Here is a 113,765-nt window from a genome sequence, read left to right as displayed (position 1 = left end):
GTTTGTTTTTGCTTACTAAGACAAACAAAAGTTTAATAACCTACATTTGGATCTAATTTTAATTAAAACAAACAAATAACAATAACTTTTTACTCAGGACCAATTGAATTAATTGTAACACATAGCAAAACGATTAAAATTACATATGTAGTATTATACATTTTATGTCTGAACACCTAAGAACATATCAGCTGATCCATTTAAATGCCACTCTGATTAAAACAGGTTTGCTTGGACAGTCTCTCCTGGACAATGGTGTCATGAGTTTGTATTGCTGTGCCGTACTCAGCAAACAACTTGAAAATATAACACAATGATCGGTTTTCTCCTCACAGAGATGTGTTAAGGAATATTATTGTGCTGTAAAGGTGTCTAACTCAGACTTATTTATTTTCCCTGTTAGAGAACTACAGTGTCTGTGTTGTTTTCAGTATATTTATGTAATAAACATTGTTGTTTGATAGTAATGCAATCTTTGTCCATGCAAAATAAATGTTTGGTTATCAAATCCATTGACTCGGCTTCGTTAAAGGATGTAGAGCAAATAAAAAAAATGAATATTTCCCTATTTATATTTATTTCGTTTTATGTTTGTTTTAGGATGCCTGGTTTGACTGTTAAAAAAATAAGTTTGGTATTCACAACATTGGAGAGCCCTGAAAAAAATAAACTGATTAAGAGAGTGATGTCCAATAGATACCTCCTGAAAAACAGGCATTCACTGTCTAGTGGAACTCGCCCAAAGTCTTGACTTCAAACACGCATGCCTGTGCATTGCCTGCTTAATTCAAACAAAATGGCTGCACCCTTTCAAAATGCCCAGTCGTGGTAAATGTTTGCTGCTGATAACAGGCAAAGAGAATAACTTGGAAAAAAAAAATCATATTATTATTTACAAGATCAGTTCAGGTAGAGTCTTGATAAGTGTAATGATTAATGTAATTAATAGTGTAATTACTATTATTATTGTTGATGCTGTTGTTTGCCAACCAAGATAATTTCAGTTTTATTTTACATCTAATTTTCCTTCACCCATTTCCTTCCTCTGTGCCTTTTACTTCTAGCTCTCCTCACCCTGCCTCCCCTCCCCCTGCTGTCCCTCACACCACCTGCAGGAATGGTATTGATTAAAGACCTATCATCATTGATAGGTATTGATGACTTTGGAAGGGTTTAATGGATTAGTTGTTTGTGGGAGGTACATAGGCTCCATTCCTTTCTTTTTTTTTCTACTCTGAGCTGCAACCCCCACCCCCCCCTCCCACACACCACCCCACCACCCCACCACCACCACCCCACCCCCACCCTCTGCAAAAAGCTTTACTAATTGCATGCATGGCATTCCATCTGGGTGGGTGGCATGGTCTTTTACTGCTTCTCTTTTTGCATAGGGAAGGTTTTAAGAAAAGCACACACACACACACACACACACACACACACAGTCTTTCATGTACCTAGAGATTCCACATGGTAGATGCTTCACACACATTCTTAACCAAATAAATAAAGTTGGGGACGTATCTCCCAGGCCTTTTGTCTCCTGTGTTATATGACTTTTTTAAAGTCATTATTGAGAGCTCTTAATTTTCTAGACACTCTCAAATAAATAAATAAACAAATAAATAAAACACAACACCACAGAAAGAAAAAGAAAAACAAGGAACCCCCCCCAACCCCAATGAAACTGGTCCATAAACGTAATTAGATGTTCAATGGAAAGCCTGTCAGTGCAGACGTCACAGCTAAAGATCCAATTGTGCACTGTCAGCATCTCTCAGCCTTTCCTTCATCTCTTGTGGTGCATTTGGGTTTTTAGGCATTAAGCCAGATCACATCTGTCCCCTGTGCTGGGTCCTCCCCCCGGAGATTCAAAGCATGACTTTTGTTTTTTATAATACAATTCAGTTTGATTCCTGTACCAATGGTCTATGTCTTTGTGTATTGTTTTTTGTAAGTTGCATATAAGAACATAAGAACATAAGAAAGTTTACAAACGAGGAGGCCATTCGACCCATCATGCTTGTAGTATTTTCCACGTCGCTCTTTTCACTGCACCTAAATAACACTCTCAATGTATAATACAAATAAACAGGAAGGAAACCATAAAAAGGTAGTGTATAAAATCCTTGTTTAAAAACTATTGATGGACGACCTTTATACACTGAATATTGTCTACAAATGTTGCAGGATGTCTGGCATTTTAATAGTTAAATAGTTGACTTTCTAGTGAAAATAAATTACAAACTGCCATTCAATACCACAGATGTTGTCAGAATGTGTGCTAGTTTGGTGAAATGGTATTAGTAGCCTCCTAACACACAAACGGTCAATCAATGTATGTTATGGACAGTCTGTGTGTCCAAACATTGTCAGCGTTTTTGTTAAGGTTTCTTTTCAGCTCATTGTACAAAAGGTATATTTGATCTTGACCATCTCATATAAGATATATATATATATATATATATATATATATATATATATATATATATATATATATAATGTATTTTATGTAGGCTAAGAGGAACTTGAACTACAAAGTAATGTGTCAGTTAGACCAGGTTACACATATCTCCAGAACTGCATTTGATGTATTCCATAACTGGGACTCCACATTTATTCAGACATTACAGAATACAAAACTGTCTATGTGCCATCATTATTTGGTTGTTCTTCTTGTTATTGTTATTTATCAGAAGGACATGACCAAGCACTGGGTTAAGCAATGCTGTACATTTGGTGCATGTGCATGTCCCAATTTAAATTTAAATTCTGAAAGCTGCCAAATTGTGCATATCAACTATAGGATTTGTTTAAAAAAACAACAACTGCAATGTAGGTACCCCACTGTTGGGCATTGCATTGGACCACTGTACATATTGCCCATTAAATAAGAGTTAAATAATAACTTTTAGATGATGGTTCAATACAAAATATTAATGGCCTTCCATAATGATCAGAAACCGTATAATTGGTAATACTAACTCAAATTGAATGTTTCTGTAACAGGAAACAAAATAGTAACAGAATCTCAAATTATTCATGTATAATAATATACACTCACCTAAAGGATTATTAGGAACACCTGTTCAATTTCTCATTAATGCAATTATCTAACCAACCAATCACATGGCAGTTGCTTCAATGCATTTAGGGGTGTGGTCCTGGTCAAGACAATCTCCTGAACTCCAAACTGAATGTCTGAATGGGAAAGAAAGGTGATTTAAGCAATTTTGAGCGTGGCATGGTTGTTGGTGCCAGACGGGCCGGTCTGAGTATTTCACAATCTGCTCAGTTACTGGGATTTTCACGCACAACCATTTCTAGGGTTTACAAAGAATGGTGTGAAAAGGGAAAAACATCCAGTATGCGGCAGTCCTGTGGGCGAAAATGCCTTGTTGATGCTAGAGGTCAGAGGAGAATGAGCCGACTGATTCAAGCTGATAGAAGAGCAACTTTGACTGAAATAACCACTCGTTACAACCAAGGTATGCAGCAAAGCATTTGTGAAGCCACAACACGTACAACCTTGAGGCGGATGGGCTACAACAGCAGAAGACCCCACCGGGTACCACTCATCTCCACTACAAATAGGAAAAAGAGGCTACAATTTGCACAAGCTCACCAAAATTGGACAGTTGAAGACTGGAAAAATGTTGCCTGGTCTGATGAGTCTCGATTTCTGTTGAGACATTCAGATGGTAGAGTCAGAATTTGGCGTAAACAGAATGAGAACATGGATCCATCATGCCTTGTTACCACTGTGCAGGCTGGTGGTGGTGGTGTAATGGTGTGGGGGATGTTTTCTTGGCACACTTTAGGCCCCTTAGTGCCGATTGGGCATCGTGTAAATGCCACGGCCTACCTGAGCATTGTTTCTGACCATGTCCATCCCTTTATGACCACCATGTACCCATCCTCTGATGGCTACTTCCAGCAGGATAATGCACCATGTCACAAAGGTCGAATCATTTCAAATTGGTTTCTTGAACATGACAATGAGTTCACTGTACTAAACTGGCCCCCACAGTCACCAGATCTCAACCCAATAGAGCATCTTTGGGATGTGGTGGAACGGGAGCTTCGTGCCCTGGATGTGCATCCCACAAATCTCCATCAACTGCAAGATGCTATCCTATCAATATGGGCCAACATTTCTAAAGAATGCTTTCAGCACCTTGTTGAATCAATGCCACGTAGAATTAAGGCAGTTCTGAAGGCGAAAGGGGGTCAAACACAGTATTAGTATGGTTTTCCTAATAATCCTTTAGGTGAGTGTATACACTCTTCCAATTCCCTGAAACAAGGGAGTCCTTCGTGGTGAGCTGCACTTCAAAAGGGAAAAACAGACAGCTTCATATGACACTTTGTGACATCATTGAATGTTTTTCTTTGCTTTATTTTTTTGTTATACAGGTTATGTTATTTACTTTACAAAACTGTATTAGATCTTCAGAGGCAGGTAGGTATATCAGGACCCCATTCGTGACAGGGTGGGATAAAGCCTTAGTAACCCACTGTCCATCAGACTTTATGCTGAAAAACTTCACCATTCACCAAATTTCGCCCTTCACCATACTATGTTGATATTTTTTTCAGGTCTGTCACTAAGGGGAATGGTTATTATGCAGTGGCACAATTAAATAATGTCTTGTGTTATCCGCTACCTAATAATGACAAGTGCTTTTGATCTATATATTTAGGAAGTTTGATCTTGACCACCTCACTTACCCCCTTTCAACAAAAGTGTCTACTCATGGGAAGGCTTCAGTGTCAGTTTTTAAAGAAATACATTAATAAAATGACTGCAAGCTTCTTCCACGTCATGTCTAAATGTAAGTAGCTGAATATCCTTTGTGCCCCTTTGGAAACCAGGAGGGATTTGTAGAAACTTTTCAGTCAAGTACAATTTATGATCAGGTATATCACTGTATACTAGTAAGGACCTCTTACTAAATTAGATTCAGAGTTTCAAATGATGGCTGGTGAAGTCGAAGTGCAAAAAATCTCTATAGGTATTACTGGGTTTCATGAAAACAAAATAAACAATAAGCTTTTAAAGTGTAACCAAAAGTAAAATAAAAGTATAATGTCTGAACATAGTTTATGATCATAAGATGAAGTAAAGTAAAACAGATTAATAAAAACAAAAAAAGTAATAATACCTGCCTTTATAAAATATTTAATTGTACACATTTTCTTTTTTTTTGGGAGGTTGTGGGGTCCTTACATGTTAAAGTATTAGCACTATTTTCACATATATATTTTTTAAAGGTAACACTTTAATATAATGGACACCAAATCAAATTAAAGAATGAATGTATGAATCCCACAGGAATTCCATGTGAATGCCTCATGCACTTCCTTTGAGTTCTGATGTTGATCATTTGTACGAGCCCTAACTCCCAAACTGAGTCTATCAGCCTATCCCTGACCCTCACCTTGCTATACAGGTGATTAACCGCAGAACTCAGATGAATAAGGTATTTATGTGTAATACACGTGATGTTCATACACCAATTAATTGTGAATTGGTGCCCATTATTGTAAAGTTTGATCCACTCCCCGTAAAAAATTACCTGCTTCAGATGTAGGATTGTCTGACTATGTGAGTGCATACTCCCAGGTGTGTTATTGACGGAGGGGCACAGGACAGTGAATCCCTTAAAGACAACTGCCTTTGGATTGTGAAGGGGTGAGCTGGGAGACCTCACAGCTAACAAACAGCATCCCAGAACTGGGGAGGGCGGTGAGGTTTGTCGGGCTGAATAACAACTTTCACTGGTCAGGCTGTCCGGGTGATGGGTAATGTTTCCCTTTTACGCACCGGCCACAGAGATTGGGGAAGTGGGAAAGTAGGCGAAAAAGAAGTAGGGGCATGTATATTTTCCCCAGTGGTGTTCGGGCAGAATTGTTTGATTAGTGTTTGTTTACAGTTCAACGATCTGTAGTGTGGCACGTTGATCGCTTCGGGAATTTTCTGCTCGCCAATCCACTGTGTTGACCACAGGGGGAGAGAGGAGCTCCGTAATGCTTGTCCTTCATCAGCAACTGTTCAACCAAAATCTTTTCTTCTCTTTTTTCCTAACCCCCACCCCCTGCCTCATCCCAACACACACACACACACACACACACACATACAGACACACCTTTTCGTAAAGAATTTCAAATATTAGAACCAGCCTTAAGTTGAAAAGGACAGGACACTTATGTTTCACAGTTTGTGTGAGAAATAAGGTACCCTTCACAAACACACACATTGCAAGAAACACATAAATCACTTTAATTAAAGCTAAAGCAAGCCTATGCCTGCACACTATTTCAAAAAGTGCGTTTTACCCTTTATTGAACAAAGGAGATGAAGAGGTGGGAAGGGTGGAAGATTAAAATGTAAACAGCAGAATTTATTATAATTACAAGAGTGTTTCAAATTATTTCCCTGAACTGCAACATATTTTACCCTCAGTCAAGGTCTCTATTGGTGCTGAAAGAGGAAACTGCTTGACCTCAGTGTGACCTATGACCCCAGGGGTCAGCACCCATAGAATTCCCAGATGTCACGGTTCAGAAGCGGCGCACAGGATCTCAGGTTTCTCAGGCAGAGCGGCGCCAGGCCCCGGCCGCTCTCACGTACACCTCCATCCCACAGGCTGCGCATACCTGCCATAAACGCGCCCAGCACAGGTTCAATCCACAGAGCCGCACATTACTGCGGTAATCTGGTCGCTATTGCTTTTTATGGGAACGGCAAGATTTATTGTGCACATTATTTGAGTGATGCCATTATCAATGGCTATTTTACGATTTCCGGAATAAACAGTCTTTTGTAAATACGCACACATACACCCACACACTGATGCATAGCCTACTTACAGAATTTAATTCAAATAATTACGAACAAAGTGTAGTGTTAACATTTTGAACAATAGAGCAAAGTCGCCCCACGGTTTGCAAAGCCGACATTTCTTCCCACTATTCGGTTTTCTTTGCAAATTAAAGACTATATAGATACGCTGTGAAGTTGGCTTCTTCACACTGCATATATAATAGCCTAAAGTCTTGTTTGCCATTAATATTTTATCACAGAATTTAAAACAGCATTATTATATAAACGATTGAAACTATATATATATATAGTATTTTCAGTTATTTCAAGCTATTATATACTGTTGTAAATGTTTACACAATTATTGACATTATTATTATTATTATTATTATTATTATTATTATTATTATTATTATTATTATTACTTTTTGATCGATCTGATTTAATTTACTGCTCCTCTCTCGCTTTTTTATTATCAACATCTGAATACTACAGATCAAATTGTGTATGCTTCTGTAATACAGTAATCTATACGCTTTCCTGTGATCTCAAACACAAAACACACACAAGTTCTGTATTGTAGAAATTATAGAAAGGAAAAAGTTATGGTCTTCATATCAAGTGGTTTTAAAAACGAATTAAGCGTTGCATGTACGTATGAGTGCAGGGTTGGGTTGTGCAAAACAGCACAGAGTTCTGCCAGAGGGAAGTGGGCGTGGTCGAGCGCTGGTGGGCGTTTCCCTGGACTTCACGCTGCGCGGCTGTCAACCTCGTTCTCTTTAATGAGTTTAGGAAGTTAATCTAAACTAGGGGAAATGTAAACTATACGCCTTGTTTTTGTGAATGAATTTAGTTTTTTTCGTTTCTATATATATATATTTTGTAGGCCCACCAAACGCACGATTCCGTACATATCTGGATATTTATGTTTGTACAGTTTTTCGATTTATTTGAACACACACTGAAGAAGATGTTTGGGATTTTTCTTTACAAACTGTAATGGATTATTTTGTGATTCTTAACCTGCGATAAACTACGCTGTAATTAATTCAACTTCGTGATCTGCTCACGCGTTTCCATTTGACACAAAACGGTCTGTTCATGGTGTTACTAATGTTTATAATAAAAAAAATAAAAAAAACACTTTAAAAAACAACCAAATATATTTTTATGAAAGAAACAAAAAGAAAAACTACAGTAAAAAGTACCTAAAATGTGTTTATTGTATACTGCTGATATATATATATATATATATATATATATATATATATATATATATATATATATATATATATATATATTTGCTTGTAAATAATAATATAGGATATCATTATAGGTTTATGTAACAATTTATATACTTTAAATCTCAATACAAAAGATTTGCCTTTAATTGTATCAGGTGTAGATGAGGGGAAGGGAACATAAACAATAGAGGATATTTTATTATAATTTATGATGTGGAAAAGATTTAGGTTCTTGGTCATACACTTAGTGTTGCATTTCAGAAACTGTATATATATATATATATATATATATATATATATATATATATATATATATATATATATATATATATATATATACAAAAAAAATATTTTAAAATATACTGTAACACGTAAGAGGATAAGATGTATAATTGTACAGCTTTGATACATTGTTGTGTGTAAACCCATATTATTAACTTCTTTATTTTGAAAACTTTAGTTTTCCTTATCATAAAGCTTCAAGGGATACTTTGTCAAAAAAATAACTTTTGTTGGTTAAAGGAGAACACAAAACACCATTAACCACCATTAACCAGAAACGAAAATTGCACATATATATTTTGTGATGTCACCTGTAATAACTACTTAAATTATTTCAGTACAGTCAAGGTCCTATGCTACAGCAATAAGCTGACCAAATACGGTCATACATTTGTAGCTGTATTTAACTCAATATAAATATTGACTAGTCGAATAAAGCAGACATACTCGATTTATCTGGAAGTCGACTAACAACTATTTCACGTGACGTCATCAATATAATTGTGACAAAGGCAAACGAGAAAGCAGAGTCTTTATGTATTTGATCAAATATAACAATATATCCCAGTTTTTAAATCCATCAAAATTACATATATATATATATATATATATATATATATATATATATATATATATATAAATGTGTATCACTTATATATATATATATATATATATATATATATATATATATATAAGTGATACACATTTTAGATTCACTATATGCTAAAAACTTATTAGTGAACCATTTATTTTAATTGTGTTTAGTATAAAACTTAAATCACATTTCAACACAAAAAGCCAATAGGTTAGATTGAAATCAAGGCATCTCCAACAATGTGGGGCATGTCTTCTGAACTTTGTTTTATCTTTATTAAATCTTATTGAGGCTGCTGCTAAGGTCCAGTAGTTAATTAAGTAATCTTGTTTTTAAAATCCGTTTTATAATCTAGTTCTAGTTCCCCTTTGAACGCCATTAGTTTGGGATTGCCACATTTCTACAATCGTTTGCTTTTGGAACAAGCTATCTATTAACGATTAGACTTCATCCAATCACAGGTTTATTGGTCAATCGCAGGGGGGAAACAGTTAAAATAGTATTAAAAAGAAAGAAAGCACGGAAAGAAACCAGATTTTGCCAGCTGGGAGCCACAGAGGATGAGAGTCGCTTTTCGTGCAGGACAGACCCGGGGCAGAACTGACCACCCTGTTCCCTGCACAATTTCACCAACAGCCTCTGTCTGGATTTGAACAGCGGATTCGCATAATTGTCCGACTTCGTGTTTATTCTGATTCTGCCGACCTGAAATTATTGCAAACGGACTGTCAACCCCTGGTCTGGCTGCTTTGGTGGGTGGATGGTTTACAATATTTGTTTGGTGCTTAATGAAGAAGCAGTTACCCGCAGTGAGCTATTCTTTTTCTAGCGCTGGTCTGAGGTTCATATGAGTCAGTATTTAGCGGTGTATTCACTTGTTAAAATAGCGCAAAACGTACGATTGTAGCATAATTCAACTGTTATTGAGATCTGTTAAATTGTAAACGTCATCTTTAATTCGTTTAAAAACCCGTGAAGCAATTACAGTCCACTGAAAGATCAGTGTCCTGTGAAACGCATTGGAGAAATTGCAAGGTAAAACCACACTAATAACGTTGTGTACATTCAGTATGCAATAAACAATCAGGGATGTATGCCTGTAAATACATGATTAGTCTATTCTAGTAAAGAATATGCATTTTGTACAGGCTATTTACATATGTAAATCTGATGAGCTGTTCTTATTCTACAACTGAAATGTGGTTGAACATTTTATTATAGACCAAATACCACAGTCACAGGACAAGCAACAATAACACAAATGTATTTTACCCTGCTTTACACACTGCACCTGTACATTAGCCCAGGATTCATCTCTCTGATTTGCAAACCTTTTCAACATGGTCACCAGTACAACACTACTTCACTGTCCATTAGACAATAATAGATCAACAGCACTTTTCATGTTTAATTCAGCCAAATAACCTATAGAAACAAGCATTCAACATGTTCTTAGACACTCGTCACTTTTTGGGAACACTTTCCATGTCACATTTCCTTCTCATAGGTTGGCATTTCTCAGACTATGATCTGTAAGCACAGAACAAGCTTAAGATTATGAAAATGTACAATTTGATGCTGAGCACCATGTTCCCATTCAAACCACTTGAACTGAAACAACTAGAGAATGAAAACTGATCTCAAATTCTTACAGTATGTTTTTGTTGCAACTTTTGGATTGCACTTTTGCATTCTATATTTTACGTAAAACCCTTTGCACTGTGTAACTCTGTACAGTTTCACCCCAATGATTGTCATGATTGTCAGTCACCCCGGAATAGGCATCAGCCTAATAATAATGATATTATTAATAATGTAACAGCACAAAAGTGCACATCAAAGAAAGAGAGATTGTGGGGCCATTGCTTTTTAACTTGTAACAGAATTGTAAATAAGGCACATGCCACAGAGTCCTGTACAAGTGTGAGTTTTTACTTTTCTAGAAAAATTACAATTCTGATTCTTTTTGAGAGGAAAGGAATGAATGACAGGTTGTTGTTTTTTGGTGGGGAGGGGGGGACAGAGGCAATATGGGGGGCTCCCCTTTGGTTCATGAACTGGTGTTTTAACCATTTGAACAAGATTTAGAAAATGCTTATGTAAACTCTCCCTCTGTCTGTCACTTCTCTCTCTCTCTCTCTCTCTCTCTCAGGCTGTGCAAGTATACAAATTCTACTTCAGAGGCATTCCTGGTTTGTACTTTGCTGTCCACATACCTAATACACTGTATGTCAAAGGGCAATTGGCCTGAGGCAAATGCATTTCCATGGCACACTGGCCTTATTCAAACAATCATGGAATTCCAGGTTTGTGGGGGGAAGGGGGGGCTTTAAAGAGGTGTCTACTCATCACAGATAAAGAGAGGAAAGAACGTGGAAGGACAAGGGGGTTGTGATGGTGGAGGATGTGTGGAGTTCCAAAGTCACTGCACTGTGTGTGTGTGTGTGTGTGTGTGTGTGTTTACCACGACGTGGCATCTGTCTGTCCGTTAGAGCCTTCTCAAATGGTAAATGTAAAAAAAAGACTTGTAATTTCTGTGTTTGATTAAATATTTCATTCCTAATGGCACTTACATTGACTTATTGACTTACGTTGACGTATACATATTTATCTTGATGTAAGTTTTTATCTCATTGAAATCCAAAAGGCATTACATTACTCAACATCCCTACCTGTCCATCTTTCCATCTGTTCATGTATATATCCTTTCTTTTACTAAATAGATTACTCTGTCATTACTCCATTTTGCTGAACCTGAATATGAAAGTAATCCATTTAAATTTTATATAGTACCTTTTCAGTGTGAGCACCATCCCAACCTGTTTTCCAAAGTCAGGTTATACTTGGACACAGTTCATCAATGCAGAAAGTACAGATATTAAGCTTGAACCACACAGAAAATGTAGGAATCGCAAACAAATCAGCAAACAAACAGAGGACACGGGTCAAGGAATGTGTTTTTAAGTTTGAAATTACAGAATCTTCTTTCGCCGTCCCAGTGGGAATGGCTGCTGAAGTGGAGGCAGTGCCATGTGCTTTTGGGAATCCCTGTATACAATGATTGTTACCCTGAATTCTGATGATTTAGTCATATTGGGAATGGGGTGCGATTCTTCTTTGCCCCGTTTTACAAAGTGTTAGGTGTGTGTTGAGAAATGGTGTAGCCGAGCTTGACGGTTCTGAGAGAGGAGAGAGAACCCACCAAAGGACACCTTATATTGTATTTTGTTAGGACTTGTACTCCTGTTCACCTCTTTTGCAAATACACGTTACAATCCATAGGACCCCGGTGGAATTTGTGCCCGGCAGCAAGGGGTGACTGTGAGCTGAGGTGCTCCTTCTTGCCTGCATACCTTGTGCTGCTGTGTGAATACGGCCCACAGGGGCGAGAGGAGCCGCGGGCCAAGGGCAGAGCAAGAATCTGGAGATCCTAAACCTTCACATTCCAACCCTGTCTGACTGGCCTGACCTTACACTTCTGAACCAAAAGCTATGGAACTGAGCCCTTATCTCAACCACTGTCTACACAAAACAGGAGATAGATGGCATAGGGGTCTTTCTTGTTTTTTCCTTCCCCTATATATATATATATATATATATATATATATATATATATATATATATATATATATATATATATATATATATATATATAATCATCATCATCAGCCTTTATCAACCCACTGCTGGATGAAGGCCTGCAAGATATTTCCACTTGTTTTGATGCAAGCCTTTCTTTTCCACGTCATGCTAGCAAAGCTTCTGATATTATCTTTACATTTTTATGTAGTCGTCTTCTTGGTCTTTTTTAATCTTTTAGGATCCATTCTATACCTTATTTTGTATATACAATAACACACACATATATATGTATTCAATCACATACATTCTCCTTTAAAATAACTGCACATGAAGATTTAGATTAAACATTTGGTGAATGTCCAGCGAAACGTTTCAGTTCAAAACTGGGATATTTGTCAACTAGTCAAAGTATTTGTAGTAAAAAACAAATAGTTTGTGTTCCTACAATGTATCCAGTTCACTTTAACTTACATCAAATTAATTCATAATCTGGGACTGAATATTTCCCTTATATAATACTGTCCACCCATCAGCTCTCCTAGTTTAGTTAATGATTTTCAGAATATGGAAAATGATCTCAATCATGTGTTATTTCATCAGCAGGAGTAAGAGAGTAAATCTAACCAGACAAAATCATCCAAGACCAAGAGAGAGAGGTCGGGACACTATACTTTCCACTGCAGCTCTGTAGTTTCTCTATAATTATTCAAAGATTATATTCTCTAAATTATACGTAATTAGTTGCGTACATGTAATAATACAAATAACTGTTATCATATGTTAAGTCTTTAAACTAGACTGATAAAAAAATATTCAAAGTCTGATGTGGTCTATTAAAATATTGTGGCATGGTGCTGGGCCCGTCCTATAACCATGCCACTATATATATTTTTTTAAATCATTCCCTAAAAAACTGTTTGCATAATTTAACCATACAATGCAACAGCTTGTCAATTTAAAGTTTATACTGTACTTTTAATTTTTGTTTAAAAATAATTCGTCCTATACAGGACTCAAAATTAGCACCAATTTCTCTTTTACTGAAGATGACTGAAAGTAACTGGAATGTAAATGTTTTTTCGAATTAATTGACTAATACCATATCTTCCCATAGTGCACACAACTCAATAAATAATGAGTCACAGATTACAGTTACACATAAAGTATCTTTACACTGGGAGATTTTAGGAGCAGATTCATGTCATTAATCTGCCTATGCAGGAGTAGCACTGACAGACATCTTTCGCTAATTTGTAAAGCTGCATCCAAGGACTTTTAGCTAATCTGAAACCAGAGGTAAATGCATAAAAAAATGTGTGTTAAGATGTGACATATTTTTTATATATCTTTAACCCTACTTATGATGCTTCACCTACAGTATGTATGCATTATTTTAAGTTTTAGACAAAGCTTTTTTTTTCAGGCGTTCTACAATGAAATTCCTTATCGAATTCATTACAAAAAAAAACCTCATCAGCAGACTAGAAACGCACAAGAAAGGGAAGAGAAACCAATGGACAATCCAAACTGCTCAGAAAAAAAACATATGCATATAAATATTTAGTCTTCGAGTTTGTGAAAACGCTGTGCAAACGTGCTGTGATTCTGCGCCTTTCTGCCACGGGTGACTTCAGGGGAAAAAAAGTGACTCAGCATTTCTGATCCTCATTGTCTGTCTTGTATATTCTGCATTCTTTTTCCATGGTGCCCTTAACCAACTCTGACACAGCATCTTTTACACTAGACCAGCCAGCTATTCTGTACATCAGCTGAACGCTTGCACATGATAAAGTATGCACGATAACCAACGATGCCCCACCCGTATGTAGGGTTTAAATCCACACAGGGAAATTTTCCAGTGGGAAGCTTGGATGAAATATGAAAAGAGAATTTGTTAAATGCATAAGGATGCACACAGCATAGACGAGTTTCCAACTAAAACTGCAATCTTATAAGTTAGTCATTTCATACCCATGTTAGAATGTTAAATCAACACCGTTTGTGGTTGACATGAAGGATTAATGTGTCTGTGGAGGTATGTCCAGCTAGAAGTCACCAGCTTCACTGTCCCCAGAAGAAGACAGGAGCAATGGGAGCTCAGGGCTGAGGTCTGAGTTGTGTCCAAACCAGACAGTAAAATGGAAATCTCTCCGTCTGCAGCAGGGTGGTGTGCTGACTGACTGCAGGGGCATTACTCCCGGCTTCAATATTACTAAAGACAGGCCTCTCTCGAACTTAATCATTTAAAAATATACACCACTCCACCACAGCTGACCGCACCTGGGGCTTTTCTTGGCAAGCTGTGGACTCTGCATGGCTTTAAAAAAAAAAAAAAAAGATTGCGTAAAGTCTCTACACACTGGACAGTCTCTGGAGAGTCACCTCTTCAGACTGCACCTGCAGAGCCCCACCGTCCCTCTCTCTGCTTTGCAACCTCCCAACTGTTGTCATTAGCACAGCAATGCCTCAGATCAGATCCTAGGTGCCTTTGTTTCATGATTCATTCTGCATTCTCTCTCCTCAGCTGTGCTACAGTCATTGGCCGCATTCGCTATTTTGGCAGTATTGTCCTCAGCTGTGAAATATACTTAATTGTATCATATTTGTGAGGAGTGAGGAGTATGGATAATTTTGGCTGTTGACATCAGTCAAATAAATAATCAAATTAATAATAATAATAATAATAATAATAATAATAATAATAATAATAATACCACCGGTTAAATGAATAGATTGTAGCCTACATACCCTACTATCACTAAACTACAAACTGTGATGTCACCACTTTTGAAATACATATACTGTAGATTACTTGAATAGTAGCACAGACAATAACCTACCTGCTATTATACTACTGCTGCACTGTCACTTCTCACCTGCAGACTAATTATACAAGCTGCTCTGTGAGGTAGTGTTGGAATGATATGCTACTCGTGATTATGAAGGCTGGTTCATTGAAAGGAGTTCTTGAAGCTAAACAAGTGCCTAGACCAAAGCAACATCAAACCTTCAACCAAAGACAAAAAGCTAGAACTTCAACACACAGTTCAAAGCTCCACCTTATCTCAGTTTCATTTATTGACAGAAGCCATTTTCTACTACTTAAAAATCCCAATCTCTGTGCGAACTATGTTTTTGTATCTTGATGCCTATTTGTATAGACTAGCTTTCTTGACGTTGCACTGTTCACACAGTCTGCTGCAGAGCACTAGTGCATTGAGAGGAATGCCAGCGTTTCAGCCGCTGCAAGAAAGGATTACAAAGGGAGCCTCTGGGGTTGCTGGTGAGCCTCCCGTGTTGTGCACGCTCTGCCTGCGTTGCGTGGCCTGTCCTCAAACCCCATCGATGGCCTGAAAGACCCCCACTAGCTGAATGGAAGAAAAATGCTTGCTGGCAGTGAGGGGGACGGGCTGGGTGCAGGGGTAGAGAGGACTGAGCGGAGGGGGGTTGAAGGATTGTCCACATGCTCTGCCAGCTCTGAGCAGACAACACCACAGCTAACTTCTCAATTCTCGCCCCCAAGCTCTGAGCGGACGCGAACAAACAACCGACAAAAGACACCAGCATCTCTCACTACATCGGGAAGTGCACTCTTAGAGGGATGCGTTAGTCTTCCCCTGACCATCTATGCAGAGAATGGCTTCTGACATGAAGCCCAAGGGCTGAGGACTGTTACCCATTCTGAAATGCTTGTCTTTTAGAAGATAATTGCCAACCCACTGTTTTTGTGGATTCAGGGGATGGTAGATCTTGGCATTCCCAGCTGTTCTCTGAGATGCCAAACCACTGTTGTGGTGGGTCAAACCCCAAATCACATATAAAAAGGCAGCAGTGTGCAGTAGTGGTCAGGGTTCTGGACTCCTGTTTAGGGGTTGTGGGTTCAATCCCAGGTGGGGGACACTGCTGTTGTACTCTTGAGTAAGGTACTTACTGAGATTGCTCCAGTTAACACACAGCTGTGTAATGGGTTAATTGTATGTAAACACTACAATGTGATATAACAATTGTAAGTCACCCTGGATGAGTCTTGGTTGTAGTTTATATGAGTCATGCCGGGCACACAGTGATACTGGATAAACCCAGTGTGAAAAACACTTGTTCTATCAAATGTCTGTTTAAGCAATTGATGCCAGAGTAGCAGAGCGATTCAGCTGACCAGAACATAGGCTGAGGAGATGTCTGTATCAGAGTGATGCAGTGCTATTCTAACAGTACTCTGTTGTATGAATAAGCAAAATGGAATGCTTTAATATTGTGCTCAAACATAACCAGCCATCAGAGAGAGATGATTCACTGCTCCTTTTGATCAGTACTGGCACCTCTGTAGAGCTTCCTAAAAGAGCTTTTCATTTTCTTCTTCTATGTGGTCGTCTGACTCACTACCTAGACGGAATAGATTTTCCACGACTCCCAAAATCCCTCTGTAAAATATATACATCCTTACGCAGACAGCCTATAGACAGGGTGAGTCTGTGAGCTGGCGCAGTGAGCAGGGGAAATGACGACAGTGACTCATGGCATTGCAAGGATGTGAGTTTCTCTGCTGGTACACGAGACCAGATCTCACTTGGGCCTGTGAGGAAAGCATAGCCTTCCATTGATGGCAATACATGTCACAAGTCGGGGCGGAGGGGGCTATTTATGAGGAACAGGGTGTACTGGGGAAGATAGAGGGGTTAGTCACAGTCATTCACCAATACTGGCCCCCATGAAAAATAAACCAGCTGGCGTTTGTTACAAAAACAGACACTTGGGATCTATGTGTGAGTAGCACCAAAAGCCAAGCAAATATAATTAATGGCTTTCCCCCAAAAATTGAATAAATTGACTGGATGTAGAAGATCAAATCACAGTACATACGGTTAAAAGAGCTCAGTACACAATCTACACAAAAATATAAGTCAGTTAAGGACATTGTTACAAATGAAGACTCAGACTGATTCAGAGAAAAAAAACTAACACTGAAAAATGCCTAATAAACTTAAAATCAGCATGGACATATTATATTAGACACTTCCATTGTTATTAATAATCTTATTAAACTAATTTATTTGCAAAAGTTATCAGCGATTATTTGTACACGTGAAAGTGATACAAATAGGGATATGTGTTGCTACACTCACCTCCACTACACATCATCTGCGTCTTTCTCTCTTTCTCTCTCTCTTTCTCTCTCTTCCTCTCCCTTGCTGTCCCTCCTGGTAGTGTGGCTCAGCCCTCAAGCCCTCAATCCCAAAGGGCAACTTCCAGGGATTCCTCTCTCTCCCAGTGACTCCCAGAATTCCCTGAGGGGGACACAGACACACACACACACACACACACACACACACAGGACTCACTGCTGCCTGTTTAGAACAATTATTTTCAGTGTTCATTAAGTGTAATTAGTTAAAAAAACAAAACTGCCTCCACTGTCAAACCACAGTGAATCAAATTTGTCCTAGGATATCATGCTGGGAGATGGGGGGCTGGGGGGGTTGGGGGGCGTGTATTTCAATCCTTATTAAATACATCTTCTATACAAAGTGTATTCTTTTAAGTGTCCAACACAGGAATCCGAGACGCTTTCTTTTAATGGCAGCGTCCTCTGCGAGTCCCAGAAGCTGGACTATTATAAGGAGACATCAGTAACCATGTGTGTGGGGAGCCAATTACCCTACACAGGCACACAAACATGTCCGTTCTCAATCAACGTCTTCTACCCTCCCCCTTCTCATAATGCTTCTATCAGAGCATTTATTTGGTATTATTTTTATGAATAAAATAAACAATCACAGCCAACACATAAAATGTTGCTTGAGAATGACAGAAGACAAAATAAATGATCAACATGTCCCCAATATCCAAGGGTGGATTTTTTATAAGCAGATGCACCAAATAAACAAATGCACAGATTAAAATGCTGCAATGAAACTGGGAAATTGCACTCAATTGATTATGCAAGGAAGCCCAAAGAGGCGTTTAGCCCCTCACCACCTGCCTGTTTGGGGGGTCACTCTTATACCATCTGGACAAGGAGTGACCCCCCACCTTCCCCCACCCCCACCAGCAAAGGGGAAGGAGGAGGCAGGGAGAGAGAGGGGGGTTAAGGCCAGTTGGGTGGGTTCAAATTAAATAAATATGAGAAGTAGGAAATAAAATCTCCTAATGAACAATCTCACAGAAATATTTTAAATGTGCTTTTTTGAGTTTTGTATTCCCCCCATTCCACCCAGAACAATTACAGAATTAAAAAATGAAATAAAACAATACAATATGTAACATTCTGTCTGTACTCTTGTTTTCTTGTGTGATATATGTGATCTGAAATAGCGTGGAAGAGATACTTTGTGTAAGAAAAAATGAATTCTGAATTCTACTGCTAATACAAAACTTTGCACTGACAGAAGAAAGCGCTGTGAAAATTTTGATTAATATAGATATAAAAACTCCCTAGCAAAGTGCTTTGCAGCACTGTCAAATATTTAATTTTAAAAACCATGTGCACATATTATGATTATTTATTATGATTATTTTGATTATTATTATGATTGCTATGATTATGCTTTATTCATTATGTGTCAAACATAATATACTTTCTCCGTGAGTTAAGTGTATTGAGCAATGTGGATGTATTTTAGTGCGTTTCATACATTATTATGATTATTATTATTATTATTATTTAAAAGCCATAACATAATACCACCATCGGTCCATGGTCATTGAAAGAGCATTTTCAAGATTTGCTGCTATTTGTTGGCTGCTAACAGTAGTGCAGAGCATCCGCCAGTTAAATGCCCTGCCTGGCGTTCCCAAACACTGCGCCACCTACTGCCCTCTCCGGGTCAGACAAGCGGGTGAAGCTAGTGTGAAAGGCACCTGGCTTGAATGCTGCAAAACCGCAGATTTGACCACAAGGTCTGGGCTGTTTTAAAGTCTCTCTCGCCATCTAGTGGGAAAAATAATAGATTGCACGGCGGGATGAAAAGAGCAGCATCCCTTTCTCATAGCAGCGATTTTAAACAGGATTGTCTTTCCACCCCCCTTTATAATTAAAACGTGCTCTGTATCATCATCATCATCATCATCATCATCATCATCATCATCATATTATTATTATTATTATTATTATTATTATTATTATTATTATTATTATTATTATTATTATTATTATCATCTACTGTAACTGTTAAAAATCATAGTTTTAAAATCCATTCAGTGGACAGAGAACAAAGCAGCTCTTCTGTTCTAAGAGATAACTCGGTATATCAAGGTCAGGACTTCGAACCAGGAGACATCCTTGTTACCAGGCCTTTTACCTATACAGCAGGACTACCTAGCCACGGATGGCCCCTTTTCTCCAAGTCTTGTCAACCTGTATTTCTGACTTATCTATGCCTTAATTCGTCATTTGGGTTCTGATACAAGTAAAGGGATTGGGGACAGACCTGCAGGACACGGGGAACAAAAGTCCTGTCCCCAATCCATTTCCCTCATGATTAAAGAATGGATGGATATGCTGAACTTGTTTGAAAATAAAATGATAATAATACAACTATTACACAAAGGCCATTCGTATTTTGTCAGCTGAAGAACTGCCGTGTGTTTGTTTGCCCCTGTTCAGCACACAGCATGCAATCTCATTGTTAACAGGGACAGCTTGCAACAATGTCTGATTTCCAGTTTAAAGTGAATACACCAGGTCAAGAAATATAAAGATAATGATAATTAACTGGGTCTCCAATGTAGAATACATCATAAATGTACATTTTACTTATTGAATTGATGTTTTTAATAAACAAGAAGATAATAAATTACTATATGTATATTCAGTCAATACAAAAATAAGACATTAAAGAAAGCTGTATCAATATAGGTTTATATAATTCCTCAGTCACCCTCAATTCACTTAAATATCACAGTGTGCAAAATACAATACAAAATATTCACTTCTACTATTACAAGGCTACTACTAAACACACACAAAAAACATAATTTTGGATATTGTATTGGAAAGTAAATTAGCTTATTAATGGAATACAAGTAATTATTTCTCAAGAGTTAAACACACAAGTTCATATATGTATGTATATATAAGTTAAATTAGCTTTACACAGAATACATTACATTCTATAAATATGTTTACCTTGCATGATTAAGTACAAACTATTTCCAATAACTACAACATTTCCTGTCATGAATGATTTGCCTTCAAACAGACACAAGCCACTGTGATTTCCTGCAGGTCCAGTGAGTATTGGTTTTCATTAATGGTGGAGACGATGGGCATCCTGAATTTGACCTCTGCAGGGGTGAGGCTGGGGTTGTGTCTCCCGTTGCCGGTGCAGTGGTTTTTAGGGCACTCTGCTTTCCGGATCAAGAACGGCGATCGTGAACGGTTCTCGTCATTCCTGGAAGAGACACAGAGTTATTGCCGTAATGTAACTGGCAGAGTTTTATGTGCTGGCGAGTGTGGCATGTCACTTCATTGCACAAGAACCCAACAGAGGTTACAAAGCACAATGAGTAATTAAGCCTTCTGACTTTTGTAGTTAAATTAACCTTGGGAAGCATTGATGTGGATTACTGCATCAGCTTTTCAATATATTTAAATCCACTAAAGCAAAACACTTAGGGGAAAGATTTTTTGTTTAAGAGAGAGCGAGGCGGGACACTCACATGTATTTCCACGGGCTTGGGGTCCTAGAATCAAGATTCTCTGGGGTGATCAAGGAGGTTTTCTCAATCCAGGCTTTCACTTCTTCCACAGAAAGACTTAGGCTTCCAGAGTGGGACGGCGCTGCAGCAACCCAGTCCTGAAACCAGGCTAGCAAGAACACACCCAGCCACAGCAGCATCTGAGGGGCACAGACAGGAAAGACCAATATCTTCAACAGAGGGAATACAACACAATGCCACCAGTATACCTCATTTAATCTTACAAGCTACTTGAAGCAAGGGAGATCTGTTTCCATCTTTTCTTTTACTTCATATGAATGAGCTACTCCACATCTGTAGTCAACAGGCAGTCACTGAGCCAGCCATGGAGATTGCTGGGGACTACTGTAATCTGACCCCCCTGCCTTAAAGTATTCCAACTACCTGAAAGTTAAGGTTAATCGGGCCGGGGTGTTGTGATTAGGGCTCTAGAGTCCTGAGCGGAGGGTTGTGGGTTCAATCCCGGATGTAGGACACTGCTGTTGTACCTTTGAACCAGATACTGCGCCTAGATTGCTCCAGTAAAAACACAGCTCTATAAATTGGTAATTGTATGTAAAAAATATTGTAACAATTGTAAGTTACCCTAGATAAGGACGTCTGCTAAGAAATATAATAATGATAACATACCTTTCTCTGTGGATATGAAGCCATTGGTAATTGCTTTTGTCTTCGCAGTTGTCCTGTGGTCTTGGATGAAAGTGTGCAGGTGAGGGGCCATTTATATATAGAGAGTGAGTGTGCGTGGGGGGCTGTGCCTGGGGCTGGGCTACATGGATTTTTGATTCCTAGCAGAAACAGGATGATGATGGTAAAATTAAAAGACTTGAGTAATACAGACATGTCAGGGTTAGCAGCTCTTGTGCCAGCGTGCTCACTGTGGGATCCTCCCAATTTCCCCTGGTGTCGGTGTCATTCCTTTGTACTTGTTTGAGGCCATGACCTAGCCCCCGGGAGAAGATACAAGTGGATTGCCATCAACACTGGGTTGCTGTTTTGCTTCAGGCTTCTTCCTCTGTGTCCTATAGCCACTGTCATGTTGCTTAATCTACATGCAGAAAACGGAGTAGGTTTATGAAGCAGACAACCTCTAAAGGTGTAGACTAGAGAAGGGAAGGGGATTCATTCTTCTTCCTTTTTTTTTACCTGATGTTATTGACAATTATTTATTTATAAGTGAATAACCTATGTTCCTTATGTCCAGACATACTGTATATTATATGACCAATTGGCACAAAGTTGCTAACTGGTTAAAAAATAATTGTGTATGTCATTATATACCATTTTCATTTCATCATAGTTTTGCGATTTTGCAAATGTTTTAAAAATTACATTTAATCAACAAATTGCAAGAAGTTAAATTCCAGAAAGACTACATCTCCGTGACCCGGAAGTACACTCTTACAGTCAGCGGTGTCATGGCCGCCTCCAGCGTAGCTATAGCACGATTATTTCTCAGCTCTGTAAGTTGCCGTTTAACTAGTCTTGGTGGTTTTAGACTTTCGATTTTAATTTTGTCCATGAAATAACCATCTGTATTTTCAAGCGGTGAAAATGCGGGATTCTACACAATTGATCTAAACTAGAACAAAAACATATAGATCGTGGGACTGTTACAATAAATTGCGTTTCAACGATTGTTGAATAGGGCTTGAATGTTTAGGAGCCATCATTTTAATGTACGGTATATTTTGTATTATTATGATTACAGTTTTAAATATCATTCACAAAGTAATTTGGAAGATTCGTCACTTCTGTATTGACTAGTAAAACGAAAACAAGACTCAAGAACAGATGTTCAAAATAAAACCAAATCTGAAATAAATATGATTTTACACTCCACCATTAACTGTATAGGGACGTATATCTCTTAATGCATTAATTACTAGATAACGTCTATCCCATCTAAGTGTTCATTACTATACTTTATTTTACTGTTGGTTTGGGATTGCAGTGATTAAGGATGCCCCCCTTTTGAGCCACAGAAGCGAGAGAGAAAAGTAGTTTTAACACCAAACCTCTGCACAAAATAAGACCAGCAAGACAGCCGTCCAGTTTGCCATAATGAGGACTGTTTTGATGGTGGCCGAGAAGCCGTCTTTGGCTCAGTCCATCGCAAAGATACTCTCCAAAGGTGAGTGTTATACATGGAAAAAACACATCTGTGCAAAAGCCACATGGTTTGAGATTTACGTTTTGAGCATGCATTGATTTCGGTGTTGTATCGGAGTTGTACATGCATGATCACCCCCACACCCCAAAGGAAAATAATAATAAAAAACAGTGGTTGTATTTTCTTCTTCATTTATTCATTCACAGCAAGTTTACATCAGTAATGTACACATTGTCTTTTAAAATATAAGTCATCTTGAATTAAAGGCATCGGTAAGCAATTTACTTTAACAAAGAATATACCCTTATGATAAACTACAGTTGAGTATTATGTTAGTGTACTTAAATGCATTTCTTATTCATAAGCGGACTAAATATGATCTCCTAGACCTATTCTAATTAGCAGTACTGGCAACAGTGTTTCACAATCCTTGATTATTGCTAGGACATCTGGAACAACAACTGCCCTTTTACTACAGATTTTGCAGTAGGTCATTTTTTTCTTTTTAAGTGATTCCTCAGTGATTGTATGCTTTTTCTTCATTTCCTTTTTTTTTTTTTTTTAACTAGTCTGTCACTTTTGAACACTCGGCTTTGTGTCTAACAGTAAGTTTAGTCTGTTGCCTGTTTGGTTTGTTTTAGTTTTCTTTAAAATGTCCTATTAAACAATCAAGTTTTAATTTCCGACATAATGTATTAAGAAATATCAGTGAGCCTTTAATAAAATGCCTTTTCATTTCTGCGCTCCCTTTGGTGGTTCCAGCATAAACATTTGCCACGTCTCTATATACACATCCTAAGTTGTAGAACCTTTGTAAACATTGGTAAAGTGCAAATCGATTTTGTTAGTTTTTTCGTTAGTTTTCATTATCATCTACTTTGTGTGTGTGTGTGAGCATTTACATAGTAACCTAACATTGTATTTCAGCTGTCGTTCTTGAGAATTATTGCTTCCTAGCAGTAGCGCATAGACAGGCTATCGTAACGCTCTCAAAGTCTAGAGAGAAGGTGGTGCATCTGTCGTTTACTCTGAGGACTGGTATTTTGATAGAGAAGGGGATCGTCTCAAAGCTGGAAGCGCTGGTCGTCACTTCTGTGCAGGAGTGGCTGGTGAGGCAGTTGGCCTCATGGATGACTTGAGGTACTCGACTCACATCCTTTTTCTCTCTGCAAGAATAAAGCACTAGTGGTTAGCATTAGAAAGACACCACGCTATGTGTAACTAACAGCAGTGTGCCATAGCAGGGTCGGGTCAATCCCCTTTTCCAGACCCATTGGAAACCCATTGACACCACAGGTCCTACTAGAATTAGAATAGAATTGAAACATTGACCCAAACCCTGTGCTGTAGAGGCTGCATATTAATGTGCGCAACCAAGGATTGTCAGAAAAATACCAAATGGCATTTCTGAGATTTTTTTTTTTCAATATATTTCCACTGTAGCATCTTGTGGCTGCTCGTCTCTGAGGTTTTAAAAGCATAAGAAATTTACCCAACAACATGCTTCGCTGTGCCTGGCATCTCAAAGATTTAGGTCATTGCGTCCAAGCCTCGCTGCACGCAAGCTATGTGACTCCTAAAAGAATTTGCATGAGTTTAACTATGAGGAGGCCCGGTGAGTCACGGTGCCGGGGTGAAAACAGATCTTTTGCACTTACGTGTAATTCCACGGTGCCACACTTCTGTCGTTCAGTTGGTCATACATGTCATTGATGTGGTAATCAAATTGTTTCAAGTTTTCAGTGCAGACCTGGGAGCTCACTGGGAGTTTCAGTGCGTCTTCTGCACACGTCACTGGGCTACTGCTGCAAGGGCATAGGATCAGCATGGTGAGGCAGCAGGCCTGGATAAACTGAAAGACATCAAAAACAAATGTTATGTTTGGGCTGCTTGTAGAGTTTGTTCTAATTGTTACTGGAAAAAACTAAAACTCATTTCAGTCTCTCTGCAGCCTGTCACTCTCGCTTTATTGCTCTCTTGCTGGCTTTTGTGCTTCTCCACTGCTTGGACTGTTTTGTAAGATTACATTAAAACTACACAATTGAAGCACATGTTTTGGGTTCGAAATGCACCCAGGATAAATTTGGCTTTCATGCATTGCTTCAGTGGTTATTTAAGCAGCTTCTCATCCAAGTCTTGTGACTGGGAATGTGAGCAACCTGAGCCCAGAGATGACCCACTCTGACCCGTCATCACTGTCAGAGCCGCATTCAATGAATCTGACACGCACCCCATTCTTAATGCTTAACTCTGTAGTAGTAGTCTTTGAATGTATTTGATGAGAGATGTTTGCCTGTTGTAATTATTTAGAAAGTTAACAAGTAGAATGACAAAAAAAAAAGAAACACCTGATATTGGTACTTTGCCCTGCTTTTTCCTAACCCACCTGTTTTCTTATTTGCCAAAGGAAAAGTCATCCTTACCTTGAGATGCAGCATGGTGGAGGTTGGAGTAGTTCAGAATCAACCAGTTGTGGACTTGTGAGAGATGTGCTGTTAGCAGTGCTTTGCTTCCATTACTGAAGCATCCCTATTTATGTGGGAAATCCTGAATGTAAAACCACTAGAGGGGACCAAGAGAACGTCATTAAAGGACCCTCAGCTCGCTACCATAAATGATTGAACTTTTTTTTTTTTGGCATGCATTGTTTTCTGTTCCCAGTAGCCTTGAGAAGATATTGCATTAGCGGGGCCACATCATGCCAGAGTCACAGCCTGCATCCCAGACACCAATTCTACAGTTTTACAAAAAAAATTGAAGGGATGATAAAATTAGAAATGCTTTTAACCTCTGTTGACTTGTGGTGCATGCACACGCAGTTTATGAAAATTGCTCCCAGTTGTTCCCCAGTTGGTCTTGAAGAGTCAGTTTCCAAAAAGAGTAGTAGGTATTGTCAGGATTAAGTCAGTTGGTGCACATTGATTAATAGATTTTTGAAATACAGAGAAGATAACATGTTTTACAAACAGTAATGCTGTAAAAGTCATATTGTTTAGACTTGTACTTCATAAGAAGCACATCTGAAACTCAGTAATCAGTAGCACTGCATCGAACGGCTCAGAATGGTCTTCTCAGAATGTGGCCCAAAAGAAAAGCTTCAGAGACTTCATAACAGTGTAATAATGAATAGGCAGGAGGTGAACGAGAAGACGGCCCGGCCTGTCAGAATCTGTGGTCATGTGGGTTTAAAGAATGGACAGACACGATAGCACGAGCTTTATGGGGTGGGTATCCGGTGACTACAACTTTTACGGTCCATTGCCAATTGGTTCCAAGAAAAAAAACAATAAAAAAATCTTTTTGAGGCATAGGTCCATCCCTACTGTAGGTGCACAGGAAACTAACCAGTGTGTTTTGTTTTCCAAGTATCTTTTCGACTCATTAGGTTAAGAAGAGAGTTTCCAGGCAGTCATTTAACTGGAATCGGATAACTGGGACGGATTGTGACAATGCATCCCAGTTATCTGATTCAAGTTAAGTGACTGCCAGGAAAGTTTTAGATATTAATACACCTGTATTTCAATGGACTGTCATACTGACAAATGCCAGTTGCAACACAGGCGTTAACATAACCAGGGTGGGGTGCCTTTCCCTTCATCTGCCTCTGCACTTCAGCCTTTCAAGAGGAGTGTGGGTGGAGTAAGGAATTTCCCAGGAAAAGTGAAGGAATTACACATGCTGTGACATTAAACACAATTCCTTAACGACTTGCAAGTCTTCCAGTTGTTACTCTTCAAGACCAGAGAAGGCAAAGTCCTGGGAAGCCTGGCTTTGCCAAAACTGAGTTTTATTGCAACTCACACCTGCATGCTTTTTTAAACAGGCCTTCTGTTAGCATTTTATTCAGATGAGCTATGCTTATTGTTTGTACACCAAATATTCAGTTTAACTCTCTCCATTTTTGTTCAACGGTGGAGTGAGATTCACTTCCCTGTATTTGTGATCAGTGCTGCCAGTCTCTCAGATTAACAGTGTCTGTAACCCATTTTGATTGATCCAATGTGAATGAGGTCCTGGAACATCATACAAATAAATACAAAACAACAATTGACACCATAGCATGTATTTGGTTTCCCTAATTACAAACAACACTTTAAAAAATATATATAAAACAATAAAACAAAATAACTGTAATTGTGTGTGTGGCCATTGGTAGCTCATTGTAAGAAACTCTCCCAGTAGGTTGTTTAAGACCATTACAAATTCTTCTTGAGAATCTGGTGGAAAGCGTTCCACGATTTTTGGGATGTGAAAATCAACAGGTTTCTCACATATAAGCATGTGTCCACCTGGAAATGGCAAACTAATAAAACTATTGCAGGAACTGACCCCTCTCTTTCGCCTCTACCAGGCAGCTGCTCCAGCCGCAAGGGACTAAACGGAGCATGCTCAGTCTACGAGTACACCGGAAGCTTCATGGGACAGTCTGCTCGATTCAAGATGACGTCGGTCTGCGGCCATGTGATGAGTCTAGACTTCATAGGTATTTATTTTATTGTTGGTGCATTTTATTTCCCCGAAGAATATACAAATATGATCACTGATCTGTCGGCTGCTTTTTACCCTTATGCTGAGTTCTGAATTATTTAAAAGATGTATATATAATATCTGGAAATGTGTGGCTCAACCACAGTTCTATAAACTTGTTTGCAGCACAAACTGGATTCCATCCTACAAATGTCCAACTTGATTGAATTATTTTTCTGCATATACAGTTTGTAGTTTAAGGGTCATCTATTTGTGACCCATAATCTGGTGAAAATCTATTTATTTTATAGGGAAATATAACAACTGGGACAAGGTTGACCCTGCTGAACTATTCAGCAAAGCACCCACAGAAAAGAAAGAAGCCAATCCGAAACTCAACATGGTCAAGTTCCTGCAGGTGAGTCGTTCTTTCAATAACCGTATAGAAGACGTAGAAGACGGAGCCAAACAAGGAAACACAAACAATTTCCTTAGCCTAAAACTCCACATGAAATGTCCCTTCATTTTCTAATGTGACATAAACAAATTGAATTGGGAGGTGCAAGAAATGACAGGGGGAAAACCATTGCTTCTTCATGAATTATTTCTCAGTGTTGGTGTCTTATTTTCCATGTCGTGTTAATGGACAGGTCGAAAGCAAAGGATGTGACGTGGTGGTCCTGTGGCTGGACTGTGACAAAGAAGGGGAAAACATCTGCTTTGAGGTATGAAGCCTGCGATGAAGGCCACGAGAAGGTGTTATGTATAGAAAAAATCTGGAAACAAAATGTATTATTCTTAGTCTTCATTAATGTATTAACGTGGCTGGCTGGGTTTTTTAATGTGAAATTCCCCCCTGAAACATATTCATGGATTTCTATCCATTTGTATTCAATAACTGTTTGATCCAGTACTGGGCCACATCTGGAGGACACGGGGTGCAAGGCAGTGCCCCCCCGAAGGGACACATCTGCAGGATACTCAGTTATATTTCCAGTCTTTCATGTGCTGTGGCTCATCGTGCCCACTCCCCCAGGTCCTGGATGCCATCGAACCCTACATGAACAAGTCATACGGCAGCGAGAAGACGGTGTTCAGAGCCAAGTTCAGCTCCATCACCGACCAGGACATCTGTAATGCCATGAACCGCCTGGGGGAGCCCAACCGCAACGAGGCCCTGTCTGTGGACGCCCGGCAAGAACTGGACCTGCGCATCGGCTGTGCCTTCACCAGGTACCTCTGTCTGTAGGGCTATAGCACTGAGTGGGGGATAAGACGAGCCTCTCTGAGCTGCTGTGGAGAGTGTTGGCATACTGTGGGGTGTGGGGGGACGCTGGAGGCACAGTGAGCTCTGGCCATGACTGTATTTTCACCTTTGCTGAATGTGAATTGGCTATTAACTTAATTGGTAAACTGGACTTGGGCTGAAGTTGATTAATTTAATGGCCGGACATATTTAATAAAATTCCATAGGTAAGTCGGTTTTTAAGATTTCAAGTTTCAGGGAACTGAGTGAGTCGTGTTGATTATATCCCTTTCTTACCTGTTCAATTGTTCTTTCAGGTTTCAGACTAAATACTTCCAAGGCAAGTATGGCAATCTAGACTCCTCCCTGATATCCTTCGGCCCCTGTCAGACTCCCACGCTGGGATTCTGCGTGGAGCGCCACGACAAGATCCAGTCTTTTAAGTCGGAGCCCTACTGGGTGCTGCAGGCCAAGGTAAGAGCGCCAGCACTAGCACGTTCACAAAGGGGCCACGTGAGAAGCCCAATATCAAAGTTGTTTCCCAAACCTCAGCTAGATCACTGAATAAATTCCATTCAAAGGGTTTTATAAGCTCTACATATTCACTTTTTGCACTTTAAAATTCAAATAAAGGGAGTGTGTGGTAACATCAATCACTTTTGTAACCAACATCTTATGTTTCGCCACCATTTTGTCTCCACCTGTGGCTCTGTGCTGTGCAAAAACATGGATTAATGTCTGATGCCCCTAGAGTAGTCCTCCATTTCTTGACAAAAATAAAATAAAGTAAGAGATCAGATGTGACTCCGTATGTGTGAGTGTTACATGACACATTCAGTGTTATGTTTATGATGTCATCACCAATGCCTGTCCTCTCTTGTACCCCCCAAGTTTTACTTTAAAAAAACATTGTTATTTTTGTACGTGATCCTCTTCAGGTGTTCAAGGGCAAAGAGAGTCCCATCACGCTGGACTGGGACCGGGTGCGGGTCTTTGACAGGGAAGTTGCTCAGATGTTTCTCAATATTGCAAAGACCGCAAGAGAGACCAGGGTGAGGAGACGCTCAAGTCATGTCTGATTATGTCACATATGTCGCTGCACTGTCCATTATTTTAACACTTAGGAACCCAATGTGACAGGTATAAATATATATGACATATTTGGTGGTGCTATCCTTCCAGGTTGAATCCGTAAGCAAGAAGGAGAAGGCCAAGCAGAGGCCCCAGGCTCTGAACACAGTTGAAATGTTACGAGTCGCCAGCTCAGCCCTTGGTAGGTAACCCCTCTCATAAGCAGGTGGCTATGTTTTTAACTGCTAAATTAAGCCAACGGTGGCTCTTAATTAGTCAGAATGTCCATGTGCTCAAGGTATTCAGTGATTGGTGATTTAGACAGACCTGGAATGGATTGTGGCCCTCTGGGAACAGACCCTGCACTATAGTGTATCTTATTTGGATTTGTTTTGTTTGATATGAAAAAAACAAGTAAGACGTTTTGTTTTTGTCAGGACTGGGGCCTCAGCACACCATGCAGATAGCAGAGCGTCTTTACACCCAGGGCTACATAAGCTACCCTCGTACGGAGACCACGCACTACCCCGAGAACTTCGACCTCAAAGGAACGCTGCGGATGCAAGCTAACAACCCTTTCTGGGCGGACACAGTGAGCAGATTAAATCGCATTGCCAGCAGAGCCATATAATCACATTAGATACAGGTCTTGTCCTTGTATTTAAGCGTGCCCGTGCGCCAGTCTCTTTGTGGAGGAAACATTCTGGCAAACAGGGTTTTCAGTGTCGGGGACGTTCACCTGTCCTCTGTGTGTTTTTACTGCAGTGCAACATAGTGGGAGTCTGTACTTCCATCCCTTTTGATCACAATGAAAAAATATGATGGCTATTATTTATTAGCAGACATACAGCAGTCAGTACGTTTCACAAAACACATTAAGTAAGTCCTACTTACAATGAACCATAATCAGTACACAATACAGACAAATAAAAGTATAACCTTTATATAACCTTTGTATAAAGCGGTTTCCCACCTGCTTTTTGTGCAGAAAGTGTGAGTTTAGTTAGCCTGGCATCTTTAACACAGGTTCAGCTTATTTAGTGCAAACAAACCACTGAATAAAGGGGTTTCTTTTCATGAACTTCATCGGCTGTTTTCATAATCAATTTAATTTTTCATATTTTGCTTTGTCCCTATAGGTGAAGGCTTTGCTCTCGGAGGGCTTGAATCACCCCAGGAAGGGCAGTGACGCTGGGGACCACCCCCCCATCACCCCCATGAGACCAGCCTCAGAGAATGAGCTAGGTAGGAAAGTGGGGCTGTGTGTGTCTGTGTGTGCCTCTGTGCATCTCAGTGTGTTTCTGTGTGTGCCTCTGTGCGTCTCAGTGTGTTTCTGTGTGTGCCTCTGTGCGTCTCAGTGTGTCTGTTTTCTGTGGTTTAGTGACTGACAGGTAGTCATATTTGTTTTTTGATTGTTTGGAAAAGAACAGCATGTCTCTTGCCAGATTCGGTTTCTTTTACAGTTTAATGTGAGTGATTTCACCTTTTCTTTCGCTCGTTCTTTTGTTGAATTTTGTGCAGATACCCTTCGAACTCTGCCCTTGAACTTCTAAAACCTTGCATATTAACTTTCTCCACTTTTCACTCGTACTGCACGGTGCGGCGGGCTCTTCTGCTGACGCCTGCTAAATGACTTCTCGATTTGTATGTGAATAAGAGCTTGTAGAGATGCATTATACCAGGCTGTGTTGTGATTTAAACACTTGTGAATGCGGCTTCTCCTCTTCCTCCTGCATTCCTGTTCGGCTGTATATTGATAATCCTTAAACACGAGAGAATTATTCTTGACGGACCGAGAATCACTTAAGAGAGCTGCTCTTCTGACTTTAACAAAGCTCGCAGACCTGTGACTGGTAATGATGTAGTTTTTTCCCCCCTTTTGTAATAAGTCAGTCTCCTGTGACCAGGCCTATTTTTGTTCCTGCACTCTCACTTATTACTTGTCTTTTTTTTTTGTTTCACTTTTTTATTAATGGTTTCATTAAAGCAAGTTGATTATATGGACCCATGTGTTATATTATTTATGTGTGCGTGTATAGGTACAGACGGCTGGCGTCTCTATGAGTACATCACCAGGCACTTCATTGCCACCGTCAGCCAAGACTGCAAATACCTCCAGACCACCATTTCTTTCAGCGTTGGCACAGAGACTTTCACATGCACCGGAAAGACTCTCATTTCTGCTGGTAAGACCTGCATGCATTTCTCCCACCCCACATATGACCTTACCCTGGCATACCTGAAGTGGTGAGTCAGGGCAGATTGTTTTTTCTTGCTAAATCTTTTTTGACTATAATAATGTTTTTGTTAATGACTCGGACATTATGAACCGATCCAGACCTGCTTAGAGTGCAGCTGCCTTGTCCAGTCAGACTCATCCACTCACATTGAGATAAAACCAAATTTCTTAACTCCGCAGGAAACAAAAAAAAGTTCAAGGGCCTTTACATGTAAGTTGATATAGTTTAAGACAACCTGGTTTAATCTTTTCTACAAGGATCTCTCTCCAAGGAAATACTTTCTACCCTCCAACCTTTGGAATTGATGTAAAAAGAAGTGATCCAGTATTTGGGGAGATCATGGCAATATGCAGTTGTATTTTTATTTTTATTGTTTTCCTCTGTCATGCAATAGATTAACAAACATTAAAAGCCTTTAATGACGCCCTTCCTTTGCTCAGATTTATTTCACCCATTCACTCAAATGGTTTTCTGTCTGAATCGAACAGAAGCATGGAACCGGTCACATTAGCACACCAGCCCAGGTTGTGAGCCACTTCTTAGCAATGCAGGGTCTGATTCTCGTTAGGAAGAGAGGACCTACATGGTTAAAAAGCTGGTTGACCTGAGAGTAGTCCTAACCCGGGAAGGGGCGACCCAGGCAGAGGATGCGAGTTTGAAAGGGGCCATAGTTGACAGCTGGACCAACCAACCCCTGGACTGTAGGCAAACTACAGCAGAACCTCATACGTGACACAAAACAAAGACAAAATAAAGATATAATTTTATAGAACACATTGTCTGTGGGGGATCTGAAACGGAATGCACAGTTTTACGGGAGTTACGAATTGGCTACACACTTCCCTCCAAACAACCCAGCAAGGAAACGACGGAGTGTGTGTGTATGTGTGTGTGTTTGTGTGGGGCTTCTTATGTGTAAAAGTGCGCTTGTCTCCGGCCTCTTGACTTCCAGGCTTCACTGAGGTCATGCCTTGGCAGAGTATCCCCGACGAGGAGAGTCTTCCGTCCTGCGAGAAGGGAGATGTCTTCACGGTGGAAGAAGTCAAGATGCTCGAGAAACAGACCAACCCTCCGGACTACCTGACTGAGGCTGAGCTCATCTCACTGATGGAGAAACACGGAATAGGTGAGAGAGTGATGGAGTGAGTGAGGGTGGAAGTTTTTTTTAAAGTGTGTCTGAACCTTTTGGGAGGCTAGGGGGAAGATTTCCAGTTGTTTTAACGATGTAAATATTTAGTTCTTGTTAAGGATGCACTGATTTAGACCGTCTGTGCTTCGTCCCTTCAGGTTACAACTATGTGTTTGTGTCTTACAGGAACTGACGCCAGTATCCCTGTGCACATCAATAACATCTGCCAAAGGAATTACGTGACTGTGGAGAGTGGCCGCAGACTCAAACCCACCAACCTGGGCATTGTTCTAGTGCACGGCTATTACAAAACAGGTACGAGAGCCTTGGTGCATGCTTGGCAGATGCTTGCTGTGCTAAAACAGCAACCCAGCACTCCCCCCAACCCTCCTCTCTGTGCACAATTTTGTTTTAGTCCAGAATGGCATGATCTGACTTGGTTTAGTTGTATGTACTTCATGTTCGTGTTGCCCTTTTTGGATCACCCAAGTATATCTGTAGACTTCTCTGGTCCGAAGAAGAGCTCTTCTCCAGGTCTCTGCAAATGTCACAATAAAAAACAAACTAAGAACTACAGCGTTAAAGTTGTGCTTTTATTTTGTGCCTGCCTTGGAGACTGGACTGTACATGTCATTTGGAGTGGAGACCTCCTACCTCCCTTATTTCCTTAAGATTACAGACACAAGTCACAATGGCAAAGACCGCTGGCTACTCACATAAGACTGTTTAAGACCCAGACCCAGATTAAGATACATAACCTTTGCGACTGAACCTAAGTATAAAAATGAAGGCTGGTGAATTTAACAGGGCCCTTGAGTTGTATGATCGTCTGTGCTTCTTTGCCACAGACGCGGAGCTGGTGCTGCCCACGATCCGCAGCGCTGTGGAGAAGCAGCTCAACCTGATTGCTCAGGGCAAGGCCAACTTTCAGCAGGTCCTGCAGCACACCCTGGACATCTTCAAGAGGAAGTTTCACTATTTTGTCGACTCCATCGCCAGTAAGTGTGTCTGTTAAAATAAAAAAAGATAGATGGTCACCAGGGGTGGGAGTCAATTCCAGTCTTTTCCATTCCAGATCTGTTTGCGATTCCTTTTTCAGTCATGTCCAATTCCAGTAGAGTGTATTGTGTCAGTGGCAAAAAGAATTGGAATTGGAATTCGGAATGGGTCTGGAAAAAGGAATTGAAATAGAAAAAAGTGGAATTGACCCCAGCCCTGTCTGACATCTTTCTTTAATTATGGGTGCTGGTTTGTTCAATCTGACACTCATCAATGTAACTCTCATATCCTATATCCTGGAAATGAAATCAGTCTCTTTTACGTTGTTTTCTGCTACATAAAATGTCAAACCGTCCTGTTAATTTCAACTTGATTATTTTGCATAATTACGATTATTGTACAGGTATGTAAGCTAGAACAAGACACAGCGGTTACCTCAAAATAGATAGAGAGTGACTATCCAGCATTTGGACTGTTACTCATTCTGTACATTTTCAAAAATGTATCTTCCACACTGTCCCATTTTCCAGTCCCTTGTGATTTTGCCACTGGATTTATTCAGTGGTAGCTGCTTTTAAGTAAGCAGTCTGTCAGATGATGATAATAATAATAATAATAATAATAATAATAATAATGAAATGAGTTAAAACAAGATCACGTATATGTTTCAGCATGTTACTGTGGTGTCCTGTGTCCAGTATGTGGTGTAATCCTAACTCTGCTCTTCCCTACAGGCATGGACGAGCTGATGGAAGTTTCCTTCTCCCCCATCGCTGCCACAGGGAAGCCCCTGTCTCGCTGCGGAAAGTGCCGTCGCTTCATGAAATACATCCAGGTGTGTGCCCAGCGTTCCCCACGTGATTGAGCGTAAAAAAACGCCCGAGATCTCTTCCGTCGGGGGACAGGTGTGGTTGGAGTTGAGGGGAGTGCTAGGTGTGTCAATGGGTGGAGTTAAGGAGTGTGCTAGGTGTGTCAGTGGTTTGAGGTCAAGGGCGTCTTAATAGCACACTCTAAGCTCAATCTGGCAGTGTTCTGGGCTACTCTCGGAGGGCCTCCCGATGGGATAATGGGATAATAAAGCCAGGAGCATTGGGGCTCAGCCCAGGCGGTCTCCCCTTTGCCCAGATTGTACTCCAGTTCCATGTGGTTCCCTGGGGTTGCAGTTGAGTTGATCATGCCAAGGTCTCATACTCTGCTGTCTCTTCAGTACAGTCTCCCGCCTATGCCCAGCCCACATTTCGAGAACCTGGTGCCTTTAAATGGCATGAATCACCTACATTGTTATGCAAAGTAGCGATTTCCTCAAGGTTGGCCACCAAAAGACCCTTGATTTAAACTTCTGAGTGACCGACTATGTTGCCTACGCTCTGAAGTGCATATGATGCTATTCAAAATGTGGCGCCACAGGTCCCCCTCCTCCTCCCCGGCTGTCTGACAAGCTTTGAAAGAGCCTGCTTGACATTTCGGACACTCCGGTGGTTTTGTATAGCCCACCACTCCAGAATAGGATGAGGAGAGTGGCTGACGCAAATTCATTTGGCACATTGTGTTCTCGGTCATAAGCTAATTGCATTAATATGGCCTGTCCTTGGGTCTGTGGTTTATAAAAGCTTTCTAATGGCTTCAGAAGGGTGCTGCAAGGATGATAAGCAACTTTATGTGTCTGTAATCAGCATAATATTGCATGCTATGACATATAAAGTCTCTTATGAATAAATCATTAAAGCTAGTGCTGTCAAGGAGAGAGCCCAGTCAGCCCTTATTTACTTCTCAATAATTACATGGACTCTGATAAAAGAGAGAGGAGAAAAAAAATCAGGTTTTCCCTTCCTAGCATAAGGGGGAGGAATAAGCATGTCCCTTAGTATTTTGCATTTGAAATAAACCTGTAAAAGATATGCATTTAACCTGCAAGGATATCTTATCTGCTCCTCGGTTGGTTTAAGTCAGTTTTAAATTAGAATAAAGTTTATTTTTGATAAAATATTTCTGAATTTTATACAGCTCCACAATATATACATACATTTTAAGCATTTGAAATAACTATATAAAAAAGTGGGTGAGGAGAATGCTTTGTTTTAGGTTCTTTACACTGTGGATTGTCCTGATGACCCATGTGTTTGTGTATATTGCCTGTCTTGCTCATGCTAGTAAAATAGTCATGTAGACTTTCTGAATCAGAAGTTTAAAAATGGTGAAAAAATCTAAATAAAGTAAATGCATGAATAAATATAATTGTGAAGCCTCGCCTGCCTAGCTCAGCATACACACTGTAGATCCCAGAGTGACTGGCAGATTCCTCCCCACAGGGGGCAGCACTCCTTGAATTCCTGTCAGCTGCAGCAATGTTCAGAGTCTGCTCCATAGCACCTGCTTTGTCTTTTGTTCACGTCACTCCCTCAAGTGGACACTGTAAGAATGTACAGAATGTTTTCATGTTTGTGTCTCTCCCCAGGCAAAGCCCAGTCGTCTGCACTGCTCTCACTGTGACGAGACCTACAGTCTGCCCCAGAATGGCGCCATCAAGCTGTACAAGGAGCTGCGCTGCCCCCTGGATGAGTTTGAGCTGGTGCTGTGGACATCGGGGTCCAGGGGCAAGAGCTACCCACTGTGCCCCTACTGCTTCAGCAACCCGCCGTTCAGGGACATGAAGAAAGGTAACTGGCACATGGCTGGGGTGTGGGGAAGCTGGGCCTGACAACCTGAAAAGTCAGGGGAGTTAATGCAAATTTGCCGATAGGAAATATGTACAGGTGGACAAGACATCGGTTTATAAAATCATTACTGTTTCGGATGTAATGCTATATGGTTATATTTTTGTCTGGGTTGTTGCTATTTGCAGTGAGCATGTGTGAAATTATCCAGTATTGTGTACCAAGTCAAAAAGCGGACAATGATAAACAGGCAGTGGTGTTTTGAGTTACTGTTGCATTGTGGGTATGGTTACCAACTTTAGCCAAAGCAAATAAGGGACACTTTAATCCTAGGATGATCCGGGGGCATGCTCCCCTGGTGAGAGTTTTTTTGTTATTTTTTTTAACAGCCTTTAATTGCTTTTTTCTTGTGACATTTTAGAGGGGGATTTAAGTATGTCCTAGGGCCAATCACGAATATACTACTTTTAATTCAAAAAAGCTAAATCACTGCTTAACATACTTGAAATAAAAATATGATGCACACTACTTAATTTACAACATTTTGTTTCTAAACTCTGACTTTACAGAATTGTAATGGTACTGTAGGTTACTGTATTTCTGTCATAAGTACACTTTTCTTAAGAAAAACACTCAAACTTCAACTTTGAAGTGCTTTATATTGTTGGAAAATAGTCAAAATAATAAAACAAGAATAAAAACAACTAGAATAAGTACATTTTCTGGGGAAAATGTCAAAGGGCTGCTGAAAGCAGCTGAAAAGACTAATTATCTGACAACCAGAGTACAGCTAAAACTGAGAGTAATCTTAAGTTACTGAAGTAGCGGAATATACAGAACCTTTAAAGTTATAAGTAGTAGCCCACTAACTAGAGAAAATCATTTAATTAATAGTGCAACAAAAAAAAGTGCAATGTCTCTCTTTGAATGTCTGTCAATCTATAGTTGCATCATCCCTACCTTAAACTCCCTGACCAGCTTGGGTCACTCTAGTAAGAGTGGGAGCTTTCTTGGATCCTCATCATGAGGGATGCGTTATTCAGCTTAAAAACATTTTGACCAATATTAACAAATTAATTATTAATTTTTTTTAAAGGCATGGGCTGCAACGAGTGCACCCACCCCTCCTGTCAGCACTCTCTGAACTCGCTGGGGATCGGCCAGTGTGTGGAGTGCGAGAACGGGGTGCTGGTGTTTGACCCCACCTCGGGGCCCAAGTGGAAGATGGCGTGCAACAAGTGCAACGTGGTCGTCCACTTCTTTGAGAACGCCCACAAGGTGCGGGTGTCTCCAGACAGCTGCGACTCCTGCGAGGCCTCCCTGGTCATTGTGGACTTCAACAAGGCACGCTCACCGCTACCCGGGGACCAGATCCAGCACACGGGCTGCTCCTTCTGCGACCCTGTCTTCCAGGACCTGGTGGAGCTCAAGCACGCCACCATGAGGCACCCCATGCACAGAGGCGGCCAGGCCAGGAGGCAAGGGGGGCGGGGCCGGGGGCGGGGTCGCAGACCGGGTGGCAGGGGCAACCCCAAGAAACCCAAAGACAAGATGGCGGCCCTAGCGGCCTACTTTGTGTAATGAAGTCAACTTGCTTAACGCAGGCTGTGGTTTACATGCCGGTGAATTCGTCTTGACAGCACTGTTGTGACCTATTTAACGGAGTTACGGTCACAGTTTTAATTTGTTTTGTTTTATGTTTGAATACAAATTACACACAAATTGACTTGACAAAAAAGATCTAATGCAGAAAGTGTTAAATGAGTAAAGTATTAAGCAAAATGCTCTAAAATTGTAATCCAGGTGTACTACCTTAAAAGAAGTCATGACACTACCCCTAACATCAGGATGTCTCGCCAACATGTAAACACTGCCACAGTAAACGCACACCTTGGGTGCATTTGTGTTTGTTTTTTAGTTGTAACCATGAGGAAAAAAAATAAACACATTTTTAATCAAAACTTGTGTTATGGACCTTTTTTTTCACCCCTCCTGCTGATTTTGCAATGTGCCTATTTGCTGGTACACAAGATGTTTAAATAATGATAATAATAATTAAAATAATATCTAGAATGTAAAGGTTCTGAAGATACTTTGTCTGCATGTGGTCATATATGTTCCGCATGATATTACTGGATATCTATTATTTTATGGTAATATGCAGGTTGATATCAGTGATCAAAGTAGCTGTAGTAGCTGAATTTAGGAATAAAACATGGTAACGGACATAACCTACGTGCTACTATCCCTATTGATATTTGTTTCCGAGTCCCCATTTGCCTGTCTGGCCCATACTATTTTACAATTGGACATTTTTAAAGCTCTGATACTCTCTTTGATAAAACTGATCTCATTTCCCAAATGCTGCGTGCGTACGGCCACGGGAGGGCGGCTTTGCATTGCTCTCACTGCGCATGCGCGCCGGGCTGCGCGGGATTGGACTGTCCCGTGTAGGAACCCGAAGCGAAGGCGCATGTCTGTTGCAGCTCGGGGCCGCAGGGCAGGCGGGGTGGCGGTGCGGGTGTCGGGCAGCGGAGACACGGTCTGCAAACCCGCAGATGAGGAGTGCGCGACTCGCGGATCCCCGGAGCTCCACTGCGCTGCTGCACTTCGCCAAGGAGGTGGGAAAAAAAAGCCACAGCTGAGGTTTGAAATAGCCTGCATTTGACTTGCGTTTGTGGCATGGCTGACATAGTTCTGTTAGTGCTTTCTAAATTGAGGTGGGTTTTGTTTGCCGTGTCTGGCGGAGCGACCCAGTGCCGCGAAAGCGCTGCTGGACTGTCCAACTGGCAGGAGTGACAAGAAAAAGGAAAGACGTCCTGTTTTAAGTCCAGCTGAGGGCCTGTTAATTAGTGGTGACAGGCTGATTAAAACACCGCGTGGAGAGACGTGCTGGAGATAGATGACTCGATACGTGGGAATTACCGCTGCTTCTTTGCTCAAGTCATTGTATAGGACCCGTAGTTTACTGGGGACCTTTGAGTTCTGGTCAGCTGGGTGGCGGACGCACGGGTGTCGCTGTCACTGGTCGCGGCAGTGCGCACCTGTGGTCTGCGCTGTTGCCAAGGTTACTGCTAATTTTGTGCAGAATTGGGATTCTGGAATGCCTACTGCTAAACACGCGTCCCAGCTAGAAGAGGCATATTTGGGGACATGGTTAAGGGCGTGTCTTTTCTTTCTTTTTGTCTCTGCATTCGGAAAACAATTATGATGTTTTAAACCCCAATATTGTTTTAGAATTATAGGTTAATCTTCGCTTACCCCCTGCACGTCACGTACAACATAATGGCGCATAATATTCCTTATTTTAACATAATTCAGTGTACAGTGTGTATACATGGAACCTAAGGTTCTGTCTCTGATATAGTCCCGAGAGTCTTTTGACATAAGAAACCGACCAAACACTGATTTTAGCACACAGTGATCCTGTCCTGTATCTTGCAGGTTGGGCTCGGTGCCCTGTACTGACTGGCCCAGAACTCAATGAGTCGCCCAGGGCCACTGTAAGGAGCCACTGCAGGCAAAGTGACAATGGGAACCGAGGGAGAGGCGGCCCAGCGCTTCCTGGAGGAGTTTGTGAAGGAATTCCCCAACCCACTGGGCCCCGAGGAGCCCCTGCCTCTCAGCCCCCTGAGCAGCACAGTCAGCCCAGCTGAAGTCCAGGGAGAGAGCCTGGATCTGGCCCTGCGACTGCTGAGAGCCAGGTGAGATACGGCAACCTGAGGGTTTGGGGGCGGGGGGGATTGTCGGGAGTATGATCTGGTCTAGGCATGGGCAGCTCCAGTCATGGACAGCCAGATTCCTGCAAGTTAAATGTACCTTTCAGTTTGTTTTTTGACGTCCCTATCAGATTTGTTAATTGGCTGAGTGGTGATGGTCTGAAGTGGAATGTGGTGCTCCCGTCTGGCTGAGCAGCATAAATCGGCACACAACAACCCAAACCATGTCTCTAATCCCTGGTCCCCTGTGCCTGATTGCCCCAACATTACAGACCTTTTGAAATAAATTATTCAGATTAAAGCCAGAGAGAGGGGATGCTAAAGTCTGCTGCTGTGCTTCTGCATGTGGCAGATTTTAAAGACCTCTAATCCATCGTCTGCTCCCGCACCCCCCAGCCCCCCAGCATCTCTCTCCTTAGCCATTTCCCTATGATTATCTTTGCCTTCTATCTTAAACTGCACCTGGATCACATTTGCATAATGCAAACTGATGCAGACCCCAAAGCTGTAGAAAGAGCAATGCAACCTCAATGCTGGTTAAGAAGCTATCTCCTGACCCCAAACAGGCCTCCCTCTGCCTTTTGGTATGGGTACACAACCTGTCCGACGTTCCGCTGTTTAAGATTCAGAGTTCAGGTATGCTGCTACAGTTACAGTAGACACTGTGGCTGGAATGGAGACAGTTTGTGTTTGTACCGCAGTCCTACCTGTCTACATGCTCTCTCTGCATTATTCAAATTCCTACTCTGAGAAACCCAGCTGACACCCGATAGCCTTCCTTATCATGACCAGCAAGATGGGAGGAACAGTGAAGCATTGTGAAGATTAGTGCTTCAAAATCCCCAGTCTCTGTGTACCAGCAGTGTAAACGTACATTTGCCTTCGGGCATTATTACATAAATGTTTCATAAAGACAAGTTTTACATCTGAAAAAAGAAATAAACAAAAAAGCGGATTCATATTTTAAAATCAAGTTGAAATTGTTGGATATTTATTTGTAAAATAAGACTTGGGTGTGTTTTCTCTTTTGCAGCGTGTAATTTACAACTGCTGGGTTTCTTAATAATAATTATTTGGGTGAGAGGACTGCTAAGCCGAGGACCTGAGTGTAGTTTCTGTGTAACCGCTGAACCTTGGCTCCTGTGTTCCATAGCCTTGCTCTGACTTCCTGTGAGCGGGTGCACCATTGTTCGGTCTCTTCCTGCTTTTCAGCCCATTTCCTCTTCTAACTCTGTGGCGCAGATGAGGTAGAACCTAGGATCGATGTTAATTGAACTGTTCCGTGGGGTGTGGGGTGGGCCGCGAATGAAAAAACAGATCTGCTGGATTGGAATCGGATATGAAGACATAAATTCAATTTGGCACGTGTCTGTGGGCTAGCGTTTGAGCTGGGGATGAGTAACAAGAGGAAGACATTCATTCATCTGCTAGCTGCTTCCTCGTGCTATTTTCTCAGTTGTCTTGAGGAAGTCTATCCAGCAGACGCTTCCCCTCCCCTCTCTCGCATCCTGCTTTGCAGTTTTCGTTTCTCATTCATCGCCGGCGTGGTCCTTTGTGAGGGGGCGTTCGATGGCGTCTCAATTCTATCACTCAATACTCAGCGCAGGCTGCTTCTTCATCTTCGCTGGTTTCTCTGTTTTGATCCTATACTTGATAAAACTAAAAATAGAAAATCCCAAAACAGATGGACACACACTCACACACATACTTTTGACTAACAAGAGGCAGCTTCTGACTATTTTTTGCTTCTTGATTTTATGCTAACCAAGGAATCAGCTTTCAGAGTTCTTCTTTGTACCTTGGCCTGACTGTGCTGGGGTCTCCAGGTCCAGTGCTCTAGCCCTGCCTTCTCATTGAGCTAAAGGATGTTTGCTGTGGGAGGGGGGTCATTAATCATTACCCCCCGTGAGCAGTTTGAACAATGTTCCTGTAGCAGCTTGTTTACACGCTTTACTGGATCTAAGATTAAGCAATAATATTTTAGATTAAGCAAAAATATTATTCACATTACAGACCTACTAGACAATTGCCCAAATGCAAAGTACCAGTTTACTGAAAACTGACCCACAGCAAAAGCTTGTGCGCAATGTTCTGTAGGGCTTTCCTCTGCTGAACCCTTGTCCTGGACAGTGTGCAACATGCTTATCAGTCGTTGTCTTGGTTAGGTGCTGTGTTTTAGGGCCTTGTCTCTGTCCTCCGTCCACTGTGTGTGTGTCCCTCTCTGTGCGCAGGCCGGGTTTATGGCTGACAGGTGCAGATAGTGGCAGATGTTACTTTATGGAGTCCTGGCGGGTTGTGGTGTGTTTTTCTCTGTGTCTCATGAAAGATTAAAGAGACCCTTGGGAATGTCTGGAATCTAATCCAATGCTTTGCAGAGCAACAGTGAGGGAAAAAAGTATTTGATCCCCTGCTGATTTTGTACGTTTGCCCAATGACAAAGAAATGATCAGTCTATAATTTTAATGGTAGGTGTATTTTAACAGTGAGAGACAGAATAACAACAAAAAAATCCAGAAAAACGCATTTCAAAATAGTTATAAATTGATTTGCATGTTAATGAGGGAAATAAGTATTTGATCCCCTATCAATCCGCAAGATTTCTGGCTCCCAGGTGTCTTTTATACAGGTAACGAGCTGAGATTAGGAGCACTCTCTTAAAGGACCTGTATAAAAGACACCTGTCCACAGAAGCAATCAATCAATCAGATTCCAAACTCTCCACCATGGCCAAGACCAAAGAGCTGTCCAAGGATGTCAGGGACAAGATTGTAGACCTACACAAGGCTGGAATGGGCTACAAGACCATCGCCAAGCAGCTTGGTGAGAAGGTGACAACAGTTGGTGCGATTATTCGCAAATGGAAGAAACACAAAATAACTGTCAGTCTCCCTCGGTCTGGGGCTCCATGCAAGATCTCACCTCGTGGAGTTTCAATGATCATGAGAACGGTGAGGAATCATCCCAGAACTACACGGGAGGATCTTGTTAATGATCTCAAGGCAGCTGGGACCATAGTCACCAAGAAAACAATTGGTAACACACTACGCCGTGAAGGACTGAAATCCTGCAGCGCCCGCAAGGTCCCCCTGCTCAAGAAAGCACATGTACAGGCCTGTCTGATGTTTGCCAATGAACATCTGAATGATTCAGAGGAGAACTGGGTGAAAGTGTTATGGTCAGATGAGACCAAAATCGAGCTCTTTGGCATCAACTCAACTCGCCGTGTTTGGAGGAGGAGGAATGACCCCAAGAACACCATCCCCACCGTCAAACATGGAGGTGGAAACATTATGCTTTGGGGTGTTTTTCTGCTAAGGGGACAGGACAACTGCACCGAATCAAAGGGACGATGGACGGGGCCATGTACCGTCAAATCTTGGGTGAGAACCTCCTTCCCTCAGCCAGGGCATTGAAAATGGGTCGTGGATGGGTATTCCAGCATGACAATGACCCAAAACACACAGCCAAGGCAACAAAGGAGTGGCTCAAGAAGAAGCACATTAAGGTCCTGGAGTGGCCTAGCCAGTCTCCAGACCTTAATCCCATAGAAAATCTGTGGAGGGAGCTGAAGGTTCGAGTTGCCAAACGTCAGCCTCGAAACCTTAATGACTTGGAGAGGATCTGCAAAGAGGAGTGGGACAAAATCCCTCCTGAGATGTGTGCAAACCTGGTGGCCAACTACAAGAAACGTCTGACCTCTGTGATTGCCAACAAGGGTTTTTCCACCAAGTACTAAGTCGAAGGGGTCAAATACTTATTTCCCTCATTAACATGCAAATCAATTTATAACTTTTTTGAAATGTGTTTTTCTGGATTCTTTTGTTGTTATTCTGTCTCTCACTGTTAAAATACACCTACCATTAAAATTATAGACTGATCATTTCTTTGTCAGTGGGCAAACGTACAAAATCAGCAGGGGATCAAATACTTTTTTCCCTCACTGTATGGACAACTGCCCTGCTGATCTGTACAGCTGCTGGCAATTGTGCAATTGTATTGGCTTGAGTGGAGAATTTGTTTTTACCAAAAGTAATCAAAATGCTTCTCCTTAGTTTGTGCAATAGCATTAAATGTCTGGAGGGGACTTTTTCAAAACTACATAGGATACGCTCTTTTTCAGATTGCGTTATTGTATGCATAAGACACAAGGTTCTAACTAGAGGGAGTACAATGTACATCCATTTTAAATTACGTGTGCTGGGGGTGTTTTGTGGAACATTTCTTTCACTCTCTGAATGCTGTGGGCCTGTTGAGACTGCACATCACCAGACTATTGAAACGGCTCTTAAACGCCTCCTTCTGTGTTGCCCACCCCCCCCTGGAAAGCCCCACGCTGGTTTTGATCACAGCCCGACCTCATTGACATCTGCTCCCGAGAGCCCTGGAGAGAACCATTTGCACTCCAGCTTGCTAGCTGCTTCCCTTCAGATCCACTGATTGGCCCCCTCGCTGTGCTCCGGAGGGGTCTACCCCAGTCCTTCTGCAGCTAGAGAGGCCCGCCATGTGTCGCTGTCCAAACAAACTGCAGATCCTGTGGCCACTACGGCCGCCTGGCTGCCACGCAATGGTCGCAGTCATGGGAAAGCTGGGACACACTGCCCAGACAAGGTGGTTGATGCAGACTGTCCCGCCAACTGTGTCGATCTGCCATAGGTCTCACTGCAAAGTGACTCTCGCACTCAAAAGCAAAGGTACTGCAGAGCAGCCTCCTCTCACTGTAAACAAAAGAAAAAACAAAAGTCCTTATGTTGTGATGGTTGTTAATGTGAACCAGTGTGGAGTGTGCCAAATAGTGTGTGCCCTGATCAGATGTTATTTAGATATAGAAGCTTAACTTAAGATGAGTGATCTTTTGAAAGCCTGGTGTGGAAACTTTGCAGAGAATTCAATTCAAGCAGACAACCCCCCCTCTTTTCCCCCTTTCTCCTCCCTCCACCACACATTCCTCCATTTCTCTCTGCTTGTCTGCTCTTCCTGTAATCCAGCAGCACTGCTCAATGTGTGGGGCTCCTCTTGTTAATTAAGAGGTCTTACTGGAACAGTTTCTATAATTGTTTCTTTTCTGTCTCGCTCTTGTGCTTTAAAATTCTCTTTTTAACCTTTTACATGTTCTTAGTTTGTGTCTCTCCTCCTTGCTTTCGTATCGAGTCTTGCACACACCCACTTTTAAACTATGCAGCCATCCTACAGGCAAGATCGGTCATGCTGAAATTCCCAGCTCTTGATCCATTTCGGGTACTCCTACCTGCATATTTCTCTCACCCTTGCTGGCTGCAGGCAGTGGGAAACAGGTTGCCTTAAAACCGCATGGGATGTTGAAAGAACCGCAGATTTCATGCATAGCTAATGGAGCTCAATAACTGTGAAAACAAAAACAAAACCTGAATCGCTGCTGGTTTCCTGAGGTTTTGTTTGGTGGCTCTTCAAGACTGAACTGACTTGTTGCTTGAATTGATCTATATGATCACTGTTTCCAAGGCCCTGGCTCTTCAGTATAAGGAGGGAGTATCTACTGGACCCTTCCATCCACCCTCCTTTCTGAAGCTCCAGTGTCTGTGCTCATATAGGGGGTACAAAATCTTTCACAATTTACAATCTTGCAGCCACTAGTGTTTCCATTATCTATTGATGCTAAATGATACCATAATCTTCTGTAGCTCCACTTCTAATGGAGGCACGCAGGGGAGTCTGTTCCAGCCCTGCAATTCTTTGTGCAAGAGAACAAGAAAAAAAGTACTGTGTAATGTTTGTCATTTGTTTGTAGATGAAAGCTGTGCAACACAAGGACATTGTGGGCTCGACGGGGGGGGGGGTGTTGGTGTGGCAATGCAGTTACAATTAACACCCCCTCCTCTGGATTTTCTGTCCCCTCCAGGAATGCCCCGCCAGCGCTGGGTGCCGCCCTGTCCCACGCCGCTGTGTCTGAGCTGCTGAAGAGTGACCTGTCCTCCTTCCACACCAGCCCAGCACCCGAGCAGGACTGTGACTGTGAGTGCCCTCTTGTGCCACTGCAGGTTTAAAAACAAATAGATCACATCATAAACGCAGAGAAGTGCAAATCAGTTACATTAAAATACAATGTGCTGCATCTTCCGTGAGTTTAGAAGTCGGTTGATTCTTGTTTGAGCAAGAGCGGCTCTCGCCAGCAAGAAGGAAATGCCACTTGAATGGGGAATGTTTTCTGTTCGAGCCAGCAGGGAGGTGGAGAGATGAGGAGATAGAAAGAGAGAGAGAGAGACAGAAGGACAGAATGGAATCTCTGATTGTATCTCTTTCTGAGCTGCTTATTTAATTGTTGCCAATGGGGGGGGAGGGGGATTATGGAGGTGGCACTGTGGGGCATAGAGTAGCTATTGGGAATCATATCCTCCACCCAGAACATGCCCTGTGAGTGGGCTTGGGAACCCTCCTAGTGCCAGCTGTCCCAGCTCAGCCTGCCCCTCGTGTATCCTGCCAGCCACAGTGCCAACAAAGGCTATCACAGTTGGTTCCTATTAGAGCAGTAGGTAATTAACATAATTAGCTCTGTTATTCTGCAGCCAGATTGGACACGGTCTAGCTGTGGATAAAGATGAACAAAAACCATGTTGTTTTCCCCCAGCACCGAGCCCAGCAAGGAGGGGTGGTGCTCAGCCAAGGGTCTCGCTTCACGGCTGGGTCAGGGCGCGCCTTGGTATTTTAAACGTCCTTAGCAGACGCCCTTACCCAGGGCAACTTGAACAGTGGTCACAGGAGCGTACATGTTTCAAGAATTGTAGGGTGATGTTGGCCAAGAGCAAGCGCAAAATAAAGTGTGTGATTTTATGCGGGGGCAATTCCAGTAAAAGTAGAAAAGTATGGCACTACTGACATCATAGTCACAGTGCCCTCTAGGGCCAGTGTGCATCTGGTACAGAATAAAATTATCTAAATCAACTGGCTGGATTGTACTGCAAAAATCAGCAGAACCGCTGAGCTCACTGACTCCACATGGAGCCATAACATGAGGAAGGCTTGCTGTGTTGCAGTGCACCCACTTTTCGTGCAGTCTTCTGTGCATGTATACAATGTATATCATGAGTGCATGGTAAACTCAAAGCACTGTTACGTTTTGGTCCATTTCTACGGAGTTAACTGAATTAGGTGTAGATTTTCATGGGTTCGGGCTGTTGTTAGGGATTAAAATGGTATAGGTAATCTATGGATGTTATATAATGGTTCATGGTTCAAGCCAAATCTCTGTATTTTGAATATTTATTCAATATTAAGAACAAGGATTTATTGTACAAGTTATTTCATAGTTCTATCTGTTGTAAGTGGAGATTTGGATGATTAAGAAAAAAGATTACTATGAAAAAGGCAAATTGCCAACACATTGTATAGCTTAATGCGCCTTACACCCAATTTAAAGGCAGAACCTGAAAAGCTGTTGTGTAGATCGTGTTTAGCTTGTGCTGGAGTTGTTTTACTGAGACCATGCTAAATATCTTGGAGTGAAATAGAAAGCCCTCTCCTGCCCTCTACTGTCCATTTTTGGCATTGCATCTGAAGCTCAACAGGAGAAAGCTACTCTTCAGAGACTTTGTTTCAAGAATCAACACACAGTGCTTTACATTTACAACACTACGAAAGGCACACGCAGTTATGTTTGCTACAACATTTCGGTTGTTAAGTGAATGTCACAGCAGCCCCTGTCTGTCTTCCTCTCGTGCGGTGCAGTGTTGAAGTCGGAGCCCCTACAGCGGAGCTTCCTGAACCGACTGCGCGAGGTGTGCAGCGCGTGGCAGTGGGAGCCTCCCCCCGTCCCGTCAAGACGGCGCTACCTGCTCACCTCTTCCCACGCCATCCGCAACACACGCCGGAAGATGGAGGACCGGCACGTGGAGCTGTGCGACTTCGACCGACTGCTTGGCCTGCAGGTAACCGCCCAAACTCCCCGCATCCCCCTTTTCTTTCAGCTTCCAACCCTAATGCGGTGATTCCCAGGCCAGTATTGGCTTGGTCCCACAGAAGAAGGTGCTGGTGCTGTCTAACATGTCTTCTTTAACATCTAAAGTCTGTTGACATTTTAATCTCTACTCTAACCCCTAATCTCTACTACCATTCTAATCTCTACCCTAAGCCTCCTTGCCTATCATTTAGGCTCCAACCCATTGGTCTCTCTTCCTGCACAAAGAGCTCCTGAGTTTTTTAGTTGCAGGGATAGAGCAAATGAAAAAGAAGAGGATATACGGATAAACAAACGTATAGCTACATAATTTCAGATGCAAATACAACTCTCACAGTCTGCTGGTCAGTGCGCTAGATGTGTAGGCACATCGTTTGTGAAGCAGATGTAAGCAACCGAAGCATCAGTATTTATCTAGCTGTCTGGGGCTGGTTGCAGGCAGTCTCTCTGTGAGTGAGTGAGTCCCCTGGTTTCCCAGCATTACTATAAGCTGTCTGTCTCACGCACCAGTGGTCTAACTTGTTCCATAGGCTCAGACTGCTGCAATAACAACAGGCCAGTCTGTGTGCTGCCTGTCGCTGTGAACCACAGGCAGGTCTTCACGCTAATTGGAGGAGATGGTGTTCCTGAGAAATGCCCACTGCGTGACTAAGATGTGAATGTGAACCTCTGGTGTCCTGTCCCTCATCCCCCAGGACAACACCGAGCGTGCATACTTCGCGGTGTTCGACGGCCACGGTGGGGTGGACGCAGCCACATTCGCCGCCACGCACCTGCATGTCAGCCTGGGCCAGCAGGAGGCGCTGCGGAGCGACCCTGCCATGGCTCTGCAGAAGGCCTTTGCTCACACGGACGACTTGTTCAGGGAGAAAGCCAAAAGAGATGTGAGTGGGCTTTGTTTTTTACACACTGAACTTTTAGGAATCCTTCTACCAGCGCTTGGCACACTAGTACAGTTGTTCAAGCTAGGGGTTGGGGCTTTATTGTAAAGTGTTGCTTGTGCTTGTCTGAATTTGATTGTTCTCTAAAGTCTTTCCACAAAGCTCAAACTAAATGTATTAAAATATACACAATGGAAAAGACCATACAATTACAGTAACAAGATAAATGAAAAGGTTTTCGACCGCCATTTGTTTCTGAATTATATCTTTCAAGTACTCTGCGTGTGCGTCTCCAATGCCTTGGTTCCACTGGCTTAAGTGGCTGTGCCGTGCCGGAGATATTAGGAAGAGCTAAATGTGTGTAGACAACATTAAATTCAGATAAGCATTACGTTACTGTAAGAAAACATTTCCATGTGCAACAATAACAATACATATTTGCTATTTCGTATTATTATTATTATTATCATCGTCATTTGTGCTAGTATATATGTCTTTTAAATGGCACAATGTGACTCCATTAACTTTCACCCTTTCTACAGATTTGTAACTGCAAACGACGCTTTTTGCGTGTTCGCCTTCATACTGATTGTCTCTGCGGGGCTGCACACCATTCACAAGATGACAGCCTGAAACAGCGTTCAGTTGTTCATAAAATATTAATAAAATATCACGGCACTGCACCGGGGTCCGGTGAAATCTGTGTTCGGCAAGTTTATAATACACTCGGATATTAACTGTAAGCAGTCACTGTTTCTGTACGTGGATTTCACTCCATGCTGCTAATAAACCTGTAATTTCTTTGTGATCCCACACCGCACTTGAGATTATATCTTCCGACATAATGTATCTGATCTCTTCCCTGTGTCTACAAGTCCAGCACACATCTCCGCTTCTGAAAGAGAAGTATTTCCTCAGTGGGGTGACAGACGCTTACGGCCGCGTCTGCCAGCTGACAGTTAACCGGCCACAAAACACGGACGCGTCAAGACACTTAAGCCAGTGGAAACGCCGGTTTAAGCGTCTGGGGCTGGACATGTCCGCCAGTAGAAACGGAGCACAAGAAGATCCTGACTGCTGTCTCTCTCTCTGGCTGTCTGTGTGTTAGCGGCTACGCTGTGGCAGTACGGGGTTGGCTGTGCTGATTGAAGGGGAGCGCCTCCATGTGGCCTGGCTGGGCGACTCGCAGGCTATGCTGGTGCGACAGGGCCAGGCCGTCACCCTGATGGAGCCCCACAAGCCTGAGAGAGAGGTACGGAACACCGCGCCGCTAGAATTCAGAATGTGGAGTTTCGATTTGGAACAGATGGAAGCAGGCAACCACACAATCAAAGTGCTCTCATTCTCTAGTCAGTGCCATTTCATTAAGGTATTGAGTTTATATTGGATAAAAACAATGCACCTGATTCATCCTTCGAGTGAAAGCCTGCAGTGTATATCTGGAGGATTTATTTTTAGAAGACCTCTGTACAATCTCACTAGTTTTAGGTTTTATTTAATTGTATCTGACTTGTATCGTCAGTTTCCTGGCCTGTTCTCTTTTGTGGCAGTTCCCACAACCTGACTTGAGTGGTGAGCGATAGGCAACGGCTGAATGGATATCTTTGTGCCGCACACCCTGAGAGTCCATCGCATGGCGTGTTGTGGTCTGATTTGTTTGTTCAGCTGCCTCACTGTTTGTCAGGCACTTCTCCATCCCAGGCTGTATCGAGCGAGATGGCATACTGTGGCCATAAATATATCGGGCTGTATATGCTGTTAATTAATCATGTTTATCTCGCTGATACTTATGCTGCGTGGGAAATGGAATGCTGACTTGTCCCTCTTGGCAGGACGAGAAGCGACGGATAGAGGACTTGGGCGGCTGTATAGTGTTCATGGGATGCTGGAGGGTCAACGGCACATACGCGGTGTCCAGGGCGATCGGTGAGTGCACTAGCCTACTCGACTGTCTCCCCAAAGAAGTGTTGTGAATCCATTTTTTATTTTACATTTTTATTATATCCTTAATCTATTCTTCTGTTTAAATCAATGACCCTACTTTCTGAGTATTGAAATATTTATGATATTTTTTTAAGGTTTAGCTGGTCCCTGTGTTTAGAATTAACAAGCAGGGCCTCAGGACATCAAAGCAGTCCCTGGCCGAGCCTCAGGCGGAGATCAAACGTGCACGGCCCGCTCTGCCTTTGTATTCCAAGTAGCTCATTAATGGAGCTCGCTGCCTTCAAGCATTCGGGTCCCTCTCTTCACAGCATCTTCATAAAATAGCACATTCACATCTGTCATCACGCAAGCAAGCAAGCTCTAATTACGATTAAGTCATTAATGCAAATTGCTCCCTCCCTCCCCCGAAAGTGCTGTTTTTCCCCCCCTTTCATTTATTTATCTCCACTCATATTTCAAACTCCCCTTGAGCTGTGTTAACAGGTTCAATAATAATATTGCCTCCTTTGCCTTCGTGGAATGAGGGCCCAGAGCATGAACAAGATTTTTCAGAGTGTCCAGCATAACCCCTGCGTCTTGCTCTGTCCCCGCCCAGGTGACTTTGACCAGAAGCCCTACATCTCCAACGAGGCGGACTGCAAGACTGTCCCGCTGTCCGGCGCGGAGGACTATGTGCTCCTGGCCTGCGACGGTTTCTTTGACATCGTGCAGCCGCAGGAAGTTGCCGGGCTGGTCCTGGAGCACCTGCAGCAGAGTGGGGGACAGGGTGTGGGGGCTGCCCAGAGCCTCGTGGCCCGAGCCAAGAGCTGCGGCTCCACCGACAACATCACCGTGCTGCTGGTTTTCCTCCGGGACCCCCAGGACATCCTGCGCGAGGCTGCGGCGGGAGGGGGGCGGCAGGCCGAGACCCAGCCGCCCGAGTTCGTCTTCTTCCGAGACAACGGAGAGAGCGGACAGATGGAGGCGGTTACTGCCGAGACGAGTCGGAGCACAGGAGGAAAAGCAGAGGAGGGAGCTAAAGAACAAAGCCAATAAACAAACGAAAATTGTTTAGAATGAGAAAAGAGAACCACAGAAAAAAAACGCAGGATTTCTGGCTTTTGCACTGCTTGTTTTCGCTCGCTGTTGCCAACCTTTGGAAATAAGTGTTCTTGCGGTAACTGTGACGAATAACTGCAGTGGTTGGTCATTTGCGATAGTTGGTTATTGGCCACAGCTCCTGGTCTCGCAGGGAGGCAGCCATGTAAACTATATGCCGATTGTGTGTTACTGAGACAAATCTGCAGCACCAGGGGTGGGGGGGTACAGCCCTGCCTGTTGCCTCGTACTGAGCTGCCTCCTGCGTCTGTGAACTGAGGTGCTAAGAGGTTTCAGCATCCAGTTACTATTGCCTGGCCTCCCTCAGAGACCGATTTAATAATGCTTTATGCGTGTGGTGAGAGCTTTGTTATACTGTGCTGGTGTTCTTGTGTGTGTGTGTGTGTGTGTGTGTGTGTGTGTGTATGTGTATTTGTTTTTTTAATAAGCTTTTTGTTTGTTTGTCTGGTATCCTTGTGATCTGTGAGCTGTGCTTTAAATAACTCCCTTTATTCTGTCCCTAAATGTGTCAGGTTAGTCGGAAAAGGCTTAATGACACTTCTGTTCTTGCGCAGCAGAGGCAGCCTTGATGTCTCTCTGTGCCTCAGGAACCCCAGAGAGATCAAAAACAGTGTTATAAAATAAAGAGCTGGGGCTGTTTTGAGAAGAACCAAAGATAAGCGATTGGCGTGATGTGTTTGACTTACACCTGGCCTGTAGCTCTGCTGTAATTGAACACGATGCCTTGTGTTATGTGCCTAATGGGTTACATGTAAGGGAAGTGTCTGAAGTGTTTGAATACCATGCATATTTAGATCTGCAATGCTAAGTAACAGTAACAGCTAATACACAATAATAGGGCCACTAAAGGAACAATCAGATAATGTTTTTAAATAATTATGAGTTTTAAATCTGATATTAATTTCTTCCAGACCGCTCACTGTAATATTTACATATTGATTGTCATTATTGGCTTTTTAAGTGTTGCCTTGACTCCAGAGCTGCTGTGGTCCCTTGTCCTCTGTCTGAATTGAGTTCATCTGAGAGTCACGCTCTGTGCTGCAGGGGAGTCTGACTGGGCAGCACTTGATTGGAAGTGTGGCACAGTAATGTGGAGTCTGCATATTCTGCGATCGACAAGAATTTAATCTGGAAACAGATCTGGGCCCGAGCCTTTCATCCCCGCACGGCTCCATGCCAATGTCAACGTTTCGTCTGATCGGAAATGCTAGGTTGGTGACATCACTTTGCTGGAAATGCTGCTGTGATATCTGTTTCCTAATGCTGTGCATCTGTATCTGGCAAGCTCGGAGAGAGTGGCTGCCAGGGAGCACAATCCCCATAGTGCTATGCTGATCTCTGACAGAGACGGGACACCAGCAGCCGTTGCATTCATGACTTGTATGGCAGATTTGGTCATCTGGCCCTTAATTAATTTTAATCAAGCATTTGGATACTAGTATATCCTGGTAAGGCCATGAAACTGAGTTGCACAGACTGTGGGCGTAATGACACAAGGTAGGGGTGTGGCATCCCACTGTGGGCGCCCACTTTCAGGGCTGCAGGGCGAGCTGATTTCTGTCCCCATAAATTCTTTTTACTGAATGTTACCTGGACGATAAGGCAAATCCCCAGTTCTCTCGTTCTGTGAAGGGTAGGTCCACAGCCCACAGCAGTCCAGCCAGGCATGACGGGAGCTGCCCGTCTCCGGTATAACACAAACTCCGGAGCAACAGAGGTCAGACAGTATGACTTGACCTTTAAAAATATTGTTGACGTGGCCCGTCCTCGGCTTGTCTTCCTCTGTGCCTTGTTTGCTACGGCTAAGGTACCCCTGGTTTTGAGATCACGGCTGCATCGCTCTGGATGTTTTCTCTTCTGTGGCATCGAGAGGGAGAGAGGGTTTGGTTTTGGCAGTATTGCACCACTGGGTTTTGAGAGGGGGATTATGTGGTTCAACTCCTGTATTTTGTCTTTTTGTTTTGAACTGTTGAGGTTACCAAACAACCATTGTGCAACCAACTGCCGTCTTCCTAAATGCCTTGGAATTAAAAACAAACATCCCCTCACAGGGTTTACCTCTTGCACCATTTGGTGTGGTGTGCACAGTATCTAAACAAGCCTTTTTGCAGTGTAGGTTTTATACAGTATTAATCTTTCAGTATATTCCTTTTGTATGTTTTTTAATGTTTTATGAATGTATGCGTGATATGTGTTGGTAATACATGATTATCAAGGAGTATTTTAACATTTTCAAAAATACAAAACCCATGTGTCATCACATTCGGGTGGGGGGTAGATTGTATTTTTTAATTTAAACTTAGGTGTGTTTAATTTAACATTTATTATATATACATCATTAAGTTAAAAATATAAATGATTTGTTACAAGCCATTTTAATACAGGTCATCTTTTTAAGTGCCTTAACCAGATCTGCTAATGACTGTATTCATGTTACATGTATTTCTTCCAAGTAGGCATTGCTTGCTAAAATCTAATTTGCAGGAAAAAAAGAACAACCCGAAAATACATTAACTTAGTGCTGATAGTTTTGTGTTTGTTGCTTGTTACATTGTATTTATAAAGACTATGGTATTATGTTTATATGTAACTTGTTATTATTGGCCTGCTGTGTTATTGATGTGCTTGGAAGAATAAGGATTCTGCCGACACACGTGGCTCTCAATGTTCCCATAATGCCACTTGTATGGCCACTTTCCTGTGGCCCTGGAGGAGTTTCCCCAGACACCCATGGGCTTTGGTGCATCTACATGCACATCGTTAATACTTCAGATTTATCTGTACCTTCTGGTTTACACCGAAGGTCACATTTGCAGGACTGCTTCATGTCAAAGACCTGTTGCAGCTCTTGTGAGGCCAAACGCACCATCACACATGATGTATGTTAATGCGTCAGATTGCGCTCTGTGAAAGCGTGGCCCAGGTGTTGCTTTTCGGAATGGGACAAGAGCTTCAAAACCGAGGCCTGTTGATGCTGACAACATCGTGTGCAAGAATTGGGACAAAGATGTGTCCTGTGTGATGAGCAGTCCTTATCTGAGTTCTGCGTATTGCTTGGACTGTAAATTGAGGAGATCGCATCAAGTTGTATGGTGTGTTCTTCTGTTCTTCCCTATGTGCAGTGTAGCCTGTGCGGAGGTACTGAATAGTATTAATGTCATTACTTTTCTAAAGGCCCAGCAGGAGGGAAAATTGCCATATGTATTTTTTAATTTATAAAGCATCTGTAACCATTTAATACCATGTATAACCATGCTAAATACCACGAAACTGCCATTTTCCTTGCCTGTACCACTATAACCTGTTATTGTTGAAATCCATATTAAACCTCAGCTATGGCAACAGCTGATGCTTTCTTTGGTTCATGTACTGCTATCCCTTACAGAACTGATTTGTACCAGTAAAGTGTTACATCAAGGTGTATGCTCTTGTGTTACCTCCCCAAAAGTCTTATTTTTAATGCAATGCCACCCACCCCCCCCACCCCATCGTATATTAAAAGTAACCACAATCTCCTATATCTTCTCCCTTTATTACAATCTGATGTTTTTGACTTGTTCAGGGTAGAGCCAAACTGTCTGTTAAACTGGCAATATTATGTTGAACCACTCGGGGGCAGCAACAGAGATAAATGTGTTCTCCCGGCTGTGGTTCAGCATTGACGTGAACCTTAACGTGTTCTGCTAATTGTTGTCAGCATCTAATTAAATGCTTTGATAACAAACTCCCCTGTGCGATTCTGCACATGTGAGCCTGTGCTTACTTACAGCCGCTGCTCAAAGAAATGAAACGAATAGATTTTAGCCCCCAGTGGAGATTTCCTGGAAGTAATCCTACTTGTAAAACTCCTGTTAATGTAGTAAAATAAGTTTTCACTGTAGGCTGGTAGCCTAAATCACAGTTTATTTTTCAAAAACATTCAATGCCACAATATTCTTAATGATAGGTGCATCAGATGTTCCAATTTTCTAACCAACTAATCTTGTATTGGCATGAATACAATTAATTGATTAATTGGGTTGGGGGGTGGAAGCACCAAAATGCAGATAGAATGTGGTTGTGCTCTTTGAAAGACTGGGGGGCATCCGGAGCTCTCTGTCTGGGAGATGACTGACAGTGATGTCTAGCTCCTGGATGCAGGGAGAGTGGGAAGGGTGTTGCAGCACGATCATGTTTGACTTCTCTAAAGCTCTGAGTCATATTTCCTGTAACAAGGGGAAACAAGCAGATAAGTCGGTCATTTCTGGAAAAGAAAAAAGACAAAGCAAAACCTCTTCAGAGGCTGGGTGGATTTTGAGCCGCAAGGTGGAGGCTTTGGAACAATTGAACTGATGCTAAAACGCTTTGGAAAGAAAGAAAAAGTGGGTGGGGGCATGCAAACAAAAAAAATAAAGACAAGTGTCTGAAGCGATGTTGGTGCACTGTGATCTGTCACTTCTGAAGTGGGTTCAGCTGAGCATGGTTTATCCTTCGGGGAGTAATGTAATAATTACTGTAATACTTTTTTCAATTGTGTTTGGAGAAAGTATTGTGTTCAACAACACAATTAAAACAACAACAACATAAATAATAATAATAATAATAAAATACATCTAGACATGACAATTGGTCAATTTGAGGGGCGTGGGTTTTGTTTAAAATGTATGTCAACACGAGTTTTATGGTAAAAATCATAATACATAAAAAACACTTGATATGTCATTTATTTTTTCTTTGATCATAGTACTGCACTTTTTTATTTTAAGAATACTTTTACTCTGCATAAGGCTCATTTGCAAACTACTGAATTCGCACCAAATCCGTCATACTATATATATATATATATATATATATATATATATATAATTACAAATATCATTGTATGTAAGTTATCCACAGCGGCGCTAATGCTCCCTCATCATGTGACCGCACCCTCCTGCGCGGCCTCGCTCGCCCCTGTCATGTGATCCTGCCGTTATTTCCTGCAGTGTCGCTGGCTGGGCGCTGCACACTGCGGGCGAATAGGATACAGGGCTGCCACACTGTAGCCAAGTCATCCTTGTATCATCTTCCCTCCGCTACTTTTCTCTCTCTCCCCCCTGCACCCCCGACCAGCGAGCAACAGGCACACGACAGGAGTTTCCTCCCCGCCGCGCAGGACAGACAGCTTTCACAGAGTGGCCAGGACCTCTGCATTTCTTTTCTTCTTCTTGTTTTACTCCACATCTCTCCTTGTGCTTGAGGGAGAGGGTTGCTCCGTGTGTGCAGGCAGCGCTTTCACAATGGCGACAGCTGCGGTTTCTGCCCCTGCAGGCGGCGCCCCCACGCCCGGGTCGGGGGCCGAGCTGGTCCGCGGGCAGGCTTTCGATGTCGGTCCTCGCTACAGCAACCTGTCCTACATCGGCGAGGGCGCCTACGGGATGGTGTGGTGAGTTGTCCTCCGTGCGCCAGGGCTGCCACTCCGGGGACTCCGCAGTGCAAAGCCCCGAGCGAGGACGGGCTCCGTGAGCTCTGTTACAAAGCAAGAACCGCAAATCCAGATCGTGGTTTACATGCAAAGTCCTGCTGGGTGTGTTTCCCCGTCCTCCCCAAGTCCGCTGGCACGAATCGTGTACTTTGGTAAGACTTGTTGATGCAGCATCGTGGACTCGGGAAGGCGATGTCATACGCAGACCTCCAGTTCTCTGATCATGCTAATGTGTGTGTTGTAGCCGATGTTGGAAGGTGTAGTGGACATGTAGGCTGTGTGTGGACGTGTGCACTCCCAGGTTACTTTTGAATGAAAGAGGGGGAGACTCCCTTTCCCGTAACGGGTGTATCCGACAGGGCATGGAGGCAGTGCAGCTGGGTGGAAGCGTTTCGCCGTTTTAAAGCCATCTGTAGTTGCTTGCTTAGGTGTAAAATATGTATTTAAAACGAGCATGCAGAGCTGTTAGTGTCATTATTTTAACATGCACTCATATTCGGCTGTGTGTGTGTGTAGATATAAATACCCACGCTACAGATAATAACTCGTACATCCCTTCTATTGTGTCAGGAAATGTATGTAATTGATGTGACAAGGATGCGCTCTATGGGAAATGGCAGCACCTCGCATGTTGTGCCTTATCCATCAGTGCTGTGATTTCAGATTGCAGGTCTTTTCCGTTTTTCCCCTTTTTCTGCCTCTGCCTTGGTGTAATCCCGGCCGTCGAGCCGGACAGGGCTGGGTGTCCAGCAGGCACGCACCGGTGCGGGGTGCCACTCCAGCAGCATCTCTGCTGGAATAACTTTCCCTTAAAAAGCGGTGGTTTGCATTCCTGTTGCGTTTAAGTTTCACGGACCATGTAGACGACGCGACTTCAAATGCGCTGTGCGCAGTGGATGTGTGGTTGCACTGCAAAAACAAGAGCTACCATGTCAGTCTTGATGTCACGTAAGAGACGACTTTGAAACCTGTCACGGAAAATGATACGAAGTGTCAGGCAGTGCAGCTCGCTGTTTGCCGTAGGGCGTGTGTGCAGTTGCAACTATTGGACCCCAACATATAGCTTTGAATTTGTTGGCACAGGGCTGCGCAAAATCCTCCTTGCATTGCTATTTATTCCACGTTTATAAATGCATAAATCAATGTACACTACAGTATCTGTTTTGGGGGGGGGGGATCCTGCATAGGGCTTGACTTTTCCCACTTCCCTAAACCAAAGTCATTGCAAATAGTTTTCTTATTGGTATCTCATATTACTTGTCATAAGTGTACATAGGCCACACCCTGTGATATTTCTAGTAAGGCAGAATAAGCAAGTACCGCTGCTCTATTGGTGTGCTCACACCTTACTGATTTTAATTATGTACACAGTCCCACGGTCCAAACTGACAGCTCAATCAAACCGAGCACTAGAATGAATGGTTACTGAATTGTTGCACGGAAGACGTAACATAAAGAATGACATTGGTTTTGTGCCTTCAGGAGAATGTGAGTGATGGAGGTCTTGGCAGGGCACGCATTGTCACTGAAGGTGTCTTGAGATGCTAAAGCTAAATTTTTCTTGTGTAGAATAATGATGCATACGGTCGGAGTTAATGGACCTAACTGGTGGAAAACATAAATCGAGCTGAAGAGTCTTTCAGCTGCATAATGGTTTATGTTCTATATCTAATATATATATATCAATTCTTAAAAGTCTTGGTATCAGTCATTTTGCAACACTGCTACAATGAGCAATCGGCTACAAAAGGTGTGCACTGCAGGCTGTTTAGGTAATAAATCAATTAGGTGGCACTTTTAACCAGATTGACTGGCAAAAGACTTGCTTACATTAAGACCTCAGTTTGGAGTCTCACCCTACAGACTGAAAGACGGGAAGATTAAGTAACCTGGCAGAAGACTGGTTTCAGTAGTAGAGCTGGGGCTGTACCTGGCAACCTGCTTTTTAGAGCGATCTCTCTCTCTCTCTCTCTCTCTCTCCACATTGACTCCTTGACTCTTATGACCCAAACTTCAAAACTGTCCAACAATATTTCCTGTCTGAAACCTTAAATTGTTGGGGGGGGGGGGGGGAATAAAAACTCCCTCTTTCTCTCAGATATATCCAATGATGATTATTAGGCTTTCTGTGAAGAAGTGTATTAACTTCTTGTTCCTATTGATTAATATTTTGATCTTGATTGATTTGATATGGAAATAAATCCCTACTCCTTGCATCTATATATCTGTTATCCAAGAGAGCCTGTAGTGAACAAGGAACATTTTTCTTTCTTGATGTAAATTGATAAGCTGGCTCAACTCAAGGTTCATTCAGGCTTAATGTAAATGAGGTCAGGTGTCGTTGCACACAATTGGAGAAAATAGAATGTCTAAATTGCAGTTGCATAACAAGATGGCCGAGTGAACAGTGTATTTTTACAATGTTATTTCAGATAGAAGCCAAAGTGTTTATAAAACCTATTCAGTTTTACACAAACATTTTTGTTCCATTTTTTTTTTTTTTTTTTGCTAAATCTTGACACTTCAAAAAAGAAATACTCAACTTAATCTAGACAGTTTATGTAGCGGGAAACAATCTATAAATGTAAAGGGTCCAGGTGCTTGGTATTGATTACGCATTTTTGTCATATAAACTAATAGTGTGCACTTGCCAGTTCTCCAGAGAAGCTTTGCACAAGGTTCTAATTTACAAAGTCAAGAGACTGCGTGGTGCTGTACAGTGCAGTAGTTACGTGATAAAAAGCAAAAGCATTAGGAGCACTTCTGTCGGTATCACAGAGAGGTTTTAGCAAGGCTTGCAATGTCGTAATCTCAAGCACTTGGATTGGTCCGAATTGGAAGTGGGGATGATGAAATTGCGGTAGTTTCCTGAAAGATAACGCCTACCCCCCAAAGCATTATTGATGCATGTTTTTAACATACTTTTTAAATTGTCATCTCTTTTCTTGTTGTCTGAGAAACTGTTGTTGTTTTCAGTGTTTGCATCACAAATCTGTAACTCCTCTGTAGTCCGTTTTTTTTTTTTTTTTTTTAATTAAAGACCAGGGTTGTTTAGCATGTGCTACTGCAAAGACCTAAGACCTGCTCAATAATGCTACAGACAATCAATTTTCCCCTTTTTTCTTCCACTAATCGTTTCTTCATCAAGAGACCAAGATCTGCTCGTTCTGGGAGTGGATGGGTTTTCTATTGACTGTGTGGTTTATTGGTCTCCCAGCTTCAGCACAACCTATTGCCCATAGAGTGAAAGAGGGCTGGTAGGGATCACCTTGGCTGCGGCGCTTCCCTGGGCTTCACACTCCCAGCAAAATGTTACTGATTAAACCAAACTGACGACCTGCTCAGCCATTTCTCCGTTCTTAATGCACCCATATATATTTATATTCATAGAGACATAGCTGCAGACCCTGCCTCCGTATGCTGTACATCTAGGTCTCGGAGTTATGACAATTCATCAGTAGGGGTGAGACCATACACTAAGATCACAATACAATATGCATCATGATGCACTAGCTTCCATCCCAGAAATCCAAGCTGTGCTTGACTGTGTTTTACGATACACGAACGATGTATCGTACCGAGACATATCTCAATTAATCGATGCACATTGCATATTGGCTCTTCTGGCCTCTATTCATCAGTCATCTTGGGTTTTGATATTTTGTTTTAAATTTGGTGTGGGAGAGTATTAAACTGATATCTGCTTCTGTTCTCTTACTGGTTAATGTCCTTATAAATGTGGCAGTGTAAAAAAATCTCACTCAGCCTCTCTGCTTCCGCTATATATTCAATGTTGAACAAGAATACAAGTGCTGTGCTGTTGAGGGGAAGATATTGCACACTGGCTGCAGAGCACAGTCGTTATGTAACTGATTATTAACGCTGGCAATCTGAGCCATTAGTTGCCTGCAGAGTAAGAAAAGGGAGGAAACTGGGGGGGGGGGGATGCTTGTGAGTCCTGACATGGTTACGTGCATGCTGTGTGGAAGTCTTTGGATGCAGTTCTATGGATTAATGGAATGGAATCACATTTTGAATTAATATCTGACAAAGAATCTGTGTTTTTTTTTTTTTTTTGCCTTCTCTTTGATTTGATGGAATTTGTGTGTGCAGTTTCACACAGATGTGGGCTTGGGGTATGTGTGTGTGGAATGCAAATGGTTGGCACACAAACATGAATTGCGTTTTGCTGCTCGCTGTGTTTTGATGCGTTTTTGAAGCTGTGAGAGCTTGCACGGTATTATTGCATTTATTTTCCAAAGAGTTGATGTAACAATGTTATAATAGAAGGAAAACTTAACTGGGGATGTATTACAATACAGAAAACCCGTAGGGAAGTGTTGTAGAAGCATGGATTTAGTTAGAATGTGTGCTTGGACATCCTGTTTTCAGAAGCACGAGTGGAGATCATCATTTTTGGAAGCATTTGGGGGGCGGGGAGAGTGCCTTACAACAGCACACTGTGGCTTAAGGTCCCATGCAAATTTGCTGCCAGTAAGAATTGTCATTTTTTCGTTCTTAATTCCACGTTTGCTCTGCAGTGAGAGCCTGTTAATCCTCCCATCTGTTCCGGAGAGCGGATGAGCTCATGGTTGGCCAGAGAGGCAGGCATGGGTGTCTGAGAAAGAAAGTAACTCGTTTTGAATGCACAATACACACTGTCAGAATTGGCTGGACTCCCACAGGACTGAAATCCCATTAGGGGATGATCACTGTGTGCATATGCCTCCCCTTTCAGTTTACAATAATTTAATCTCCTTATTATTCTTGGTTTGTGTTAGTGTGAGTTCTAATAATAGTGAAAAAAATAATTCTACAAAAGCAGCAGAAATACATTGTAGTTGTCTTGGGGGACGGTATCCACAGAAGAGAGCTTTAACTGTATATATTCAACTTGCATGTTGCATTAAAGTTTTTCTGAGGATTCAAAAAAAAAAAAAATCCTTCTATGAACAGCCACTGTGTTTCAGCCTAACGGACGGAAAGCTGTTTTTCACACTACCCAGACAGGAGCTGTTTTAGCCTGGATCTCCTTGTTGGAAGGAGTTGGCCTAGCAAAGCCTCCTGAGATATCCTGGCTTGCTCCCCACTAACATAAAATTACTGTTGGGATGGGTTTGCTGTCGAAAAGTGTGTTCAGTGTGACAATTGCACCCTCTCCCACAACTGTCCTGTCCCCTTTCGAAGCTAGTTTGGAAAGCTAACTAGCCGATGATGGTGTACCAAATAATCGGCACTGCTCTGTAAAACAGGAGGCCGTGTTTGTATTTTGATCTCCGAGCATTCGTGATGGAGGGCCCGGCTTATATTGGTAGAGGGAGACCTCTGGATCAAATGCACATGCTACACACTGAAGAGAGGTTGTGCAGTCAACTCTGCCGCCCCCCCAGGTAAAGTGCTGTTGTGCGAGCTAGCGTCAGGCAGCGCGTCTCCACTGCATTATTATTAGTGCCCCCATTCAGCAGCCGTGACCTTCTCTGAAAAGTTCTGATTATGCCATGCCACAGGAATGTACAAGTGAGCTGGGCTAAAAAGAAGCTGTTGGCAACATGGGTTTAAATTTAAATCCCTCAACTGAAGCAAAGCAGAGCTGGCCCGGCCCAGCCACAGTCAAACAGCACTTATTCCGCAACAGGAACACCGTCCGCTTTGTCCCCATCTGGCAAGATGACGTGGAAGTTTTTATTTTTATTTATTTTTTATAAATCTGTAGGCCACTGCTATGTCAGTTTCCTCTGCTGCCACGTTGCACAGTACTATCGATGAATTGATCTTGTTCACTGTGTGAATGTGTTGATTTTGCACCCTATAACTCAAAATGAACAAATTGAACCAGTGTTTTTGGACCCCCTCCCGGCACACTCTTGTTCAGTTGGCTGTTTCAGTGTCAGACAGGTGGCTATCTCTCGGCCCTTGTGGGGTAGAATGGTGGAGGGGGGAGTAAATCAATCATTACTCTGTACAGCGCAGCCATCTGCAGTGAATGGTTTGTTGGTGAAAGGTGTATCCTGGAATGTGTCCAAGCCCCGACCTGCAGACCACTATTACATAAAGGGCAGACTCGGCACTGATCCTGTGTTGGCTCACTTTTGGAAATGGCACAGAAATGTCCTTTCTCTCCCTTGCAGTCCTTTGTTCTTTGTGTATTGTCGTGTACACTTTGGATCACTTCCGGGACACTTGTGCATAATTACACAATGCACCTGTAGTGGGGGGGGAAGTGGCATTGCCAATATGCATTACCTGTTGCTGCTGCTGCTGCTGTACACACAACCTAATGCAAATGTTCACACTTACTGGCTAAACAGTCCTTTCGTTGTCAGCCCTGACACTGTGCAGTAGCTGTCATGGATGTGTTTTGACTGAGTGTTGATTTGAGTGTTGTTGTCATCCAGCCAAAAATATTTGTATATGTGTGCAGGGGGAAAAACAGCTGATATGAAATGCCTTGAATTTCATTTTGTTTTTGTTATTTATTTACACAGTTGTGTGTGTGCATACAGGAAAGATGTTGGGGTTGGGGGCGTAGAAACAAAAAACAAAAAACACTTTTCTTTTAGATACTTGAATCGGAATCCATAAGTTTAAACTTCACAGCTGGTATGTTCTTTATTTGTCCCCGCAGTCGTTGCAGGACTTTAAATGGCACGTATCAGCCTCCATCGCCTACCTCTTGAAGTCGAAGATCAAATATTACGTGAACTCCACCGCGTGTGGTGTCCCTCCTGAGTATCTGCATTTTTCGGTCTCTCAAAACGTCATTCTGTAAAACTTCAGACTCATTTCCTGTTTGTGATCAATATCAACATTTCTTACACCGCACTTCAAGTTACAGTAAAGGTGCTTTCTGTCCTTTCAAGTGCCTCGCAAGTCACCGACAGGCCCCGTCTGCAGGGCTCTTGTCAACCGCATCAGTGTCTGTGTGCTGCAGTGCTACAGACTCCCAAACAGGAAAAGTTTGCTCAGTCTTTATTTACTTGGGTTTAAGTCATGGTTCAATTCACAGTAGTAAAGTAAGTTGCAACTCCTGTGCCTTCAAATTTGTCTCTTCTAGCTAGCATAAAAGGCCCCTTATGTTGAAAGTTGTGCTTCAAAGCCCTCCTTCGCAGCTTTCCCTGACCTCCAGTCCTGCCATCACCCGCCTCCTACTTTCCCTTCTGTGTTTCCATGCTGCTGTTTACCCACTGCTCCTCTTTCGCCAGCCCGCTGCTTCACCCAGGCTTACTTCCAAACCCCAGCGCAGGCCCCGTTTCTATGGCAGCCGGTGCACCGTTGACGTCAGCGCACGGCACAGAGCCTGCCTGACTCTGAGAATAGTTCGGCAGGCGAGGGAGGGCGGGAGCGGCGGGTGGGGAGTGGTTGTCCAGCTGCTGTGATTAATAACACCAGTCACACAGCTCTACAATTGATAAGGGGAAGATTATCTATCCCCTCCCCCCGCCCCATCCCCCTCTTGGCTGTTCTCAAAGAAAAGTACCATTTCTCAATCACACTTACCTGAGCTGAATTACTTCCCTGATTTCTGTTACCACCCAACTGTAGGATCACTCAAACTTTTTTTTTTTATATATATATAATCTTAACAATAAAATATATTTTTAAAAATTAACTTTTAAAAGATGGAACGCCCAAACGAATTGGAGTAGCTTTCTAATTGGCAGAGCAGTGAAATTGTAAACTTTTAAACCTTTCACAGAGCAGGGAATACCCAACTAGCAACAGGTAATTACATGATTTGTAATCTACGAAAGCAGACTGGTCCCAACTTGATCAATTAAATCATGCAGACTGTGCTAAGGCACACACAGGACTGGATTAAATTTCAACTCGGTTTTGCATTTTACGTTTTAGCTAATGCATTTTAAGTCAACCTTTAGTTTTGTTCTGGGTTTAAATTCTCAATTTCAAAAGGCCAGTTTTGGTTTCTCAGTAGTAGATTCAAGGTAATCAAACACAATTAAGGGTGGGGTGGGGTGGGGGGTAATGTACAAACGGAGCAAGGAGTGTTCAAACTAATAATAACATGGCAGAATTGCATAATCAGTATTCAGTGCACTTGTAGTTATTGATAAGCCTGCAATTTGTGCAGCTACAAAAGTGAAGATACATTAATAATTGCCTTTTTCAAGTTTGATGAACTATGAAAGAGTGCCAGTTGTGAAAGCAAATTGATTTGATGTCGGGTTATTTTTCTTTTCTTTTTTGCAGAGAAAGTTTTGCAAAGGGTTTGAAACCGGAATTGGCATACGGATAAGTGCACTCGCAAGATAAGAGAAACATCAGTCTCTAAATCTTTTATTATATATTAAAGAAAACAAAATCAGAGGTGAAATGACAAGAATGAGTGTGCTTGCACCCCAAAAGGCAATGCTCAGGGTGTGGAAAGAAAAATGAGACTTAGACTTGTTCAGATCTGCTTCAAATTCATGTAATGGCCACATAATACCTCAAGGATTACACCCCCTGACACATACCTCCCAGTTTTTTTAAGAGTATAAACACACGCCAAACACACAAGGCTCTTCTCCGCTGCTCAGACCAAATGGGGCGCCAGCATCTGGATTACCAGAACTGCTGGGATGCAAGACCGCTGTTTATCCAGGTCTTTAATAGGGTGTCCGTGCACCCCAAACTGTCTGACTGGTCTTTTTGATGGACAGACATGACCGTTCCTCCCGCGGTGCTGTTCATAGTGGTGTAGGGCAGTCTCTTCCCAGTTAGTTCTCCCAGAAGGCCTTGTATATGTGTACTGTGTCCCCCCCTTACCTCAGTCAATAGTGTGCTTCTGTCTTTGTGTTGTAGTGGTGTTAAGAAATGGAAAGAAAAAAAAACATGTTTGTCTGTGTGTCTGAGGGGTATCCCAGTGCTCCCATTCAGCCCCTCCAGTTGCTTATACTGGTGTTTTAAAATGCATCAATTTGCAACTGCCTTCAGAACTACCAGACCAAATGTAATCGTTTGCACGATCGACGGTTCTGTTTTACTGCACAGCCGGTTTGTATCTGAGGTTTTTAGTGCATTTGATTTCATTTTCTAATGACATCTAAACACCTGGGATTTCTGCACCTATTACTGAAGCATTTATTTATTAAAATGCAATATGGCATCCCCCCCCACACACACACACACACATTATTATTATTATTATTATTATAATATTTCCCCCTTCCTGCTCCGTTGCCCATTTTGGCTCTGCTTTTCAAACTGGCATTGGACCAACATGTTGCGTAATTGCCCTTCTTGCTGCAATACAAACCAAGTCTTGAAGCCAATTTCCGCGGAAACTGAGCCGTTTCTGTCTAGCTAACCGCTGAGCCTGTGGAGCAGAGCGAGAGCATGCTGCTGCCCTCTGTCCCTCGCTCAGCCGTTCAGCCCGGGCTAGAGAGCAAAGATGAGGCACCAGGCTCGGCACTGCCAGGCGCAATCGTTACCAGAGTGGGCGATTGGTGCTTCCCTGGAGGGAACAGCATCTTCACAGGGAAGTGGGTGGGAGGTCTTTGTTCTCCCATATAAATAAATAAACCTGTAGCTATAATACCCTGCTATGTGCTTGTACTGTCTTGCATCATAACTAGGGGCCTGACTTTCCAGAGCGGTTAACGTACGACTAAAGCTTAGTGGTTTTAATGCGATTTCTTACATTGTGCCTTTTTTTTTTCCAATCATTTTTAGGAGGTTTTCATTACTGCTTTCTTGCGCATAGATAAGTGTCAAGTATGTTACAGCGACTAATACACATTTTGTACATGTACACGTGTTACTCCTTTACATCAAAAACCCTGTGGTTCTGCATTAGTGCTTCTCTGGTGTGAGATGACAGGCTTTTTCAGCCTAGGTTTTTACCCCTGAGGAACCCAGCAAATGAAGGCCTCGTACACTGGAATTATATATTATTCTCTAGTCTGTTACATGTGTGTGATATCTGCTTCACACTGGGTTTGTAAGGGTTAAAGGTTCACTGAATTAGCTGTTTTGAATTATCTTGTCTTTGTTCCTTTAGACTTAAATACAAAAATGCTTTGCTTTATGTTGGAGATGGAGTTGGACCCTCTAAGTGAGTTGCAATCAGTCTTTGCCAGCTCTGTCTAGGTGCTTTTCACAGTCTGCTGTAAAAAGGCTGGGCAATGGAGCTTCCTAATGGCTCTGAACTTGTTTGTGTTCCTCTAAATCCTGACCTCCCACTTGCCAGCCTACTCTCCCAGACCTGCTAGGGCTAGGCTCTATCTTTTTGCTCTTTCTCCTCCTTTTTTCTTGTTTTGTCTCCCTCCTTTTCTCTCTCCCACTTATAGGACTGACTCGCATAGCCGTTTGAGCGATCTTCATGTTTCGCATCAACAGACAAGTGTTTTTAACACAGACCCCTGAATTATCTCTTCATTCTTCCCCCTCACAGCTTGATATTCCCCCTACGTACATCATTGTGAATAAAAACCTGCATCTACAGATACAGATGGGATGTGAAGAGCACAAGAGTGAGTGTGTATGTGGATGACTGGTTTGCAGTACCTTGCACACTTAAATCTGTAAGCTGGGGCACTATATTTTTGCTCTCTGAGGGAAATGTTCACCTTTTTTAGTGTGTAATAGACCAGCTGGTTGGACATGATTAAACTGCGGCCCAAGAGGGCTGTCTTGACATGACCCCCATGAATGGGCCTGCATCTACTGTTGCTTTGGCTCCCTCACAGTGTGCCATCAAACACAAGTGCTTCTACTGTATACGCCAATAATTATTAGATACTTCATTTAGTTGCTATTCATAGAGACTTCTAGCTTTTTTTTTTCTTTATGTAATGCCTCCTAAATCATAGCTCGCTCTCTGGTTGGTGGTTTCCTTGGTAACAAAAGGTCCACAGGCAAAATAGAGATCAGAATGTAAAGAGACTCCACGATCCTTATTTAATTCTTTTTTTAAAGGAAGCAGAAAAATATAAAACCAATTTGTATATTTGTTTGATCAGATTTCTAACATTCTTTAGCCTGCATTCATTTAAACTAGAACCCCATGTTTTTAATTAACCTTATCAATTGCAATACACTGGAACTAAAAGTTGGGTTTTGCACGGATCTAAAAGTTAGTGATAGCTTCTCAAATAAAACTAAGGTTTAAAAACCCGCTGCACGTCTCTCATCTCCTGGAGAGCTGCAGAACGTGGAGTGGGATTCGCCATCTTGCAAGTTCGTCAGCAAACATTGCGTGCGTGCGTGCGTGCGTGCGTGTGTGCAAGCGATGTGGTGCTGTGATGCCAGAAGGAGCTCTAAGGAGTTTTTTTTTTTTTTATTATAATCACTTGAGCATAAAAAAGAAGGCTTGTCAGTATCCACTCCTGAGTGTTGCACCTCCATGGATCGAAAATCAGAGTGTCTTCTTATTGTAGAGCTGATTGAATAAATGTCTTGCTGATTTATCAAATAGACTTCCCTTCTTTCTGCAGCGTTATCGATTTGTGTCTGACCAGCATTGCAGAGCACTGGAGGTGAGAGCAGCAGCAGGCAAATATATTGTCAGTATATTGTTTAAATTTCACATTTGCCTCCAATTAAACACACACAATAAATGTTCTGTCTAGACTTGACGTTTAAATCTGCATGTTTATTTGCAGGGTGGAAAACTAGACTCCCACAGCCTTGCAGTTCGATCTTTGTCTGGCAAAATAAGGAAACAATCTTGAAATGTCTGGAACCTGATGGTCTCTTTGCTTTGGCTTGTGCCTCTGAGTGGATTCTCATTTTTATTATTTGTATTACTAAATTTCTTAGCAGACACCCTTATCCAGGGTGACTTACAATTGTTACAAGATACCACATTGTTTATACAGTGGGTATTACATTTATACAATACCCATTTATTGGAGCAATCCAGGTACAGAGGTGCCCCCACCCCTGTGCTCCAGAGTCCAGAGCCCTAACCACTACTACACTACTTTATGTAAAGATCCTTACCCTAATGAAGGCAGTGTCGAAACATTGATTTTAATGAATACATTTTTTTTTTTTTGTGTAGAAATGTTACCGGTTGACCTATTTACCTATTTGCTTCCGTTACATTACATTTACGTTACATTATTTGTCATTTAGCAGACGCTCTTATCCAGGGCAACTTACATTTGTACCCATTTATACAGCTGGGCATTTTACTGGAGCAATCTAAGTGAAGATCCTGTTCTCTCACTGATCACATCTGTCTGAATTCCACCTTCCACAGGTGAGGATATGTCAAGACCTATTTGAACTATTCCTATGGCTTTGGAATGGAAAATCAGTTTGTGCCTGATTTTTTTTTTCTCTCTCTCTCTCTCATATATATATATGTTAGTGTTTTGTACAGTAAACTGCAAGCACCGCATGACAGAAAGAGACAGGATATTTCTGTGGTTTAAAAAATAGCACTTTCACGCCTACACTCTGCGGCTAATGCTGAACCAACAATGGTTCAAGCTCCTAAATGGGGAGGGGAGGGAGGTTGGTGGGGACACCTAATGATACAATTCCTATAACTCGGTTAAAACCCTTTACGTCTAAGTACACTGTAACCTTTTCCTTCCCAGTTTGATTTTCAAACAGCTGTTCAGGAATTGGAGAAGTCTCCTGTGAGCTCACAGTTTAGGGCAGGAAAATGGCAATCTAACTTGTTCATTTCACCGTTTAAGTTGAGCTGCAGGTTCTGGAAACTTTGACTGTTTATGTTTTCTGTATGACTGGTTGCTATTTTTCTTCGGTCCATTTTTTTTTTTTTTTTTTTTTTTTTTTTTAAATTAACTACTTGACTTTATGCATGCACTGATTGGACAACAGTCAAATTCTCCAAACACATACGCACTGCACGGGGAACTCCTAACTGAAGAGCTAAATGTATTCTTGGGTTATCGCAACCCCTAAAAGAGACTCGAGACTCTGAGTTCTGTAGGTGGAAGGGCTGTTTGAGTAGAAATGGCTCTGCAGATTTGCTTTACTTCCTTTGGACACTATTTTCTGTAAAGCATTTATTCAACTTCACGATTCATGCAGTACCTTCTGCTGGTTTAGATTGGGATGTATTGTTATTAATCATATCATATGCTCAGTAATCTTTTTCAGTGACCGAGGCTTCAGCTCCAGGGAGGTCATCTTCAGCTGTACTCCTTACTTCCGGAACATTAATGGCCTTGGAAAGTTGTAATTAAAATGAAGGAAATTTTGCAGGCGCTGTGTCCATTTATAGTCCTGTAGTAAAAGGGTTCAATGAACCCTTCCCAGGAGCTAACTCGAAGCTTTGTGAAGTGAGAGTGGGCAGTCCAATTTTATTAATGAAGTGTCCAAAAAACCCAAACTCGGAACATAAATACAACATGTCCAGACCACTGGTTCGGCTGTGAGACCGTATTGGCCTGTGGCCCCCCCACACAGTCTTCCTGGCTATAGCCAATGGTGTTGAAATCCTGTGTAGAATGGAGTGCTGTCAGATATAACCGGATTGAGCAATAATGCTAAAACCCTAAAGCTGGGTTGGTGTACAAATACTGCTGTGTGTGAGGGTGCCTGTCAGTTTATAAATCCTTGCAAGGCCCAGGGCAGCACTTAATGGTATATAAAATCAATTTGTTACAGGGAGCTGCTGGTTGTGCAAGGAGGAAGTCACAATGTTGACAGGTTCAGAGTCAGGGAACTGCTGTGGAAGATCCAATTGTGAATTTCAAAAGCATATTTCAGCAGATTGCATACTTCTGTTGTCCAATACAGGCTTGCATACAATTAAAACATTTTTTTTCACACAAAGTTAAATTGGCAGTATTTATCACTTTAAATATATTGCACAACACAAATGTATTGACTAATTTCAGAGATTTCTAGCTGTGTTCCTGGAGAGTTACTTGGTCGTCTGGTTTTCATAACAGCCAAGCTCTAAATTACTTAATTAGATCAATTGGCTTAATTGGTCAAGATTAACGCAGTGCTTAACCACTGATTGAAGATGTCTGTTTGGGCTCTCCAGGGTCAGGGCTGTGGAGACTATCACTTAAGTGCTTTAGTACAGTATGTCACATACTATTTTTATTTATTTTAATTGGGTGATTTTTAAATCTATGTATGTGGGTGTAAATCAACCTATTATCTCTGACTGCTGAGATTGAGGAGGAAAGTGAAAGAGGGAGCAAAAAGAGTGGAGTGAGAGATGAGAGCGAGAGAAAAAAGAAGGCAAAGACAGACGGAGGGGAGGAGAGCTGAGAGCAGGGAAAAGTGAGAGAGGAAGGAGTAGACCAAGAGAGTGGTAGGTAGGAGGGAAGGAGGTGGCGGATAGCAGTGAAGGATTGCATTGTTCTGGGCTCATTCAAACTCTGCAGCACTGCCCGTATTGGCAGCCAGCCAAGCTGCTAATGAGCCGCCTGCAGCCAGAGACTTCGCTCTGACCCTGAGTAATTTATTTTGATTCTTCTTGCATGTTCCGGTAAGAAACCAATTGTTCCAAGTTCTGGAAATGATACTGGGTGGGGGAGTGGCTCTAAACCTGCCGTCTCCGAGTCGGCACTGACAGCCACAGCACATGGCCACCACACACGTCCCCATCAACATGGATTTTGTTTTAGTTTTTCTTATATTTTTTAACCACAAATCGCAAAACCGCGGTCTGAATTTTCTATCTAGCCCACTGTGCCCAGGGGAAACCAAAACAAACATGCGCTCTTTACATTTTTTTAAATGTTGTAATCTTGTCCGTATTCGCAGGACTTGTTGATGTGAGATTGAACTACAGCTGTGCAGCATTAGTGAGTAAACGGTTGGGATTTCAGTTGTTGATACAAGAACTTGTTGCTATGCTTAATTCTGTTTTTTTTTTTTTTTTTTCCCTTTCCCTCCCTTTTGGAATGTATTTTTAAAACAAGGAAACTTCTGAGACTTTTACAAAATGCATTTCTGGTGGCTGTTCTTGCTGAAGACAGTTATGACTAAACAGTTACGCCACGACATCCTTGCACTTGGCAGAAGGCTGATCACTGCAAGATACAACATTGTGACCTTGATGAATTGGTCCTTCACCAAATCTAAACCAGAAGCACGCGCATACAGGCACAGGGATGCACAGACAGACCCATACAGACGTGCCCACACACACAGGCGGATATATTTTTCCTCTCTCTCCAAATAATTGCCTTGAAGTTTGCATGATTGAGAGATTTTTAGATTTCAACACAGGAGGTAGCAAGTTGTGTTTTGAAGCGCACATTGAACAGAATAATACATGAAATGGTAGTCTTCAAGCAGACAACGTGCTTGACATTCAGGAGGTTTTGAACTGGAAGATCAATTGCCTGCAGTCTGTTTTCACAAAGCTGCTCTCCCCACTCTTCAGCCTAGAGTCCCTTCGGACCTGCTGAACCTGCATCCACCGAGTTCTCAAAATTCTTGCTTTAACCAGTTACTAAAAAAAACTAACATACTCCCTTGTTTTTATTACTTCATGTGATGCAAGGGAAAGGAGGGGAATATGTATTTTTTTTAAACCTTGTATTTTACCTGTTTACCTGTTTTGTGCCACCTCCAATTATATTATTCAATACATCTACCTACATCTGTTGTTTTTGAAAGAACTTGGCTATAATTCCAAAGCCTTTGGCAATAACGTTCACGGGGAAAATATAACTTCAGCCACAGGTACTCGAGTGTTGCCATTTGGCCTTCTGTCACTTAAACACCAGGAAGACACACTTCGAAGTGTTTATTGCAACCTTAAGGTGCTGGTGTTCTTTAGCCGGACATGGTAGATTCCAGTGGTGTTTGTGGTCACAATACCATAGCATTTCTTTGACCATCTGACTTTCCTCCTCGGTCAGCCAGCTGCTAAAATGGTCTAACCTCCTTTTCTGCTCTCCAGCTCTGCGTACGACCGAGACAACAAAATCCGAGTGGCCATCAAGAAGATTAGCCCGTTCGAGCACCAGACGTACTGCCAGAGGACCCTGAGGGAAATCAAGATCCTGCTGCGCTTCAAACATGAGAATATCATCGGCATCAATGACATCATCCGCGCTCCCTCCATCGACCACATGAAAGATGTGTATCCTTTCTGGGGGGATGGTGCTGCTGGTACCTCCTGTCCTACCTGATTGTAGGCTGGGGTGTCGAACTCCTATCTTCTGGGTTTTGGTTTCCGACAAAGGCTTGGAAGGTTCTGTGTGGACGATATTTTGAGTAATCGACATAAGTTATCAGCCGTAAAACTAAAATGTAAAACCTGAGAAAATCACTAGATTAATGGAATAATTGAATGCTCCTATTGGCACAAAAACCATCAGATACTGTGGACTGGAGGACTGGAGCTTGACTCCCCTGTTGTAGGGTATAGAGAATGTATACAGCGAATCACAGCAGATGATGTAGCTCTTGTCGTTCTGCAACTGTGCTAGTGTGAAGGCCCCTGTTCTGACCTCTCTTGGCTTGTGTATTTGTTTACCTGTGTATAGGTCGGAACACTTACCGAGCTCATTGTGTAAATGGCTCCCCCGTTGACTCGACAATACACGGGCCACATGAAGTTTGCCATGGTTAATGTGTGGAGTCTGCAATCTGCCATTGAAATATTTGTGAAAAGATGTTTTTGTCAATACTGACATTGTAGTACAAGCACAGATCGATGCTCTGGGCCTGAGTCTGCAGGCAGGATGTGCAGTGTGTTTGCTTACCACAGGAATCCAGTCAGTTGAAAATGCTTTTGAGAGTGGAACTTGGGACTTCATAACTCCCATTGCGTCACTGGCTGTGTACCTTCACACATGTTTTGATACTTTATAAACTTCCTGTCAGTGTTGCAGTTGCTTGCCAAGCCTGAGGTAAAATCGGGACACTGTAATCTTTAAGTGGAAGTATATTCTACTGTATAAGCCAACTACTGCGTTGACATGAAGTCGGATTTGTCATTTCTGATGCATTGACTCCGTAAAAGATGCAAAGACCTGACATATGTATTAAAATCAAATTCAAAATTTGTATTCATGTTTTGGGGTTTATTTGCATGCAGAACAATGATGTAATGGTATAGAGGATCGTGTCTAAAAAAGATGGAAAGGCTCTTTGCATGGCATTGCTCTCCATACCATTGCGAAGTGTGAAAGGGCTTTCATGCAAAAAGAGGAATAGAAACCTAATTCGACTTTCATATCACTAGTGGGGAAAAAAAAAAAAAAAAAAAAAATTGGTGAGGATGTCGCTGCTGATGATAAAAGCTGAAGCTGGGGTGGGGGGGGGCATTTGTCAATGAGCTTCAGTGTTAGTTTGTTTTTTTATGCCTTCCTGCTGTACAATAACAGGGTCCAACAAAGCCACTGTCTGTTAATGGACAAGATTATCCGCTTTGTTCTTTGTCTGACTGTTCACGTGGGACCTCTGTGTCTCTTTCCACTGCCCCCCCCGCCCCCCCTGTTTTCCTTAGCTGGGATTTTACCTGCAGATATATTGTACAGGACCTGATGGAGACAGATCTCTACAAACTCCTAAAGACACAACACCTGAGCAACGACCATATCTGTTACTTCCTATACCAAATCCTAAGAGGGCTGAAGTATATCCACTCTGCCAACGTCTTGCATCGCGACCTGAAACCCTCTAACCTGTTGCTGAACACTACTTGCGATCTGAAGGTCTGATTCCTGCACTCTTTACAATAGTGGAAACATAAACCGCAGCACTTCCACGCTGTTTCACTGTGGGTCAGATAAACCTATGCTCAGCTCAACTCTTCAAAGAAGCGGACAGCAGTAGAACAAAATGACTCGAGATGATGGTTCTTCCTTGAGCGTTAGTTAGTTACTGTTCTTTAGCCAGCATTTAACAGTCTTGCTTGCTAAGCAGCCAAGTAAAAGTTCAGATCAGTTGTGGAACTCTGGGAAAGTTACTAGGGTAGCGGCTTTTTGGACCCACTGTCATTTGTTCTGCACTTCTGTCCCTGGCAGGTCTGTGACTTCGGACTCGCTCGCGTTGCCGATCCCGATCATGACCATACTGGTTTCCTCACGGAGTACGTGGCCACACGCTGGTACAGGGCCCCGGAAATCATGCTCAATTCTAAGGTTGGTGGTGCCTGTTTTTTGTATTGCATTCGTTCATTTTGGTCCATGTTCACAATACCTTTACTGTCACCTGTTTTTCACAATAAGGAAAAAAAAAAGAGGGTTAAAGTGTCAAGTTATTATTATTATTTTTTAATTATGTTTTGTTGAAATTGGGTGTTTTTATTTCAGCTTTAAATAAAAAATAAATAAAAAAGTGTCCCCAACAGTGACTGGACGACTGTAGCCTGAAGTCTGCTGAAGTGATGTTGAAATTCTGATGCAAATTAGAATGCCATCCAGCAGAGGCTGAAATGGTTTCTCCTGCATTTTCTTCACAGGGACCCAAACATTGTCCACTAGCAGAGAATGACCATTTAAAATACAGCATTTAGATTTTTTTGATTTTGTGTGTGTTTGTTTCCGGCCTTCACATTTTAATCAAAGATTACCAGTATTTTTTTCAGTATTTTCTGCTGCAGTGGGCACTCCCAGAGATTGTAACGAGCCATCTTTAATCATTCTAGGAGTCCATGCCATCTGAGAGGATATCAAGTAGTTGCCTGTTCAGGCGTACGGTAGCCACGAATTAGACTGTGGATCTACGCCATTGCCATATGAATGTTACTGCTGTACCATTAGCTTTGTGCTCGTATTAACAGCTCTTGCAACAAAATTTGAGCTTCAATATGAAGCATCATCTGTACTTCAGCATCTTCAGAGTAATTCTAGCTGAGTTACTGGAAATGTACATTGTTACCACACATCTGAGCTAGGAAGAGATAAGCAGAGAGATTATCAGGGCATACACAGTGAGATATGAACAGCAGTAAGGAGGTCAATATCTTTCAGATAATCTTTTTTTTATCACAAAATAAAACTTAATCACATGATGCTTTCTGGCAGGCCACAACCACTGAAGAACAACAGAAATGTGTATCTGTAATTTGTAATCTGTTTGTGGTGGATGAAATTAAATAAATGTTTGTATGTCCCAGGAGAGGAGAGGAATTGTTCACAGACATGTATTTTTGAGTCTCATCTATCGGTCATATACAGGGTATCAAGGGTTTTATTTTAATATACTGTATTTAATTATTTTTATTCACTTGGTATAAAGAAATGCATGACACCATCTCCTAATGGTCATTTGGTAACTTCCCCTAGTGAACACGTGTCCAGTACTTGTTCCATGCAGCTCAATCCTACATTATTAAGCAGTGTGGAATATGAGCCGTTATAAACTGGTACTATTTGTCAGTGCTTTGATGTGTTGCATCTTCTACCTTATGAGATTTGCGTATTTTCTTTCCTCTGTACATTAGTCATTTTTTAGATTATATTTCTAATGAGATGCATAGAGACACACATGTATAATCTGAGATTGTAAGTGGGTGTTTTGTTGTGAGGTGGCTGGTAGTAGTGCGGGGGCAGCTCACACGTTACACTGCCTTGACATCCACTGTGTGTGTTTCGCTGTGGTCGTGACTGGTGTGTTTTGTGCTTGCAGGGTTACACCAAATCCATCGATATATGGTCTGTGGGCTGCATTCTGGCTGAAATGCTGTCCAACAGGCCCATCTTCCCTGGAAAACACTATCTGGATCAGCTTAACCACATTCTGGGTAAACCTGCGTCCCTTCCCCTTTCTGTGCAGATTTGATTTTGTCTTGCATGCTTGCTTTTCAGTCATGCTATAGTCTTTCGCCTTCTTGGCTTTTTGTTTCACCCCAATTTCATGTAATAGCTCCCTGCAATGTGGAACCTACCCTTGCTTCAGTGAAGGCACAGTTAATGCCCTCTGACACAGAGCTGGACACGGATTCGGTGTGGAGTGGCTCTCTTGCGGACTGCTGTACTAGACTGGCACTTGAAGTTGTTTACGAGGAACTGCTAAGCACTGTGGACATTCCATAATTGATGACTTTGCATCACGGTGTATTTAAATTAAGTTGTTAGCAGGTCACAGCTGGGAACCTGGGGAGCCATCAGTCCATCAAAGATTCATTACAGCGTTCTGTAAGAACCATGTGGTGATGCTGGGAAACTGATATAACCGATAGGTTTATTTTCCCTTCATTGTGTATTAGCTAATCCAAAGCCGTGTTTGTCCTCCCGTTTTCTTTCCGCAATACAATAAGAAAATAACTGATTGTAATTTTGTTGTGCAGGTCAGGTGGTGTATTTTACACTGTACGCCTCTTTTAACTTGTCAGCGGATACACAGTAGTGGTGCTGACTGTAGCGCTGTGTGTCCTGCAGGCATTCTGGGCTCCCCTTCGCAGGAGGACCTGAACTGCATCATCAACATCAAAGCCAGGAATTACCTGCTGTCCCTGCCACTCCGAAACAAAGTGCCCTGGAACCGACTCTTTCCCAACGCAGACCCCAAAGGTTGGCAGTTTATTTTTCCACGGATCAGGGCTACAGGAAACCCTGGTCTTTCAGCAGGCTCTGAGCGGCCTGGCCCAGGGCAACCGGCTCTGTTTCCTCTTGATAGTGTCACAGGGCGCCAGATAAAAGACACAACCTGTTTTGAGTAATTTCCTTTGTAAAAAGGCAGAGGAAAGAAATGAATATAACAAAAGCACGGCGTCCCGTCAGTCAGTGGTTACTGAGAACTGCTGCCACCAGCTTTGCATGTGTTTCTGTTTTATTTACTGGTTTCAGTTTTGATTTAAAAACATTGTTTATTGCATTAAAACTATCCTATAGCTATAATTCATAGATGTTGATGCAGTACAGTAAAGGGGTTCTATTGAGGTTATAATATGTACTTGTTTACACTGATGTATAACAAGATCTTTCTTCCCTATGCTAGCATTGGACTTGTTGGATAAGATGTTGACCTTTAACCCCCACAAGAGGATTGAGGTGGAGGAGGCCCTGGCTCACCCATATCTGGAGCAGTATTACGACCCCTCAGACGAGGTGCGGAGGATTTCTGTGGTTTTGACACTTGGCTCACGGGTGTCAGACTCTGGGTTTTACAAGTGTGGAAACTTGCCGTTACACTAAATGCTGAACAGAAAGTATCTGCTAATAATCTACAGCGGATATCATTTTCTTTCTCAAGACGCAGACATTTTTACATTTTATTTTAATTCACTGTCTCTCTCTAGCCCGTTGCAGAGGCACCGTTCAAGTTTGACATGGAGCTGGACGACCTGCCCAAAGAGACCCTGAAAGAGCTGATCTTTGAAGAGACCGCCCGCTTCCAGCCAGGCTTCCGCTCCTAATCCTCTCCCAGGTAAACGCAGTTGTACAGACGCATTGTAACTTGAGTATAAATTACAATAGGGGCATAGTGTGGTTTATCTGTAGGGACATTTTTAATAATTGATTGGAACAAGACCTAAAGGTTGAGTGTGAATTGTTTTTCTAAAGCAGTGTCAGACCACTCACATGCCCTAGTTTAGCAAAAGGGCAGATAACACCAAGGCTTGGGTCACTCCCCTAACGTGGCACATTTCTCTGTGCCGATGTGCGTTTGCTTCTTTGTTTGTTGTAGTTCTTTAAGTTACACATGCATGTCAAGAGTCAGCAAGGATGCTTCTGGTTGGGTAAGGTCATCTCCAGAGCTCCAAACCTGTGTAGCTGGAGGCACTGAGATTTTAATGAGCAGATAATTCAGTCTTTGTTTTTACGTCCACTGCCTTCAGTGCATCTTTCAGTTTTATTAGTCTTGAAGATTTATCTTTGTTCTTGCCATCGTTTGTCTCTGCGCCCAGTTATATGGAAGAGGTTTATTTTCTTTCATTTGTTCCTTGGCACACTCATTGGTTTTCATTAAAGTCGACTGAAAAATTAAGCCGTTTCTTCAATACATAGAGAATTCCTTCAGGATGAAAATGTTTTTGGGGAGGTATTGATTTTTATATGTGCTTTTTCTTTCCCTGTTTCCATTTTCTTTATTTATCTATTTATATTGATGTGATAATGAAGGCCTAATTTCTCTATCTATGTTCCGTGTTCTGCTAATTAACAGTGAATGTACATGGACACAAATGTTCTCTTGTGCCAAACATTGATTGAGTTTGAAGAGATGTTGCTAGGACACAGGCACAGTAGTGCAGTGCCAACAGAGTTGCTAGTTATAACAAACATGTTATGAGAGAGACTTCCATGTTTTTAATATTTGTATTTATTTTATTTGATAGACACTTTTATATGGGTAGCCATTTACACACTTGGGTTTTTATTAGAACAATCTGTATACTGCCTTTGTGCCGTCTCACCCAGAGATTTGAACCCCCTTTTTTTTTTTTTTTTTAACTCAATGAAAGAAAAAAAACCTGACCAATATAGCCTGATTTTGTCTGCACAATGAAGCAAGAACATCCCATGAAAAGAACTCAAAGCAAGCTCTTCCTCCATTTTTGGATTCTACCATTTGAAAGATTTTTTCATATGGACTGATGTCTCTTCTGTTTTAACCACAGTTGTGCTCTTCTATTCCAAACTCTTGGTGTTTGTTTTTTTCCCACTATTTAAATGCTCTAGTAAAAATAAATTCTTCTTCCCCCCCCACCCGCCACAGGGCTCTCCTGGACTGATCTTGCTACGATGCCGTCGTTCCTCTGGCCAGCTTTTCCTCGATGATGTGCTATGGTTTTGTCTTGGCTTGCCCATCCAGACTCCCCCAACTCCGACAAAACCCCAGCATTTGTCCTCAAACCAGAATGGACTCTGCCCACCATCCTCGTCACTTCATTATATTATTTCCTTTCTTCTCTGTGTATTTTGACTTAAAATCAAATTCCTTTGCGTGACCATGGTTTGATGGGGAAGTGCAAACACTGAAAGCCTGCATGAGGTGTTGAGAGTTGATGGTGTGGCCCTGACTTCACTGCAAATTCAGTATCGGGGGGCTGGAATTGGTCCCTGTCATTTTATCATTAGAGTCATTAGCACTTTGGATTTTCTTCTTGGAGAATCACCCATTACATATCTAGATCAAACCTGGGATTAAAATTGATGCGCCTTCATGATCTAGATTTCTATTTAAATGATTTTGATTTGAGGGGCAGCAGATAAGAGTCTGGAATAAAGAGCATAGTGAAGAATCATTCTCCCACTTTCCTATAGATATAGTAGATGGGGTTGTGCATTAAAATGCAGGAGGGATTAGATTGATTTAATTCACATTAATAATCTGATTTGCTGTAGACATAATCTAAATTTTAAAGCAAGCTCCCAAACCATCTTTCCAAAAAACAACTTAAAAGCACTCGTCTTTTTAAGCAGTGCATTATCGAAGTGCCATTCTCTAATCTACACACACACACACACACACACACACACACACACGTGTGTGTTTTGCACAGCATATCACTTCCCATGATAAACTGTCCGTGGTCTAACACAGGGAGTTGTCATTTGCATGTTTTCTGCCTCGTTCCCATTCAGCAAGGGGCCATAATGACGTGTAGAAAGTCACATGTTAAGAAGTACCCACCTCCCAGACCACTGAAATGCTTTGCTGACAGTCCAGTGTGTACTCCTCTCGCGCTCTGGTCATTGCAAAGCCTGATTCTCCAAACCTTTATTTGCAGGGGCACGTGCTCAGTCAAACGGCCTTTTTTTATTTGTACTGGTCGGCGAAATCTTGTGAAAACATGCATTATGTTACCTTAGATACTTAGCATTCATTCAAATAAAAATTAAGGAAGTCTGAATGCTGCTATCCTTATGGCTGTTCATGTTTTCACACCACTTAGGAGGTGGGGGGTCAATGGGAAAGTGGAACCTTAATAGGTCACTCTCAGACCTGGGTATCCCCTTGGGCGAGAGGTCTAGTTCCGAAGCTGTAGCACTTTCTTGCTTGTCTGTTTCGCCTAAACCCCATCCATCAGTCGGTCATCGTGGATACCTTAAACCTAGAGTGAGTGTGGAGGCGTTTGGCAAAATGGGCACCAAGAGCGACAGCCCCTCATCACTGCCGCAACCTCTGCTGGTTGATGTTATGAAGTTTGGCTGAGCCCATCTCCTTCACTGCATTACCCTGTCAGATGCAATCAAACAGTTGTTGGGTGCCGTTTTATTTTTCCCCTTCCAGACTTGGCAAAGCTGAAAGCAAACGACTGAACCACTAGCACAGTTGTGTGTGTGTGTGTGTGTGTGTGTGTGTGTGTGTGTGTGTGTGTGTGTGTGTGTGTGTGTGTGTGTGTGTGTGTGTGTGTGTGTGTGTGTGTGTGTGTGTGTGTGTGTGTGTGTGTGCGCGAAATCAGTTGTGCAGTTCAGTAACCGCTTTCTTATTTTATTTGATTCCTTCCCCATCAAGTGCAGTGCCTCCTCCTTTCTCCCTTTTGTGGTGAGTTTTCTATTGCCTTTGTAACAAAAGACTATGCCCTCGCATGACTGTTAAATACAAACATTTTCAAAAATGTTAAAAAATTAAAAAAAACATTTAAAAAGCTTTCTATACAAAGACTGTGTAAAGTGCCACGCTCCTCTGGGCGTTCCTGACGGGAAGCTCATTTCTGTATTTCCCTACCTTGTGCTTTTTAGTGCAGGGTTGTTATATGGTTTTCTTTTGTTGTTTTTTTCTGACTAGCTTGATTTGGTTAACAGTTAAGTTATAAACAGGAGCAAACATTGATATTTAATTTGCAGGACCCGCAGAGGGTATCCCGTTATCTGCCTGATTTTAAGATCTGCGTTTGTCTGCTGCACTAACTGAGCTACTGTCTAGGATGAACCCTTTGGCATCTTTTATGCCTACTGGGTGGATTATTGGGTTTGTTGCAGTACAGAATGGGGGTGGGGTGAGGAATTAGGTACTGGTAATAAACCATAGAAAACCCTTCCAATTCCCCAGCAAGATTTATTTTTATTTAGGTGTACAAATTAAAAATAATAATTTGTGTTCAGCTCCTGCAATAGTACATCCATTCTTCAATCAGTACAGCACTGCAGAGCTGCTTTGAGGTGGGTTGTGAAGTGGTTTTGGGAGGGGGGGCTGTATTGTAGTGCAAAGAAAACCAACATTTTGATAAACTGTTCCTGCTGCTTTAAAGTTTTAGATTTTTATTTTTAAGACAGCATACACTGCACTTGATTCTTTTGATGCTGTGTACAATGCACTGGGTGTCAGTCAGTGCTGAGTCAGAGCAACAGTAGTGGGGTCTTAATTTGGGAGTAAATTAAGGGAGGAGTGAGCAGGCTCTCTGGAGACACTCTTCAAATCCTGTTGTAAGATAGCTTCTGCTGGCTTCTTGTGTGATCTGTCTGTTTTTGTGCCTTTATTAGTCTTGTACAACAAGATTTCTTGTGCAGCTTTTTTCAGTTGTTCAGTTTGGGGATCAGTTTGTGATTGCAGTTATTCTTTTTAAAATTGATCGTTATTCTCATGGTTATGTACTTAAAAAAAAAAAAAAAAAAAAAAAAAAAAAGAGCAAAAAAAAAATCTATTGCCACAGCTTTGTGATTGTTCTATATTGAAAAGGTAAATTGAGCTCTTTGATTTTATTTCATGATTTAGTTTGCCTTATTTCTTTTTGATGTTTTAAGTAAATCTTTTTTTATTATTATTATTGTTCAATGAATGTTATGTTCCTAGTGAATATTAATCTTGTTTAAAAAAAAATAAAAAAATGGTTTCCATGTATTAAACTAATCCTATGTAAGTATGTTTCAATTAGTAGAACTTTTCATTGTGGATTCACTAAAACACTCTCCGGTGGCTCTCCTGTTGGGTTTTATTCTGGGAGTAAGTTAGTATGAGTAGTTTCACATAAAACCTACTGGTTAAAATTGAAGAAAAAAACCCAGAAGGTGTTAGTTGTATTACAAGTTTTTAAAACCGGTTTACAGCTGTATAGTGCAATGAAATTAACGCTTAAGGGCAGTTTTTACTGTAATATTAAATTACTCCAATGGTACAGCCAACCCTCTTGAATCACTGATGTCAATCTGTAGTTTTTCACTTCTGCAATCACATGTAACCCAGAAAAGCCTGAATAAAATCACTGTACCCTGTTGTTTGCTTTATGCATTTTCTGTTTGTGCACAGAGGTTTTAGGAATTTTATTTTCAGATCAGCTAGAGGTGTGTTTGTTTCCTGCTCAACACTCTTAGCAGCATGAAATCTGTAGGATTCAAATGAGCATGATTTCATTGTGATGGCTTCATTATTTTCTTTCAGCCCTGGTGGAACTAAGCTTTATTTAAAAAAAATAATAATCTGTACTTACAAGGCACAAATATCACATGCACTGATACCTCAAGCCCTGATTTGCATGCCAAGGAAATTAAGATGGAAAAAGGTGGGAAACAATAATCTTTCAAAGAGGCAGCTCCCTTTTAAAGAGGTTAATGTGATGCTGTAATGGAGCAAATGAGAGTGGCTGTCTCAACATAAGACTTTACAAATTACAAATACTGCCGCTCTGGTTACTAGGTTACAGAGCTGTTACCCAGGACAGTTCTGCATACACAATTAAAAAAAAAAAGCATATGGAGGGAAATATTATTGTCTTGGGGGAATAGTGGACTTCAATAGAACAGTAGTATGAGCTATATTAGCAAAATGTCCACGCCTCCCAGTATTATCCTTTAATGTGGATGCATGTTTATTTGATGGCTGTCATGATGCAGAAAGGCAATTCTACTACAGTTTCCCACTATTTTCTTGGTATGTACTTTCAAGCCTGACTTAACATTAATACTTTAACTTGTCTGTGGTGTCATACAGGTATCGCACACAAAGATGCTTTGTTTTTGGTCTCAATATGAACTTAACTGCAGATTTTTTATATATATATATACACTCACCTAAAGGATTATTAGGAACACCTGTTCAATTTCTCATTAATGCAATTATCTAACCAACCAATCACATGGCAGTTGCTTCAATGCATTTAGGGGTGTGGTCCTGGTCAAGACAATCTCCTGAACTCCAAACTGAATGTCTGAATGGGAAAGAAAGGTGATTTTAAGCAATTTCGAGCGTGGCATGGTTGTTGGTGCCAGACGGGCCAGTCTGAGTATTTCACAATCTGCTCAGTTACTGGGATTTTCACGCACAACCATTTCTAGGGTTTACAAAGAATGGTGTGAAAAGGGAAAAACATCCAGTATGCGGCAGTCCTGTGGGCGAAAATGCCTTGTTGATGCTAGAGGTCAGAGGAGAATGGGCCGACTGATTCAAGCTGATAGAAGAGCAACTTTGACTGAAATAACCACTCGTTACAACCGAGGTATGCAGCAAAGCATTTGTGAAGCCACAACACGTACAACCTTGAGGCGGATGGGCTACAACAGCAGAAGACCCCACCGGGTACCACTCATCTCCACTACAAATAGGGAAAAGAGGCTACAATTTGCACAAGCTCACCAAAATTGGACAGTTGAAGACTGGAAAAATGTTGCCTGGTCTGATGAGTCTCGATTTCTGTTGAGACATTCAGATGGTAGAGTCAGAATTTGGCGTAAACAGAATGAGAATATGGATCCATCAGGCCTTGTTACCACTGTGCAGGCTGGTGGTGGTGGTGTAATGGTGTGGGGGATGTTTTCTTGGCACACTTTAGGCCCCTTAGTGCCAATTGGGCATCGTTTAAATGCCACGGCCTACCTGAGCATTGTTTCTGACCATGTCCATCCCTTTATGACCACCATGTACCCATCCTCTGATGGCTACTTCCAGCAGGATAATGCACCATGTCACAAAGGTCGAATCATTTCAAATTGGTTATATATATATATATATATAAATTTTTTTTTTTTTTTTTTTAGATGTGATGGTGTGAATGGTAGATGGGGTGAAATGCTTAATCCTTTTACATTAATAGAAGTATAGTTCTTACGCTTTTACTGGTTTCTCCTTGAAGGGAAAAATACCCCATTGAAGTTGAATAAATAATCTATTTTGCTTTAGGAGATTTATAACATTACCTTCATTAGGATACTACAGGTGGGTCAATTTTGTGAGTATGAAAACACATTTTCAGTGTACCTCCACATCTCCAGCTGCCTGTTGCATTGCATGGATGTCTTCCTCAGACGATGACAATATCCCAATAAGGTGAAGCATCTCAAAATAAAATGTTGCTTTTAGTGAAAAGGCCACAGATTACACAAAGGCCGTGGTGCACCAGAAAAACGTTGCATTCACCTTTCCATGAGAGGAAGGTAAGTGAGGCGAATCTTTGCTCTTTATTTTACACTGGATGCTGGATTCTTTTCAGTTTCCCTTTTTTCTACACTGTGGCATTGGTTTTGCAGCTTGAATTATTTGCGTAATAACAGGCTTCTATTAAAAGCTCTGTTGTGAAGCTCAGTGGTAATATGCAGAGACGTACTGAGCAGCACTCACCGCCCTTCCATTTAGACCTGTCTCCTTCCTTCACGCAGTACAGAAGATACTTTTTTTTTTTTTTTTTTCCTTCTTAGTGCACAATGGCTTCAGGGGGCAGGGAGACCATAGGGAGACCATAGACACCCCAGGGGAGATTTGTTCAGAAGCAACTTCAGTGTAATTAACTATAAATGGTGGTGTTGCACCAGGGCAGCAAGTCGGAAATTGTATAAATGTTATACGAAAATTTAAAAATACTCTGGTATAACTATTGTTTGCAGTGGATTTTCAGGTTTAGTTAGCTCTGGTTAGAATAGTAAGTACTCAAGTCAATTATCATTAGATAACGTGTTACAGACGGGTAAAAGGTCTAATATGTACATTAAACTGTCATCCATGTCTCCCTTTTAATATGATGCCTGTATCATGTATGTAGACTACATTATTAGTATAGTAGACCTACTTTCCAAGACTAATACAAGCCCAGCAAAGCAGACTGGCAGCTGCAGAGCACACAAATCCAATATAGTTGTGGCAAAGTTGTTGATAACGATAATGCAAGAAAAAACATGGTGACATATATTAAAGTGCAGAATGGGGTGCTATGGTTAAAATTTGTTAAAGTGTAGTGTGTAGCCTCCACCCCGAGATGCACCACTGCGACACCCATAGCCAAAGAATGAGGCTTTTTTGCAGATGTGCATATTTCTTTAAAGACGAAGACTTCACAGATGATGATTAGATAGCTTTTGGATAATAAGGTCAGAAACCAGTTTTAAATACATGCCTTAATATAATATTGCCCTCCCTCGAGGCCCGGTGTGAGTGTGACCGGCTGTGAATATATCTGTGTATTGGGATGGATGTGTGGTGGTTAGTCACGGGCATTAGTGGGGTAACAGTATTGGGGGGTGTTGTCAAGTTACTGACGTTATACCAAGCGTGGATTGTGCAACTTACTGGAGTGCTACTAATCACCGTTAAGCTCCTGTGGTTGTGGTTGTCTCTTTCTGTTATGACACGGTGAGCAGGGAATGCAGTTCAGCTGATGTCACAGTGCTACCCATGCGATGCAGCAGTAATTTGTCCGATGCATTACTCACAACAGATTCTGCTTTACACTGTAAACAAGGCAGACCTGAAGGCCACACCAATGCCGTTTTACCACATTGTGCTACTGGCTATGGTCAAGGCTAATAAGTGTTAATTAACAATACAAGTGTTAATGTCCTTATACTTATCACCCCCCATAGTAATATGTGATATTGTTTAATGATTAAACTAGGTTTGAGGTTCAGATCAGTGTATAGAGTCACGGTTGGGTAAAACATTATTCTACAAGGCTAGTCCTGGAGAGCTGCAGTGCCTCTTTCAAACGGAGTTCTGATGACTTAATTGGAGCAATCCTTTGCATAATTGGCTCAAGTTAACACATTCCTGTATAGACCACTTAAGGCATGTCTGGAGCTCTCTAGGACCAGGGATGCAGAGCCTCGTTGAAGGGAAAAAAAATCCCTCTATGGAAAGAAGTGTTTTTCCCCAAACACAAAGTAAAACCTATTAACCCTGTGGCAGCTCATATATATATATATATATATATATATATATATATATATATTACTCTGCAGTTAACGTGTACCACTGTTGCAAAGACAGAAGTAATAAGAAAGACAAGTATCAGAGAGCTTCCTGGGGGTATTTCATTATTGAATGACCTGACTTTAATGGAATCCAGGTTTTTCTCATCATTCACGTTGTGGCAACATTCGGCGCTAAATTACACTTTAGCTGTGTTTTTGTTTTTTCACTGGTCCATGTCTCCAAATTCAATATCTTACTACAAAACATCCCAGCATTTGTTCTCTGTAAACATTAATCTTTAGGTACAGCAGTCAGCGACATTAAAGAAGACACTATAAAGGGACATTGTAGGCAATAATTCTTCATTGCCTTGTAACCAGTTACCTAATAACATGCAATAAGAACCTATATAGCTGAATGTTTTCAGAACTGAAATGGATGGATATTCACAGGGTACACACATATACACTCACCTAAAGGATTATTAGGAACACCTGTTCAATTTCTCATTAATGCAATTATCTAACCAACCAATCACATGGCAGTTGCTTCAATGCATTTAGGGGTGTGGTCCTGGTCAAGACAATCTCCTGAACTCCAAACTGAATGTCTGAATGGGAAAGAAAGGTGATTTAAGCAATTTTGAGCGTGGCATGGTTGTTGGTGCCAGACGGGCCGGTCTGAGTATTTCACAATCTGCTCAGTTACTGGGATTTTCACGCACAACCATTTCTAGGGTTTACAAAGAATGGTGTGAAAAGGGAAAAACATCCAGTATGCGGCAGTCCTGTGGGCGAAAATGCCTTGTTGATGCTAGAGGTCAGAGGAGAATGGGCCGACTGATTCAAGCTGATAGAAGAGCAACTTTGACTGAAATAACCACTCGTTTCAACCGAGGTATGCAGCAAAGCATTTGTGAAGCCACAACACGTACAACCTTGAGGCGGATGGGCTACAACAGCAGAAGACCCCACCGGGTACCACTCATCTCCACTACAAATAGGAAAAAGAGGCTACAATTTGCACAAGCTCACCAAAATTGGACAGTTGAAGACTGGAAAAATGTTGCCTGGTCTGATGAGTCTCGATTTCTGTTGAGACATTCAGATGGTAGAGTCAGAATTTGGCGTAAACAGAAGGAGAACATGGATCCATCATGCCTTGTTACCACTGTGCAGGCTGGTGGTGGTGGTGTAATGGTGTGGGGGATGTTTTCTTGGCACACTTTCGGCCCCTTAGTGCCGATTGGGCATCGTTTAAATGCCACGGCCTACCTGAGCATTGTTTCTGACCATGTCCATCCCTTTATGACCACCATGTACCCATCCTCTGATGGCTACTTCCAGCAGGATAATGCACCATGTCACAAAGGTCGAATCATTTCAAATTGGTTTCTTGAACATGACAATGAGTTCACTGTACTAAACTGGCCCCCACAGTCACCAGATCTCAACCCAATAGAGCATCTTTGGGATGTGGTGGAACGGGAGCTTCGTGCCCTGGATGTGCATCCCACAAATCTCCATCAACTGCAAGATGCTATCCTATCAATATGGGCCAACATTTCTAAAGAATGCTTTCAGCACCTTGTTGAATCAATGCCACGTAGAATTAAGGCAGTTCTGAAGGCGAAAGGGGGTCAAACACAGTATTAGTATGGTGTTCCTAATAATCCTTTAGGTGAGTGTATAAATGTGTGTGTGTGTGTGTATGTGTGTTATATATATAATCACCATCATCATTAGTCCGTATCAATATTTTATATATATATATATATATATATATATATATATATATATATATATATATATATATATATATATATATAGAAGATGACCACATAAAAGATAGGAAGATTAAGTCATAAACTCTGCAGGTGTGACGTGGACAAATGAAGCTGTAGATCGAAGCAAGTGGCATCTTGGAGAGACCTTCCTCCAGCACTGCATGAAGTAATTATAATAATGTATTTATTAAACCTTGAGTATGGAACACACATGGTGAAAATATCATTTTAAATATTTTCTTCAAAAATCACAATGAATGCTATGAAGGGAGAATTCATGTAAATAGTAACCAAATAAGGCAATGACACTACCACACTTGTATGGTTATAATTGACTAATACACTGACTAACTGAGAGACTCACTCCCTGCCTGTCTGTGAGTTTTAGTAGTTTTATTATTATAATATGATGAATAGAATAAGAATAAGAAGAAAATAATGAATTATTGTATTTCTTTCTTTCATGCTATAGAATTGACCCTATTCGCATTCAAACTCTACATTACATGTTTCGTTATATATAATATGCGACGTTTTAGCACAGGGATGCCCGATCTCGCTGTTGCTGGTATAGAGCACGTATTTGGGTATTGCGTCTAGTTCAAGAGACGGACCCGCCACGCAGCAGCCTGGAGGCCACAGTGCGGCTGCGGGGTCGCGGCGGAGGCGCATGCGCAGAGAGACGCGCTGGCCTGCGGAGCTGCGCGGAAAGCCAAACAAACTGCAGCTTTAGTGCCACCTGGAGGCAGAGTCCTGTACACACTGCCGAGCTCTGTATTATTATTATCAGCATTCGTAGTAGGAGCAGTATTCATTTTAATAATAATAATAATAATAATCATGTATTTATTTGCCACGCCTTGAGTATGCAACTCACATGTCGAAAATACAATAATTTGTAAGTTGGTCGAATATGAGGAGAAAATTCACATAAATAGTAACCAAATAATGAAAAGAGTATTGGTGGTTTAGAATTATTATTATTATGGGATGAGGAGAAGAAGAAGAAAACATATGAATTCAGTGTATTTATATATAATTGTCCCTATTCGCCTTCTGAGCTCGTCTTTTGACCACAAATACGCATTCAAAGTCTACATTTTAAAGTTGGTAGTGTGTGGTTAAACTATAAATAACAGTTCCTTGCGAGCACATTCATTTCCACGCAGCGCTCGCCTGGGGTGAAGCAGTACTGCCCTCCTCCCGCAGGGGGCGCCGGGCTGCTCGTCTTTGTGCAGCCGTGCAGTGGGGAGCCGCCCCGCCGCCCCGTCCCCGGGCACTGTGACGCAGAAGCGCTGGACGTGAGGGACGACACCACTGACTGGAGATTATAGACATAAGCGATACCTGGAAAGTTCATCGTTCAACCATTGAGGTTTTGGTAACTGAAATGGATGTAAGTGCATATGATGAAGCCGTTTGTACCCGACACACACATGCTTGAGTTTCACCATGCACATGCATACCATTTAATCCAAAAACAGTAGCCTAATGGGCTGATCAATTAATACCAACTTGCTTAATGCGATCGCACTGTTAGATGATTGCTTTGATGCAATTCGTAGCGGACACACTCTTCTCCATTTCATATTTATTTATGAAAACAAGCACGTGCTCTCCGGACGCCCTCGGCGGCCGCGCGCCTGTTGTTTACCTCCACCACGTGCCCACGTAACGCGCGCGCCCGCGGGCATCAGCACGTGCCTCGGCCTCGGCGGCGCGCCTCAGGAACAACAAGCCCGCTGTCTGCAGGGCCCCCGCTGATTGGCCGGCGCTGACAGGCCGGCGCGTCCGATTCTCGCCTCCCATTGGTGCGTTCGGACGGATCAAGTTGTGATTGGCTGTCAGGAGGGGGGAGGGGGAGGAGTCTTAGGAGCGCTGTTTCGTTGGAACAAGTTCGCCTGTGGCGGATCGACCGACAGAAACAAAACAACAGGTCCGGCTGCGCCGCTGTAGTGCGGGACTGAGCTCGGCGCACAGGTACAGCTCGTAGATCCGCTCTGCTGCCGATTCAGCCGAGCAGCTAGGGAAAGGGGGAATAAAACATCTTTCATGACATATCTGGGGGAAGAGGAAAGCGGAGGGGATTTGCGTGGAGAAGAATATAAGCGTTCGTATCGGACTCTGCGTTGAATCTCTTGAGGGAGACTGGAGCGGTGGCGTCGCTGCCCACAAACCCAGAGGCAGTGTTACAGCGGGGCGCCGGGCGGTCATCGCCGTCCCACAGACACAGTCCGCCGCGGTGAGCGCAAGTCGATGGCCAGATTGAAGAGCTAGTTGCGCTGCAGTTTGCACACGCGAGGAGTGAGGACACGGGCGCCGGGACAGGAGGAATATGACCTACAATTATAGACACTAAACCGACCCCGCCGACTGCAAACGAGGCAACCCATGGTCGCGCCACAGCATACCTGCGGATGAAAACGACGGCAGACGGGGGGAGAGGACTTTCTCCACAGCGGGACGTGACGGAGATCGTTTGAGTGTAAGTGTGCGTCGTTGTTTTGTTCCATTAGTTGTTGTTTATCAGTGTGTTTATTGCGCCAGTAGGTGCATTTCCCAGTGTGCCATTTGCAGAATACAAATGAGATCCTATTTGTACTGTGCCCGAGAGTGTTGTGGTCGGTGGACGGGGTCACATTGCCTTGTTTCAGATGGGTGGCTGTTGTAATTAAGCGTTTTAAAAGAAGTTCTTGCAGTTCGTCTTGTGTAATTGCAGCCTGGTGTTGTCGCAGATGGTTGAAATGGAGTTTGCACGGCGAGGGGCGCTTCGTTGTGTCGGCTGCTTCCAGAAATGTACCAACTGGGTCATCAGACGGCAGACGCAGAATGCAAACACATGACGTCACCAGCCTCTCGGCCAGGTGCCGCGCTCTGCTGCAGATCGAGACGCTCTTGATTTCAATGGTCGCTGCGTTTTGTCCCTCCAGTTGGAGTCTTTTTAAAATGTATATATTTTAAAGGAAAGCAAATTAAAAATAGAACCCATCCAAACCACGCAAAAATCATGTTTGATTGGGTTGCCACGGTGTTAGGCTTACATAACGCTTTCATGAATGGGAGCTTTGATAAAGAGGGAATCTCTTCTAGATTTGTTTTTTAAATAGATATTCAACATTATTAAGTGTATTACCTTTTTATAGTTCATTTGTGGCATTGGTTTTATGCTTTTTTTAGGTAGTGACGCATATAAAAATGAGTGGGGAAGAACATAGTTGCATGCAGTATTTAGAGGATGCAGCTTTTCAGTCATGCCTTTCAAAACAGATTACATTGCAACCGAATTGGTATATTGTCAAGACCAAGTTCAGACAAGCTGTCGAGGTGTTGCCACTCAAACACCCCGCAAGGCATGCATACGTGCTTCAAATGCTCCTGGACATTTTAATAGAAGTAACAAACCTTTTATTTGTATTTTCCAATTGAGATTTTTCTGGACTGCATACGTTGTATGATTTGTTTAAAATCTGATGCTGGGTTGCGAGATGTAAGTGATTATTATGATTGCTTTCACAATTATTATTTTTGTTAAATAGCCATTCAATAAATACAAAATTCCGGTACTGACTCTGATGTATATGTTTCCACTTGCAAATATCTTGTCACGCTCACAATTCGAGAAACCGTTACATCGTGTGAGGTCACTCTATTATTAAATGCCTTCCATGTAGGCGCTTATAAAAAGACTTCTTCCAATTAGGGCTGCTGTGCCCTACTGCACATGCTCGTCATGCTTTCGTCTTGTATTTGTTTACACATCCGGGTCCGTGCCCATCACAGCCCTTTCCCCGCCCCCCGTGGTCGTGGATTGGCCGCTGCAGCTCTCGATCACGCCGCGGGTCGGCCTCCGTGTGACGTGCGCTCGACAAAGCGCCCAGGCCAGGCTGATACAGACACAAAGAAGCAACAAAGCCGACAGAAATGTGCATGGTGGCGTATACACGGACCTGCAAAATCACGCTCGACACACACTGAGGGCAAAATAAACAGTAGTCTATGTCAACTGGATACATAAAGGGATCGTCACACGGGGGTAAGTTGTGAGAGTTAACTGATCATATAAAAATGCACACATTTTAAGTGAATAAAGCAGTTTTGTGTTTGAGGTGCGTTAAGTACATTGATCACTTTAGCCAGGTATGTGAAGTCAACGTAATAAGCGATGAATGAAAAACAACACATCATCTTCCGATTACAACGTGTAAACCTTTTGATGGCTTTACTTAATTGTCCAAATACATAAAGTTTAAACTTAATTCTATGCAAACAAACAACAACTTTCCATGTTTAATTATTGAGTTTGTATTCGCCGGACTTGTAAGGTATAATTTATTCAATACAATTTGTATGAAAACTATATGCAATAAATAAATAAATCTACTATTGTCTTAATATCCAAGCATAGGCAACTCTAACAGTCTTCTTAAGACCCTGGTCTAATCGCTTATCCTCGCATTTCAGTGCTGCGAAAAGTAGTGTGTCAAGGGAGGCCTAAGGGAGACGATGGTCCTAATGAAAAATAAATTAACGCAGCTAAGCGGCTTGCAAGGCAGATCGGAGTACTTAACATGATTTTATGTTAACGCCGGGCAATATAAAACCAGGCATATATCATATCAGCTGTAATGACAAAGCTAGGGAAAGTCACCAGAAGAGGATTGGCATATTTCAGAAATAACAGCTGCATTGTGTTGTGTGTTGCCAGGGAGCATCAGAAGACCTGTTTCGTGTTGTCAAATTAGTAAACGTGCGTTTTTAAAGCTTTCTTTGTGTAGAAAACACCCTCTTAACTTACACCGTGTATCTTTCTAAATGTGTTGAAAGTTTAAGTACCCATAGGTTCAGTATAGACATAAGTTCCCCACTGCAGGGTATATGTGCTGTCAGTCTGCAAAACAAAACAGTTTCTCGATTTTTGTTTCGGTTCCTGATATGCAAAATAGCCTTTCTATCTGTTTGCGGATGCTGGTCCGACCCGAGTGTGTGTGAACGTCGGTGGCAAACCTGTTCGCACTGAACTCGCAATATTTCAACTTAACGAGTACTTTATTCCTACTTTATCATTTGTATTTTACTATTAATCTTTTATCAAAGGCCGTAATTTTCTAAAATATTTAAACCTTTTTCTGTTAGTGCCTTATATAGGCTCTCCAGGTTGCCACTGAGCTATTTTGTGCATTCCCTCTGCGATGGGGGCATTGGTTCCTTCATGGTTCCTTCATGGTTGGTTGCTCTCACACCAGCCCCCTCCTATGCTGCAAGCAAAGTAGTACTGCGTTTGAAAACATAAAATAAGATCCTTAGCCATAACAAAACTGTGCCAAGCAAGCTCCGAAAAACCAACAACCTCCGTCTCCATGAGAATGTGGTGCTTTTTATTATGTTATTTACAGGCTGTCATTATGTGCAATAAAATTACATGAACAATTCCAACCTGTTTAATGTTCGTGAGCTGACTGAAGAACCCAGGAACTGTTAGAAGTCTCTTTTTATGAATGTGCTTTGGCAAGAATCCTCCCCAGAGTTTCAATGATGGAACTTGAGAATATACATTTTGTCCTTCACAAGTGCTCAATATTTTTTTTAAAAACATTTAATGTTGATCTAATGTTTTGCATTTTACTTCTTGCATTGGTATGGTGCATCAATTTATTAAGCACTGTTTTATAGGCAAGCAGCCAAATCTATTGTTCATTGGTGGTTTAATTGAGTACCCAGGCATGTACAGGCTTTCAGTTTAAATTGCACCCGTATCTAGCCAGTTCAGCTGAACATAAATTAATGCTTTTGAATTTCTCTGTCACCATTAAAAAAACATTAGAAGTGAATATCTTTCTGATCTTATTGCAACTGCAACATTCTGGTTTATACTTTCATAAAAACCTAATCGGAATATATGCTTTTGAAGAATATGCAAGTATGAGCTGTTTAGCAGGTGACGCCTAGCTTTAGCAGGAGTAGGAGTTGCATTTGGATCGAGGTTCCTTATAGCCGTCCTGTCGGCTCGCTCTGCGTAGTTCCTCTCTGTCTGTGCATGCTAAGTGAGAAACCGGTTTCAGTGCTTCTTGCCTGAACTTCCTGTTCTTTTGCGGAAGCACTTGTATTATTGTTTTGCAGAGCCGTCTGTGTGAATCAGTTCACATGTAGGCTGACTTCCTGTTTTGCTCTTGCAATATAACTTGTATATTGAAATTGGGAGATTTCTGTTGTCAATCTCTTAACTCCACCCACCCCCCTTCATGTTATATCTTACTCACAATGTGGGCCACTCAGCTGATCAACCACAAGTTTCAAGAAAATATCAGATGTGTAGTTGACAAAGAAGATTTATGACCCAGTTGTTTCAGTCTAGAGTGAGAAATGTCTTCATTGAACAGCACCAGACATTTAATGAGCAGGATGTTTAGTGGTCTTGACCTGTGTCTTTTCAGTCTGAGTAGCCTGGGATTGTTGCCATTAGTTTCACATCAGTGAGGTGGTTCTTCATCAGGGGCTGCTTTGATCTGCAATTATCAAGTGAACTCTTGGGTGATATTTATTCTCTCTCTATCTGAATGTGAAACTGAGGTGTCCCAGTTCCTCATTGTGTATCTGAATGTAAATGATTGTTTGGCTTTTTGAATAGCAGTCCTTACCTGAAAGTTATTCTTTAATTCTCTATTTTGCATTGAGATTAAAATGCCAGCTGTACCGTACTGTATTAAAGTGCATTCTACTTAATAAAGCTGCAATGCTATAAACAACAATTATATCACAGCCCATATAACATAAAAATACCAATACGAATATAGTGTAGAATACAAATGCATGCCAAAAACAAGTGTTTTAAGTCCTTGTACCCAGAGTTTATCCATAGTCTCTCCCCTGAATAAAAAGACAAGGAAAACAAAAAAGCGATTTTCCAATAACGCTTGCGTTACACACGTTTTCTCTTTGAACCTTTCTATAAAGCCCTATGAATTTATTTTCCCTTTTGTGTGATCACAAGATCTGTCACTTGTTGGTGACCTAAATGTTGGATTTCAATCATTTCTTCAAATTACAACAAAGAAAAGCAATTTTCTAACAAGAATTCGACTGTTCATCGTGATCACATTTGTACTCAAAATAGCAGTAACTCGGGTAGCGTTCTGGTAGCGCAGATTTCCGCAGTTGTGTGCAGATCTGTGCTGCTACAGCAATGGGATCGGTGGAATTCTGCAGATCTGCTGAAATCTGTGCTACACGAACACGACCTCACTGTCAAGCGGGAAATTACATGCTCATACGCATTTAAGGTGAGGGGCCGAATTTCAAGTGCCCCTTCTGCACTCATTAAAAACTTGTAAACTCACGAGTGCTCGCCCACATACACTACGGTATGACCTTGATGGCTTGCCATACACGTGATGTTACTAGTCTGTTTACTTCCTGTTATTAGTGTCATAGTGATCTGATAATAATTATCCCCAAAACCTACAATAATATTCGGTTTATAAAGTTTGCAAAGTAAAAGCATGTTTTATTTATTTTTACTTTTTTCTAAGTGGGGCCCGGCCCCACTGGCCTCTAAAGACAGGCCGCTGCTGTAAACCTTACAGACTTAAATAAAAAAGATAGTTGAAAGGTCATCAGGATGTGTAGTTTTCTTTTAACTGACTTCAAATGAAAAAGACGACTCATTTGCTTTTTTCAGCATTGGGTCAATCAGATCTCTAACCCTTTTTTTTCCCCCTCCCTTTTTCTCCAGGTGTCCATTTCTCTTGTGGTGTCTGTGTGGACCGTCCCACACACCCACTCCAGAACAACGACGGCTTTTGCTTGCATTTTTCAGTGTTTTTTCTGTCAGCAAGTGCAGCAGAGTTGCAACTCTTCCAGCGCCAGCCCAGAGCTCAGTGAGGAGCAGCCAGACACTGAGATGGTGAAGATGACCAAGTCCAAGACTTTTCAGGCCTATCTGCCCAACTGTCACCGGACCTACAGCTGCATCCATTGTAGAGCTCATCTTGCCAACCATGACGAGCTCATTTCAAAGGTAAGAGGACCTGTTCCCCGCTAATTCTTTTAATCTTTTGCAATTGCTTTTCACTTCCCTAGAGAAAAAAATAAATCATCTGTAATCCACGGTTTTCTAATGTTTTCCCCTGGCTTACAGCTCTCTCGCTTATCTCGTGTGGCATAGCCCTGCCTCCATGCTTCCTTGTTGTTGCTGCTGCTGCTTTCGTTGCTTTTTAATTTTTTGTTTTTATGTAGGGAACTACTGCTGAGTGGCATTAGAGTAAAGGCGGTTTCAATGAGGTTATGGGGTTTCTTAAGGTAAAGGAGCTTCATCATGGGAGACTTTTGGTTGTCTGGGGTGAAGGTATTTTTGGTTAGAAGATCTTGTATGCGTTCCCAAAGCAGGACATTTAAGGTTCTGGTTCCTTTCTTGGGACACCGGCACAGTAGATGGAAATACGAGTCTGACGGGAGCTAGTTGGTGTAGGATTAGTGCTAAACAGGTCAGAGACTGTTGGATTATACTTTTTTTTTTATATACTGTTTTCCTGAGTGGTGCAATGAAGCTACACAAGGGAGATGGATTGTGTTGGTGAACTCTATGACATAACAAATGAGAGGTGGTATTAGAGCTTGTTTTGCAGCAAGTCTGTAGTGTGTGCCCATTTATCTTGGTATGTTAGGGACAAGGACTTGAAGGAAAAGTTCAGGTGGACATGTAGTGCACTTTCATGTGGTGCTTTGCAGAGTAATGTTGGCAATGTTTTTCCTATGTGGTCTGCTAGTAGTCTAATTGTACTTCTCTTTCTGAAGAACCAAAACCTCTTGTTACGATAGGACACAGAAACAGGAATAAAATATAGGAATGTGATCCAATCCCAAACATTGAAAATCTCTTCCGTTGCTTCCAGTTTTTGCTGCCAGCCACATGCCAATTTTTTCTCCTAATAAGGTCCCAAAAAGTGTAACTTAAAAATATAGACACCCCCATCTATGCAAGTCATCTATCTATATGGAAAGATCCTACTGTGGTTGGTGTGGACTGTATCCAGCTTTTAGCTGTGATTCAAGCAATGTCAGATGGACGCACATGACCGCTATAACACATTTGATTCCTAAGTGTCAGCTGCTTTTGATTCTCCGTATCGGAGATTTACCAAAGCACTGTGGTCAGTCCAGTTCATAAACCTCTAAGCTGATTACTTTTATGTAAAGGTGATGCAGTAAACTCTGGTATTTCTTCCATTGGCTACAGCAGACTGGGAGCCTGTCAATCAATGTACTGATATTTTGTCAATAAACATGATCCAGTTCATTGTTAGAATCCAGTTTTTATGCGTCTGTCTATCAAATATATAAAATGTGTGTGTGCGTTTTGGAGAAAGTTTATCAATGATATTATCCGATAACTTTTATTTCTTAAAACAAAATCTGCTTTTGGTCAATTTTTCCCAATCTTACTTCCCTACTCGGAAGTGCTTCAGTCTCCTGAGTGGCCTTCTAGTCTTCTGCACAAATGCAATTCCCGACATCTGTGGCAACAAGGCATCCATGTTAAGCTTTTGCATTGTTAAATGTTCTCTGACTTCTGGATGCAGGGGAACCAGTAACTGAATTGCCACAGGTTATGAGAGAAAGCAGTAAAATGTCAGTGGGTCTTCCTGTGATTACTGCTGTTTTTTAAGTCTCCCCCAACCCCTCCAGTCCTGATGTCAGTGGAACAGAATATAAATAGAAACTGTGTCATGCTCTTCCTCTCTTTCCTAACATTGTATATGGTTGAGGACACTTCATCATAAACTCTGTCTAATGTCAAGTGAACATAGAAGTTAAAGAAGCACACCCGAACTATACTGCTCTAAGGTCATGCTGTGCTGTCACTGCATTAAACTGTCGACTGGACATAGGAGAGCAGGGGCTCCCTTTAAATGGGTTTATTTTAATGCCTTTTTTCCAGGGTGGGGGGACAGTGTGGACTGTGTCCCCCAGTCTCTGCATCTCCAAGCAGGCATGCCTCTGCAGGGGCCTGTCAGTGCTTGTTAAATGAGTTCTGGAGTCAATGAGAGGCGTCTGCATGCAAAAGAGTCCTTAACGCAAGATGCTCGTTCTTTGTGCAAGGGTTGTGTTCTGCTCGTGTTTTTTTTTTTTTTATGGTAGCTATTGGAAGGATAAGGAAATATTAAAAAAAAAAAAAGGTCCTACGAGGTAACAACCTTCACAATCCGCAGCAATTTATAACTTTGCTTGGAAAGCTGTGGCCTACCTGCTGAGCCTCCACTACAGCAGTGCTTCACAACGCAAGGCATTATCTTTAAGCTGATTATGTCACTGAGAAGATGATACTCTTTAAGTCTGTCGTTTTCCATCAGGTGCTGCCAACTGTTTGTCTCCATCAATTTATCTTTTGTTTAATTGGATCCAGTATGTGGTGACCTTGTATTGTGGCCATCTGTATCATACATACGTCTTGAATCCAGATTTAGTTTTGCAATGCCTCTAAAGGGATTGCCAAACTTATGGCAAGTATGGATGCTTAGTACCTGCATTTTGTGTATTCCAGGCCTTGTAGGCCTCATGAATGTGTCAGCTGACTATACTTCACAGTGGTTCTGTATTGGCTTTTCCCACAAGTATGCTGTAACTGGTGGGCTTGTTTATATATATTTCATAACACACTGGCTGGCAGATGCACTACGTGACATTGCCCTCAAGACTGATTCACACGATGCTTACCATAGTGAGAGGAAACCCTCATCACTCTTGTGACCTGAGTGGGAATGTCAGTTTTAGACTCATGTGAACTCTCCCTGTTCTGCTGCCTTGCTCAGCTGTAGCATGTAGATTCCCCCTTCCCCGTGGTAAGGCCAACTTCCTGTTCTCAAGCTAACGGTGAAGTTAAAGACAGAGGACTTTAACCCAGCAGCGACTGTAATGACCCGAGGCCAGCTGCCAAGAAAGGCTCACATCAGTCCCCCTCCCCCCTTTGTGATGAGCTGCTATATATAAGGCATCGCTTGTTATTATTGTAACCTTCGTATGTGGGCTTGGATAAAGGCATGGGCCCAATCAATCAACACTGATGATCTTGAAAGACAGAGGTGCTCCCACACTAATTCAGGCCCGGCCCGGTTCGTAGGTTGGTTCTGCCAATATCCTGCATGGGAAAGTTGGCAGCTGTGACTAGTGAAATAAAGGCAGGGAAGTGACATGGCAGGGAGTTTGTACAACAAAAACCCTTTGGCCCCAGGGGTCCAGCTTCAGGGAATCCCTGTGCTCTCCAGGATCTTCAGCTCCCATCTTGGAGTTTGGCTACCCGGTACCACTGGCAGGGAGTATGTAAACACATGGCTTGTTAGGCTATGCTCTGCTTTGAGTTACACTCTTGAGAATAACTTGCTTTCAAAATCTAGGTGATGGTAATATGTAATCTTATGATCCATTGGAAGTACATAATAAAACAGTGTCAAAACTTTTAGCCCTGGGAATGTGATTGCGAAGAATAAAATAGGGCCATGTGGTGCTGCATCAGACAGGCCCGCCTTTAACATCTGCAGAACTACAGTTCCCTCTCACCTGCTGCAGCTGCTTCAGAATGCACTCGGGTATCTGCAGTTTTCCTGAAGTTTTTGTTTAATAATTCAAGCAGGGAGCGGGTCTCGCTGTGGGATTTTAATTGAGATGTATTATTCTTGTTGTGATCTAGCCGCTATGAATTAATGTCACTGCATTAAATTATGAAACTTGGAGCTTTATCTCGTGGGACCAAAGCTCTGCCTTTCAATTGTGATTAAACCGCAACAGGTGAACTTGTTGCAGTATTATGGATTAGAGTGCTTATCCCTCACAGTCTGTGCTTATATTAATGACCAACCCCATTTGTATGCAGACGTTGATGGCAACTGTGACTGAAAACATGATAAGGGTGTAAGACTCTTTCTGCAGTGTAAATGCTGGCTGAGGTCTGAGTTAATCTATCAGGAACCATGTTGAATATACCAATATATATACCCTTCCCATAGGACATTTCTCAAAGCAAAAGTGTGTTATTGGTGATCATTGATTACAGGAGGGGGAGTGGGGTGAGAATGAATGATTTGTGCAGTCTGTACATAAAATGTTGGGCCTTTGGCAGTGTGATCTGTACAATTTATCAATATGGATAGAAAGATCTAGACACAGGACTTCTCATTTTACTGATTGGTGAATACTGCAGCTTCACATGAAGTAAGGAATCATGTGTTGTAGATTTTGATACATGCCTTCACCCAATGGTGAGACTCCTGGGGGGTCTTTGGTGTGTGCTGCACTGCATTTAAGAAACCAGCTCCTGCCAGTGTGCTGGTTTGTCCTGCAGTTTGTCTGGTGCTGCTCTTGTCTAGTAACTTGGCAGCCAATAGCCAGGAGGCTTCAGGAACAACTCCACCAAAGAGAAAAACAACATTTGTAACAGAAGGAATTATCCATGGTTTTCCTTATGGGAAGTCATTTGGGTGGAACTTGGCATTGCTTTACAAAGCTTCTGTTAAGGGAGTCGGCAGCAGGAGACACCGAAACTGATGGATTGTAAGGTAATCTGTAGATAACTTGCTTATGAATCTTCTTGAAGATTTATTCTGCCAGCCTGCACTTCAGAGTTTCAACTTTTTCCCCCAAGAGGAATGGTGCAGACTGGTACAGCTATGATCAGTTTTAAGTTGTCCTTTCCAGGAGATGGTTTTGCAACATTATTTGTCGGGGGAAGACATTACAAAAAGGCTGCTAGGCACATACTTCCTGCTTATTTAGCCGATGTAGCAGCTGATTATGGTATTAGTAGAGTACAAGCCAGAGGAAAGATAAATGTAATTAAAATAATGCCCACAGGAAATTATTTTTTGCCCAGGAATTTCCAACACTTGGGTTTGCAACATTAGTTTTGTGTTCCCTATATTGACACTTACACTTACAGCTCCTGCACTATGAGAAACACACAGACGAGCACAAGAAAGTATGATTCATAATTCAAACACTTTGACGACTATAGCGGGCAACTCTAAAGTGCCCAGGATGGGACTTGGAGCGAAACTCAATATGAGAGGGACTGCGACTGGCAACTGACCAGAAGGTATGCAGTCACTGCAGCTTGGGCTGTTGACTTCTGGGCAGCACACTTGGAAACCAGGAAACCTGTCCCTCTTGCTGCAGAGGGATGATGTCCTTGTCCATGTTTTGAATTCAGAGCTGCAGCTGAAGGTCACAGCTAAGTGTCTGCCCACTGCACTGTCCCTGGAGAACTGGTTCCCTTCTTGTCACTTCATTGACTGATTTAAGAAGGCGTGAGAGAGCCAGACCAGCTGTCGGCTTCATCGGCCTTTCGGTAAAGCTAATTTGCTCCAGAATAGAAAAGCCGATCTGAGCCTTCTCGTCTTTGTGTCACAATTGCTAAGAATGAAAGGCACGTCAGAAGCACAGACCTTATTTACGGGACATCGCGTAGGCCACGCCGACATGTAAACAATCACTGGGGAAGAGCCCGTTGGCACACTTCTGCACTTTAAAGCAGAAAAACAAATGGTAAATTGCACCGAATAAAGACTTGTAAATAATTTGGAGTGATGTCCCAGTCAAACTTTTGTGTGTTCTGTGTTATTTGAGTTTTCTCTGTTTTTAAATCCTAGTTTGTTTGCAGTTCCCCCCCCCCACACACACATTGTTAGCAGCAATTCAGAATCATAAGGGCTTTGTTGCTGTATATATATTTTTGTTTTTTAGCTATTCCCATTCTATTTGGATCGAGCCACCTGTGTTCCCATGACATGCGTGCAGCAGATTGAAGACGTCTCATTGAATTTATTGCTCATTTACTTCTGTCTCTTTACCGGACTGCTGTGTGCTTTGCTTTCACTCTGACTTGCAGCTTTCTGAAGCTGTCTGTCATGGCTAGAATGCTTGTCCATGTGGACTGTAAAATGTTTATTTTTCAAATTGTTTCTGGATTATTCTTTTGATTCTTCAGCAGCAGTCTAGATAAGATACTGGACTTCACATAATCCAGCTCTTGGCAAACTTTCATTTAACAACACCTTGTTCTGCAGAATTAGACAGCCCAGTGTTTTTTGTGTGGTCTAACTCAAGATTTTGGAGTTGCCAAAATAAAATGCATGACATTCTTTTTTGGAAGGTAGGTTAACTTTGCTGTAAATAACATGGTAGCTTTTCCATATTTATTGTCTGGGAAAGTACACTTCTCTTTTTGTAGTTAGATTTTTTTGTCTGGCCATGAAATATAATGTGTGGAAGGTTTGGAATTGTTACTGTGTTTTGTTTGGGGAATCGAGTCTGGTGAAGCCTTGCTTGCTGAAATATGAAGTTCTCCTGAAAAGATCTCCAAATGAAAATGTCTGATAGACTGACACTTTGGAACATATTGTTTAGAAAAACAAGAGTGATTCACAAGGTGCCACCTGCTCTTTTCCTGTACTTTGTGTGAAAGTTTGATTTGGATGCAGTTGTCTTTAGTTTGGAAATGTTTTTTTAAGGTGAGAGAAGGTTTATTTTGCCTGTGATTAAGCCCTAGCTGTCGGGGGACTGTCTAGGGGCGTCCTTTCACTTTGCTCATCGTATGTCAGTTGATAAGATCCCAATGTCAAGAGTGGGAATCATCTCTTTCATAAAGCTAATTCCCTCAGATGATTCCAGACAGTATATTGCAGGAGTTAATGCAATGAACTGTTATAGCAGCAGCTCACCGCAGTTCATGTTTTGTATATGGAGCTGCCAGCCACGTGCAATTTGATTGGAAAATAGAGAAACAACTCTTAGAATATTTTGTGTGTACAATCTTTTTTAACCGTATGAAAAATGACTGCCAGTCAAATTACATTCAATAAAACTATAATATATATGTCACTCTCTGTGGTGTTCTCCACACGCTGGATGGAATTGAGCTGTGGTGTGCTCCTCGTTTGTCAAAAATAAAACACGACAACAAGTGCAGTGCGATGCTCTGTGATGCTGTTGCTGTTGAAGTAGCGTTGTGTGTGAAAGGATGTTTTGGGAGCAGAGTCTGGCAGAGAGCAGACGGCCATTAAACGCCGCCTGTGTCAGGGCACCTGCACTGGGCCTCGGATCAGACTCCCCGAATCCCACAGAACTGCCACTGTGTATTTGCGTTTGCCAAGGAAGATGGCTTGCTCCAAGCCATTTTTTGATAAACCTGCCAATATATCCACAAACAAAAAGAGTGCCTTTCATACTTAAATACACACATTTATGTAATGCACATCCTGGCATACAGCCAAGGTGAACAGTAGAAACAGAATTCTGCTCACTGTGTCCACAAGGTCTTAGTGCCTGACTACTCGCTCCTGTATGTAGTCCTGTAACCCGTTTGTCTGCGGCCACAGTGAGATGCACACAGCATATGTTTTCATTTAGCGTTTGCATGCGATTCCTTAAACATATATGAAAGCAAAAATGTGTTTTTCTTAGAAGGGTTTCGGCTCATGGCTTTAAGTGGGTTTCAAGAGCCCCGACACATGTCTTATGTGATTTGTTTTTTTATCTTGATCCTTTTTATGTTGTCTTTTGACTTAAAATGTCTCTCTCTCTCTCTCTCCTATCTCTCTGAAGTCATTCCAGGGCAGCCAGGGCCGAGCCTACCTCTTCAACTCTGTGTAAGTATCAAAACCTCTTACATAAGAAGCAGCAAATTGTACATTTTTGGTTCTTATTTGCAGAAGGTCTTTCTTAATTAAAAACAAAACAAGAAAACAAAAAGCATACATTTTTGGCCAGTGATAAAAATACACTCCTACATCTGTTCTCTTCATGTTTGTGTGGATTTCAGGGCTTTCCTTGCTCTGTGTTTTTGATACTGTCTAGGCATGTTACATGCAGATGTTTTTTTTTTTTCTTCCAAACTAATATCATGCCAACAATTATGTATTGTCCAATTGTTACTGGGGTTAAACAGGAGTATAAAGAAAAACAAATCTATATATACAGTTTCCAATAAATCATGCTGCTGGGTTAGTTTAATTAAATTTTAAGTAGATGTGGCTTTTTGACACAGAATGTAAATGTGAACTTCTTCAGCCACAGTAAATTGTACGTTAGCAGTGTTGAATACTGTCTCCTTTTGTATGGTTAGTGTTTACATACTCAGTAATATGAAGTGCTGGATCAGCAGAGGCCAGGATCAAAGATGAATAATCTGGTAAGGAAATATTTTGTATTTAAAGAAGTACCCCTAAGTGGTTCTTTACTTCTAAATGAAAACATGATGGATTTTAAATTAATTTCTTCATCATTTTAAGCATGATTTTGTAGATTTCCACATTCTGGCAAAAGGAGAAACATAACTTCTATAGCTTGACAAGTAAATCACACCAGAAGAGGGGTTCACGTTTAGACAAGTTGAGATCCAGGTTGATTTAGTATTACATATAAGCAGCACATGAAGGGATCTGAACACCCTAAAACAATAAGTCTGTATTGGATATTTTCCTTAAAGAAACTGCATAATTGCAGAATAGTGGTTGGATTTATTTTTAACCTCCTGGAAAAGAAAGCAGATGTTTTGAGTATGTATCTTGCACTGGCCTGGCCCCATTTCTTTCATAATTATTGCAAGTGTTTCCTTGCAAGTCATTAAATATTAAACGCCACTTTTGTATTGCCATTGACAATTTGTATAGGTGATATCTTGAGTCTGTGTTGCCTGGGAACCTTTTACCCCTGGGCTAGTCAGCTTCAGATGCTTCTTTCCTGATCAAATGCAGGAGTGTTTTGCAAGCCGTTCCTCGATTTTTGTATTGAATTATTATAGTTTCTGTTTGAATTTTCTTTAAAGCAAGTGTTGTTTTGAATATTCTTGCACTGGAATGGATTGGAAGAGTCATGCATTAAGTATTCCTTACCAAATCATTCTGACAGCAATTATAAACCTGTTATGCACAACTGAAGTCACTGAAGCCCACAGGGGGTCCTTGCCTTTGTGTACTGTTTCAGCGCTTGTGTTGACATCATTTGCTGTTGTATTTGCACAAGACTAAAGCAGCTGGTATTTTAAGGACACCTTTGTAAACTTGCAAGGTCATTGGCATGCTGGCCCTTGGCACTGTTGTGCATCGCAGACTTCTTTTGCATAGAGTTTCTGCTCTGCGTAATCTGGTATCCTCAAATTTATGTAATTGCCCCTGGGGGATGGTTCTCTCCTCTCCAGTCCTCCGGGACTGTGGTGTCTTCAGGATTTTCTCTACCTGAGCGGCTTCTATAATTGAACTAAATACTGACTTCACTGAACCAGTTTAACCACTTCCCCCTCAAGGGCACTTCTTGAACTGTGGCTCATTTCAGTTGACCTATAGACTGATGTGGGTAGTGGCTCTCCAGGGAACCAGACTTGTGTGCCACTGCACTGTCTACAGATGTCCTTAACATCCTGTGTTTTTCTTTTTCTCCTTCCTCTCTGTTGTTCAGTGTGAACGTGGGCTGTGGGCCGGCAGAGGAAAGAGTCCTCCTCACTGGTTTACACGCCGTCGCCGACATCTACTGTGAAAACTGTAAAACCACTTTAGGGTGGAAATATGTAAGTTACTGAGATTTCTGTACCCCTCCATTCCCCACCTCTCTACGTCCCTATCTACTGAATCAAATGAGTCTCCCATCTCCCTTCACTCTCCCGAGACCACAAGGCTCTTCCTGCCATCATTACCAATTAGGTTTAACTGCCATGTTGCTGCAGGCTTCCATCACCTGGCACAGGTGTGCAGCCATTTAGAGATTTTTATTTATTCATTCATTCATTCATGTACTGTCTGGAGGCTGTCAGTATATCGATAAAGCACACTGGCAAATTTGCTAATCATGGGGTATGTCTTACATCATTAAATTTAATGGAGTCATTCACTTTAACGTATGGTGTTAGAACCCATTATACACAACAAAATCACCAAGTATAAGACTTACCATCCACACTGTCCTTTGTGTTTGATCTGTGTGTTTATATATGTATATAGGATTTCAGGATGTGTAATGATTAGAAAAACGCTTACTCCTGTTATTTGTTGAAGTCCCTGGACAGCAGTTGCCATACACTGTATTTGACAAGTGTGTCCTATGTCAGTATGCGCCAGCTCTTCTGTTCTGTTGTGTGTGAAGCATGTTCTGTTGTCATTATAACTGATGGGAGGCAATGTTATCAATAAGGCTTGATGAGTGTAAAACATCGTTTGACACCCAACACAGCTGTTGGTTTGTAATGTGCAAAATGTTAATAATTCAAAGACTATGGTGATTTTTTTCTGTGAAAAATCCTTTACTTTAAAAAAAAAAAAAAATATATATATATATATACATATATATTTCTTATTCCTGCAGGAGCATGCCTTTGAGAGCAGTCAAAAGTACAAAGAAGGAAAATTCATTATCGAACTAGCGCACATGATCAAGGACAATGGCTGGGAGTGACCCTTGACCTCTGTGGGGATCATAGCTGTTTTATGACCTTTGCTCTGTCCAGGACTTTGCAGAGTGACCATGGGGATGGATGACATGTTTTCAGGTGTCTCCAAGCTCGTGGCAAAACTTTACAAACAAAAGAAAAAGACGAAACAAAACCGTGAATTAATTGATGTTGACTTGTGTTGCCCCTTGTGGGCCCTTTCATTGGGTATTCCCTGTTACAGATTTGGTGTATTCTATTCAGTGTGAACCACTATTTCAATTGAAAAAATATTCAGAAGACTTTTTTTTCTTTTCTCCAAACGCAAGAAACACCAACAAACTTGTGGTTTTAGTAGGATGGGTGTCAACATTTCCTGTGAGAGACTTTTACCCAATGGCAGACTGATGTTACTGGTTAGCATTTTTCTCCTTTGACTCCTGTCTGTATCTCTACCTGTTGCCGTGCATGCTTCTTTTGCAGTGTAATAATGGGGATATAGCTGAAGGCTGTGTAGAAGAGGTAGAGAGATGTACTATGTAGCAATGTATAGTGTTTTATAGATGGGGAGGGGGCTGCAGTGATATGGTATTTTGTATTAATTATATCACCTGTGTACCATCTATTTTTAATACATATATATTTTTTGTTCTTATTATTTCACTGTGCAATCTGTGGGCACACCTGGTACTAAAATTCATGGCACCAAATACATTGGTCATCGACAGGAACAAAGGTGCTCGGGCAACATACAGCTGTATTGTTTTACATGGCATTTGTGGCTGGTCCCATTTTGCATCATGACTTAAAACAAAGTAAATAAATGCATGCACTGGACAGTAGGGGAAACGGGCAAAACTTATTCCAGGATAAAGCATTTTCCCTGCATTGGCGCATAAAAGAAATTAACGGATAAATAGATACATTAATGAAATAAATCGCATACTTGAATGCAGTAACGTTGTTTGCACTTTGCTGAGGTCTGGACGTCATGAGAGTTTAGAGGCAAATGTCGTCTCTGTCTGTCTGTGTCTTTTAATGCCTTTTCATTGACGATTGAAAGACTGTACAAAGGAAGTGAAGTAGGGGCTTGACTGGTTGGTAGGGAGATTGCCAATGATCGCGCATTCCTGTGCTCGTGAGGTAGTTCGACAATTGTATGCATTTCTTTCTCTCTAATAAGACACTAATCTTTTACCTATTCCCAGTTTGATTAAATCCATGCATTAAAACAAAACCAGCTCAATTTCCTCTTCTCCTGAATATTTACACTTTGCTGCTGCTACAAGTAAAACAGTGCTCAGCTCTGACTTTATTATTCTGCACTTTACTGTTGTTCGAGAGTATTTGAATGGTCATTTTCTATGTAAATGTTTGTTTGTTTTTTCTCTGTGTTTTTGCCTCTAAATAACATGAATCTTGTGCCTCTTCAAATTATATTTTCTCTCCTGTTGTGCAGTGCATAACTTGCACACCCCAGGGAAACGTTTAAAGCTCCGAGCAACACTTCCCTGAACATATTCAACAAATCTCTACTATTATCGGGCAAATGAAAGTTAATAATCCATTTGTTTCATTGTTCTATCAGCATTGCTTAAAATAGCCGTAAGTAGAGTGGTTATCTTGCTCATTTTGAATGGGGGAGTTTGATATCTTTTAAGATGGGGTGGGGTGGAGTGGGTGGGGGGGTTGATTTAATTTGTTTTAAATTGCATTTAAACAAAACCCGGATTCTAGAATGTAACTAAAGTCAATCTCTCTCGGGGGTGGGGGGTTAGTTAGTGTTTCTGTTCTTCTGGGGTGAATCGGAGACTATTTACAAGCGATTGTCGAGAGGTAAACGGGGTCAGTCTGGTTACATGGCCTTCATTCAACACGACGCATGACTTAAATAAACAAAAACACAAAAAAACTAAAATAGATCTATTAAAAGAAAATAACCTACTTGAAAAAATACAGATGGAAAAAACTTAGTAAGTATATAATAAAAAAAACAAAACAAAAAAAAAACCTTTTCCCTGTAACCGTTTTTGTACATAATAAGAACATATTTAAAGTTTTATACGTATTTCTACTGGGTCAGTTCCTATACTTTCCCAACTTGAAGCACTTTTGTTAACTGTACCTCTGGCTTTCTTGTTGTTTTTTTTTTTTTTCCTTTACTTTATCACACACTGTATTTTTCTTTTGTAGCTGATAGTGAGTGCAAAGATTTATCTTTCTTTTGGGGGGGAGGGAGTGTTTATTTTGTCATTTTGTTCTATTCTTTCTTTCCAAGATCCTGATTGCAGTACAGTAGCTAGCTCTTTTATCTTGGATCACATGGACTTAAGGGCGAGCTGGTATCTCCCAGACATGTTGTTCTGGCAGTTCACAGGAGGGTTCTAGCGAATCATTCACGGAAATCATTTCCCTGTCTGTTTTCAAAACCTCTAGAAGCCTTTGTCATTGTAAAATCAATCGGACTAAATCCCAGGTCTAAAAAAATTATATATATATATATATTTATGATGTAAAAAAGATTTAGAAAATAAGTCTCCAGGGTGGCTGTTTGCTGAAAGAAAGAAAAAATATGTATCTATCATTATTTATCTAACATGAGTGAGAAGAAACCAAAATTGACCATGTAGGCTAAGTGTTTTTCAATTTTGTGGCACTGTGCAATTTTTGTTTGCTTTTTAATAAATAAATATAAATAAATGGGCAGTGCCTTTTTAAAAGCTATAAAAAAAAAAAATACCCCCCCACCATAAATCAATCACATTGGGTAATGTACAGCATGATCTTGATTCTGAGAAGGAATTTACTCTTCTTGTTCTATGATGACAATGGCTCAAGCTTTCAACCGTTAATATATAGGAAATGTTACTCTAAAGACCATTAGTACAAGGTATCTTAGGTATGCAAAGGAAAAGATTGTAAGTTTGAAGAGTGTTATTTTCATAGGACTGTTAAAATATTATAAGGTCTAAAGCATGTTGTATTTATAACGGTTATATTGAGTCGTGCCTGATTTTCTTAAAATGCAAAAATATATATATATATATATATATATATATATATATATATATATATATATATATATATATATATATATATATATATATAATATGCTTTCCTTTTTTTCCTTTTTACTTGGCTACATTGCTTTGCTACCCGTCTTAGTTTATTTATATATATATATATATATATATATATATATATATATATATATATATATATATATATATATATATATATATATATATATATATATATAAATAAATAAACAAATCTGTCATTTGTCTGTTTTTCACTGTATTGTATATTCTCCAGATATCACAATAAACTTTAAATGGTATTTTGTTGCAGTTTTTTTTTTTTTTTTTTAATTAAAATTGTTTATTAATTTTGCAAAGTACCACACTACCACTAAGATTCTTTTTTCCTTCATGGCTGCTTTGCTTGCCATGCCAGAGGCCAGGTTTGGTTTTAGTAAATTTAAATCCCAGTATGCACTTCAAACTTAACTCCAACCTTATTTGAGATTTTTGTGGCAGGGACACTTTCCATATTGTATTAAGCAGCTATGATTAAAAAAAGATTGCATTACCTAACCTTGCAAGAGCAGAATATCTTAGTTTATTCCACATGTAGTTTATTTTCTCATCTTAACTGGGCCGCTGAAATCTCTCCCACCCCAGAGTACTCTTCATTCTATAACCACATCCTCCCCTTTCCCTGCTCTTCCAGTTATCACTTTCGAGAAATCCAGTAGCTAATTCAGCGACAGAAATATAGTTCAGACGAGCAACAGGGATCAGGGGACCTTCACCCAAGTTTAAAAACGGCACGGATTCAAGAACCCCACAACAGACTGGCTGCTATGATCTGAATCCTCAGGGTTAAAGGTGTGAATGGAACCCTTGGAAGTGAGATCAGACTAATCTTCGGTCTGTCTTGTGTGGGTTGCTGCAGTGGGTGTTTTTGAACTGAGCGGAGAAATGCAGTTTAGGAATTTGATGACTGTGACAGGGATAGTCGACAAATAAAGTTAATTTGCTGTCTTGCTGTGAGGGAAAAATTAAAGAGAAATTGCTTAGTCATTGACTTTTTCTCAGAAATGAGTCCATAAGAGAACAAATTGATCATGGCAGGTTACAATGAGCAGTATAATGCCAGCTCCCCCCCTTAATGTTAAAACAAAAGCATAATACTATACAGCTCAAATACCTCGCAGTGCATTTTCAATGGGAACAAAATAATGAAAACATGATATGAAAAGTTTGATAATCAAAAAACTGTTTAAGATTTTGTACATTTCTGCTGTACAGGACCACCCTTGTGTGTTAAAATTCCCTTTATTGAGTCAGTGTGACAGTAGCCTGGACAAGGGTGACAAAATTTAAAGTTGAATGCTTTGGTTATGTAAGCAGCCTTTGATTGACAGTTTGAGTTGTTTATCTGGCTCAGGACTCCAGCTGTAATGCAGAATATGAGAAAAGAAGGGTGGTGGAGATGGGGGGAGGGGTATATTTCAGCGTGCTTTAATAGCATTTTGATTTAGTCTGTAATTAATATTATAAGTATTAATGATGTCAGGCAGTTTGGCAGATTGCTGAGGTTTTCACGGTTCCACAGGAATTTCCTGCAAAGTGACGGAGGAAGTAACGATCACAGATCTAAAACTGGTAGGTGATGTTTCAGTAAAATCATTTCCTTTTGTTTTCAGGTGTGACTTTTGTTGTTGTTTTTTCCTAATGTTTTATGATATCCCTGTTTCAACCATGTGTGCTTAAAGGTGGTAAAACTAAAAATTAAGTTTTTGCGACTGTCATAGACTTGTATTTATTTATTCATGATGATGATGATGATGATTATGATGTCAACTTAACTGTCTGTTTTGAATGTACATTGTCATGAATTGTCCCCAGAGTCGTTTATTCGTCATCCTTTCTCGTATTCAGCCCTTGACAGTCTGCAAAGAGGAACTTCTCAGGTTTCACAGATACTGCTGATACTCGATGAGGACAGCGCTGCATAAATCCTAAACGCTGCCAGTTTCGATTATAGATTATAGCCGTTGCTTGGGACTAGAATTTATTTCCAAAGTCCTTCAGTGTAGCTTGTCAGCACTTTTTCTCCTCCCCCCCGACTTCTTTATATTATTTAAATATAAACGATCCTGTTTTTGCTGAGCGTGTGTAAAACATGCAAGCCATCGCTGCAGCTGCCCAGTCTAGCCCATTTCACAGCTGTTCCGAGAATAACACAAATATACACCGGCTATTTATGGACACATCCATTTTCTTGAGTAGGCAGAGAGCGGATCTATCTGTGGCACAGTCGGTATTCAACAGTTTCTCGATTTGAGATCTATTGATCTGCCGTTTTCCCTACCTGACTCAAGTACATTTTTTTTTTGTGACGTGACTTTTTCTCATGTGTCTGAAACCTCAGTGGCGCCCCTGTGCCGGCCTGCAGTCGCACGTAAAAAAAAAAAAAAAAAACTGTTCCACACTCCCCCCGTCTCATTAAG

General features: G+C 41.7%; 4 protein-coding genes across 6 annotated transcripts; all 4 read left to right on the top strand.

The window, feature by feature from the left end:
* Positions 1 to 22,616: 22,616 nt before the first annotated feature.
* top3b (DNA topoisomerase III beta) lies at positions 22,617 to 39,103 on the top strand. Its single transcript, XM_066689422.1, has 18 exons — positions 22,617 to 22,686; positions 23,178 to 23,357; positions 27,688 to 27,819; positions 28,115 to 28,221; positions 28,454 to 28,528; positions 28,840 to 29,036; positions 29,367 to 29,523; positions 29,988 to 30,101; positions 30,232 to 30,322; positions 30,558 to 30,712; positions 31,260 to 31,365; positions 32,160 to 32,306; positions 33,313 to 33,486; positions 33,676 to 33,804; positions 34,338 to 34,487; positions 35,223 to 35,323; positions 36,944 to 37,145; positions 38,239 to 39,103. Exons 2-18 carry the CDS (start codon positions 23,288 to 23,290, stop codon positions 38,721 to 38,723), a joined length of 2,592 nt encoding a protein of 863 aa, XP_066545519.1. The 5' UTR covers positions 22,617 to 22,686; positions 23,178 to 23,287; the 3' UTR covers positions 38,724 to 39,103.
* A 508-nt stretch (positions 39,104 to 39,611) lies between these two features.
* Positions 39,612 to 56,055, top strand: ppm1f (protein phosphatase, Mg2+/Mn2+ dependent, 1F). 2 transcript variants are annotated; one of them, XM_066688763.1, is made up of 8 exons: positions 39,612 to 39,763; positions 40,587 to 40,846; positions 46,737 to 46,849; positions 48,560 to 48,759; positions 49,484 to 49,672; positions 50,778 to 50,921; positions 51,502 to 51,595; positions 52,209 to 56,055. In XM_066688763.1, exons 2-8 carry the CDS (start codon positions 40,674 to 40,676, stop codon positions 52,646 to 52,648), a joined length of 1,353 nt encoding a protein of 450 aa, XP_066544860.1. In that variant the 5' UTR covers positions 39,612 to 39,763; positions 40,587 to 40,673; the 3' UTR covers positions 52,649 to 56,055. The 2 variants fall into 2 exon arrangements, with proteins under 2 accessions (XP_066544860.1, XP_066544861.1); XM_066688764.1 differs by having other exon boundaries at positions 39,624 to 39,788.
* Positions 56,056 to 57,690: 1,635 nt separating this feature from the next.
* Positions 57,691 to 84,159, top strand: mapk1 (mitogen-activated protein kinase 1). The gene is made up of 9 exons (XM_066690379.1): positions 57,691 to 58,118; positions 74,008 to 74,190; positions 75,580 to 75,769; positions 76,082 to 76,198; positions 77,688 to 77,802; positions 78,440 to 78,571; positions 78,999 to 79,108; positions 79,300 to 79,427; positions 80,718 to 84,159. Exons 1-8 carry the CDS (start codon positions 57,973 to 57,975, stop codon positions 79,414 to 79,416), a joined length of 1,110 nt encoding a protein of 369 aa, XP_066546476.1. The 5' UTR covers positions 57,691 to 57,972; the 3' UTR covers positions 79,417 to 79,427; positions 80,718 to 84,159.
* Positions 84,160 to 91,741: 7,582 nt separating this feature from the next.
* On the top strand, positions 91,742 to 110,996 carry ypel1 (yippee-like 1). Of its 2 annotated transcripts, none has more exons than XM_066688747.1 (5): positions 91,742 to 92,329; positions 97,574 to 97,858; positions 105,433 to 105,476; positions 107,284 to 107,392; positions 108,184 to 110,996. In XM_066688747.1, the coding sequence occupies exons 2-5, from the start codon at positions 97,742 to 97,744 to the stop codon at positions 108,271 to 108,273; spliced, it is 360 nt and encodes a 119-aa protein (XP_066544844.1). In that variant the 5' UTR covers positions 91,742 to 92,329; positions 97,574 to 97,741; the 3' UTR covers positions 108,274 to 110,996. The 2 variants fall into 2 exon arrangements, with proteins under 2 accessions (XP_066544844.1, XP_066544845.1); XM_066688748.1 differs by lacking the exon at positions 91,742 to 92,329 and adding an exon at positions 93,713 to 93,877.
* The last annotated feature ends 2,769 nt before the right edge of the window (positions 110,997 to 113,765 follow it).

The sequence above is a fragment of the Amia ocellicauda genome, chromosome 17, assembly GCF_036373705.1.
Source record: "Amia ocellicauda isolate fAmiCal2 chromosome 17, fAmiCal2.hap1, whole genome shotgun sequence".
Taxonomy (NCBI): domain Eukaryota; kingdom Metazoa; phylum Chordata; class Actinopteri; order Amiiformes; family Amiidae; genus Amia; species Amia ocellicauda.
Note: the sequence above shows the minus strand (reverse complement) of the source record. Positions and strands in the feature narration are given on the sequence as shown.

Coding starts and splice junctions, on each gene's coding strand:
- top3b (XM_066689422.1), top strand. CDS start 23,288: ATGAGGACTGTTTTGATGGTGGCCGAGAAGCCGTCTTTGGCTCAGTCC. Junction 28,222..28,453: donor ACATGGTCAAGTTCCTGCAG/GTGAGTCGTTCT, acceptor GTTAATGGACAG/GTCGAAAGCAAAGGATGTGA. Junction 30,323..30,557: donor AGTCGCCAGCTCAGCCCTTG/GTAGGTAACCCC, acceptor TGTTTTTGTCAG/GACTGGGGCCTCAGCACACC.
- ppm1f (XM_066688763.1), top strand. CDS start 40,674: ATGGGAACCGAGGGAGAGGCGGCCCAGCGCTTCCTGGAGGAGTTTGTG. Junction 46,850..48,559: donor ACCCGAGCAGGACTGTGACT/GTGAGTGCCCTC, acceptor CGTGCGGTGCAG/TGTTGAAGTCGGAGCCCCTA. Junction 49,673..50,777: donor GGGAGAAAGCCAAAAGAGAT/GTGAGTGGGCTT, acceptor TCTGTGTGTTAG/CGGCTACGCTGTGGCAGTAC.
- mapk1 (XM_066690379.1), top strand. CDS start 57,973: ATGGCGACAGCTGCGGTTTCTGCCCCTGCAGGCGGCGCCCCCACGCCC. Junction 58,119..74,007: donor GGCGCCTACGGGATGGTGTG/GTGAGTTGTCCT, acceptor TCTGCTCTCCAG/CTCTGCGTACGACCGAGACA. Junction 78,572..78,998: donor TCCCAACGCAGACCCCAAAG/GTTGGCAGTTTA, acceptor TCCCTATGCTAG/CATTGGACTTGTTGGATAAG.
- ypel1 (XM_066688747.1), top strand. CDS start 97,742: ATGGTGAAGATGACCAAGTCCAAGACTTTTCAGGCCTATCTGCCCAAC. Junction 97,859..105,432: donor ATGACGAGCTCATTTCAAAG/GTAAGAGGACCT, acceptor ATCTCTCTGAAG/TCATTCCAGGGCAGCCAGGG. Junction 105,477..107,283: donor GCCTACCTCTTCAACTCTGT/GTAAGTATCAAA, acceptor TCTGTTGTTCAG/TGTGAACGTGGGCTGTGGGC.